The following is a 144179-nucleotide window of genomic DNA, read 5'->3' as shown; positions in this document are numbered from 1 at the left end:
ATGAAAAAACAAAGAAAAGCAAATACTGTGTACCAAGTCACGTGACTTGACAATCCATCTGCATATACCGACAAAATAAGGGCATGCTCACTGTAAGATAAATCAGTGAATTCACTGTTGCCATGTGACTTTCTGAATTGACAATCCCATATATATTAATAAGAGATGAGTTGTCACTGTAATCAGAAAATAAAGAAAACCAAAGCCTGTGCACCAAGTCACATGACTTGACAATCCATCTGCATATACCGACAAAATAAGGGCATGTTCACTGTAAGGTAAATTAGTGAATTCATTGTTGTCGTGTGACTTTCTGAATTGAGAATCCCACATATATCAATAAGAGATAAGTTGTCACTGTAATACAAAAAAATCGAGCAAAAAATCAAGAAAACCAAAGCCTGTGCACCAAGTCACATAACTTGACAATCCATCTGCATATACTGACAAGTCTCTCCACGATTTGACTACTCAATGTGTGAAAAAAAGGAAGCTTATGTAGGCAATGTTGTGTTTCACTTAGCTATGCATCATTTGTTGTTACGACCAACTATTTGTATTTCATTGAAAAGTATGACTATTTGAATTTTTGTTGTCATTTGGAATTATTTTAAAATCAACTTTTGAATATTCAATTTGTAATATTTTGGGAAACATTTATAACATCAACTGAACATTGGTCGTAACGTACCCATTCGCAAATCAATCGTAACAAATTTGTAAATCCCACGCACGCCCACTTAACCCCATAGGTATGGAAGATTAATTGTTATTTACATTTTTTCTGGAAAACACTCGTAATAAATTTGCAAATCTCACGGACAACCACTTAACCCAATAGTATTGGAAGACTAGTGTATGAAAATATTGTTGGAATGAAAATGTATATATTAAAATAATTGTGGAGACATTTTAAATCCAAAACTTACTCGGTTTTCTAATTTCCAAGAACAATTTTTTGGAAATTATTTAATCCTCAAACTGGATCAACCACTTGGCTTTGAGCTTGTTTGTCCTGCCCCCAAGTTTAGTTTTCTGTCAACCCCCCATTCCTTACCAGAGTCATCATTTTCACTGGACTTCCAGAAATTGGAAGGTGACTCTTTCTTCTTTCCTGATGGAGATTGAAATTCTTTACCTACAGGTAACTATTTGAGGAGCCCTTGTTGAGGGAAAATTTTGACTGAGCTACATGTTCTGTGAGAACTCGAATATAGAAATTAAGTAAATAATTAAATAATAATAATATTACAATCTCAAATATTTTTGTGGTCAATCCTAAAGTGCAAATTAAATATTTGGAAGGTCTTTTAATTGGAAGATGATGGAATGAAAGCTTAACTGATTCGGTGGCTTCAATACATATCAGGTTAATTGTTGGTGTCAAATAGTGTAATGGGTATAATGGATGTATGAAGAACAAGTATATGCCATGGGTTATATTCCATGAGTGTTTTTGCTTGTAATGATGGATCTTGTGAGTGAAACCTGGGTTAGGTAGGAGTACTTGGCCACCAATGTTTGTGAATATCATGTATTTTATGTAGTTTGAGGAATATCAGATGGGTACATAAAGTTGAGGGTACAATCTATGAGTATGAAATTCTGCCCATAACCACAATCTTTAAAAATGAAGAAACCTTATCAAACGGATGAATTTTGAACTGAAATTTTTACAATTGATTAATTACATATTGAATTGCATATCAGAATTTTCTTATAATTTTTGGGAGTCAAAATCTATATTAACTGGTGCATTCAAATCTGTTCAGAAAACTGGTATTACACAGTAATTTCTGAAGTGTTGTTCTCTTTGGGTATAAATCCGAAAAATATCAAATCAAATTAGAACTAGTTACAAGTCTAGTTTCTTACATTTTTGGCCTTCCGTTGATTGTTATTCTATACTAAGAGAAGCGTCAATTTCTTTAAAGATGTGCATAAAACAATCTATTTGGGTATAATTAATTGTAAATAGTTATTTTGACAAGCAAATCAAGTAAAATCAATTGAGTTTTAAACTTAGTCTCCCAACTGGGTCAACCACTTGGGTTTGAGCTTGTTTGTCCAGCCCCTGAATTTTAGTTTTCTGTCAACCCCCCATTCCTTACCAGAGTCATCATTTTGGCTGGACTTCTAGGAATTGGAAGGTGACTCTTTCTTCTTTCCTGATGGAGATTGAAATTCTTTACGTAGAGGATCCTTATTTGACGAGCCCAGTTAAGGGAAGTTTTTCACCGAGCTACCTGTTCTGTTTTATGTGCTGTTGAAGGCGGTAGTTCGTTCGTCTGAACTTTATTAGTCCCCCAACTGGACCAACCACTTGGCTTTGAGCTTGTTTGTCCAACCTCCAAGTTTAGTTTTCTGTCAACCCCCCATTCCTTACCAGAGTCATTATTTTGACTGGACTTCTAGGAATTGGAAGGCGACTCTTTCGTCTTTCCTGATGGAGATTGAAATTCTTTATGTAGAGGATCCCTATTTGACGAGCCCAATTAAGGGAAGCTTTTCACCAAGCTACCTGTTCTGTTTTATGTGTTGTTGAAGGCGGTAGTTCGTTCGTCTGAACTTTATTAGTCCTCCAACTAGACCAACCACTTGGCTTTGAGCTTGTTTGTCCAGTCCTCAAGTTTAGTTTTCTGTCAACCCCCCATTCCTTACCAGAGTCATCATTTTGACTGGACTTCCAAGAATTGGAATGCGACTCTTTCGTCTTTCCTAATGGAGATTGAAATTCTTTACGTAGAGAATCCTTATTTGACAAGCCCAGTTAAGGGAAGCTTTTCACCGAGTTACCTGTTCTGTTTTATGTGCTGTTGAAGGCGGTAGTTCGTTCGTCTGAACTTTATTAGTCCCCCAACTGGACCAACCACTTGGCTTTGAGCTTGTTTGTCCAGTCCCCAAGTTTAGTTTTCTGTCAACCCCCCATTCCCTACCAAAGTCATCATTTTGACTGGACTTCCAGGAATTGGAAGGCGATTCTTTCGTCTTTCCTGATGGAGATTGAAATTCTTTACGAGCCCCAGTTAAGGGAAGCTTTTGACTGAGCTACCTGTTCTGTTTTCTGTGCTATTGAATACAGCAGTTCGTCTATTTTCTAATGTGAACTTGTACAATATATTGTTGTTATGCAATGCAGCATTGTTGTGATTTTGTGTTTACTTGTATTCATGATATTATATTTGTATTTTAATTTCATTTTGTGGGATAATTGGTGGGGGTAAATTTCAATATTTCATAAACAAATTTAAAAAAACTAAATAAAGTACAACATCAAAAACTTTATAAGTCTACTGATATGTGAAGAAGAAGATTGGTTGATAATTAAATATTATCTGATTATCAACCAATCATCTTCTTCACAGATCACTGAGTCTATAAAGTCGGTACAAAAAATGGAGTTGTATATCATGTTTGAAAAAAAAAAAACCTTAAGTATTCACATAATTCAACATACATTAATCCATTCATTAATCCAGAATATTCATTAACTCATTGCAATTCAATAAAGAAAGTCATGAACTAATAAATGTGTACTTATAAATGTAGTTATTTCATAAACTTCAGCTTCATCTAACAAATACTTGAAATACATCCGTAAATTAGATGAACAACAACATTGTCTTACACTCCAGTAACGAAGATACGACACAACATACAAACATTTATGAAAGATAAAGGTGTTTGATTTCTCATTCCTCATTTGACATGTAGTAGTCAGAGAGATATTTTTCATTGTTTAAGACATTATTTCGCTCAATCACTGTCAAATCTTTATTGCTTGCTTCTGCCATTTTGGTGGCTAGCTGAAGCATGAAATGTCGACATCTCTACATCAACATTCTGTTGTTCTCCTTCTTAATTCGGCTAACTGCTTTTTCATAGTCACTCACATTTCGTCTAGCCATGGTCAATGAACGACGATGAGGTAACGGTGCCCCAAAGTTACGTAGATCATTAAACAATCCTTCTTGCTTCGTTACCTTGAACGCTCATTATGCTCGGATACCAGCATAATAATCCTTCGAACTCAAGTACTTTACGCTCTTGTAGTCATAAGTAAATGAAGGTAGCAGCTATACTTTGGGATTTCTTTGCCGGCGTGAACTTCCTGCACCTCTTGAAGACATTGTTCATAAAATAAAAAAATTAATAATAATAGTAATTGTAGATATATTACTATTGTTATGACTTGAACAAACATCATACTGGGGGTAGCGCTATTTATAGACATCATACTGGGGGTTAACTAGAGATGATCTGGTGACGATAATGCATGTTGGGGCACTATGGAAGAAGTGATACCCATGACATTATTTTATCTTATTCATTTCATACAATCCTGAGTACCCGTGACTTTGTGTACCTGTGATGTAGTCACGGACGTGGTTGTCATATAAAATCATAATTGTAGGTTGTCATTTTCACAATGTAATCCCTTCATATTCGAGCAGTGAGTTGTCAAATTAATCAGTAATGCAGTGAGTTGTCACATCGCCACATGAAACTATTTTTTCATGCTTACTTTTTTAATACAGTAAGTAGTCACTTGGAATTGACGATTTCAGTACAAATTGGTGTTTTCAAAAAATTATAAATGAAATCATAAAATGAAACAGCGGCTTTAATTTTCTTTGTTTTAAAGTAATATTGTTCATAGACAACTATGAAACAGAGTGCAAGTAAATACACAAACGTCCAACTCACTTCGACCTACAAAACGATCGTTGATTTCTTCACCAAAATAATAAAATGGTCACCTGATATGTAAACAAGATTGGCACTGCAGCCGATATTTTATTTTATTTTCACTTAATGAACTTCACAGTCATCCCATTTTCTCCTCTTTGCATTTTCTGCTTCTTTTTATATTCGGTAAATTACACTTCACTCCTTCAGTCCTTTATATAATTGTTTATCAATACTATTGCCATGTGGTCGTATTAATGTGACTTACATGAATTCTAAAATGTGAGGAAAAAACAAAGCATCTAAGTTGCGCTGCACAAAGTCACATGCATCACGTAATGTGAGGAAAAAAAGTCACAAAGTATGTAATTTACAAAGTCAGAAAGTCACATGCATCACTGCATCACTGCACAAAGTCATATGCATCACTGCACAAAGTCACATGCATGACATGCATCACTGCATCGGTGGACAAAGTCACATACCATCTGAGGAAAAAACAAAGCATACAAATTATTACGTCTGTTCAAGTCACTGCACTGCATCACTGAGAAATGCTGGACGTATCACTGCGCCGAGCTACAATTTATTATCGTACCATACCTACTATGCCCATGTGAATTCTACAATTCATAATGGGATGAGGTGGTGTCAGAACAAAATAACAAAATAATTAGACCTTTTGTGTTTAAAAAGTCACCTTATGCAGCCCCGAATAGATTCATAAACGTTGAAGATAAAATATTATACAGTTACAATGTATTGAAGATTAATTTGTAGTAGAGTTAGAATGAATGAGTTTTTCGATGTACAGAACTTGAAAGTGTTACAGATAAAACCTAGCCTAGTATGCAAACAATAACAATACCGACGGGCATATCAACACATAATTAACTTCAAATTAAATTGGTCAAATTTCTCCAATTAAATTAAATGAAATATGTAAGGTAAAAAGTGAAATTAAATATATTGTCAAGGCAAAATAAATTGAATTATATTTGTAAGCGGAAAAATTAAATTAAATTTCTAAGCGTATTTGAACTTTGCTTAAAAGCTTCAGATATGCGCTGAGTAGTAAATAAAAGTCAGAGTGACAACTCCTATAAAGTTGATGCATAGTTGTTCAGGTCATAAAAGTTGACGTGACAACTCTGATGCATAGTTGTTTACAATAATTTCATACATACAGCTACCATGTGTATATGTGGTATAAATATCGCATCATACCACAACAAAAATTTTATAGCTATTTCGAGCGATATCATCATGAGATATACGGTGGTTGATCTATATTCAGCAATGGGTCGCTATTGGGTTGCAGATGGAGATGAATTTCATTACCCATTAAATCCAAATTTGCGTTACTCACATGCCACCGTCAATACCGTGAGAGCTGAGTGGGAATTTTGCATAACTCGAGCAAACGTTCTCGTTGAGTTATGTCGTGAAGTTAATATTAAATTTCCTCGCCAATTAGCCATGCGTATGCCAACTGACACTCCACAATTGTTGCAAAGGGCATTGCATCGTATCCACGACGAAGTTAATCGCATGAGCCAACGTTTGCAAAGGTCCTCACTAATGAAGACCACAAATGAGCGTGCCGAAGATAGGTTAATGGATAATGCACACTAGTACTTCGCCTGGGGCATGGATGTTATGTATGAATCTGATATTGAGATGTCAGATGATGATGATAATGAACGAAATTGTTTGGATGAATGACCAAACCATTTATGTTGTAATGAATTTGTAATACTTTTCTACGACTTATCAATAAATGAAGATATTTCAATTGTTTTTGAACATTACAGCGATTAATTTCACAAAGAACAAATACCTTTGCTTTCTCTCCGTTATTTTATTTTGAAGAACGCTTTCAATACCAGCCACTCCATGCACTCACTCTACGCACTCACTCTTCTCTCTCTCTCTCTCTCTCTCTCTCTCTCACAGACACACAAACACTCATCCCACACACACACACACCAAAACACACATACACACACCAAACCAATATTAAATATATATATATATATATATAATTTATAATAGCAAATAATAATCAATTATATGAATTTAAGACCAATATTTTCAAATTATTTTTTTTCAAATAATTGTTTTTTCAATTTCTTTTTTCAACTCAATTTTTTTTTCAATTAATCTTTTATTTCAATTAAATTTTTTTAAAATATTTTTTTCCCAATTAAATTTTTTTACAAATTATAATTTTTTCAATTAATTTTTCAATTATTATAATATGTGTGATCCCATTGTTATAAATAATAAAAATATTTTTTATTTTATGTTTTTAAAATTTTTTAAACATTTTGTTCAAACAAAACGCGTTTGTAATTTATGTTTTTCTAAAAATAAAAAAAAATCAGTTTATAAAATTTTTGTAAACATAAACAAAAAACGTAAACGTTACCAAACGCTTCCTTAGTATTTAGAGATAAATTTTTTTTTTTTTTGTTTTAGGGTTTAGGGTTTAATTCTTCAAATTTATTTATTTTTATTTTAGGGTTTAGGATTTATAGTTTAATTCTTAAAAAAAAATTTAACTTCAATTTTATAAAAAAATAAATCCTAAACCCTAAAAAATAAATTTTATAAATTTTTTTTTTTCTAGAAAACGTGATTAGGAACCGCGCTTTTAATGAAATCATAAAAACGTGTTTTGAAAACACGTTTTCACTGTTGCACTCACTCCTCATTTTCATTTTCATTCTCACACTGACACTCACACACACTCTCTCTCCCTCTCTCTCTCTCTCTCTAACACATACACACACACCCACCAAACTCACATTTTTTTAATATATATAAATTTTATTTTATAAATTTGGGACCAATATTAAATATATATAATAATAATTTATAATAGCAAATAATAATCAACTATATAATTTTTATAATTTTTGTAAATAAAAATCATTTTTATATAATTTTTTTCGAGTGGTTAGAAATAATTTTTTACAAATTAAATTGAAACAACCATGCGTATATATATAACCTGCTCAAAAGTTAAAATGATAATTATTTTTTACCCTTAAATTATAATGAATTTTTATTTTTTATTTCTTAACCAAATTAATTTTTAATTTTTTGATAAAAAATATAAAAATCAAACCATACATAGCCTAAAAATCTTTTGATAAGTCATTTCTTACGTTTATAACTTATTTAATTATTTGTTAATTTGAAGACATTTTTACCAAATTTTAAAAACTATTATGAAAACTTGTTTGATAATTTTTTTTGGTTTATAAATGGTTGTCTCAATTTGTAAATTTGAGAAAAAAACGTAAATTACTATAAATAATACAGAGACTACGGAGAATGAGAGAGAGATAGAGATGTGAAAGAGATTTGTGTGATTCATCAAAATAAGTAAGAATAAAAAATTGTGAAATTATATTTTTGAATATTCTAATATGAGACATTTATATCATCTGTACAAGTTTGATTTACAAAAACTATAACAGTTACTACAAATAAAAAAAAACTATACATTCCATATCACACTCGCTAATGCCCTAACTTGTCCCTAATCCCACAACCCTGACCGTGGACCTCCCTCCTCGATCTCCTGCGGTAGACTCTCTGAATATCTGGCACTCCCTCCCCTGCATGTGGCCCTCCACTGACTGCCTGTGGAGCCTGTGAGTGTGACTCCCCCTCTCCTGCATGTGCTGCCCCTGATCCTATCTCTGGCTGAACATCGGAGACTACTGTGAGCTGTGAAACTCCCTCATCTGGTGCAACTGTATCACAATCTGCAGCTGGACCTCGACCTCTGCCTTTGCCTGTACCCCGACCTCGGTCGCGACGTCCTCCACGACCATAACCTTGGCCTCTCCCTCGCGCTCTGGGGGGGGCTCAATATAGGCCTCATCCTCAACGTGGGAGATGTCAATGAGAACTGCATCATGTGTACTCGTGGTCGCGGTCGAAGTAGTCCCCAGAAAAGCAGGTGGTAACTGGGTGGGTGGGGTAACAACTTCATGCATGTATCGAGGCGGTGTCCAATCAGGGTCAGCATGCTGGGTAGGATGTACGTGTGGGGAATCTGGAGAAATGTATGGGGTACCATGCGGTGGGGTTACTAAAGTCCAAGGACCTGCTGTGGCTGGCGCTGAAGTGGAAGGCACTGACGTGGACGGGAATGATGTGTCTGGAGCAGCTGCTGCACTGTGTACACCGTAGTGGCCAAAATACAGACAATTTACCCGATAGGCATGCTGGATCCCCTCGTACAATAACTCTCGGATCTCTGGAAGGGCCTGCATCGCATGCTGTCCATCACGTCTAAAAAGGGCGTCCTCAGCCATGTGATATGACCTCCCAGCTCGAACCACCTGAACAAAAATTCATACGTATTAGGCTATAGTTAACTGAAAGTAAATCAATTATGACCTTAACAATTATCTGACACATACTATGATACTCACCAATGTCTCGAGAGAAGGCCCAACTCTCTGATATCCGAACTCAGACAGGTGGTTCGGATTACCGACTAGTAGGTGTGTATGTCGCCGATACCACAACATGTAAGGGTCGGAAGAGGGGAGGACCTCATCGTTCCAGTCAGCCTGTACAATACTGTCGCGACGGGCACTCCACAGCTATATATATCGCATATGATACAGACTTCAGTCAGTGCCCGCTCGGCCACGTCTATCAGTCGTATGCAACCGCCACTCGGTGTCGCACCGATCCGACACGGACTGGACCCGACCAAACTGTCGGAGGACACGATCAGGGAGATGCCACTCAACCACGTCAAAACAAATGAGTGGCACTCTCGCCATCCATATCTCCTCACCTAGTCGGCAATAGTCTGGGAGTGTACTGAGGACCCCAACATAAGGCTGCCAAATAAACTACAAAAACGACAAGTTTATTAAAAATCGCTCATGAACATTTACACTCCATATGACAATTAAAATTTAGGTATTTAAATTCCGTACATCGCCCTCTATTATCCGATCAAGCTGGTCTTTATACACGATGACTACGTAGGTCGAAACGACCTCGTGGCTCATGTCAACCCTCCACCCGTTACCTCGAGGTCCGGTTGGCAACTGCATGTTTCCGTGGTCGATGGGAAGCTCACCAGGAGCAACCACTTGCCGCCTAGACGGGGCAATGCGAATCAATCTCTCCCACACCCAAATCTGTAATAGTTTGAACGCAATTACAACACTGATATATGCCATACAATATGAATTGACATGTAATAAAATTCTTACTAACCTGTAGCAAGACAAGGGGTCCTTCGATCTCCTTCGCACCCATCTGAGCTGCTCGACATAGCATCTTATACAAGCATGCCAAAGCCGCGCCGCCCGAGCTGTACTCGCCGATCTCATCAATGTCTCTCAACAGTGGCAAGTACATCAGCTTGAGCAAGTTCTGTGACTTATCAGGGAGAAGTACCCCCCCAATAAGCCACAAAATATATGCTCGGGCATGCTGCTATACTAACTCATCTTGAGCATGGTCTGGAAGATGGCCCTGAAACTGCTCGGACAGCCACCTCACCCTCAGTCTACTTGACTGTAAGTCTACAGGTGTAGGTGCTACTCCCAATAGCTCAGCACATAGGGCTATCCACTGCTCCCTCGTCAATGATGGGCCAGCTCCAATAACTGCTCGCCCATCAATCCGAAGACCATATAGGACAGATACGTCCTGCAATGTGACGGTGGCCTCCCCGATCGGGAAATGAAATGTATGAGTCTCTGTGCGCCACCTCTCGACGAGAGCAGTGATGAGTGGGTGGTCCAGTCTGATATGGCCTATACGATACACACCATAGAATCCCACACGTAGTAGACACTGCAAGACTCTATGGTCTAGTGGACGCTCCCACAGGCTGGAATCTCCCCGCCGACATGTCACCACGGTGCGTGCCTCGTCCTGCATAACATAATAACTAGTTTAAATTACAGTATTATCACGTAATATAAAACAAAATGTAGGGTATTTTCATTGTAAGTGTAAAGTTCAACAAACGTTATTGCATACCGGATCCTCCCATATACTGTCAGCCCGATGTGGATGAATGCATAGTGGGACCTCATCAGGTAGATGTGCCATGAAGCCTGTACAAGTGAAATACTAGATCATAACAACAAAAGTCTCATTTAATCATAACAGGAAAACTGTAATTATTCCATAAATTACGATTTGTAAATGAAAAGTATGCTCAACTATTTACAAATTTATATTTGTGTGACACCATATATGGAAACAATTCACTAAAATGTAATTAATTTTTATTTCAAAAAACTGTATTGGTGAGCATGTAATTTAACTATTACAATTAAACTCTAATTATTCCATACATGATGACTTGAAAAACAAATGTGATCGATTATTTTAAAATTATCAATTTCTGTGCCACTAACATGGAAGCAATTCACTAAAATCTAAACGTATCAATTTATGTACCATTAAATATGATAAGCAATTCAACAGAGCCTACCGTTATCTATGCTATAACTAATATAGAAATCTTTAACAAAATAATTTTAGGGTCTCAGTTACATAAGCTTAATAATGAGTATAAACATGTGGATAGTTTTCGAACATAAATATTTGCAAAAAAATTGAATGAGAATTTTTTTTTCAATAAGAGGTTGCTAATTACATTTATGGCATATTTGACAAAACTTCATTATTGATTTTGTAATGCTAAAAGTTCCAATAAAGTATAAAATTTGTAAATTACGTAGATCTGATTCATAAATTGTAAATGTAAAAAATGCTTGCAGCATTCGAAAATATAAAATTTATTCATAAATAATAAATTTTAAAATGGTTGAAGAACTATGTGATTTTTACTAAAATTTTGTAATAGACATTTTCAATCAAGTAGAGAATAAAAAACTTAAGCCTTTCTTTATATAGTTAAATGTTTTTGAATACATATTTAGTTTAATTTATTTGTTTAGTATGTTAGTTGTAAATGTTTTCAAGGAAATCAAACAATTACAATATATAAAGAATTAAAAATTAGAAATGATCTATTACAAATAAAAAATGATCTATTTAAATGTACGACCCCGTTTACAAATATAGAATTAAATGATCTATTACAAACAAAGGATTAAAAAATGATCTATTACAATATGTAAGTATTACATAGTCTTCATCAACCAAGTCGCGCCGGACATGTTCGCCTATCATGACCTGTCTACTGGCACTCACTGCAACGAGTGGTCAAACGCCTATCTGATATATCCATCTCATTCGGAATATGAGACATAGATATACGACCCCGTTTTACTTCTTGCAGACGAAGTACATTAGGCATTAAGGTCCACTGCGGATCATCCCAATAATCTTGATGCGGTATTGGATTGAATTTAGTTTCCCAAACCCTCATGTATACAGGAAGCCTATATACTGGATCAACATACTCGAATGGATTGTCACCGCATTTAGACATTACAGCGAGTATATGGGAACATGGATAGTGTCTTATCTCATATTTCTCACAACTACACGTGGGTTGATTCATCCGCACAATTTGTATATTGCAACCTCGTCCATGGCGAAAAGATGTTTGCACCTCAAATACGCGGCGGGGCCTAACAGAAAATTGTAATATAAACTAATCAAGTTCATGTTTTTAGGTGTACTTAACTTCACAACATAATACGAACAATTTAGTTTATATTACAAACTAACCTGTCGTACGATATCAACTTGAAAGTATTTGCCCTTACGATGCCATCCTCAATAGTTTTTTGCATCTCTCTAGGGTATTGGAACTCATTTCGTACATCTATTTCAGCTTGGGCTTCCATCTCGTCAAAATATTTTATGAGCCGCCAAAATGTAAATTCAACCATAGCTGAGATAGGTAAGTTCCTTGCACCTTTCAAGACGCTATTGAAGCACTCTGCATCATTGTTGGTCAATACCCCCCACCGATATCCACCGTCATATGCAAGGGCCCACTCCACAGGATTCATCTTGTGAACCCAATTGATGGCATCTTGGTCAATAGCTTGTATCTGTTCTAAGTAACCATTACACTTTTGGCGTTGATGAGCACTCCCTGCTTCCCATAGAAGTTGTTTCAGCTCCTAATTTTTTAACCTAGTGTTAAAGTTACTACAAACATGTCGAAGGCAGTGCCGATGATATCCAACAAATTGGAGCAAGGGATTCAACCAATGCCGCCTTACAGCAGCTAAAATACTCTCAGCTCGATCAGATATCAAAGTCACTCCCTGTCGGTCCATGACAATATGTTCCTTGATATTTGAAATGAAGAACGACCAAGACTCCAAACTCTCCCTGTCGACAACAGCAAATGCAAGCTTTAATACTTTGCCATTAGTAGTTACAATCATTGCTACAAGTAACACACCAGTGTATTTCCCGTATAAGAATGTACCATCTATGGTTATAATAGGCCTACAATATCTAAATCTATCGATGACGGGTTTGAAAAACCAGAAAACAAAGTGGAAGACGGGCATAATGGTTATACCTCCGGTATATCTATGCTTCCATTGCACAATGGTGCTAGGATTAGATGTTTGTAATGCATGCATGAATTTAGGCAACAACCTATATTATTCATCCCAATCCCCAAATACCATTCTAATTGCCTTTGCCCTTGCATGTCACGCCTTCTTGTATGACATACTATAGTTCATAGTCTTTTTTATATCTTCGATGACATTCTTAATTGGCATATCAAGTTCATTCTGCATACGACAATACCTATGAATCAGATTATTTTGGTGTGAACACTATAAACAAACAAATATGTATATATATGTAAAAATGTATTTTGTATACTCACCGCAACTTGTCCCAAAAGATGAGAAGCAATGTAACTAGAGCTAATATTAGTGTGGTCCCTGTTCATTCGTGGGTATAAACAATGGTGAGGACCCCTATACTGCTTTATTTCAAAAAGACCATGTTTCCTACTAAAAGATGCACGCAACCACCAGCTGCAATCGTGCTTGCAAGCACACACCCAAACGTCTCGCTTGGAGGTTACGACTTTATAGTCTCAATTATTTGTTGCATGGTACAATTTCACAGCATGTACGAGTTGCTTCTTATCAACGAAAACCATCCCTTTGCCCAACTCTGGATTTTCAGCGTTCCAGATTCAGTTACAGGGAACGACATCGCGGTTACTAATGTCAAAATCACCACACATGTGGATGTTTTCATAGAAAGGGATTTCAGGTCTAGGTGGAATGGGGGCATTGTCAAGGTCAACGAGAACGTCGACATCATCTTCTTCATCATCATCATCTGATCCGCCCAATAAATTTTCTTCATCACACATTTCATTCTCATCATTGTCTAGGGCAACATCAGGATCGTACATGTCACTGTCAGCAAACTGCACATAATTCACCGTTTCAGCCATATTACCAGCAACTTCAACTGGAGTGGTATGATGGTTGTAGATGGACACATCTTCTATGTTATTGTGAAATTCAGTCTCATATCCACCACGTGAACTAGATTCTACACCATGGCCCTGAAATGTCTGTTGTGTGTAGCCCACTGCATAACATTCATTTGATTCATACATAGGAGACTAAAACGCTGTCGTGTCAATCCCATGTGTCAGCAATGTAGTGAACGGATTTGAACTTTCCATCCGTGTCATATTCGGGACATTGTGTACAACCTCTTTATCAATGTACACATCCAAACAATTTGGTGGTTGGAAACTTCCACCAATACTTAATACGGTGTTCAACGCCTCATCGTCATTGATCGATAATATTTTGTATTTGCTGGTTGCTTGCCACTGGCGATAAGGACATCTACATTTGAGGATCAATCGGACAGTTTCCCCGTAACTTGCCACCTTCATAAACATCTCCTCCAAATTGCTAAGTGTGGTGCCAAGTTGCACCCCATATATTCCTTTCGGCTCAGCATCATATGCCACACCTTCATCGGGATCCCAAATTATGTTTCCCCCCCCCCCAGTAGAAGATAATTGGAACAGTTGCCATATACTTGCTTCAATGAAACAATAAACATTAAAATAGCAACAATATACATATATCGAATTTTACTTCTAAAATAATTATATGAATTTTAAATCATTCAATTACAATTACTTGTGAGGCAATAACTTTATTTAAGTAATCAGTAATTGTAATCCAACAATCATTATTCATTTTTTAATTAAAATATGAGTTAAAATAAACCTTCTGTTTTGGATTTTTTAGCTTTTTAAAAAAAAAGCTTACAACACATAAAGAATGTTGGTTTGTTTTGACATAACTGTCCATGGAACTCCTGTGTTCTACTTTTTCCATTATTTATTACGATTAACATCATGCTATTGCGCACGGTAAATGTAAATTTTTCTTTTTCCATGTTTCTTCTTCTTTGTTTTGATAACATTTCAGTGTTGATTTGATTTTTGTAAATTAACTTGCTTTTATTTTTATGTTCGTTATTTGAATTTGTTTACGCAGACACTTGGTGAAAGGAAGTTGTGGGAGTCAAGAGACAATTTATATTTTCCTATAAGTCACATTTATATCATAAGTGACATTTTCCTATAAAAATCAGCCCTTCCATTTTTTGTCAATTTATATTTTCCACGGTTGAAGGAACTATAGAGGTGAAACATTACTTCAATTTATATTTTGTCAGCTGTATATTTGTGTCTCATGAACTTTATTAGTGTTTATTTTCTCACTTATTTTTATTCGTAGTAAACAACAACTGAGATTTTATCTCTGCGTGGAGTTTTTATTTACTTCCTATGTGAAGACTCTTATCTTTTCTGCGTGAAGATTCTTTGTTGTCATTGCTCTCTTGTCTTAATTAAAAAAAAAACATCAAAACAACTATACTTCTTGTCTTAATTCTTTGTTGTCATTAGTCTTTTTTTATTCTCATTTTTTTTTTGAGGTTGGATATGCTTTATTCATATGATCCTTTTTTAGAATTCATACACATGTATAGATGTCCTATACAAAAATGTTTATTGAATTAGTGGTGAAAAATAAATTTTGAATCACATAGCAGCAATAATTTCAGATTTTGAATAAGTCTAAGAATACAAAAATGGTTATAGAACTGTATATAAAATGTATATAGATGGATAAAATTTTTAAAAATAGTAACAAACTCTATAAAATTTTATGCGTATATATGTATTTTTATTCAATTTTATGATAAATTTTGTTTGTTTATAACAAAACTACAAGATTTTTAGCTAGTGACCCATTTTGATTTACAAGATCTATAAAGGGACAATTCCAAAGATTACAGTCATGGCAGAGTTTAGAGGAAGATCAGATATAAGCATGCGTATTATTAAGTATTTAAAGAGGTGTGTTTGGTTTGTGTTTCTAGAGTGTTTTTGAGATAAAAAGTACGAAAATTTATTTGGTTTGCCTTATTTCAAAAATGATTGTGGAAAATTGTTTTGGGGAGAGAGTTTTACAAAAAGTGATTGATTTGATGTGTATGAGAAAGAAAGTTATTTTGGAAAGTAGGTAACCAAACAAAATTTTGAGATTTTATTTGGAAAAATTTGTTTGGTTTGATTACTCTTGAAAATTTGTTTGTAGAGAAATTTTTCCAACATTTTATATGAAAAACAAACCAAATTGGAAAAGTCATACAAACATCTTTAGTATTTTGACAAAGTAGACAGATATATCACACATTTAAAAAACATTTCATTCTATCAAGTATTTTTCTTATTCAGTGAGACTGGACAAAATTGGACAAGTCATACAAACATCTTAAATCAGAGTGTAAGTTTTGTAGATAATTAAATATTTGTTCTATTGAGTTGAAAGAACTCGATTGATTTGGACAATATAAAATAGAGGTTTCAAACATTGTTCTTAATTTTTTAAAACTGGTGATCCAATTCTTCAGATTTATGAACAATTACAGATAAGTTAATTTGATTTGCTCAAACTTGTGCCATTAGGGACCTTAATGACAAAATTATTTCCTATGTGAAATAGTAATCCTCGTCCACTTTTTAGAGGTCATAGAGGTTTTGTTATGAAATTTAAACAAAAAACTCATTTTGGCTCATTTTGAAAAGTAAGAAAAAAATTTAATTTATTTACTCTTTTTTTTTTTTGCTTAAACATACAAAAAAAAAATAGAGAGATAATTTATAATGGCTAAAAATTAGAGAGAAAATTTAAGTTGGTGGTTAAATCTATGTAGTAAATTTTGGATAGTTATCCATGTGAATCTATCGGGCCATCCGTAAAAATTATTTGGTATTTTAAAACACAGGCTTACCCATCAAAGTGTCATTTTTTTTTTGTCCTTCTTACCTAGTAAATTGCTATGGACTATTAATTAGAATATTTTAAGACTCTTTTCATGCATATATTATAACTAGTGTATGCCCGTGCCTGAAGACACGGTGCAATTAATAATGACTTCTAATTATATAAATCAAAATAAAAATTATTAAAACATAATGTTCAGATTTTCCTTTTCAATGGTGCTGGACAGTCACAAAGCGGAAGTGGCGATAAGTCCCTTCGTTCAATACCCATTTCAAAAAAATTTCAAATTTTCTTAAGTTTTGTGAGGAAATTTTAATTTCTACTATAATGTTATTATATGTATTACAAATTCAGCTCATTAAATTTTTTAAAATTTCTATGACAAGATTATAAAATTAATTGTTAGTATTTTATGATGAAATGTCTTCAAATTATTCTAATATCAAAGTTAATATTTTTTATAAAAATTATTAATTTTATTGAATGTATATTAAAAATAATACATGATATAGCGGTTTGGTTTGATTTTTTTAATTATTTTTTGATTTTTTTGAAAAAATATAAATAAATTTGACAAAAATAAATTGTTTGATTTGATTTTCCAAATGGTTGTGGAAGAATGTGGCACCTCCCAAAATTCAATTTTTTTTTGTTGATTAGCTTGGAGGGGCAGAGTGCAATCCGATCTTACATACAATTTACAAGTGCTTATGTGCTTATATGCAGACACCTGCAATAAGCCATGTCCTACAGTATGGATTTAGGTAGTTAACAACTAAGTGGAAACCTTTAGCGAAACCCAAATGAAAATAAATCCTAAGAATTTTTTATAATATTTTGGGTGCCTGACCCCAAATACAGTGAAATAAACCAAATGAAACTAAACCAAACAAAGCTTTATGTCCCAATCAAGTGGGCTACGATACGCGAATCATTTTTTCGTCATTTCATACTATTAAAAGCTATATGCTCAGTTAAATTAAATAAATTCGTTTAATTTTTTTACTATCACATCGCAAGTCAATTTACGTCTTCTCCTGACATTTCCTTTTACGGTGAACCTATCACATTATTCTCTACCATATCATGAGCTTGTTGTTTCTTAATTGTCCAATATTATGTGAACTACAAAGTATCATTGGTCTTACAATTGTTTTATAAATTAACAACGTCAATTTTGTTAGCATCATTGATCACATAATATGACAAAGGCACTCCACTTGAACCTACTTTGATTCTATTACAGGCGGGAATTTCTAACACAACATGAATCGTACACAAAGTTAGGGGTTACGGTTGAACATTTTCAACACAAACACAAATATGACACTATATAATAACATGATAAATAAATAGGGTTATGTCAAAGCTGCATAATATGAAATTGACACAGATAACCCATTTAATAGATAATTAGTTACAAATTTTAATGTTATTTTCATTAAAGGATGCCAAAAATGTTTAAATCTCTTATGTAACCTACACAATTAAATAAAGAAAATACATAAAATAGTATTTTCTGGTTAATATAGTCATTTTGTCTTTTATTTGAGAGAACATGATCTTTTCATTTATTATTTTGATGTCAATAAAAATATATATATATTTTAATAATTTCATTTTGTAGAGATTAGTTTCATGAAATTTAATTTAGGAAAAAATCATTAATCTTTCCATACACTTAGTATTTTTAATTGAAATTCATATTATATTTGTCATTTTTTTGAAAGATAAAATTGACTTTAACCCCTTTTGCTTTACTCCATGTGTGATTTACCTCTGATATTTGAAAATAAGAACATAAACCCCTTATGACTTAGCACATGTTTCACACTTGATGTTAACTTGGATTGAACGTCTGATGGTATACTTCATTTACTCCACAAACCACAAGAACATTATAGTTATTTCCAAATTATATGGGTAGTTTGCACATGCACATTGAAGTGAAATTTGCCCTTTATTAAATATGCACAATGTCTTGAATTGAATAAATACACCTAGAGGGTAAAATAGTGTAGTGAAATAAATCATGTGACAAATACCATTTCTCATATAGCATAATAGGCGGCAGATTCAAGTATACAACCCCACCTTGATATTACTAAGTGAAATACTGAATAAAGGTGTATATATATGTAGTACTATTATAAAGAGAAGTCTTCTCTAGGTGTTTACATCTCATATTTTGGATTTTTCAAAAATACCCCTATATCAGTTATATGGGCAGTTATGCACTAAATTCATTTTTTTTTTTTTTTTTTCAAATCTCTCAACTTTCCATTTTTTCAGATTCATTTCAATTTTCAGATTTTGAATTCAATCATACAGTTTACAATCTTATTTTCTGAAACAAAATGATCATATACATGTAAGCATGTGGTCCTCGAATTGAAATTGTCAGTCCACCTTAATTCTCAATTCATGAATTTCATAATATGAATTTCAATTCTCAATTCTCAATTCTCAATTATATGAATTTCATAATATGACATTAACTATTCTCAATTATATGAATTTCAATTCGCATAATTTTATTCTTAATTAAAAAAAATTACTTTTAAAACCCTAATTTCAAACCCTAATTTCCTTTTAATTCCTCTTAATAAGCACAAAATAAAATTTCCAATTCAACAAATATACGTTGGTTTATTCACAATTCAAAATTCCAAACCCTAATTTCAAAAAATATAAACAGGATTCACAAGCATAATTTCTGATTTCTAATTCACAAGGAAAACTCCAAACCCTAATTCCAAACCCAGATTTCTGATTTCAAAAAATTCCAAACCCTAGTTTCTGATTTCAAAAAATTCCAAATCCTAATTTCTGAAACCACAAGCATAATTTCTGATTTCACAATTCAAAACCCTAACATTTTATGATTTCATAATTTCATAACCACACATTTAAAACCCTAATTCAAAACCCTAACACATTAGAACCCTAACACATTTAATAATTGATATTTAAAATCCTAACATTCACATTTTCACAAACACACATTCACATTTTCACAAACACAATAAATAAATACATAAAATTCAAATGAAACAGAGAGAGATAGATGCCATACCACAGACAGAGAGAGAGCAGAGACAGAGAGTGAGAGCAGAGAGAGAGTTTGAGAGCAGAGGGAGAGCGAGAGCGACAGTGAGAGTCTGAGAGCACAGGGAGAGCGAGAGCGATAGTGCGAGTCTGAGAGCAGAGGGAGATTGTAATAACCCTCACACTGTCCTAACCATACTCATATGCATTCATATGATTCTGTCTTGTTAAGCTTGCATTTCAAGTCTTGTCCTTGTTCGTTTAAATGTTACAGCATGCTTTGTACCTTGCTCGGTGTGGGTTTAGCCGAGGTCACCCTGAGCCTAGGTCAGCTTTGAACCTCTTACATCTAAGACCATCTTGGAATTTACTTTGGTTGACTCCACGTTCACTCTGACATGTTGGCCGAGATGTCACTATCTGGCCGAGGTGTTCATCACCGAGGCCGAGATGTGCATTATCTAGGCCGAGATGTTACCCTTGAACCCAGTGACCTTACTCCTGGATTGGTACGACCTAGACCGAGGTGTGGCACATCTAGGCCAAGGTGTGGCACAGCTAGGCCAAGTGTTGTCCTTTCTAGCCGAGGTCTTTGCCCCTTGCTTGCCGAAGTCTTGTTGTTAGCTGATGTCGTTACTTGTCGGAGTGCTCTTGCCGCCTAGCTTGTTGAGTACACTTTGTCATAGTCTTGTCTTTTCACTCAGTCACCCTTTTGAGAAGAACCAACCAGCCGCTGCCACGTACCCCTGCAGAGGGTTAAGTCAGCCGACAGACCCAGAAAATATACATTTTCGTATTATATCTTTGCCTTGTAGAGAGAGAGAAGCTCTAGGAAGGAGAAGAAGTTTTAGAGTGAGAGAGTGGGCTTCGAGCTTGATTCCTAGAGATCAAAACGTTAGATTCGTGTATTGAGGTTAGATTCTTGATTTACTCTTATTGTTCTTTATGTTTATCTAGCTGCATTGCACGATCGAACCCGTTCTGCACGTCATGCATTGATTTAAAGTTGGTTTTAGAAAGAGAAAATAGTGTTCATGTGTTCTTGAAGAAAAAGTCTTGTTTGATTCGAAAGTTCGCATTAAGATTCATGTTTTTGTGTTTGTTCTCACAAGATCCTTGATTATGGGTACCCAGGTCCATGTTTTTGAATTCATAGCATGAAATTTCAGATTTTGTAATAGCAAATTATGATCCTTGCATTCATCTTGCTCATGTTCACGTTCTTCATATTCTTCAGCAGAGGGAAACCCAGATTTTCCCAACTTCATTTCCTTGAATGTGGCCATCGAGGCCACACCTCGGCAAGGAGGTGTGGGACCTCGGCCTAGACTTGGTAGTTGCCCAGCATGTTTTCCCGAGATAAGAAACTGTGTTTTGTTTTGATTTGACTTAGTTTTGAGGAATGCCGAGATCATCTACATGCATGTGAAACTTGTTTGAAAGTGCATTCAACAAACTTTGTCATGTGTTTGTAGGACTTGGACTTGCCTTGATCCCGACGTTTGAAGAACTAAGTGAGTGGTATTTTTAATAAAGCTATGTTATAATGCTTTGATAAAAGCCTTGTTTTGCTTTGTTTTGAAAAGTATTTGTAAGCATGAATGGTTATTCCTAGTTGGAAAATATGTGCTATCTTGTTTTGATGACATTCTTGGAAAGTCCGTACGTGCTAGGGGACTATAAGCATTTGTAGCACAATCTTGAAAGTCCTTACGTGCTGGAGGACTCTAAGCATTTGCAGCACAATCTTGAAAGTCCTTACGTGCTGGAGGACTCTAAGCATTTGCAGTATAAAGTTTGGAAGTCCGTACGTGCTAGGGGACTCTAAGCATTTGTAGCACAAGTCCTTAGTGCCAGGGGACTATAATGCAACTGCACCATTGAATTGCGATATCTCCCTTGTCTTGCCTTGTTTGCCACTGACGGTTTACCGGTGGGTTTGTTTGCCGAGATGTCATCACTTGTATTATAATGATGCTAATAAGCATCCATTGAAGCTTGACAGATTTGCTAGATGGACTTGGTTCATCCTTTGACTTGCACTAATTATGTTATGTATCGTTTGATAAAGATCTTGAATACTAGTCATGCAAACCCCTTTATTATTCATACCATTCACTGAGTATCCAAGCTCACACTCTCTATATATATGTAGGTGACGAGCAAGAAGGCGGTGACACCTAGATGTGATTCGCGAGCTTGTTTTGGATTTTTGTTATGTCGGCTTGACTTGTATTCACGTCGACAGTCTTGAAAATTATGCTTCTCGGCGTGTAATACTTGTAATTTGCACATGTCGGCTTGAGAAGCCTTTTGATCAAGATGTAATATGTATTTTTGTACTTTGTTTTATTTGTGTTCAAGTTGTAAAGTTATGTAAAGTTGTATGCCATTCCATTTGACTTATGCACAGCTCTTATAGACTAACTAGATTTGTATATATTGCTTCCGCGCTTGTGAGCCCCATATATTTATACTCTGATTGTGTGTGAATTTTGAAAGTTGGCCTTCGGTAATCTCGGATTACTGGCCATCACGGCACCATTCTACTAGGGGCGGAATGGGATCGTGACAGAGATCAAGAGCGAGAGTGAGAGAGTCTGAGAGCAGAGGGAGATCAAGAGCGAGAGAGGGAAATCAAGAGCGAGAGTTGAAAAAATGCAAGTGTAAAAAACGTGATTGCAAATGAGGGGGCTTGGGTGTTTTATATAAGCTGTAAAAGCGTGGTTTCAATCCACGCTTTCATTTATCAACAGTGAAAGCATGATTTCAAATCACGTTTTCTTAACAAAAAAACAATGCACAGTGAAAGCGTGATTGCAAATCACGTTTTCTTCACAAAAAAAAAAATTAGAAAACAAATTTATGTTAAAAGCGTGGTTTGTAACCACGCTTTCTTAATTAAAAACGTGGTTTGTAATAGTGCTTTCACTATTCATTAAATTTTCTACTCCAAACAGTAAAAACGTGATTTGTAATAGTGCTTTAGCCTAGTTTGGAAATTCCGTCCAAACTAAGCTTAGTTTGGGAATTAAGATAGTAAATTGGCTTAATATGGGAAAAGCCTCTTCAATATAGACCATGTTACCTGTTGAAGCTACAGAATTTGGGTCTTTTGCAGGGTGTATATGAAGAGGTTTTTGGTAAGTATGATTTTGAGGAAGAGGTGCAGAGGCATGACAAGGGGCAAAGGAAGGAGTCTCTCATGTCATTGAAAAGTCGAACATTTGATATTTATGGGTGAACTATAAGAAGGGTGAACCATAAGAAAAATAAACCTGAAGCTGCATAAGTTGGCAAAAAGAAAAAGTATTTACACTAGTGTGTGGTTGTGGGCCATAAGAAATTGGATAAGGCGTTGCTTCTCCCGATATTTTGTATGACTGTCAAGTATTTGCAAACAATTGTTCCATTAAAGTAAGCTAATCTCAATAAGTAATCATTAAAGTAAGCTAATCTCAATAACTAATCATGTCATTGTAAAATTCTTGAATGAAATTATCTTTCTGACCATCACTGCGAATAAACATATCAAGTTCATACTGTTTTGTAAAGTTAAACTCAAGGTACATATTTTTCAAATAGTCCCAAACTTATTTGGAAGTAAAATATTTGAAAAAATTCATACCAATAGTAGTTTGAACTGAATTATGAAACCAAGTTAGGATTTGTGCATTTTCCTTACCCTATTTAGCAACCCCTACCTCAATTTCTTTAGTTTCCTCAGATCTAACACTGTGTTTGGAAACCTAAGAGAAAAAAGAAATGAAATGATTACTTAAGTAATAAGAGAAAAAAAAGAAAAGAAACTATTGTGATTTCTCTCATTTTTGTTTGGATAAGGAAGAAATAAAAGAAAAGAAATGATTACGATTTCTCTCATTCTTGTTTGGTTAAATTTCATTAAGAGAAAAGAAAAAAAAAATTATTTTATGTTACATTACCAAAATAACCTTTTGTATTTTCAATCATTTTATTTCTTTTATTTTTATAGGGACAAAATTGATATTATAAAAATAGTAGTTTCTTTTCTCTTCCAATCTCTCCACTTTTAGAAAGATTGAAAATGAGACTTATAAGAGAAATGAATTTCTCTCCATTTCTCTCAATTTCTTTTTATTTCTCTCCACTTAGATTATCGAAACAAGTAAGAAAAATGCATATCTCTCCATTTCTTTTTTTCTTTCCCCAAATCACTCAATCCAAACATAGCGTAACTGTCACACCAATAACATAGCTCCACATGCCTTTACCGTTATAAAGCTTTTCATTACTTTAGACCAACGACTCAGTGGTGATTGCTTGCAATTTATCCTGACATATTGCTAAAATCAAAACAGTACAATAAACAAATAGAGGATTACCAGACCAGATTGAAGTCAGATATATTCACCCAGAAAGATCAAAGTCAGATGGTTGCAAGATTCCAACTTCGCTAAAACACAAACAGAAAGGCAAATGATGTCAACTGGTTACAAGTCACAAGGAGTTCGAAGCAGCCACACAGAAAATCAAACCAATGACTGAGTCGATTTCTGAGGACTGCAAAGAAAACAAAGGCAGCAGCATAGCAAAAGCAGTGGCAAAAACAAAACAGAGCAACGAAACAGAAGCAGCAGTGAAACAGAGCAGAAGAGAGAAACCGAAAGGAGATGGTGAACACTGAAGCACCTGCTTCAGTCGAATGGTTCAAAGAAGAACCCATGAATAGAGGTCTGCCACAAACGAAAATAAAATAAAATAAAATAAAGACCACTGCTTAATGAGGGGAGCACCTCCGAAGGTGTGCAAAAGAACTATGATGGCTTGCAAATGCTAATGATGAAGTGCAGAAACTAGGTCAGCAACCGTTTGTATGGCTCTGATACCACGAAACAAAGGTGAGAGAAAAGAGAAATATATGTATTGAATTAATTAACCAAAGGGGCCGAGTACAAAATATATACTAAACACAATAAAATCTTAATAACCTAATTATAAGAATAAGACTAAGCTACTCTTGCGCTGTGTTTGGTTGGGGAATTTGAAAAGGGAAAGGGAAATGGATAAGTTAGGTGAAATGTGAATAAAATATACCTACATTTCACCTAATTTCACACGCCTTTTCCCTTTCCAAATCCCTTCCCAAATCTCCTAACCAAACACAGCATTAATGAAATTACGGAATATTAATAATATAAAATACATAGAATACACATGCACAAGACAATGGAACATGCACAACACAATACAGGGAGAGGAACTTACGGCTTCACATTTGTTCCAAGGGACCTAATACTGAAAGCATATAAAACCATTATTATCCAAGCATTTATGAAGAATTTATGCCCGACAAAACTGATAACTAATTCTTCTGCCAAGAGGTCTCTCTCTCTCTCTCTCTCTCTCTCTCTCTCTCTCTCAAATCAAAGAGATCTAATAATGATATAATTCTATAATTATTGGCACAACGAAATCGTCAGTAATTTATTCACTTCAATGCAATATATTGGATGGAGCTATAGCTTTCTTGACAGGATTCTGAGTAGATGGAATTTGAAATAGAATTTGCAACCCCCTTCTTCAATGGAATTTTCAACCATCACCCTGTCCAAGATTGAGGACAATGTTTGCACTCTTTGGTTTTCTGCAGCAGGATCTTCAAATTGAAAATTCAACTCTTACAGCCTCATATGACCAAAGCCTCCCTTAAACGAACTGAAAAGAGGCCGTGACCTCCTGAAACTGAAAATATCATCTATTCGGACCATGTTGGGTTTGGTTGGTTCGCTTTGGTCTGTTTTGTAGTCGGAAGAATGCAAGCCTCCATAAACTTGCGTGCTCAATGACTTCTTTCGAGGAGCACCGACTTTTATATATTCATTAAAAAAATCTATCAATTCCTTTTGAGTCAACTGCTTCAGTGCTGCAACCTGTTTCATTGTCAATAGCAAGCACAACAGTGATGGATTATGGATCTGCTAATGCAAGAAATAATACATTTAATATAAAGAAAATGATCAATCCCTTCAGAGTCAAACTGCTTTAGTGCTGCAACAGTGCAACCTGTTTTCATTGCCCCAATAGTGCACACCAACAATGACAGATTATGGATCTGCAAGTCTAAGATGTTCAGTTTTGGATGGGTTTGGGAGCAGTTGCTTAATTAGAACTTCACCTCTAAAAGAGTGCTCCGATATTGGGATGTACCCATCCAAGTGGCAGGTCATCGCTTAAAATGGGAAATAGGTGGATGAAATTCAAATCATAATCATGGAATATTTTGACAAATTGTACAGGTACAATAGATCTTCATACCTCACATTCTCTCCGGTCAAATTTGAGAGTCCCATCCGAAATTTCTCGCCAATAAAAGGAAGATTCTTCCCTTAAATTCTTGTGCTTCTCAAGCTTCATATCAATCAGTGCATTGACATTACTCTGCGCAACCAGTTCAGAAGCTTAGAGTTTTTCAGAAAGGCAGTGCTTTTAAAATCAAGATATCACAGAGACAAATAACAATTCTGATGTTTCATGAAAAAGAACATTAACAATCACAACACATCTTGTAATAAACACCTACATACAGCCTGTACCTCTGTTTTAGTAGGGCTACAATCTGTTTAATAAACAATTATTCACACGTTCAAGGGCTAAGCACCAAGTTTGCATGATACAACACCATATGACAATGGCATAGCACAACAGTAAATGATTTCTAATGTTCCATGACATTCAGATCAAGTAATGTGATTAAGCCTGTGTTTGGATCATGGATTTGGGTAGCAATTTGAAATGGCAAAGGAAAAAGGTAAGGTAAATATGAATAAAATATAAGCTAAATTTTCATTTTCATTTTCATTTCCCTTTCCCTTTCCCTTTCCATCCCTATCCAAATCCATGATCCAAACATAGCATAACAAAAAATCCATGATCCAAACATAGCATAACAAAATATACAAAAATTGTCTAGTCCTAAGAAGCACATACACTTCCAAGCTATGAAGCACGTTTATGGGTATTGGTACGGTAGAGGTAAGTCAATATGGTAACACTCCTTTTGGATGGTGGGGTGCATAAAGAAAAGAAAATAAATAATTGCGATCTCTCATCTAGTATAGGTGAGAAAAGAGTACAAATGATTATTTTTTCTATCATAGCAAAACTTGTGATACAGGGATATCAGTGGAATATCTTTTTTCTTCCTTTGTATTTTAATGGGCAATATTGGTATTATGAAAACTATACAACCAACGACGTTTCTCACCAAATCTCACCACTTTTGGTGAGAAATGAAACCTATAAAATAATAGAGTTCCATTTCTCACCTTTTTCTTATCATTTCTTATTATTTCTCACCAAATCACTTGATCCAAACGGAGTCTAAAATCTAAAAGTGGGATATGTGTATGGCTAGGTACATTCGTAAAAAAATATTTATTTTAAATTTGAAGTAATGCAAATATTAATTAAATGGTTTACTTGGTTATAATCCAACCTAGAATTCACATTTAATGCCAAAAGTAAAGTATAAACCAAAATTAAATGTCATTACATTAAATACCTTACAAATCAAAGCTTAATTTTAAAATCATGTTAAACATTGAAAAAAAATCCAATAAAACTAACTTCATTTTCGTATTGAAGAAGATATTATTCCGGTTGAGGTACGGCTTAGGTGTATACTAGGATACTGAAAAAAATAAGACGAAATAATTGATTACGTGCTCTTGTACTCCATACGTATGTACCATGCAAAACACCAGTACCCTTTACAGGTACAACATGATTGTCAAAGTACTCATGCTTCAAAACTTCTAAGGTGACATATCCATGTCAGACACTGACGCTCATTGGGCACTTCTTGACAAGTGTCAGACAATAGTCCCACCGTGTCTTATTACTCTTCAGACACTTAGGAACATACGTGTCGATTGGTTAAACACACAAGTTTGAACCAAAAAAACTTAAGATTTAATGATAACAGGAAAACAATGTAGATTTATAAGAATTCATGTTATGTTGTATTTTTTATTATCTTTGAATGATTTATTCATATATTTGACATATAATAAACATAGGAATTTGTGTCCTGCATTTTTTTTTAAAAATTGCCATGTTGGTGTGCCTATGTTGTGTCTCGTGTCCGTATCCATACTTCTTAGATTCAGTACGTATGTTTGAGCGGGGTAAAAAAATTCAGCAATGAAACATATAAGAGTGAAATGATGCACTAGCTAATGTAAATTAGTGGAAATCAAACCATGAGTGCAAATTATGCACCAGACCGTGAAAAAAAAAATCCATTAGTAACTTGCAGTTCAAACTTAAAGTAAAGTTGTAATTCCATGAAAGAGCATCATTTCATGACTTAACACATTCCCTTGTGAAAATGACAATTCAAATCAATAAGCTCAAAAGAATGAATGACACACAATGTAGAAGTAAACAAATGCTTTAGTCAAAGATTACCAACACTCAATGTATCCACAATAGAACTTGGATAACCGTAGCATGGTAGAAATGGTCTTACAGATTCCAAATGTAGCAAAAATTGAATTGTTTCTTATAGTATGGACACAGAAAATCCATGTCCTATAAAATATAAAACATGGACGGGGTTAGAAGATAATTGAGTAATAGCCTTGGCGAATGGGCCAACAGTATGTCCACATGGGCAAAGTTTGCAAAACTGTGGTTCCACGTAGAGCTGAACTCCTATCTATACACACAAAAAAGGCAGTGCAACTCAGAACCTTATTTTTTCACACACGCCCACCAATCAAATCAAATATTTACATCGTTTTCAAAAATAATAGGAAAAAAGTAATGGTCATTATATATTTTAAAACTCCTTAAAGAACAAAATGACCATGAGAAATCAGCTGTACAAGTTCACAACAATATTCCATGGCCAAACTTTTTAGATCTTCACCACTTCCTCTTTAGTTTTTTCAAACTTTTTCCTGCAAAGTTTCCTAACAAAAAATGCATGTTTCCACGAATTGTTTTGCATCTACTTCTACAAATTGGATAGCAACAACCAAGGAAGAGCACCAAAAAATCTATTGGAGTCGTTAAAGGACAAGAACCAATGGTGGAATTACAGTCACTCAGCTGGCATGGGAAAAGAATATTACAAATAAATAAATAAAAAATCAAAGTATTGTTTACTATTATCATGCTCCTTTCTAAAAAGGATGACAATGGAATGCAATCTAATATGAAAAATTGAACAGTTCCAAAATTAGCTCTCCCAAAATTTTGGCTTTAAATTAGATTTAATCACATAACAAAATCTTTCTTAATTTAGTAAAATTGCAGACTTCCGGCTTAACTATATACTAATTAGCAATCCTTTTGAATTCTGTGTGTTTGGAAAATATTCTCAACAAAGCATATCTAAGTTTTGGGGCCACCAGTTTGTGCATTATGTCAAAGGTTAGGTGTGTACTCAATTTTTCCCCTCCCAAACACATTAATGTGTACTAATTAGGCCTTTTTTCTTTTTCTTTTTTTAATGTATACATAGCTATATTATGGATGGCATTATAACATTTGATAAAGCTTGATTCAAAACATAGACACAAAACAAGCACTCTTGAGCCTTGTGTATTAATAATGAGTTTCTTCTCTTCTTAGAAGTTTAATATCCAAAAAATAGTACTAGAAATACTTTCAAATTGGAACGACATAAAACTTGAGACATAAACTATTCATTATTATATTCAAATTGTGTTTGATACAATATTTGCATTGTGTTTAAGATTATCATTTGAAGTTTTAAGGTTCATTTAATCAAACATCTTATATATATATATATATATTATTTTCTTGCATACCCACAGATTTATATATATAGATAACAAAAATGTATACATTTTCAACCAGCCACCCAAGGTAAAACTTCTGATTCTATCCGTGGTGAGAACCGTTTGTCCTTCCACGAGTGAAGCAATTACATTATTAAGTTCTAAAAACAAACTTAATTCAAATTGTGTTGATACAATATTTGAATTGTGTTTAAGCGTATCATCTGAAGTTTTAAGGTGCATTTAATCAAAACATCATATATATATATATAATTTTCTGGCATACCCACAGATCTCTATATATAGATAATAGAAATGTATACATTTTACAACCTGCCACCTAAGGTAAAATTTATGGTTCTATCCCTGATGATAACCGTTTGTCCTTCCACGAGTGAAGCAATTGCATTATTAAGTTCTAAAGACAAACTCAATTCAGGTCATGAAGTAAATACCAAGAAGCTAAGAGAAAGTTACTTGGAAGAGTCACGTTGTTACTCACCTTGAATTCATCACCGGACATCTCATAAAGTTTACTTGCAAACATCTCGAGGAACGCCTCTACTCTTAAATCAATTTGTCTAGGATCCTGCCAAACTTATCCAAGAGTGCTTTAGTTGAGGTGATGAAGCAAATGCATTGAATAGAACAATTCTATATACCTTTATAGTGGATTGAATGATAAACTGCAGTCCACGGATACCAGAATCATTCCTACAATAGAAATAAATTTCAAACCTTAAAACAAGAAAAACAAATTCAATTTTGAGTTATGAAGAACAACGTACCCGTGTTTGATACATGCTAGAACCAGACACGTTGAGATACATGTCAGACATGCTACATGACATGTCAAATTATTTATTTATTTTCGCTGGACACATTCAGAGACATGTCAAGGACATACGTGTCCTGTGTCTAGACACGTCATATGACACATTTGGGATTTTATTATATTTTAGAGAGGTGGTTTGGGGGTTGAAGTATAGTATTTGGAAATAACAGGGCAGAACTAAGGGTGATATAGTGCACGAGAGTCCTACAAAACTTGAATCCAAGGAGAGCAAGATTTACGCAGCCTCACCCCTAGTTCTGGAGAGACTTTTTTCCCCATGAAATATGAGGGTTGAAATTGAAAAAGAAAAACAATCCCAAAATGTTCAATCTTAGATGTTTCTAATTTGTGCCTTCAAATTCAATTGAGAGAGGCAGACAGCACATCTTAAAAAAACCAGTTCCCCCTCTTATGATATTCTTGTGTTTCTATTATCTACGTCAGTTTATGTTGGTTTTGTGGAATTTTTGGACAAACTTTGGTAAACGTTGACACCATATTATTACTTTTTTTTTTTTAAAAAAAAAAAGAAAGAGAAGAAAAAAGGTAGGGGATTTATATAATTTATTGATGAATGATTCATTATCAAATTTAAATGCTTTTTACCTTCCTAATTTAACAGTTCATAATTGGTGAAATAATTTTCAATGATGTTTAGAATATATATGTATAGAGTGATTTTTCATATTGAACTAGTGTTAGTTTTTCATTATTTTTGGTTTATGGATAGAATTATATAAATAAAGTATTTTGTTGTATTCCGGGGGTGTCCGTATCCTAATTTTTTGAAGATCATTGTGTTCTACATCCGTGCCCATGCCCTTGTCCGTGTCTGTACTTGTGCTTTTTAGATTTTGAACTATCAAGTCAAGGAACAAAAAATGATAATATACCTCTGCATGAGCACAGTAATGTACCCAAGTTGCTCAACTGATCTAAGCTGGTGAAATGCTGGTTGTTTCGCAATCAAAGCGAAAAGCTGGAGTGTAACATTCATCTTGAAATCATCTTGATGAACCTAAATATTTTAACAAGTTCGATGTATTAGAATTTAGAACCAAGGGACAATTCATCAAGCAAAGCTAAAAGGCATTGGCAAATGTAGGAAGCAGAACAAACAAATTGATTCACTTCTAATAAACTTCTTACTCATCCAAAATAAAAAAAATAAAAAATTAATAATACTAATAATAAACCAAACTAAACCAAACCAAGCCTTAAGTCCCATCAAATAGGGTTGGGCACATGAATCTTTCTTCTCCACGCGGCCCTATCAAAGACCATTTCGTTAGTCAAATTAAGTAGATCCATATCTCTATTTACAACGCTAGCTAACGTTAATCTAGGCCTACCCCGTCCCCTAACATTTCCATCTACTGTTATAGCATTGCATCTCTTCACTACTGCCTCTATTGATCTCCGTTGAATATAACCAAACCATTTCAATCGATTTTCTCTCAACTTATCTTCTATCGGTATTACTCCTACCCATTCCCGAATATATTCATTCTTAATTCTGTCTTGTCTAGTCTTGCCACACATCCACCTTAGCATCCTCATCTCAGCCAAACTCATCTTATCTACATGTTGTTTCTTGGTTGCCCAACACTCTGTCCCATACAACATCGTTGGTCTAATAGTCGTTCTATAGAACTTACCTTTTAGTCTAGTAAGTATTCGTTTATTGCACAGTACCCCAGACGCACTTCTCCGCTTACACCATCCCGCCTTAATCCTATGGGCCACATCCGCATCAATCTCCCCCGATGCTGTGATAATCGACCCTAAATAACGAAAATGTTCACTCCATGTATTCTGTCTTAGTTCTACTTAACCGGAATCCTTTAGATTCAAAAGCTTTTCTACAAATCTCCAACTTTGTATTAACTCCTTCTCTAGTCTCATCCACTAGCACAACATCATTTGCAAAAAGTATACACCATGGCACGCCATCCTGAATATTTCTCGTCAACTCATCCATAACTAAAACAAAAAGATAAGAATTTAAGGTAGATCCTTGGTATAACTCTACAGTGATAGGAAATTCATTTGTCTCTCCAGCAGGCGATCTAATAGTGATCACCACCCCTTCAATGTAACCTTTTGTCACGCTTTTCTTCTCTAACACCCATCATATTACATCCCAAGGCACTCTATCATATGCTTTCTCAAGGTCGATAAACACCACATAAAATAAAATCCATAAAATGTAAATGTTACAAAATTTCAATTTATATGTTTCATGTAAGCCTTATAAATCTACCTATGGACATAAAATTTTAGTGTTATGTTAGGAGTAAAAGACATTAGCACCATTGGTTACCTCAAGGTCCCGGCAATGTGCTTTTTGTATGCTAGGGCCACACATCAGCAATATATTAGCATTCAGCAAGGAGCAGTCACAACATTTGTGACATTAGTGCGCTTGGGGATTATCATTTAACAGGAAAGTCTATTACATCCCAATTCTTGGGTCCTTCAACCCTGCCCCTTCATTTTTCAATCTGTATGCTTGAATTATAATGGGGAAATAACAATTCAGTGGAAATTTTGAAAGTTCATTACAAATCAGTAATGAAGTTTATAAATATTAATAATTAAATTCTTGAACTTTTTCATGAATTTGTAATATTTTTATGAAAACACCACTGTCTCGTAATTTCCCCATCATAATTCCTCTCCCAAATGTCAGAATAAAAAATGGTGCATTCACACACCCTAACTATATCAAACAAATAAAAATCATTTTTCTTCCCCAACTCTGTGAATATGTACCTGAATATAGTGGACAAGGGATGAATTTTCATCGCTAGGATTTAGGCCTTCTGCAGGATAGAAGTAACTTACGCCTCTTTCAAGCTTAATGACTCTATTTGTCAAATGCTGAGAAGGGAACAGAGCTTGGCATATAGGTTGAGGACCGTTAAAGAAAATATCTTCAATGTGATGGATCATTAACTCTGCTTCATTTGGTTCAACATTCCCTGGGAGGATTAATATTGGAGCAGTAATTTATCAGAGACAGATGTCAAACATCTTCAGTTCAGTATAGTGTTTCATTAAAATATAAGAACCTGTAATGTAACACTCTAAGAAGGTCCTTGAAAGCATCAGAGGAACAAATTTGGAAAGATTATCCACTTCAAGATGAGGAAGAACTTCAAGTCCATCAATCCAAGGCCATGTTTGATCCTCTAGTATCAATGAGCAGTAGTACATAGCTTGCTGATACGGTTGTTGAAACTTGAAATTTTGATAGTCTTTTGTTACCATTTCCTACAAGGGGCCAAAAATATGAATAATATAGAAGTATTAAAAAGTTTTGAAGAAAACATCAATTATCAGCATTTTACAAGCAGAACAGCTTAAACAAGTTTGAGTTTCAAAATTTTAACAATTAATCTTAAGTAGGAGTTTCCACATCTTAACAATGAATACAAGAAAACTATGTATTACAAGCATAGAATAAAGATGAGATCTCAAATTTGTCATGTGTTATCCAACTATTAGTTTCAAAGCTAACCAACTTTAGGTTAAAAAATATTCAGTAGATAGTACCGCTTAACATGTAAACAAGACCTTCCAGCATAAGGGGCCTCAATTGTAATATATTCTTCTTAATTAAATTACTAATCTGTTTAAGAAAAGAACAAGGCAAAGAAGATGAATAAAAGATATTGAAAAGAAACTATAGGTTCTAACTTCATAATAATTACTAGGATAATTTACAAATACACCCTCTGAGGTCTATTAAAAATCCAGATTCTCTGCTCACATTGGAGAAATTACATTCCACCCCTTGAAGTTTCCAATCACATAACAAATAGACCCTCTGTTAATCAAGAACTAAGTCAAACTAACAGAGAGTAGGACATAAGAAACAATTTTCCTTTTTCTTTAAAATTACCTCTATTAATCTTTATGAAGGTATACACTTTATTTTCTTTTTCCTATTTGACCTTTCTTATTCCCCTTTTCTCTCAACTAGTAACACCTCTTTGCCCAACCATTGCACCAACATCTCCCACTATCGATTAGCACCACCATCATTATTGTCTACAAACATTTGGTGTGTCGTCGAGGAGTGTAGGAGAATATTGTACTGGTGTAGAGAGAGGGATTTGGTGGTGGGTTGATGAAAATGAGGGTAGTATGATAATTTCATTTTGGTAGTAGAGAGTATTTTGGTAAATTCATTTTTTCCTATAGGTTAATTGCAAGAAAAATTCTGACAAGGGAGTATTTCCAAAACATGAGGGGGGAATCTGCATTCTGTACAAACCTCAGGGGTGTATTTGTAATTTACCCTAGTTAATAACGATAGTGGAACATTTATACAAATAAGGCTAAACTAGTTGGGTTCAACTTTTGTAGGATGTTGTTGAGACCCTTTCACATCACCAAAAGCATAAAAATATAAAACATACATGCACCTTGGAGGATGTACCATACAAAACTACTGAACTGAACAAGACTTTATCCCAGTGGGGTAGGCTACATAGATTCATTTCCTCTAGTTGATTGATTCTATTCAAAATCATATCCTCATGGCAAATAGATTAAATGTAGTCATTTGATCTAATGAGTACCTTGAAAATTTTACAAATTCAATGACTCGAATCTTTTTATTACATGTGTTTACTATTTAGGCAGATTACTGTCACCCACTTCTTACTAAGAAACTGAAAGAGACCACAAAAACGAAGAAATTGTGAAAAGTAAGAACGAGATGTATAAATATAAACAACTTAAAAAGCATTAAGCTCAAGGTAATCACAAGTTCACAACCTTTCTTATCATCATAGCCCATGTACTTGGCTTTCCTCTATTTATTTTACCACCCTCCTTATAGATTAAACCACTCTTAAAGGAATGTGAGTCGGATTACGATATACATAAGCACACCATCTCAAACAGAATTCCCTTATTTTATCTTTAATTGGTGCCGCTTCTAAATTCTTCACAAATGAATTCATTTCTTACAGCACCATTCATCCATCTCATCATTCTCATTTCAGCTACACTTCTTTTTAAACATGTTATTCCCAACTTCCGATACCACATATCATAGCAAGTCTCATAGCAATCCTATAAAATTTTCCGTTCAACTTAATATTTATAGTTTTTATGGAAATCATAGAACCTATACCCTTTAGATTCTAAAGTATCTCTTCATAATTATAGCTTAAAATCTACTCCTCTTGTTTCACTAACAAAAACTCTATCACCTGGCATCTGCAAATAATATACACCAGGGGAAATCTTCTTTAATGACACTAGTAAGATCATTCGCAACTAATGCAAAAGGGTAAGTGCTAATCTACGAAGGAAGGACGGACACAGACACGTGACATGGCAAAATGGAAAAAAGACATGGTTATTGACAAGTGTACAATGAGTAACGAATTGTGTTAGAGTCCAACATATCACACCACCACCTTAAAAGTGCATGGTTTTTGTAAGTGCTGATCTTTGATGTAAACCTATTGTTATTGAAAATTTGCTTTTGTCCCCGTACTGTTCTTACCCTAGTCAAGGCTCTACTAAACATACCTCTAATTACATCAATATATCTTGTACTCATTCTTTTTCAAAAATTCTCCAAATTATTTCTCTAGAAACCCCATCGTGTACTTTTTTTGAGTCAACAAACACCATATGTATGTGACTTTCTTTTCCCTATATTTTTTCATTAGTGGCTTAAGAAGAAAGATAACTTCCATAACAGATCTCCAACGCACAAAACCAAAATGATTTTCTACAACAGTTGTTTCATGTCTTAATTTGTGATAAATTAGTCTCTCATAAAGTCTCATTGTATAACTCATGAGTATCATACTACGATACAACAGTTAGTCCAACTTTGAATGTCATTTGTTCTTATAAAATCAATTAACAAAACTGTGCTTCTTCAGCAAACAATTCTGAACTTCAATATGAATACCATCTGACAACTCCTTTGACGCCCATTTGATATTGTGAAAAAATTTATAATGTCAGCCAGAGTTATCAAATTGTCCTAAACTCAAGTTTTTGTAGAGGTTTTCATTAAAAAGCTTTTCAAAATAACTCCACCACTCCTTAATCCCATATTCCATACGTAGCACTCTCTCATCTTAACCCTTAATACGATTAACTTGGTTTAGGGTTCCACCTTTTCTTTCCCGTATCTTGAAAAAATTATGTCTCTTCTCCATTCTTAGAATTTAACTTAAGATAAAGATCATCAAGCCTCCCTAACTATTTTCTTGGCTTCGATTTTGACTACTTTATATCTTTTAAATTTTTTGTTATTCCTAAATGCATTGAAAGCTTTGTGACAATCTCTTTTTGTTTTGATTACCTTTTAACCTTCTTCATTCCTCCACCAAGAACTTTTTCTATTTTCTAAATACAGACGCCATTTCACACCACATAGAATTAGTTTACTCATTCGAAGTCCATTTTCCTTAATCATTCTGTTCTTAAAGTGAGATAAAGTGCATGCTGTTAAAATCCACCTACTCTCCACCTACTTCACCCACTTAAACCTACTCCACCTACTCTCCACCTACTTCACCCACTTAAACCTACTCCACTAAACCTAACCCACTACACCACTACCACCTCACCTACTCCACTAAACCTAACCCACTACACCACTACCACCTCCACTTTACCTACTCCATCTACCACCTACTACCACCTACTCTTCTATATATAGGAATCATTGTAACATTCAATATATCAATCAATAATACAATCAATATCTATACAATTCTCTATTTCTCTTTATACATTAAATTTTCTACATGGTATCAGAGCAGGTTTAGAACCTAGTATTTTCGCTTCCCCGGCGGGCGGCAACCTCACCTTAGCCGCCCGCCGGACCTCAACCTATTCCGCTGTCATCTCTATCAATACATATAGCTTCCAGTTCGCCGCCACCAGAGGCGACTTCTCTACATACAAAGATCAACCATTCTCATCTCTCTCTGAGATGAAGAGGCCAACCTCTCTCTCTCTCGGCAACTCTCTCTTCGGTTTCTCTCTACACCACCTTCTCAACCTTTTAGTTCTACTACTGTGACCCTCTCTATGATGGTTTTGGTGTCTCTGCAATGTGGGCTGTTCTTACTATTGTTGTTGTCTTTGACTTCTCTGTGGGTGCAACACTTGGAAGGGGTGTAAATAGGGGTTTTGCAACACTGCTTGCTGGTACTCTTGGCGTTGGAGCTCATCGAATTGCTAGTTTTTCTGGAGAAATATGTGAGCCCATACTACTTGGGCTTTTCATCTTCATACTAGCTGCAGTAGTGACATTCATAAGATTTTTTCCAAGAATGAAAGCAAGATACGATTATGGGCTGCTGATATTTATATTAACATTCTGTTTAATATCAGTATCTGGTTATAGAGATGATGAGGTGTTAGAGATGGCCCACAGGAGGCTATCCACCATACTCATCGGTGGTGCCAGCGCTGTGATTGTGTGTGTATGCATTTGTCCATATGTGGTGCTGGTGTTGTCAAGGGCTTCCAGCCATCTATCTATCAGGCAAATAATGGTGGGGCCAATTTTGTGGCACATGGTTAGAACCTTTTCAGAGGACTACAATGATTTGAATGTTGAGCCTTCGTTTGGAGAGACCAATCTCGACTTTGAAGGCAGAGAGAGGAGCACTAAGGAAAGCACACTCATTCTTCTTTTATTTATTTAATCACACTCACCAAGTTTGTTTCACTCTCATTATCACATCCATACACACCGGTATCATGTTGTCTTCAACTTTCTTTTATTTATCATTTTAAAATACACCCTTATCATGTTGTTCCCCACCTTCTTTACTTTATATATATATATATATATATATATATATATATATCTTTTTATTATATTCTATTACTCAAACTCTCCTCCATTTGATTTTAAAATCACTTATTTTTTATTTATTTTTTCCAAATCACTTTTCCTCCTTTTTACATACCCCCACTTTATTTTTTAAACAATCACACTGATATTTTTCATATAATCCATCTATACATATTTTTTTATCTATTTTCTTTCTCCCTTGTTTTCTTTCATTTTATTTTTATTTTTTCAACACAACACTCCCAAAAAAAAAAAAAAAAAAAAAAAAAAACATTTTACAAACTTGTCATTTCTTCATGCCGGGGATCAACCCCGATCAGCATTTTACACCAAAAAAAAAAAAAAAAAAAAAAAAAAAAAAAAAAAACACACACACAAAACAACCACATCCACAGGCGGGATTTTGCTTCTCTACTCTGCTGCGGGTCGCTTTTTCTTGCCTCCGTCCTGGGCGGCCCTTGCCGGTGCTGCCTCTGTGTTTCCCGCACCCACTCCACTGGGCACGATCACTACTCCCTGCTCCTCCACTGCAGCATATGGCGGACCTCCAAATCGGAACATAACGGTGGCCTTCCGCTTCAGTTCCTTATTTTCCGCCTTTAGCACACTTATCTCTGCTCGCGCATCCTTATACATGCGTTGGAGCAGAGCCAGTTGGGCGTTTAACTGCTGCACCTCATTTGTCCTACTCTGCAGCCGGTGCGACAAGTTTGTGACCGCAGTCATGGTTTCCACACATGACTTCAAAGTATACTGATTCGCCTCAATATCTGATTGCGCTGCCATTCTTTGCTCCACAGACCGCATAGGAAAGGTCAACGGAGCAAACTCAGGGGCGTTTGATTGAGGTTCAAGGGCAACCGCACCGGTTATCTCTCTTGTGGACTCGTTGAGGTCGGGAAAGAGAGTAAGCAGACCACGGGAAGAAGAGGCCATGTTCTGGGTAGCTGGACGGGAAGAAGAGGCCATGTTTTTGGGTTGCTAAGTGTTTCAGAGAAGCAGCGATTACCGATTGGTACTGTCAGACAGGGTTGGTTACAGAGTGTTCAAGATTTGCAGCTCTTCGAGACAAGCTCTCTGAGAATGCAGAGGTTTCAACTGGTTTGTTATGCTTCCAAGCCTCAGCCTCCGCTTCGGTTTATAAAGACCCTGACGAAGAGGCCGACACGCGTTCTGTCGGTCACGTGCATCGCCGCGTGTCTGGCGCGCCTTTTGATGGCTCGCCGCTCGATGATTTCTGTCGGGCACATCTTTTGATAAAGTGGGCGCGCCTTTTGAGGGCTCGATATATATATCTACATGTATATCTTTTGGGCAGCCTATATACACACTCATACAGTGTTTTCTACATCGGTCCGACATGACCCCGTAAACAGTCTTCTACAGCGGTCCGACATGACCCCATAAACTGTCTTCTACATGGGTCCGACAAGACTCTGTAAACTGTCCCGACATTGATTCCGGTTAACTCCTTCATGGGTCCGACAAGACTCTGTAAACTGTCCCGACATTGATTCCGGTTAGCTCCTTCAAGGGTCCGACAAGACTCAGTAAACTGTCCCGACATTGATTCCGGTTCGCTCCTTCAAAGGGTCCGACAAGACTCTGTAAACTGTCCCGACATTGATTCCGGTTAGTTTCTACAAGGGTCCGACAAGACTCTGTAAACTGTCCCGACATTGATTCCGGTTAGTTTCTACAAGGGTCCAGCAAGACTCCGTAAACTGTCACAACAACTGTCACAACAGTGTCTGTTACAACGGTCCTACATGACCCCGTAAACTGTCTTCTACATCGGTCTGACACGACCACACAGTGTCTGCTACAACGGTCCGACATGACCCCATAAACTGTCTTCTACATCGGTCTGACACTGCCATCCAGTGTCCTCTACACCGTTATGACACCACCATACAGTGTCCTCTACATGGTTATGACACCCCCATACAGTGTCCTCTACAACGTTATGACACCACCATCCAGTGTCTTCACCAATGGTCTGACACGACCATACAGTGTCTCTTATCCTCTTTTATTTTTATGTATTTTCTTGTTTTGTTACTCGCTCCAAACTCAAGTTGGTTAGTTCCTATCCCCCTTGAGTTTGCGGGGGGCTGTTAAAATCCACCTACTCTCCACCTACTTCACCCACTTAAACCTACTCCACCTACTCTCCACCTACTTCACCCACTTAAACCTACTCCACTAAACCTAACCCACTACACCACTACCACCTCACCTACTCCACTAAACCTAACCCACTACACCACTACCACCTCCACTTTACCTACTCCATCTACCACCTACTACCACCTACTCTTCTATATATAGGAATCATTGTAACATTCAATATATCAATCAATAATACAATCAATATCTATACAATTCTCTATTTCTCTTTATACATTAAATTTTCTACACATGCTTACTTCCCCATCTCTTCCTCTCCCATCTCCTAATACATACATCACTCAATACCATTAACTTATGTTGTGTAGTGAGGTCTCTCCTACTACTTTACAATCCTTGTATCTTCTTTATCAACTCTCCCGATAAAAGATAAATTTTTAAGTATTCATCCCTCTTCTTAAAACATGTGTTTGTTATGACAAAGTCCATTCGGCACTAATCATTTCTCCAAATCCAAAAACTCCATCTACTCTCATATCCCCCACTACCTCTCCCTACATGGCCAATAAGATCAACACCTCAAAAAAACACTCTGCTTGGTATCCCTTCTACAAACCCTCCCAAAGTTGTCGTTTAATAGATTAATCTAATCCTATTTGGGGTGCATAAAAACTATCATATTTAGTGTCTCTTCTCCTAACACTAATTTTACTAATTTTAATCTAATTTTACCTCTCTTGTTTCCTTTTTTCTTTTTATTACGGTCCAAAAAAAGAAATGAGCACGAGAGGTAGAAGATTATAGCTACAAGTAGTGTAGAAAACTAATTTCCATGTGCTGGGCATTCCACCTAATTGATATGACCACAACTATACTTGGGCATCAATAATAGCAACACAAATTAGCAATCGCAAAAACAAAGACAAGGAAAGATATGGTTTTAAATCTGTAAAAGTTATCTGAACTGTAATCAACTTTAACTACTTCGGTGAACTTGTACAATAGATTTCCTCTATTCACCAATGTTTACAACATAGAAATGCAAATCACATAAGGAAGTCTCCAAAATGTTCCAAACATTCTAGGATAGAGCTGTCTGTTGAACTTTCAACATGTCTTAACGCACAACACTTCCTTGACGAGAATACGAAGTGGCTAAGTTTAATTTGGATGTTGAGAGAAGTAACAGGAAATCATACTTCAACTTCAAGTCAAATCTATGCTATACTTCAATCTTACATTTAGATTTTCATTCCAGAAGGAAAATAAAATGGTCATGTTGTAGTGATCCATGTGAAGAACACAATAATAATGAAAGCAAAAACAAAAACAAAGCCATCCAACAATATAGTGGTAAAAGTGCTAGTCAAACTAGATCCAGCAGAAGACCAACAGACCCAGTAAACATGCAATCTATGTGAGTCTAATTATGAAGGCCTGTTGTAAGAAAATTGAGCATATGACAGTAAAAAAATTGTCTGCAGACTTGATATGTAGTTTATTCCTGCAAAATTGCATATAAATATGAAAAGAGGAGGAAACAGTAGGGATCATTAAAACTCTAAAGTTTCATAGACTCCCTATAATGTAATGCATTTTTGTCCAACATGGGCCCTTTCTTTAATAGCTTCAGCTTTCGGGGCAACTAAATACCAAACATGGTATTAGAGCTTTCGGTTATGAAGGATCACAAGCTCAAGTCCCCCATGCGTATTTGTTTCCCCCTTCTGCAGAAAGGACCACATGTAAGGGAGGGCATGAGATCTTGCTACACATTGCCCATTCTAGAATAGCTTAAGCTTCTAGCTCAATTGGTTACCTAAACCAACATAACCAAGCCTATGTAACAAAACAACACAGTAACTCACTGCAAAAGTTAGCAACCAAATGTTATGTACTACAAGTCCACTTCCTTTTTTTGACCAAAAGTAAAAAACACTAAACATAAGAGATAAACTTGATGAAAATAGAGTTTAGTTGTATCCAATTGCAGACAAGGAACATAGATCCTTACCTTGATCACAGCGAACCTTTCAGGCTTTACTTCAAACTTTGCAATCTTCTCAACAACTGTTTCCAGTAAGATCCTTAGTTTGTGATTATAACCAACCACAGTCACCTAAAATCAAGAGAAAAATAAAGTTCATAAATACAAGGGTATTAGGTATTTAGCATTCTTAAACTACCTTGGGCAACAGCACAGGAATCAATCTATACGAAATACCCTTTAAGATAACAGGGCAGAGCATTTACATGAATAAATTAACAAAGAGCTTAATCTGTAACTTGTCTATGCAGAATTGAACTCTCTAGTCCAATTATCTAAGTTAAAGGGCAGACACTAAGTTAGGCATGCAGCAAGATTGGAATGATAGAATAGAAATCTCTGTAATGTTTTTGATAAGCAAGATAATCCACAACACTATAGAGACGCAGGAGATGAAGGAGCCGCCATCTATATCAGCCAACAAATGATAGGCTAGTGGGATGGGCTTGTTCACCTAATCAGTGAACCCCGGACCTACCTAACACAAACATAGAAGTCCCTGAAATACGGCATTGGTTGATCTGAAAGCTCAGGCAGGAGTAGGACATTCCATACAAATCTTTCTGATCGGCAGGCTGGTGGTCTTCTCAAATCACATTTTAAAATCGACATGCTGGGTCAATTCAAAGGTTCATTACAGTTAGCACCTTCTACTTGAGGGCTGCATGGTTGGCATGTGGTGGCACCTTGCGCCCATGTCCAACCAAGACCATGGCATGATGGTGGCATGCCAAGACAGCAAGGTGGGTGCATGATAGTGTTGTGTGGCAGTGGGGCACTGAATCCTTGGACAAGTGTGGACTACAAAACAGATGCAAGGCAAGAAGCAAGACTTAGCCTGAATGCAGGCATGTGACATACTTGGGGGTTCAACACAATCAGTGGGACTTGGTCTGGTGGCTAAGGCATCCAAATTTGTGGTTAGCTGGACTGATTAGACAACAAGGCAGTTAGTGGCAGCTGGCTGACAGAGGCAGTTATGAGTTGGGACAAAGACAAGGCAAGGCAGAAATATAGGGAGGCAGTTCATGGCAGTTGGGCAGTTATGCAGACAAGGATTGTGCTGGCAACATTTGAAATCCTTTGGCAATTGGGGATGTCAACTGCCATGCCATGCGGCATGTTCTCATTTGTAATTTCTGTTGCCTTTGTGACTGATTGTAGCCTTTAATTAGGCAAGGCCATGGAACTTGAAAATCAGTCAAGTATTGGAGAGTCTTCCACTGGCATTTCTTCGTAATTTTTGGTGCAATAATAAAGGTTAGGAATTTCCTTTAATTGTGTGTGCCTTCTCTCTTGTTCAAATTCATTGTGTGCGCGACTGTGTGGGAAAAATTGGCTGAGAGCAAGGGTTGGATCTTGGTGTCATCACACGCTAAAACTGAACTCTGAAAAATAGTGTTGTGACACTTACTCTGGTTACAAAGCAGAAGAAGAGGGAGCATGGGCACAACCCCACTAGTAACCCATATTTCCAACCCGAAAGGAATTTAATATGAAAAAAGAATCTGTGTGCACTATCTATGAAGTGGAGTGACTATCCTTAATTTACTCTTCCTTATCTCCCCTAACAGATGTGTCACACCCCGATTTTCAAAGATCAATTGGACAAAACTAATTAATCTAAGCACGAGATTTTTAAGTAAAAACTCTCTTTATTACTTTGTTCATTCTCAAATCACTTTCCTTAACCAATTCTCACTCAATTATGAAAATTAGGGTTGTCTTGTAAAACGTGCCCAATGGCCTTTTGTTGTATGAAGTTGGAAAACATGTCCATTTTTCCTTTATAGAGCCTAACTTAACCTTAGGTGACAAAACAAAGTGTTTTTGATAAAATTTGACTTGCATTGGGAAGTGTGCCATTTGATAGTTTTTGAAATAATTCACCTCTTAAACTCTAGTGTTCTCTCACATACTAAAGACATCCTCACTTGGAGCGCAAATCCATAAAATGAACTACATGTAATAATGGAAATAAATGTTTAAGTTACAAACCTAAAATTAATTAATATAATAATTCGACAAAAAATTGCCAAGGCACGTAGACCCAATTAACCAAGGTCTAAACTTAACAAAACAAACTACGTCTCGATGCTCATGCCGGCGAGTGTCCATCGGTACCCACATAATGCAAGAGTGAGTATTGACACTCCCCCAACAGTATTCTCATTTCTTCAGTAAACATATTAGTGTTATGACAGGTAAAATTATGCAATGAAACGTCCAATTTCGGGATTAACTTACTTAATCTTATTAACTCACTAGAATAATTGAATAAAAGAAATAATCTAAAATCAATAATTGCCAATAGGGCAATAAACTAGGCCTCACCAACATATACCATGTCCAAGCCATAAATAATTACATACTATGTCCTGCCCTGATCATGCCCCAGGCTCCCTCCGAGTTGCGTGTCGAAAAGAAACTCTATCCACAACCATCGAAGGCTACTACTCTAAATTGCTAGTGTCTGGGAATCTAACCCGTAGATAGTCAGATCCACTATCTTCCCCAAGCGTACTGGACCACAATACTGGCTACAACCCAATAACCCAAGCCAAGCCCATCAAATCAATAATACCAGGACGCGCCCAAAAAACAACTAAGTATAGTAAATACCAACCCTAGTTATTTAATACTTAGTTGGATTCCCACTTTTCCATGAGTAATTTTTCAACACTGAGAATTTTTTTTTTTTTTTTTTTTTTCATCATCAATGCTCTTTCTAGCCAATTTCCCCCTAGGGCTATAATAGTAATATACACTTAGTGTGAAATGACCAATATGCCCCTAAGGCACAATTTTACCAAATTACCCTAAGATGTTAATTACCAAATTACCCTAAGAGATTACCAATGTCCCCTTCATTAACCTCAAGTTAATTTCCTATGTTGCAATTTCAGTCAAATAATCCCAAATATTCCCAAATGACAGTTTGACCCCTAAAGAGCCAAAATCACCTTTTTGCCCTTATTAAGTCCCAAATTCATTAAATAATTCAAATAAGTCATAAAAAAAAATAATAAAAAAAAAAAAAACTAGTCCTAGAAACATATAAGTTTAAGAAATTATTAAGCAAAACTAGTTTAAAAATTATAATACAAATAGTAAATCAACACTAAATCAAATCATCTTTTAGACTAACTCATTTTATCCAATGGTTAATCTAATTACGTTATTTTCCCCAATTTCTCATCACTTCAAATAATTCTAAAAAATTTAAATTTGTCCAAATTATATGTTCTTTATACCATTAGTCACCAAACATACCATAGAACACACTTTGTGAGATTTGAACAAAAAGCCCTAAATGAATGAAATAATACTTTTCATAAATTCAAGATAGATATAACAATATTACATTCAAAGTTCATGAAATCACATAATAAGAACACCTTTAGAGATTTCCAGGCAATAATCCAACTCTTAACTCAAAACTGTCTCAAGAAGGCATGGATCAACCAAATAACTCATGGTTTGGAAGAAATACACTAATCCTTCTTCCATAGATAAAATCATGCCACAAATTTTGAAACAAAACCCTAGCATGCTTTCTAAGCAAGAGATGAGAAAACCCATACCTTTACTAGAAGCTTTCAAACAAATGAGGAAAAAGAGAGAGAAGTTGGATGATCTAGCTTCAAGTGTTCCAAAGCACTTCAATTTCTTCTCCAAGTTTCAAATGTTGCTCACCAACCTTTTCACAAATACATAGTAATCTTACAAGGAAGTATGCTTTCCAATCCTCAAGTACGAGAGAAGGATCACCAATCTAACGGAGGTGGAACCAAAACCTTAGCACTAACAATGGTGGAAATGCAACACAAAAGAGAGGAAAATGAGAAAAATGATGGAGGAGGTGGTCTTGGTTTGGGAGAGAAGTAGAGAGGAAAATCAGATTTTTTTGTGTGTGGCTTTTCCTCTCTCTAAAAGCCTTGAATGAAGTAAATAAAAGATCTTTTTCTCTCTCTCTCCAAAGTGTAACCCATGTCTTCCAAGTGAAGATCAATTAAGCCTCTCATTAAACCTTAATCCAACTTTAAATCAATGGCCAAGATTTGATCTTAGGTAGGACAGAGCAATCCTAACCCCTTTATTTTGAATTCCATAGAATTATACACACTTATACACATATAAGTACACTTGCACAAAAGTAACTTAGTTTGCACAAGCATTAAGGTGGTCTTTCTATTTTCATGAGAGAAGTTCAGCCAAGCCACCTAGGGGATAGCAAAATGTATGTAAAATGCACTATTAGGCGTTTTGGACTTCTCTCCATAACCCTAGCTAAAATCTTTAAAGTTTGCACGTCTTCTATACTAGAATTGCACGAAATTCGTAGGGATGACCAAAATAAATAAAATACACATAAATAACACGAAATCAATAATTAATGGGCTCGAAGAGTCCATCTCTTGAATCTCAAATCGGATTAGGCCCAAGTGCACATAGAACGAGACAAATTGTGCGCTGGAATTCCTAATTCACCAACATGTCTCCAAATTATTAAATGGCATTGTGTTAACATATTAACATCTAATACCAGGCCCGATGAGTCCATCTCTCGAACCTTGTGCCAATTCGGGCCCAAGTGCACGTAACTCGAGACGATTGTTGCACTACCTTTATCAATAAGCAATTAAATTATAATTTGAAAAGATCAACCCTATGGTCACATTAAATAATCTATTGGGGCCGGTGGATCTTCAAAGTTTCCAGCGAGTTTTCCGGTTCATTCGAATTTTCCAGCAACGTTCTTGGACCCTCTTACATTTTGGTGACTTCACTGGAGAGGCGAGTTGGTTAATTGTAGCAATGATATTTGGAACACATACTACTCCATCAAAAGCAATGGCAAAAGTTCATCAATATGAAGGTTTCTTTGGGAAGGCGAGTTGGTTAATTGTAGCAATGAGATTTGGAACACATACTACTCCATCAAAAGCAATGGAAGAAGAAGTTCATCAACATGCAGGTTTCTTCAATGATGATGAGAAACTCAAGCCCAAGCTATTCAATGAAAGCTATTCAAGGTTTTCAAAGCACACAAAAGGTAGTACTCATTACTCTTCTACCAAACCCAAATGAGTTCTCAAATGTCCAAAAATGATGTTCAATTGATTGGGAATGGTATTTTATCAAACCCAAATGGGTTTCCAAATTCTCAAAATGGTGAGCAATTGATTAGCAATGGTGTTTTCCCAAACCAAATGGGTTTCCAAATGCCCAAATTGGTGTTCAAATAGTTTCCTATGATGTCTCAAATTGTGGAAATTGACAAACCCCCTTTGTTGCTCCATCACCATTACAAGCCCACTTTGTTGTTCCATCACCATTACATATCTTAGATCCAAATGGGTAGAGCATTCCAAACACCTCCCATGCTTCTATGGCTATACACACACTTACCCAACACTTTCTCTCTACCATTGATGACATACACAACACTTTCTCTCTCTACCATTTTCTCTCTCTGGATTGCTTGTTTTTATCTTTCATATGACCACCATTTCTCTCAATTTCTCCACAAGTCTAATTTGATTATCAACAATCTTTTGCCTTCATTTTCCATTTCCAAAGGAATTCATATTTTTTGGGGGGTATCGCGGTGTCTGAGGATGTTGTTCCCGAGAAAGTCATTTCCGAGGATATTGCTCCCTGAGGAAGTCACCTCCAAGGATATTGAGAGGAAGTCACTCTCAAGGATGTTGCTCCCGAGAAAATCCTATCCAAGAAAACTATATCTGAAGTCATGCTCGATCAAGAGCAGGATAAAACAACTCTTCCCTCCTTACCCGATCCAGACATCAAGCCTCCGTAGCCGGTGGAAATGTTAAGTTACCCATATCCAAAGGGTACATTATCCCAAAGCTCGCAGAATTTGATGGTAAACAAGGCAATGCCTAGGAGCACGTGGTGAGGTTCAACGAAACATTGGGTATTCATTGATCCAATTACTCCTTTCGCTTGAGGGAATTCTCTAAGTCCCTCACCAAACGGGGTTTAAAGTTGGAAGTCCAATGAAACGGAGAGGGCATCTTTGATTATGTGAAGAGATTCCAAGATATGACGGTGGAATGTCACGAGACCATAGAGGACAATCACTTAGTTCAAATCTGTATAGAAAGAGCACTTGACAGGTACAAGTTACTTCTGGATAACCACAAGTTGCTGACCTTCTCGACATTAATTGCAGCAGCTTGGAGCATCAATACTTCTCAAAGTCTAGCTTCAAGGTTAGTTACAAGTCATTTGGAGGACCTCCTGTCGTTACGACTTCCTAGTCTTCTACTTGAAAGTTGCAGGGGAACGGATTCACATGACAAAAGATGAAGCATTACGAAGACAATGATCTTTTCCTTAGAGAAACCTTCAATCCAAAAGGTGATTATTATGGACCCGTCAATCCATAAGGGGATTACTACGATGAAATCGAAGAAGTTGCCAACTATGAACAACAATGTGTAGAGAAGGGTCCGAATCATTATGCGAAGACCCTCCAAGATAACATCAAGTTCAAATAGTTCATCAATCAACTCGGGCTTTCAGGGGAAATGAGAACTGAAATTACCAAGTCCAATATCATGACACAAGCAACATTTGAGAAGGCCAGAATCCCCAAGAAACAAGTTGTGAACCAACCCATTGCAATTATGGGGCTCAAAGGACATTGAGAATTACTCTTGGCTATGTGACAGTCGGCCACAAAGTTTCACATAATTGAGCCTAGACAACCTATCATATGATCTTAGGGAGGAACTTGATGTAAGCAATTGATAACTACACTTTGGGCTCATCAAACTTCCAAGCGAATGTAGCACAAACAACACCTTATTCCCTTATCTTCGGGTCAGAGGTTGTGCTATCAATCGAGTTGGAGACACCATCTACTCAAATGTCACTTGCCTCTTCAAGTCTTATGCTTGTATTTATCTCAGAATAGACCAAATGGAATAACTCTTGGATTATGCCAACTTCCTCGCTAACTTCCTGCATCTGAGAGCGAGCCAAAAGAGTTCTTTCTTAGTTAGTATTCCCTTCTTCTCCAATAACCTCAATTTCTCATCTCTATCTTGAGCATTGGCAAAGGTCTCGACTCCTTGAGAATGCACAGAAGAAATTTCCTCTCGAACCACACTCTATTGCATGTCCGAGTGCCACTACAAGGAGTGCTCATCTGAGAAAATCAAACATGCATGTCCGAGAAGATCATAGACTTCTTGTACATGCAAGGGGCAAAATGTAAGAGGGGTTAGGTTGAGCCCATTTAATTGATTAAGCCTAATCAGGGCCCAATTAGAAAGCCTAAAATTAGTGGGCCCGGAGATATCATTATCGAATGGGCTAGATTGCTCTAATCTCAAAAGGTTTCAGATCCACGAACTAGAGACCTATTTGAGCTCGAACTCGAAAGGGTTTTGAGCAAATCTAGAGATCCGAGCATTTGGCGGTTAAACTAGCCTATACTCGGGTTGAGGTGGCACGACGTATGGGGTCCATGAGACTCGGCGATATTTGCGGCAGGGCATTGAACTACCCCTAATCCTTTGAGATAATTAGCAATCATTGGTTAGGCGTGACTAAGAAGAAGGGTTCACCGATAAGCTCTTTCTCTTCCGCAAGATTTTTCTCATCCTCGGGGAGATGACTTCTCAGACAAAGTTGTTAGAAAGAATATTCCCCCATGTGCCTTGCACATGGGGCTCCACCATCATGAGTCGCCTATATATAGGACTCACCCATAGCTTTAAAGAGGATTTTTGGCAGTTTACTTGGAGAGAACTAATCTCCAACTCTTGATTGCTTCTAATTGAGAATAAAAGTGGCAGATCCATGGGAGAGCTTTGTCATTATTCTCTCTCTAACTACTTTGCCTTCTTCTTCACCCAATCTCTTATCTCCATCATCTCTTTCCTATTGTGTTCATAGTTGCCACCGTTGAAGAATCTAAGCCTCTCTCATCACTTCTAGAGAATTCAAATTTTCTGGCGATCTTTGAAGTTTCTGGCAAGTTTTCCGACAACGTTCTTGGACCCTTTCTTACACACTGTTATAAGGATCCTAATCGTCTGAGCTGTGAAACTATAGTTGCTCTAGAAGTTGGCTATTGTCACTTGTCCCAACACAATGCCCAATCCAAGTTTTTGAGAAAGATTTTTCCATGATGCTCACTAAATACAACATAGGTGCATGCCCCTATGTCATCTCCTTCATCCAGAGCCACAAAACTTCTTGTGCGATAACTAATTAATGAATAGGCGAAGATTCAAAAGCCTGAGAGGCAACAAAATATAAAGCCAGCCACAAAGATCATCACCAATAAGGTGAATTCAAAAACTACAATGAATACATTTGCAATTGACTGCTACCTGCCTAGCTGTACAACTCACATGTAGACAATTCAATTAGATTTCGAACACAACTATCATTGTACACAGCCAAGCACAGACTGCAACGTCTTCAACATACACAAGATAATTGCAGTTAGAAATCGAGCTCTATTTGTAATAAATTGGTCTAAAAACATCCTTGGTCCTAATTGCATTCCTAAAGTTACTGACTTTTGAACCATGATGCAAACTCAGAGGAAAAGTGAAACAGACTATACTCCATGTCATTCAGCACATGCAATTGTAACAGCACATGATTTTCTGGCTCTAGGCTTTTTATTGTGTTCGGATCCTCTACAGTGACTGTAGAGAGATTTTCCTATAGTTCATCAAAACGACGTCGGTTTGATCAAGACAAACAAACAAAAACAATTACTAAAACCAGAGAACCAGATCTCTTCACTCTCTGCCTTCTCTTCTTCCTTTTCTTTTTTCCTTCTCCCTCCCCCACCCTCTCACTGGCGGCCACCCAATCCCCACCGTCTCCAGCCGCCGCCGGCGAATCCTCCCTCACCCTCTCCATGCCCGGCAAAGAGGGAAGACCCAAAAAAGGAAAAAAAAGAAACAAGAAAGCAAAAATAGAGAACCAGATCTGTCCTCCCTCTCTGCCTTCTCCTCTCTCTACCTTCTCTTCTTCCTTCTTTTCTTCCTACTCGCCCCCCACCCTCCCCTCTCGCAGGCAGCCACCCAACCCTCACCCTCTCCGTTTTTGAAAAAAAAAAAAAAAAGGTTTCTCAGAAGGAAAAAGGGAGAGAAGAGAAGAGAAGCAAAGCAAAGCAAAGCGAAGCCAAGACACCAAATGAAGTGCAAGAGAGAGAAATGGCAGCAGCAGACCCAGCGGCTACTGTCGAATTCTCCACCGTGCACCTAGTCGAATCTGACCGAGTTTGCCAAAAAAATGCCTACAATCTCTTAGGGGTCTCCGAGACCAACTCATTCGCAGAAATCAAAACTTCGACTTCCCTCTGCTGAGGACGGAGATGGTGAGGGAGGATTTGCCAGCAATTAGAGAGGGTGAGGGTTGGATGGCTGCCTGTGAGAGAGAGAGAGAGAGGGGGGGGGGGGGTGGGTTTGGTGTTGGGTTTGGAGGAGTGAGGAAGAAGAGAAGGTAGAGAGAAAAAGAAATCTTGTTCTCTTTTATTATTTTTTATTTTGTTTGGTCTTCATCAAAACAACGTCATTTTGATAAACTATAGGTAAATCTATCTACAGTCACTGTAGAGGATCCGAACACCTTTTTTATTTGTTAGCCCTAGTAAAGCCCCCACATGGCATAATTTTTTTAAAACAAGGTCCTCAGTAATGCAACATAAAGATTCCTTGTTCATAATTGATATTTATTTATTTTATTTGAAATTTCATTTTACAGAATAAACCTAACCTAAAACTGAACTAAATAACAAATCAAGCGAAGTCTACAACAGTATTGTACTAGAAAGAACAATGAAATGAATTGATATAAATATGAGACGCAATTTAAAGATGTGACTTAGCTACCAAAAACAAAAGAGATGTAGAAAAATTTAGTATACTGTCAGACATAATTTTCAAATAATATGAACAGGAAAAACAAATTACCTGAAAACCATTATCAGTGTGGTTTATCGCATAATAAAGACCAGCAACCTGAGCATAATAAGCTGAAATAGACAAAATAGGAAATAAGCTCACCCTAATTTGGCTGATTAATAAGATTTTCACAAAAGATAAAGTCTAACAATAAATACACACCCATTTGCATAACCAATGGAGCAATACTGCTCTTCCATCCAGAAAAACAGTTATAAAACTCTCAAAAGCAGTCAGAGAAGATTAGGGCCAGTTAGGTAACATTTTCAAAAACCCTTTTCAGTTCCAAAAACAGAAAATACATAAATAATGACAAAAAACGTACGCTAGCTGAAATGCTTTTCAAAATCATTTTGAAGGTAACTCCCAAATATAGCTGATTACGTGCAAACTATTTCCGGAGTTTTCAAAAATTAGGGCTCATTAAAAAGGGATGTCTCAAAAAGAACGGTATTTTCAAACTTCCCATCATTTTCCTTTTTAAAGGCCTAGAAAACAAAAGGCAGAAAGGACCTTAGCTTTTTACTTCTCATTCTCTAAACAATTTAGTGACTCACCATATTCATTCAAGTAATCCATCAACAAACGTGTAAAAATGTCGGTAAGAACTTCTGCTTCAGGGGAATTGCCCGCATAGGGACAGTTAAAATCTATCCTAACAAATGCCTTAGGAGTGGAGAACATCGTATCAGGCTTGTACCACAATCTTGAATAGGATGATTTCCTCAACAGAAGTGGAAACTTAGCCTGTTACAAAGGCCAAACACATCAAGAACCTTAAGGATTCAAAAGATAGTTACACTGAATTAGATTGATACACAAATCATACCATCTCTACTACATTCTTAAGAGATAAATCAGTAGGAATGAACACATTGGGAGCAGGAAGATGAAGATGTTCATCAGGGGCTGATTCCATCCATTGCTGTAAGAGAATAAAGATATTATACACCATTTTCATCTGATTCGAAATTGACCTACTTTCAGGACCAAACACTTTAGGAAACTTATTGGCATTTCATGTAACAAGCACCCAGCAACAAACCTGAATCATGGAAACAGTGATTTTCTCGACAGAGTATGCTGTTCCATACCATGGCTCAATCTTGTCAGTATGTCCTTCAAATTTTGTTGACTCCCAAAAGATTCTGATAAACAGAGAGCTTATTGTGATGGTAACCATATCTAAATATAATAGAACAGACAACATAATCATAACTTTCCATCAACAGATAAGAAAACAAGGCCAAATATGTAAAACGAAGACTTAGAATCTACAATATGCAGAAATGGATACAGTAATAGATTTCAATTTGGAACATGTTTTAGAGATGAGTACCCATAAAATTGGCACATGTATATATGTGTCTTACCTGAACTTATATGTTTGTATGCATGTGAATGAATGGGTGCATAGCAGAGTGAACAATCAATAGTTGAATACACACACACACACAAAAAAAAAAAAAAAAAAACACGATGGGTAAATCACACTGACCTCCCTTGAAATATATAACCATGACACTGACAGGGAGCTCCCTACAACATTATAAAAATTTTAAAGTCCAGTCCCCTTATGATTTAGTAACGTGTAATAAATTCTACTTGTGTCAAGGACTGTTCAAAGAGAAAAATCGAAATTGCTGATATCATGATATGATTTTATTTAAACACCCTTTTTTTCCCTTGGTGAAGTCAAGCACGAATCACAAAATCAATCGAGTCCTTCAAGGGAGATAATAAAATGTTGAATTACCCATTAAAAAGAAAGGGGGCATCATATAGGACTAGTTGAGTTACTAAGTCAACAACCAAATCCTTATACTGCTACTTGATTAATCATACTCAAACTGAGCAAACTCAGTATCAGATGTGTGAGTCAATCCGCAATTGAACCAACAAACCTTCCCAAAATTCCTCCATTATAAAGTACTCCATCACAATCTCCATTGTGACATACACGACCATAATTTAAGAGCATCCACTACACACAACACTACGGAACCAAATTAGATCCACCTATATCAGCCATGTAACATCCACGCACAACATCCACCAATACAATTCATAGTGAAAGATTTATGCAATTCTTAAAATTAAGTCATCAGTCATCATTGTCACTAAACAATGATCTCCAAACTTTAGCCCCAACAACTCCGCCTTCTTGTCTTGAAGCTTTTGTACAAATTATTTAGGATAAGCAGAAGTAAGAAAAAGTATAAGGAGTATAATTTTAGTAACAGTAACAATGGAAGCAGAGGAGAAGTAAAGATTGAGGACCAAGCACTACCTAAAAATGAACATTTTTGTTATTTAGGATCAATTATCACAATAGCTAGAGAGATTGGAGCGGATGTGATCCATAGAATTAAGGCATGATGGCTTAAGTGGCGGAGTGCATCTAGGGTATTGTATGATAAATGAGTATCCACTAGACTAAAAGGGAAGCTCTATAGAACGGTTATTAGACCAACGATGTTGTATGGAACGGAATGTTGGACAACTAAGAAACAACATATAGATAAGATGAGTGTTTTTGAGATGAGGATGCTTAGGTGGGTGTGTGATAAGACTAGAGAAGACAGAGTCAGGAATGAGTATATTCGAGAATGGGTAGGAGTAGTACCGATAGAAGATAAGTTGAGGGAGAATAGATTGAAATGGTTTGGTCATATACTGTGACGATCCCGACATATGTATTATTTTTATATATTATTTCATTCAGCATATTTGCATGATTATGTGCTTAATTGATGTTTAACTGTTTGTTTGTGAATTATCTGTTAGAGTGCAGACTTAGAATTCAAAACTCAAAGCCTAAATGGATTTAGAAACCGAAATTGATTAGCTCAATAGGTTAATTGGAACATTTAGAACCATATAGTAAGTTTAATTAAAATTTGATTCAGATCAAAATAATTAGAATAAATTTATTACACTTGATTAGAAGTAACCTTTAATTGATTAGCTTTAATCCTACTCAATTAACCTAACTTAATCTACCTATATATATATGCCTTAATCATGCTTAGGAGTTCATTTTCATCATCTTCTTGAGCTGAATTTTGAGAGAGAGAAGAGGAATTGTAGAGAATTGAAGAGAGATTGAAGGGATTAAGTTAGATTATCACCAAATTAAAGCTCTAGGTATGATCTTTGACCATAATTCAAGAAGATAATCCATGTAGAAAATTCAATTCACCAAGTTGTAGGACTATTTGCATGGATTTGTAAAAGATGAGCTAGAACTACAATGAATTTAGAGAATATGGGTTGAATTTGGACATGCATGAATCAATTTACCATTTTTGACTTTGATTTTTAAACATTCATACATGCATGAAGCTTATACATGTAGACTTGCAAGAATTTTCCATGAATTCACACTTCTTAACTCAATTTACCATGTTTTGAAAGAAAAAAGTGAATTCAACACATGCCTGGCAAGAACATTGAATTTGGAGCTTTGTTTTGGAAAATTGAAAGAGTATTTGAGGTTATAGTTTCATAAATTCCATGAATTCTTGTTTTATAAAAAGTTTCTTCACATTTCTACCAAGCCATGCAAGTTAAGAACATGAGTTGCATTTTTTAACTTCAAATTCTGTTATGGAAATTCCAGAATTCGTCCACTTTGCTCGAGCGATGAAGTCGTCGCTCGAGCGCACGTTGCATGCTCTCAGTATTTTTGCAGACTTTTGTAGTTGGCTCGAGCAACCAAGTGTGCGCTCAAGCAAACTCGAATTTGCATTGCACTGGCTCGAGCAAACATCGAACCTACTTTGACACCATCCAGTACTTTTGCAGACAAGCCACACCGCTTGAACGACCAAAGATGCACTCGAGCAAACTACCCTGTTTTCAGCATTTTTGAAATACACTTCTAAGTGCATATTTGCATCATCATGCCCTTTTAGGCATTCTTAAGCATCATTTAGACATCCTTAGCCACGGTATAAGCTAGAAACACATGTAAGAGAATCACATTAAGATACGCTATTTGTTACGAACGTGTGTTTCAATGTGTATCTGTGTTATGTGTTTTATGTAGGTGGCCAACCGAGGTCCAACATCTGTGACACTAGCCCACTGTGAGTAGTATCTTTGTAAAGATATGTTGAACTGTATTTTCAATTTACTGCAAGAATGTTATTCTGAAATACTATTTTGATAAGAATGAACGATTGTCTCTTTTGAAAAGTAATTGTGGCTTCATTAGTGTAACCCACGCCTGGGGGTAACAATACCATGGCCCTTTGTTATAAGGCCTTCACCCGAGGGAAACAATACCGTGGCCTTTTGTTATAAGACCCTCGCCAAGGGAAAACAATACCATGGCCCTTTGTTATATGCGCACAGAGATCTCTGATGTTGACCCAAGTGGTTCCTTTGCTTGACCTATACGGTCCCTTTGTTAGACCCATGTGGTCCCTTTGTTATGTCTTCGGGCCCTTTGCTTTGATGTATCACATATGAATATGATTTGTGAACTTTGATATGTCAAGTACTTATGCTTTGCTTCGAAACTCATATGATATGAATTTGTATCATGATAGACATCATTCATTTAACCTCTTTATACTGGTATTACTCACTGGGCTTTAGCTCACCCTCTTCCCCTATATATGTAGGTGAGCAAATGGAGCGTCGAGTTTAGAGCAACCACGGGAGTCCATCCTTCTGTAAAGCCGCTTTGGAGTGCCTCCGTGATGGGGCAATCTTGGACTCATGTGGAGCCAAGCTGTGTCAACCCTGCTGTTCTAAGTTATTTTGTTTTGTTTTCTTTTGTTATTTGGAAACTTGTATGTATGAATCTTTTGTACAAGTATCTAAGATGTTATGATGCACCTATGAGCTCATGTCCATAAAAGATGGCTGAAGTTTTTAAGTACTTGTGAATTTGGCATGTATGCACAGCTCGATGGACATAGTTATGTTTTTATATTGCTTCTGTTGTGCCCCGTTTACTATTATTAATTATCTGTTTTGTCTATGAGGCCGGGTAATTTGGGATTACTAGCCGGTCGCGGCCTAAACCTCTAGGGACGGGTTCAGGTCGTGACATATATAATTGAGACCAACAGAAACAATAATGAAGAGATGCGATACAGTGATGGTAGATGCAAGTGTTAAGGGAAAGAGCAAACCTAGATTGATGTGGACTAGTGTAGTAAATAGAGATATGAATCTCCTTAATTTGACTAATGATATGGCCTTGGATAAAGTTGAATGGAGAAGAAGGATTCATGTAGCTAACCCCATTTGATGGGACTTAGGCTTGTTTGGTTTGGATTGGTAAGCAAAGGTTTATTAACAAAAACTGTCAAAAATGGGGGCAAATCCTCTACATACAAAGGCCACAACCCATAAGCTTTACATCCGGAGGCATGTATGTCACATTTATCTACACAAAAGAATCAATAGAAAAACAAGACTCCACTACCAACCAAACAACAAGGAGCAAAGATCCTTTTCAAGCTATTAACCGGAAGCTTAATGCCTTAAAAAATCTTCAGTTGGGCTCTCTCCGCACAGCCCACATAATATAGCAATTCGCTGAACCTTTCTATTTGAATTTCTAGGACTACAAGAACTCCAAGCAACAAGGACATATGTCAATGAATACAGCAGCACCAATGTCATCCCAACAACTGCACACATCAGATGGCACAATTCTTGGCTACTAGATAATGCACAAGTAGACGATTCACAAACGCCCCCAACTGCTTACACATGCAACACCAATCAAAAAAAAATTTTTTTTTTTTTTTTGATTTGTCAACAAAATAAAATTTTATTACTAAAAGAAAAAGAATACAAAGAGAGCACAAGATGTCCTCTACAAGACAAGAGAAAACATCATCAACCAAAAACTAAGAGATAATGTTTATGCATCACAGATCACTTTCCAATGTCTAGAAATAAAATATACCCCCTGCGTCCCATTTTGTTGGTCCACTATTCCATTTTGGGATGTCCCAAAATGATAGTCCCATTTGAAAAGTCAAAGTAAAAAAACATTTGATTTTCCAAAACTATCCCTTTTGAGTAATTATAAATATATTAAAATTTTGAAAAGATAGGGGCATTAGTGGAAAAATATTTTGAAATTTAAATTTAAGGGTAATAATTGCATGCCTCCTTAAAAAGTTGAAATCCCCAGAAGGGACCAACAAATTGGGATGGAGGGAGTATATATATATATTGAGATTCTATTAAACAAAAGATCCTTACATTCCTTTCCAACCCCCAAATCACCCAAAAAAAAAATTCAGAAGACGATGAGTAAACAAGATCCCAATTCCACCCATTGAACATCAATCAAACAGAAGAGACAACGTCACAGGTTCAAACCCACATGACAAAGCAAGAATAAGTGGTCTAGTGATTCCTCACTCCTACACATGATGCACCACTGAGAACAAAGATAGAAATTAGGCCGCCTTTTTTGAAAGAAATTGCTAGTCAAGATTCTTCCATGAGCCAACGAGCACATAAAAAACCTTACCTTCAGAGGTACTAACACTTTCAAATTTTTTTGTGAAGAGGCAAAAAAGGGACATTGGGCTTGATTTTATCAAAGAAAGACTTGCATCAAAAGACACTCGAAGAATGAATACGACAAATTTGCTAATCATGTCCATTAGGAGACAGAAAATCCATGAAGAAGAACCAACAAAGAAGCAAACTCACTAGCACCCCGATCATTAAGATTCTGAATAAAACTAAAATTGGTGCCAACCAAAAAAACAATGGACGCATTATGAGACCAGGCCACCCAATAGGGGAAACTTTATTTCAAAGGAATCATTTCCCACCCAAACATCCTCCCAAAAACAAAAAAATTTCCCCATTACCCACTTTTAGGGAAAATCAATGTAGATAAGAGTGGAAGAATATGATAGATGGATTTCAATGGAGAATGACAATTACCCTTACTAACCACAGAAGTATCCCTACCATTAGCTTGTAACCAATACCTACTCCTAATAATATAAGTGCCAAAGAGAATCACACTCAATGGGAATCTACAAAGCCATTTTCTAAGAAGAACAACATTCCACAATGTTGCCAATGTGTCGAGGCCACCCTTCTTTGGAAGGGAAATAATCTTCCACCTCAGTAAATGATCCTGCTTCCCTTTCTCCTTACCTACCCAAAAAAAACCAAACCTTGCATTTCTTTCTAAGATTGTCAATAGTCAAAATAGCCTCTAGAGAAGCTGCCCATGAGAAGAAAATGACCATCCTCCAAATGTCCCTTCAAGGCACAAAAGTCATCCCAGCACCGCAAAGGTACTGGTAAAAAGATCAAACTGAAATACTCCTCATTTAGAAATCCTCCAAACCAAAGAATCTTGACCTCCAAACTGAAATTCACAATCATACAGCATACCACAAAAAGCCTCCATGGAATTAACTTGCCAATCCTCTAAAGCCCCTCATGTCTCAAATTTAAATACGCCATTATTTTAATGGTTCAGAAACAAGAGCAGCAACCAATACGCAAAGAAATGCACATATGTGCAGCACAGATACAAGACCACAACCCAAACCAGGAAAACAACACTGTTCCTAAACAACAAAACCACAAAGTTACTACTATGAACATATGTAGAGACCAAATCAACCAAAACCCACACCACCATGAGAATAGAGATTAAAACAAAATGAAAGAACTCAAGGAGTGGTTCAGCAATTAAATACAACTCCAGCTAATGAAGACCGAGATGAGTATGTTGTGGTTTTAGCATTGCGTGTGGTGCTGAGATGGGTTTAGGTAGAGAGTGGAGTTTGTTTCAGGCAAGGATTGTGGGTTAGTGGAGGTTCATTTTGGACTTCAATAATGGTGGTGGTGGCTACTCAAGTTGAGGTTTGGTGGTCATGACTATGATGGGTTTAGATGAGAAGGTGGTGATGTAGTGTCGGTCATTATATGGAGCCAATAACTTCATCTTCATGACATTTTACCTTTTAAATTTCCTTTTTTTCCCATCGAAGGAAAGAGATTTCATTAAAACAGATCCAAACATTTTACACATTCAATAGCTCACTGCTCTAAGTGGGGAAGCTAGAAGTCATCAGCTCGACATAGGGGGGCTTTTTCACAAGATCATCTAGCATGAGTGGAAGAACAACCAACAAATGAACGAGCAACAGAAAACAATCTCAAAGAACCAAGGCTCTGTCTAAAGTCTGACCATGCTGTTGAATGATCCCATTAATTATCACCTCTGCATCTGACCAAGATTGAATCTCAGAGAATCGCCATTCTGAAGTCAAACACAACCCCTCTCCATCAGCCAATGCTTCTGTAATTTAAGAGAATACAAAGCTTGAGTGATGATTATGATATCATCATCTTTTATATTAATCAACCAACTATTATAAAAGGAAGCCCAAAGGCACTGATTAAGGAATTACCTTTTATATTGATTGATTGATTGATTGATTAAGGAATCACAATCTAATCTAAATAAGGAAACAAGGAAATATTCTAATACTCCCTCTCAAGCTAGTGCGAAGATATCTTGCATGCCCAACTTGCCTAGAATGTCATGAAATGGTTTACTCTCAACTCCCTTGGTGAGGATGTTTGCAAGTTGTTTGCTTGACTTCACAAAAGGAATACATATCATGCTGCTAGTGAGTCTCTCCTTGATGAAGTGGCGATCAATCTCAACATGTTTTGTCCTGTCATGTTGAACAAGATTGTGAACTATGTTAATGGCAGCCTTATTATCACAATATAGCCGCAAAGAGTGTTTGGCTCATCCCCAAATCACTCAACAACAGTCTGATCCACAAGAATTGACACACACCTTGTGCCATAGCTCTAAACTCAACTTCTGCACTCGATCTAGCCACTACATTTTGTTTTTTACTCCTCCAAGTAACAAGATTGCAACCTACAAAGGTACAATATCTTGATGTAGATATCCTATCAGTTATTGACCCTGCCCAATCAGCAACTGTATAGGCTTCCACTCTGAGGTAATCATGTCTGGAAAAGTAAAGACCCTTTCCAGAAGAAGATTTCAAGTACCTCAGAATTCTCATAACCACCTCTAAGTGAATTTGATGAGGCACATGCATAAACTGGCTAACAATAATGACAACAATACCAATATTAAAACGAGAGTGAGATAAGTAAATGAGCTTATCCACTAGTCGCTGATAACTCCCCCTATCAACAACTATTCCTCCTTCATCATCACCAAGTTTCTGATTAAGTTTTAATAGGGTATCACAAGCCTTACATCTAAGCATCCCTGTTTTCTTCAAAAGGTCAAGAACATAGGAGAGAACAACTTCGATTCCCAGAAAATACTTCAAGTTTCCAAGTCTTTGATTTCAAACTCACTAGGTAAATATTTCTTCAACATGGATATTTTCTCACTATCATCGCCTGTAAGCACTATGTCGTCCACATAAACAATGAAAGTTGTAGTCTTACCACGTAAGGAATGTTTCACAAACAAAATGTGATCTACCTGACTCTATTTGAAACCATATTTAAGCATAACCTGAGTGAATCTCTCAAACCAAACCCTTGGAGACTGTTTAAGACCATAAAACAGCTTCCGAAGCCTGCATACTTTACCCTCTATCTAATGATCTTCAATACCAGGAGGAATGTCCATACATCTCTTCTAGATCACCATGTAAGAAAGCATTCTTTACATCAAACTGATGAAGTGACCCATCTAAATTGGATGCTAGTATTCTGACTGAATTCATCTTAGTCACTGGTGCAAAAGTCTCCTAATAATCTACTCCATAAGTCTGAGTGAAGCCTTTTGCCACAAGTCGAGCCTTGTAACGCTCAATGGAACCTTATGCTTTGTGCTTCACAGTATAGACTCATTTGCATCCCACCAATCATTTGCCCTTAGGTAACTCGGTTAATTCCCAAATGCCATTCTTACGAAGTACTTTCATTTTCTCAATCATGGCAAGTTTCCATTCAAAGGTAGCAAGAGCATCCTGAAAATGGTTAGGAATACTAACAGAGAAAATGTTTATCACAAAGGCCCTATACGAGGAAGACAAATGAGAGTAGGACACAAAGTTTGACATAGGATGTTGAGTATAAGATCTCACACCCTTTCTTTTGGCAATATGAATATCAAGATCAGTAGTGTCAGGAATAGCAATATTAATACTCGAGAAACAAGAGGTTCAAAGTTACCTGAACTCTTATCAAAAGCTGTGTTACACAGACTCTTCTATTTCCCCCACAATACCCGTGTCCACTGGATATGACATGGGTAAGGGTATGATATATGTGTCCGACGCTCATATCCAATTTAGACACTCAAATCCTTCAATTTGTGACAATACATGAAGAAGAAGAAACTCATAGTTGTTAGTAAAGCAATATTTTTAGGCTCCCACATGAATTAGATATAGAAATTTCATGGGTATGTTTGGTTTGAGTTTTAGAGATGAGTTTTAGAAAAAAATTTCCAAAAAATTGTTTGGTTTGAAATTTTTTTCAAAAAATTTCCAAAATCACTTTCTCTCTCTTACACATCAATCAATCACTTTTTCTCTCTCCTCTCTCCTTCTCAATCACTTTTTCTCTCACACACATCTACTCAATTACAACAAAATATCAAATCATACCAAACTCCCAATCTCCAAAACTACTTTCAAAATATACCACCAAACAAACCAAAAAAATTTCTAAACTCTCTCCCCAAATTTTTTTTCAAAAAAAACTCCCCCAAAAACAAACCAAATAATTTTTCTGAAGCATATTTAATTTCTAATATATTTTTACATAATTTAAAACATCTCATCCGAGAATATTATAAAATATACAATATATATGTGCATATGACGTGTCCCCGTACCCATATCCAATTTTGGATACGTACCCCAAGATCCTAAAATTTAAATTTATGAAGGTCTGACGCTTGGATACACACCCGTACTCGACACTCGTATCTGAGTCCATGTAACATAGATCAAAAGTAAAAGATGGCCATGGTCTCGCAAAAGTAGTCTCTTGTATCCAAGTAACTTTCTATCTGCCTTTGTACCTGACATAAACTTGTTCTTCCCTGCCCTTGGTGGCATTGGATTTTATAGTCCTAGTCATAGGTGGTGCAAGAACAACTGGTTCCACCATAGGAGCAACAGGGACAACAGGAATCTCTTCACACCAAGGCCCCCCTAAAGGGATGATTGTGTGATACTGGAGAAGACAAGAACTAGGATTGGGACTCAAAGAAGGTGACATCCATAGACACAAACCACTTATGAGAGGAAGGGTGATAACACTTATATTCCTTTTGAGTAGGCAAGTATCCTAGGAAAACACACTTGAGAGAGTGAGGGTCCAACTTACCATGAGTAGGAGGATGATTGTGGACAAAATAGACACAACTAAATATTTTAGGGGGAATGAAAAACAAAGACTCTGAACCAACAAAGACTTAAAGTGGAGCTTGTTTTGGCAAAACCTGGGTAGGAAGATGATTAATAAGATAGGCTGCGGTGAGAATGGCCTCGCCCCAATAAGAGCAAGCCACACTCATAGAAAAACATATGTAGCAAGCCATATCAAGAAGATGATGATTCTTGCACTCTGCAACCCCATTTTGTTGAGGGGTATTGGTGCAAGATGTTTAATGTATAATGTCATGAGTAGAAAAATAGCTCTCTAACCCCGAATCAATGTATTCACCCACATTATCAGAACACAAGATTTTGTCAATTGCCTCAAACTGAGTTCAAATCATTTTATGAAAATTTAGAAAAACAGAGAACCTCACTTTTTTCTTTCATAAGATACACCCAAGTAGTACGAGAAAGGTAAAATGATACAACCATCAATAAAGATAACAAACCATCTATGGCCTTTTAAAGATACAACAGGAGATGGACTCTACACATCACAATGTATTAAGGAAAAAGGAGCTGAACTTTTATTAAGACTTGGAGCAAAAGAAGCTCGGTATTATTTGCCAAGTTGACAAGACTCACAAAGAAACTCAGACACATTATTGTTTGTAAAAACAGACGGAAATAAATGCCTAAGTAAATGAAATGAAGGATGCCCAAGACGTCGATGCCACAATCATAAATCCTCGGTGGTTGAGAAGAACTGGATGGAATGATGAGTAAGCTTGTTCAGCTTATCTAAGAAATAGAGACCATTTTCTACACTACCACCGCCAATCGTCCTTCTCATGACAAGGTCCTGAAAAAGACAATGATCAGGAAAAAAATATCACACTACAGTTCAAACCCTTAGTAATACGACTTAAGGTTAAAAGATTAACAAAAAAATTAGGAACGTGGAACACTGAAGATAGAGGTAAGGTAGGGGTGACACAAATTAAACCTTCCTCAGAAATAAAAGAAACAGTACTATCTGCAATCCTAACTTTGTCTTAACCTGAAGAGGGCTTATATGCTGAGAAAATATCTGAAGACTCAAACATATGATCTGAGGCACCAAAATCAATAATCCATGGCAAAGACTTATGGGAAAGAAAAGCACTAGGAGAAGAAGCTAAGTTACCTGAACGGGCAAACAACAAGAAAGATGTAGTGGGAGAAGTAGAAGACCGGCGGGCCAACAAATGACACAGAACATCCTCAAGCTCAAGAGAAGTCATGCTAGACAAACTATCAAAAGTCAGACCAACTGAAGCGGAAGTTGAATCAAGGATGTCAACAGCACTAGACTGATAGGCCCGTAGATTAGAGCCATGTCTTCTAGGCTGGCCTGATTGACCGCCTCTAGTACCAAACTGATCATCCTGACTCCCTAATGGAGCCCCATAAAACTTCCAACACGTCTCACGAGTATGTCGCAACTTGTGACAGTAATCACAGAACACAGTATCCTTCCCTAAAGGATGGGAAATAGGTAATGACAAATCAGCCCCATCTTGAGAAGGAGCAAAAAATAATGTTGAACGGTCTCCAATAGCCGAAAGTAACATAGTAGAACGACGATTTTTCTCATTCTGTACATATGCAAAGGCCTCTTGAAGAGATGGCAAGGACACGACCCCGGACTAGATCAAACTCCACGCTGAGGGCTTCTAGGACCTTGAAGACCCACTCTTGTGCAAGAAACTTCTGGTAACCAACTGAGTCAATTGTACAAACAGGCCTGTAATCTAGGAGATGATCTAGGCGTTTCCAACCATTAGTCAGAAAGATGTAATATTGGAACACTGTCTGCTCCCCTTATACTAAGGCTCAATAAACCGGCGCAGCTCAAAAAACTGAAAAAAATTTCTTTTTCGAGAATATGTAGTAGCGACTGCTTCCCAAATATCCTGGGCAATATCTATGGATAAGTAGCCTTCACCAACCTCAGAAACTATGAAATGAATGAGCCACCCCATGATTAAAGAGTTGGTAATCTCCCATTGGTCATAGCCAGGATCGGTAATACCTCGTGCTTGAACTCTGTCATTCACATATCCTATCTTCCCCCTACTCTTCAGAAAAGTGTTAGACACTGAGACCATGAAAGGTAATTCTAACCATTAAACAGAGCGGTGGTGATTTTGAGGCTAGGGTTGAGGTTCTCAAATGTAGTAGTCATAGCTGGCCAGCAGCTCTCCCCTTTTGATGGGTGAGAGTGGTGGTGGATTCACTAGTTAGGTCAACCATAAGAACTCTACAATTTCAACCCAAAATACCTTGCACAAATCACAAGAGGAATGGAATGCGCTGGAACAAGCAAAATCACATACAGACCACTGCGGGAGCATAACAATCAGATTAATGGGTCATCTATGGACCAAAAAAATAAATCAAATACAGAAAAACAAACATCCAATCAAAACAAGTGCTGAACTGTGTTCAAGAAAGTAGAAGGAAAGAAACATGAGGCAACAGAAGATGGGCAACCCACAAACACTCATCCACATGAGCCGAAATACATAAAGAGAGGCTAGGACAACCCTCACAAGGGTCGACTAGGCCAGAGGAGCCTTTAGCTGAAGTCGAAACAATTCTGTAGGACCTTGGCTGGTTCCAACAGAGACTCAGAGGCAGCAAAAGATGGGCAACCCACAAACACTCATCCACAAGAGCCGAAATACATAAAGAGAGGCTAGGACAACCCTCACAAGGGTCGACTAGGCCAGAGGGGCCTTCGGCTGAAGTCGAAACAGCTCTGTGGGACCTTGGCTGATTCCGACAGAGACTCAGGGACTAGCGATACAGGATGGGTGGTGATAGGTGATGGCTGGTTGGTGATAGCGGCTGTGTGAGTGACGGTTTTTAGGGTTTTGGCTCTAATACCATATAATTTAAGAGAATACAAAGCTTGAGTGATGATTATGATATCATCACCTTTTATATTAGCCAATCAACTGTTACAAAAGGAAGCCCTAAGGCACTGATTAAGGAATCACCTTTTATATTGATTGATTGACTGACTGATTAAGGAATCACAATCAATCAATCAATCACAATCTAATCTAAATAAGGAAATAAGGAAATATTCCAACAACTTCTGCTACTATAACACCCCCATCTCAAATCATAACAATTGTTCACTTTGAGCTAGGCCCTCAAGGGTTTAAAGCATGTTGTTACTTGGAAGGAATATGAACTCATTTATATAGCCCAGGAACTTTTCCTACCTAGACGATGTGGGATGGAATGTGATGTACAATAATGAAAGTGAATTCACTTATATAGCATACTTAACCTAAAATAATAATCATATAAAAATTCTTTGACAAGGAGGAGTAATGTCCTTGGACTTCTACACGTACTTAAGTCAATAAAGGTGAACACTTTTGCAAGTGTCCCAACAATTGTTGGGCAAGAATGGACATAAGAGCATAGTCAACAAGTATTCATTATTTGTCTAAACATCTATTCAACATCAAAATTGCCAAGTGAAAGAAATGTCCTCAATATCATTACCTTCCATTTGGGCAAGTGTACTAATGAAGTTTTACCAATAAATACACTAGCTATGTACTAAACAGAGAGGAGGGAAAGATGAATTAAGCACTCACAATACCCATAATTACTGTAAAATCCAATGACAAATTAGCAGACGTTAATCAAGTTTTTGAATATTCTACTGAAATCAAACCTTCAAGTAGCAAGGCAAGACATTGTTGATTGCCTAAATTTCAGTTTTCCCATCCTTTCTGGATAGTTCCTAGCATCCTAAATTTCTAGATGAAATAAATGAACATTCACCTTAAACATGCTTTCATATTATGCCAGCCAAACCACATGTTATGAGTATACTTGAAACAATGGCATTTGGATCCTGTATGCACAGCGACATGCAAATTGTCTTATTATTGACTATATTGACACTTACGATATTTAACTCGCAAAGACAACAATTCTATTAGAAAACTTTATTAGTCACATTACTCTCTAGATAGTTTCTGATCCAACTGAGGATGAAGCATTTTCCATGTGTCTTTTCAATAAAGTAGGTATATAAGAACAACATACAATCATTTATTTATCTGAGCTGCGAACTCCTGTCTCTGTTATTTGTTCATAGCATGTAATGGACCTCTCTAATAATAACTAAAACAAACATGCAATGTATAACAAGTATTGCAGGCATGCACAGAGTGATCTTGTATGCTCTGTGTAAACTGAAGTCTGAATGCTTCATTAGCATGTTTACTAATGCCAAAATTAAGGACATTTTGCATCATCGATACTAAATGTACATCCTGGACAAAACAAATATATAAAGGGAAGGAAGTGTCAATCATAGCATATGTATCAGTAATATAATAAGTTAGAGCTTCTCGGAGCAGCAATGAACTCACCTAACATTGTTTGGGGTAAGCTCATTGAGTGCTGATTCAATAATGGTTGGGCTGAATTTAGAGGGCAAGGATGACCCCACTAGCCAATCATTAGGAGGATACAACTGCAAAATAATTTCAAACGAACAGTTGATGTCAGCAAAGCAAGTGACTGCTGAAGAAACAACATACAATCACTCAGACTGAGTTTGAACAGGATGAAGATGGGGAAAGGGAACAAAAATTCAACTATTTAATTTCATGCATTTGTTTAGCAGGAGAAGGGTGGAAAATACAACAAAGTTAAATATCTTATACAACCCACACCAGAATGGCAACTTTGCTTCTAGATTCTTACAAAAAAATGCAGTCACTTTTTTCTCTCATTAAAGTAGCCAACTATTGTAACTTTCTCTCAAAAAATTAAACCAAATGCAAACGAGAAAATAAATTTTCCTTTCACCTTTTCTTTCACTTCACTATCTATCACTTTTGCTTTCCATCATATTTTTTACTCTAATCAAATGGACCCTCAAGATTCTCATTGAAAAGTTGAAGTGCAAAGCAAGAAGCCAAAGAAAGAGAAGCAGAGAAAAGCTAAACTTCTTAACTACATCTTGTAAAAAAATAAATAAAAAGTGAAAAAAAAAAAAAAAAGAAGAAGAAGAAGAAGAAGAAGAGAGAATCAAAAACTACACTCAAGTCAATCAAAGAAACGTCTCTAGGAAATATCGAATTAGTAGTGGCTTGTCTCCAAAAACCGGCTTTGTATGAATTTTACTTGTCAAAACAAGTCTAAGCTCAGATTGAGCCTAGCTCCTATGCTGCTGAACCAAGCTCAAGCTCCTTGTACTTGGCTGGCTTCATCTCATTTACAGTCTAGATGAAATGGGAACCTTCACCTTCATCTAGCACATCAAAGCATAATAAACTGACTCGGCTTGCTTAATATTCAATGATCCAAACTCATCAAGGCAAGTGGTGGGTTGCTCTTAAATTATCCTCCAACAATGCTTCATTGCAAAAAAGTAGCATCAATCTTTTCCTACTTAAATGGTACAAAGAAAATTCCACATAAAGACTTAAATATATAAATAAAACCATAAAAGCAATCATGGCTTACTAAGCCAAACCAAGACTTAGCAAGCTCATCAAATAAATTGAATTCTACTCCATTTATAAGTGTGCTTGACTTGTGAACCGAAGCTTGTACCCTATACAGCTTTCTGTAAAGAATGCACCTCAGACAGTAAAAAACAATAAACATCAGGATAAGAAGAAATTATACCATTCAAAACCAATCAACCACCTCTGAATTCAAATGACAGAACTTTTTTTTTTTTTTTTTTTGATCAGCAAAAACAGAATTTTATTGAATAGATCAAAAAAGAGGCAAGGATGAGGCATCCTCTACAAGTAAGAAAACACAGAAAGAAAATGCATCTCCACAAAACAAAAAATAAAATCCAGAAACAACTCCTAATCCAATAACCACTTGCATATTCATGCCACCGTCATCCATCTAAGAATAATCATGGGGAGAATTTGGCTAGCCATGGGCCATGCAACTTTTCAACCCCCCAGTTAGCAGATAAGTGGGATCTTAAGGATGAAAAATTCAAAGGATAAATCATTTATCAAAAAAAAAGTTCAAAGGACAAATCAAAAGATGCGCAGCTTATTCATTATTTGATCCTCTTGGAAAGAAGATTAAAAATAGAAGAAGACTATCAAGACATAGCACAAGGATGGTAACCGAGACTGGCACAACATCCAAAAAAATTAACATTCTGTTGACGAAAGAATTTGAAGAGGGTTGCACATGCTACTTTTATAAGTACGGTGGGAACCGTATGTTAAAAATGAAATTGCAGTTGTCATTTCCTTTTTCCATTGTTATAAAATCCTGTTTTCTCATAAAGTTTGTACAAGAGACTATCAGGTTTGAAAGAATTTTGGTCATCGTTGAAGAGAATATACAAAATAAAAATAAAGAAGATAATCCAAATTCTTAATTAAAAATCAACAGAAAAATAAGAAGAAAAACATCTCCACAAAGGTAAATAGCCTAAAATTGCAATGCTTTCTAATGCAATATCATGCACAAGGATCAAAATTTTGTTGCAGCACGACATTTAAAAAGGCTTCGAAAAAGGAATATCTAGTAAACATGCCACAAATGCAATGGAAATAGCAAAAAAACCTTTGAAAGACAGGTGAACACTTGAAGCATAAAAGAAGATTTATTAATGCATATTAAAATAATTTCCAACAGCGCTATTACAGCAAAAGCACACTTAGCACAGTTTCAAAGGAGATATTCTTTTGTACTATAAAATAATCATAGACAAAATATAACATTGTCATATGAACTCGACATTTTAACACAAGTAAAACAATTCAAAATAAAGGTCATAGCAATTAGAAACTAATATTCCAAAAGATCTTCCAGTTATTCTGATATTGGTTCACCTCTTCTCCTTATCTACTTATTCTCAAAGAAATTCGAGAATTTTTCATGCATGTGCTTTTGGGTTCTAAAAACTCAACAATAAGGCTAAAAGAATAATAACCTTTTGTTCTTTTTAGACAAATTGCTGTCGACAATAAATTCAAAATAATAATAATAATAACCATCCCAAACATTTTATGAGCAGTTTTCAGTTTTTTATGAAAATTTTATTTTTATGAATATCAGCATTTTGGTTTTGCAACCAAGCTTTATTGTACTAGAAAGCAAAGACATTCAGCTAATTCCGTGCAAAGAGAATTTTCATTTCTATGCAGATAAAATAGATTCAAAGAAACTTTGATGTCAAATGCGTTGTCTAATTCCCCTGCTGAAATGAATATAGAGACCATCACTCTGGTCCACTATTGCCATATATGAACAAGCTTTGAAACCATACTGTTTAAAGTCTCATTTTCAAAAGGGATACCTACAAAATTAGGGCCACCATTATACAGAAGCTCCAACAACTCAAGGAACTAGACTATCTAAACCAGTAAAGATCACGTTATTGCCCATAAACTACGCATGATACGAACATGCCGACACAGGAAATTTTCAAAATATCAAGACATAACACAGCAGGGACACAGCCACAAGCATATTTATATTTTCTATAAGCACGAAAATAATATTTTCGTCACTTTTCACGTTACAAATACATTTATATTTTATTTAAATCAAAATGGTCAGAAATTTTTTTTTTTTTTTCACATTCTATGTATTGCAAAAGTAGTGTGAACAAAAAGTTGAAATATCTATTTTAAAAAACTCTATTCACAAATAACTTCTTGAATTTTATATTGGTTTAGTGAAATAGTTAGTTGCTATGGGTGGTTTTAGTCAAGGTATGCAAACCATTGATTACAATTAAATGCTTCCACACTTTTTTTATTGTTCTTTCCATTAGGTTATTTTGCTTAGACGGGCCTTACAGTCTTCATGGGTTGAACCCTGTGGCTCGCACACCAGTCGATTTGGATTGGGTGTGTGACAAAATACACAACAGACATTCTTAGTATAGGAACATAATACAATTAGCATTTTATATAATGAAATGTAAGTCATTCTAAAAATACTTGATATCTCACAATTTACAATTATCAATATTTAACCAGAAATTCTATTTTTGACACATGAACCATATCACATCTGAAATTTATGTCTATAGCTTCTTGTGTCACTGTTGTGTCTTGCTTCCTATCTTTTCTAGGATCTATTGTGCTGACAAACCATCATGGTGTTGTAATCACGTTCCATGTCCATGTCTATTCTACTCCATGGCCTTGTTTGATTAACAGGATTAATAGTGAAAAGATTAATAATCCCATGAACTAGTAGGAGTAGTTATCCAATTAAATTAGTGAGATAACCATTTATTATGTATTTCTTTTGTTTTTTTTCTTTCATACTTGATATTATGACCCTCAACCACTCTCAATATTAAAAATTCACCAATTCGTTCGATTGAATGTCCGCCACACATGTAATCTGATTAATAAAATTTGCAATCAAACATGGGATTGTGAGTTCATGGACTAATAATCTCAATCCTATGCTATAATCCTACTAATCAAACATGCCCAATATGAACAAAATGCTGAATCATGAAAAACGAAAAATACATTGCAAAATAAATGAATAAATTGGAGAGAATTTACTACCATCAGATAAACATAGAAATGAGTCAAATGGCTGCTCAAATTACCTGCATATTTGATGCAACATTGACCACATAAGCAATAGGTGAAATTTTGTCTTGATAATGGAAGACCGTCTCACAAATGGCTGAAAGCTTCATTAACGAATTTAAAATGTCTCAGAATCAGAAAAATGATAACGAAAAATAGTAGACGTCAAAGCATTGACAATCAGAAAGCAAACTGCTAAATGCCTTCCAGATTAAACCATGGCTATAAACACATCACACAGAAAAAAATCTTATCATTCTTGTAGATCCGGATGTGCTGATTATTGTGGATTTTGTAGAGGATTTGATTAGTTAGTTGTTTGGGCTTTTCGTGCAGTTCTTTGTTTTTGTCTGCCAGCTTAAAAAAGCTGATTTTTGTATTCATTGCATCGTCTTGATACTTTCTCAATAAAGTTTGCTTATTTATCAAAAAACAAAAACAAAAAAAATCTTATCATTCCTGTAATGATACATGAAGGCAATGATGAAATGTGCAAAAGGTCGGTGTTTGGGAATGGCTTTCTTAGTAGCTTTTTTCTTCAGTTTTTTTCGTCTTTAGAGAACTTATTTTCTAAATTTTTAAAAATGCTTCAGACTTTTAGGTTCTACTAGACTACACGATTAGAAAAGTTAAAATAATAATAATAATAATGAAAAAAAGTCCACTAAAGAAAAGAAATTAAAAAAAAAAAACAGTTCTTTTGGTAACTTCTTTTTGATTTTTTTTCAATTTTTTTTTTTACTTCCTTTCTTCGACACCATATGATGGGAAAAAAATAAAATTTGATACGTCACTAAAGACAAAAAGTTCGGAAAAAAAATGTGACCTTTTTAGCTAGATGCCAAACGAGACCAATTATATAGATATATAATGCCACTTATCAACCAGCAAAATTGAGAGATAAAGCAGTGGTCATTTACACGTATCCATCTGCTAATAAGCTTAAACTATACTGACATTTTTTTATGCCATTATGATATTAACTAGGGACATGGACTCCTTATAACACTGACATCATAACATGAAAACTTAAGAAAATAGGAAAAAGTAATGTACCCCATGACAGTCCAATGCTAACAATTATCTTACCGGGAAGAAAATGTTGACATTCCAATTACGCCCCCTTCCGCATATATAACTAATTTTTTTCCTCTTATATTTTCTACTTCTTTTTTTTTTTTTTTCCTGATGATTACCAAATTTAAACTGATAACAAATTTAATCTGTGTGGCCCAACCCAAAAACACTCAAATAATACGCTAAAACATTGCAAATCTGAACATTGAGCACGTCTCTATAAAGAATGGTTAGAAATCTGAGAGGAATCAGGCTCAAGATAGAATCCTAACAAAAACAATGAAGCAAGCAAAGAAAACCTGGATGCAATTTTTTTCTTTTTTTCCTCCATGATAACTCCCTTGCACTCTTTATTATGAAAAAGATACATGAACATTTCCAATAGACTTGGTCAGGGTACGTTACTTGAGCCCAGAGTTACTTAACTTCCAAATAAATTCCTTTGATCAGAAAGGCATGAATTTGTGAAAATGAAAAAATGGTGCAGCTAAACAACTAAAGAACAATGAGGAATCCAACACAAAATTAGAGAAAAACAATTAAGACAAATAATTGCATGAAAGTATTCAGTTCATATTGATTCAAAGAAAAAAATCATCATGTTTTTGGTTTCGATTAGTGGCAACAAGCACATAATTTTATAAACCCTCTGCAAAGTGAGCACGGCTTTTGCCAGAATAGGACACTCAAAAAAGCTTATGACACAAGACATAGAAAAAACTTGTCAAAACATTCCTGATCATTCTGAACGGAACATAATAACCGGCTTCTAAACATACATAAAATAAACTAATTTAAGGAGAAATTTAGAAGTTTCCAATCGGATTGACTCAAAGTTATGTACATTTAGGCTGTGTAACTGTGTTTGGATCTTGGATTTATGGAGTAAAAAGAAAAGGGAAGGGGAAAAGTGAAAAACATTTAGCTTCTACTTGATTCACTTCTTCCTTCCTGTTTGTTTTCCCTTCACAAATCCAAGATCCAGAAAAAACATTAGTGTCTTACAAGTCGATAAATGAATTCCATTAGACAATGATAACCATCTGTTCATGGCAATTTAGAAAAATTCTATTATCCAATAATAAGGCCAACTGTTTAAGAAGAACACTTGAAAAATCAAATATCTCCTCAATAACAGTAGTGAAAACATCAAGAATTACACAACCGTATTTGCAAATGATATAAACATGCTACTATCTCATTTGAGAAAACAAAAATACTAGTTGGATAATATTCCTACTGCATGAACAATGCAAGAAAAGTACACCAGTTCAGTTCTAGACTCAAATTCCCAGTGAAAACCTGCAGCAATGGGCTCCATACAATTTTCAACATCTGAATACACATTAATTGCGAACAAAAGTTTGGTTCATGCACTGTCTACATACCTCATCAAATATCCATTTGCAAGGACCAGATTGTTGCAAGAGTTGTATATATTTGAACACCAGTGCCACAATATCTTCAACATGCTCTGTCACATTTAAGTAAAACGATAGCATTTTACATAAATCAGTTAGGTAGGAGAAATTATATCTTGATTTTCACCAAAATAAATGTGAAATTTGAGTACAGCTTCACATCTCTATTAACAAAAAGAAAGTCAAATGGTTTCTTCCCTGCCTGTCTCTCACACACAAACCAGATGAATTCCCTGCCTCCCATTGTTCTCCCACCGAGAGAAAAATAAATAAAGAATGATTAAAGACACTAACCATGACCAGCATCAGTCAGATCAATCGCTACTTTGAAGAAAGAGAACTCATATGTCCAATCTGATTCACCAGCAGACAAACTAGTAGCCCAACCTACAAAATTCCAGAAGAGCAACAACATCAAAAGACTTTCTTGAGAAAAGGCATTTCACGAGAACTACCAATTGACCCACATAGTGTACATACACACACACAGACAACTCTTAATATTGGTTGGCGGAAGCCATAAAATAGTCATTATAGATATATTCCACAACTATTGTCTTGTATAGAATCAACAAAAGAACAATCAACTAGAACCATATATCGCGACTATTTGGGGATTGCAATTTATTGCATTTTTGCATTTGGCTCCAAATTATGTATACATAACTTCATACATATCCCTTACATATTTATGTCTCCATGGCAATTATATTATTTCTTAGTTCCATATATCATGAATCTTGTCTTTAAGCATTTAACACTTCCATTGACTCATTGACTTGAATATTTCCTGCCACGCCTCCAGAACAGTACGTATCTAGTCACTATCTGTATCATCATCTGAACTGGAATGCCACCACGAATACCAAGGGAGTTGTACTTGTACTATTTAAACTGATCCATGCAAATTGGATGATAAAGATCACTATCATCTTGGGAGGAGTCACCACCAAGGGGAAGGTGTAATGTCCCCATTGGACAGGGATGCCTTTTTTATTTATCAATAGACATATATACATACAAATTGTATCAAGATGAATTGTCAAAAGAGAAACAATTGACCTCCATGAAAGTTAAAAAATTCAATTAAATTGATGTTAAAACGAGATCTTGAACAAAAAATGTGTGGAAAGAATGTGAACATCATTATCAGAATTATAAGGTAATTAGAAGCCAAAACATTGTGCTCCTTAACTAAGAATAATTGGAATATATATATATATATAAGGTATTTGCAAGGAAAAAGACCAAGACAAGCCAAAGAGTTTGCTACAGCAATATTATCCATAATATTGTTCTAAAGAAAGGCCCAAAAAGATTATTATTGTGCAGAAGTCAATCACACACTCATCAGCTTGGCCATTCATTTCTCCTAGGAAACCAATTTACTATAAGAAATAATGTCCTAACCAGGATCTAAATCCCATGCTTGGGACTTTGGAGATGGATGGCAGAATATACCACACATGCTTATTGCTGGTGGTCACATAAATGATATTGAGAACCCACCCAAAGTTTTCAAAATGTAGAACACAGAGCCTTCTCCTTCATGGCCAATCAGGTGACTAAGATACCTGCTTGGCCCTTCCTTGTGATGACGAATGCCTGGAGTTAACGGCCATATGATCCTCAACTGGTGACCTTGTTTAATTGGGACGGCTTTAATAAGAACCTAAAAAACAAACATAAAACACAAGGGCAACAAAATGATTATCTCACAGTTTTTTTTTTTTTTTTTTTTCAAACCAAAAACAAGATTCAACAATTTTGATATATGCAACATTTTCATCAATCATAGTTTTAAGAAATAGTTATGGAGGCTTATGGCTGAGCCTTGCCCCCAGCAGCCGAAGCTCAATAAATATGCCTCAAAACATTTCATAAGTAACCCAGGGCCCTTGCCCCATTAATTTTCATAGTACATTGCTCACTCCTTAAAATATGTGTCCCTTGTACTAACCAATATAAAATATCGTTGTCTACTTGCTATGAACAGCCTACTTCAAAGCAGACTTAAAGCTTTTAGAGAAGCTTTCAGGTTTTGTCAGGGAAGCTGCACTGAGCTTTTTAAAACAGCAATAGACAATATCTATCATTAACTACTTTGCATATCAAATAATCTATGGGTTTTTAGCCTTAGAATTCATAAAATTTCACTCTGATGAGGTATTTCTTAAGCTTAGAAAAATTGAGAAATCGCACTGCACCAAAAATTAATTGCAGTCTTTCACAGCAATTTCTTTATCAATCCATACTATTCTGATTTCAATTTTGAGAAAACAAAAAGCATGGATAATTCTCTATTAAAATAATAAATAAATCTTTCCTCACCTCTCGCCTTAATAAAAATGGCCTCGAAAAAAGGACTACTACAATAGTCATATGAATACCTGAAGATGTTCTGATGTGCAAGGATGACCAGGAAAACAAGGATAACTTCGATCAATATTTCGGATCTCCTGGAACTTGCTCTCCACTAAGCTTTGAATTTTATCGACGCTCTCTGAATAAATACACATAAAAGGGATTATGATACTTGATAATACAAAAGAGATAGAGAATTATAGCTGATAAAGTAATATTGTCTAAATTACTCACTTACCTTTTCCATATACAACCAGATGCATGAGGTTGGCTGAATAATTCTCTTCATATAATTTGAGAAGCTCATGCCTTGTATCCACCCCTCTTGCTTTTGGCTTAACCTCCAACGTATCCCAGTTCCCTATATGTTTGGCACAGTACACATCAATCTATCAAAGTTGCTGTGTGATTTAAATAATTTAAGGATGTCCACTAGAAAAGTTTTGGCTCATTACTCTCATGTGTTTAACACCAAAGACAAGGTACATATCTCTCTCTCTCTACATATGTATATACACACATAATCTATATATACTTCACTCTATTCAGTAAAATATTGTTTGATGTTTGAGGCCTCACTTCACTGAACTCCGTTAGCTAGGGCCTTACACAATGATTCGAACAAAGGCACATTTGGCTGTTAATTCCAATGTAGCAGATAAATAAATGCATGCATAGACCAATCAATAGTTCAAGTCACACACTCCCATCACATAATCCATTTTCTCTTCGGTTTCCACGGAAGTATATGTTATCCCACATCATTGTCATATGATGAGGTATCCGTATACTATTCTAGCATAAAAAATAAATAAATAAATAAAGGCTACATATGAATTTAACTGTTCATGACCATTTTAAATCTCGAAATTTAACAGTAACAGTCTTGCAAGCCTTGATCCTATTCTCCTTGTTTTATCCCCCATAATTCAGCAGCCCACAGGAGAAACCTGGGTAGTCATAAAGTAACTAATAATCCAAGTGCTTTATAAAAATAAAAATCATTTCCACTGGATAATTCTATTAAAAAAATAAAGAAATAACAATAGAGCATAAGAGATATTGCAAAGACTACATAAAGATATAAATTGTACAAAGGTTGCGTGGCTTGTGCCCCCTCGACACATTCTCTAATATGATTTCTTCATTGTTGATGATAAAGAGAAAAAAGTCCATATAAATATAAAGACATGTAGTCCCTCAAGCACACCCAAACCTAGACGTACAACCAAAGCAAAGAGAAATGCCAAGATAATTCTTTAAAATTTCTTTAATGATTTCCATGGTTAGGTTGGGGGGGGGGGGGGGTGTTGGGGTTTATACAAGCAAAAACAACCAAAACTTTTTTACATCAACAAAAGAAAGAAAAACAAGCATCTTCCTAGTGAAACACAACCAGTATGTCATGACACATCATAGCCCAATGGGGCAGACTCATGGTCGGGGTGTGTGGAAGGGAGGAGTTTTGGAAGAGGGTTTGTTTCCGGGTGGGGGTGGGGATAGAGTTTGTTTTTGGAGGGATCGGTGGTGTGGTGAAGTGCCATTGGAGGTGATGTTCCCTTTGATATTTTGTATTGCGGTTGATCGGGAGGCGACGGTGGTAACTTATGGGCTTAAGCAGGGACAATCGATTGTTTGGAATGTTAGTTTGTGTCAGGAGTTACAAGATTAGGAGTTGGATCAATTGGTGGATCCTTTGGGCTTCTTTTATGGGTTGTGATTGGGGGGTAGGGGAGGATTCCTTGGGATTGCTTGCGGTCAAAAGGGGTTTTTTTGGTGTCCTCCTTTTATCGGGTTCTTGTTGGTGATGATGTTCATGTGTTTCCTTCAAAGAGCATTTGGGTGGCAAAAAGTTCGTCCACGGTAGCTTTCTTTGTGTGGACGCTGGCATTGGGGCGCATTTTGACTATTGATAATCTAATTCGACGTCGGCATATTTTGGTTAACTGGTACTGCTTGTGTTGCAGTGATGTGGAGACAGCGGATCATTTGCTTATTCATTATTTGGTAGTGTCACAACTTTGGATGCTTATTGTTGCGACTTTTGGCCTTAGCTTGTGTTCAATCAGGTTCGGTGGTGGAGGTGATGTGGAGTTAGGGTGGGGGTAGGGTAGAGAAGAGGCATCAGAAGGCGTGGATGCTAGTGTCCTAGTGTCTTATGTCATTGATTTGGTGGGATGTATTTTTCAAGGTTTGTCTCATTTGGTTTTATGATTGAAGAGGAGGCCTCTTACGATGTTGCATAGTTGGGTCATGATTTCGGTTAATTCAGATGTGTTGGCTTTAGTAGATTTTGGGGATGATTTGATTAGTTAGGTTTTATCTTTTGAGGGTTGTTCTTTTTGTATTATTTGTATCGCCTTGATCCCGTTCTAATAAAGTTTGTTTATTTATCAAAAAAAGAAAAAGAAAAATGAGCATCATCATAATCACAGATCAGTAAGCATAACATAACTACAGTTAAAACCAAGCGAAATAGAATCCATGCACAACAAGATTTCAGCTGTACAGGTTTAAATGATGTGTAACATAATAAACACTTTGAAATTGCCAACCTGTACTGAATTTATGATATGGATGACTCTCTGCACTTAGATGTTTCTGAAGCTGCACAGAATAATTAATTTAAAGCAGAAAAGCAGTTAGAGAGGCAAACTCCTTAAAAGTATTATTTAGTAAGCAACAAACTCAAAAGAGAGTGAGATAGAAAATAATTTAACAGGAATTCTTTAATATGATAAAACTATGTATTTCTAATTCAATCCATCCTTCTCATAGAAAACAAACTATTTCAAGTAGTATTTTGTAAACAATACTTACAAGTGAATAAGAGACAAACATAATAATGAATTTACATGGATATGAGTTCTGTATTCCAAGTTCATGTCGTGTGTATCTTTAGTATTACTCTAGCAATTACTTCATTACTACCATCTTAGTCAACTACGTAAGTGGAAAAGTAACAAAGAAGAAACCAGCTAACATGTTGATGAAGCCATTTTAGGAAAGAGATTTCATTAGAGAAAGAAACTGCCCAAAATGGGATACAATACAAGAGCACTAAGCTCTGAAAATACGATCTCAAAACCATAAAACTCATTTTCATAGACCCTAACTACCTATTTTAGGCCAAGAGACCCAACTAACTCTTATGATACTAAAACATAACTACACCACTAATTCTAACTACATCAGACTCCCCCCACTGAGAAAACATGTCCTCAAGTTGGGACATCAACAAAACAAAACAAAAAAAAAAAAAAAAACTCAAAATATCAACAAATGGAAGCACCATGTACACACAACGGCGAACAAGACTAAGTAGTTGCAAGTCCTTATTCAAGATCACCCTAGCAAATATCTCTCCTTCAAAACGAGTTCTTGCTTATGCACCCCAACCGAAGACTTGTTGAGGTGTGAATAGGCCACCAATGTAGCATGTCATTTTGCAAGAAAGATGTCAACAAATAATGCTTCATGTATGGTCCAAAAATAAACTCATCCTTCCTTCAAGAAGCCGGCCAAGTACCAATTCAACACAAAATGGAACAACTGGCTTTGAAGATAGCATAGGAGGCGTTTCTCAGAAGCAAAGATCATCCAACACCCATGAAACTTCAACTTCATGACTCTCCACCATAACTTCCTTGGAAGGTTGCGTTGCAACCACTTTTTCCATGGGAAGCAAGGTAAGAGCAAAGCCAAGATGACCCCCAACCATCATTGTCATATGCTTCATCTCCAATATCGTTCCCTCCATCCACAAGAAGATCATCACCGTCGTCATCATAAGAATCAAAGATTGAAACATCATCAACCCTATGAACGACAACTTCATCACAAACCGATTCTTCTTCATAACTGTAACCATTAACTTCTTCATACTCCAACTTTTCACTTGTTGACGCATCAAAGGGGAAAACACACTGGTCATCATCTTGTTCTTTGTCAAATATACAAACATCTTGAACCCAATCATGTGTTTGATAAATTTATATGATTTTTGTTTCATTATCATATCTTAAGTTGTTTTATTCAAACTTATAATTAATTTCATATGTGTCTAATCAATAGACACGTGTGTCCTCCAAGTGTCCGAAGAGTGTCTGGATCTTTAAAAAAAATTTAAAAAGTATGACACATTTTGAAGAGTGTCCGACACGTGTCTGGAAAATGTCCTAAGAGTATCGGTGTCCACCATGTACACGACACAGATACATCACCTTCTTAGAAGTGTTTGTGCATCTTAGTGTGTTTAGAGAAGACAATGAGGATATTTTGACAGAATTTAACGGTGTATTTTGGTCCTCAAACTACAAAGGGCAATGTGCTTATTTCTAAATGATAACGGATTTATCAACACATAAACCAAACTACAAAGGGATAAAGAGAAAATTGTCTATCTTACATAATAGATATTTCCACACTTATTCAAATTTTGATAAGAAGAATATATATATATGTATGAGTGTTGCTTTTAGTTCCCACCCTTTTACTTTGGACCCCTCCCCCCACTTCTTTGAAACCTCCACCCACTAAAATTGACCCCCACTTGTTTTTCTTTGAACTGTAAATCTAGCAGGCCCCTCTTGAGAAGATTGGGATGTGGATAAAATGAAAAGTTTATGTTAGGGAAAAATTGTAATTGTAATAGGAAAAAAATGAAGGGGATAAGTGTCCACAGAAGAAAGGTGATAGCATTTAGCGGGTACTCAAAAAGCATATCACTTATTATTTAAGGTAGTCATAGATACCAATCCTTAACTACAAAGTGCTCCGATAAAAAGTAAATTAATATAATAATGGAGACCAAACCATAACTATGATAGTGTTCTAACATGATCAACATATTCACCATTTCTATATGCAACTTCAAAGGATAGATATGTCATGACAAATATAACTTTGCATAGTTCTGACACTAGGGCCCTCTCAAGGCTAAGTTTGGAGCTCTTGTTTTTCATCCTTCATTTCATTTTTAGTTAAAATCCACTTTTTATTTAAATTTCTGGAAAAAGCAACCACCAAACAACCCAAAAGAGTTTAAAAAATTCAAGATAAACTCTTCACATGCATTGCATGTGCCCTGCCACTAGTTGGGGAAAAAAATGATGAGATACTTGTAGGCAGCACCAAGAAATACCTGCCAATTAAACCAGTCATCACCACAAATTGTAAGCAGTAGAGCAATCTTGAGAGGCATAGAACCCTTATAGCAGGACAAAATGCATTCTTTGGCCTTTAAATTTGAATCATTTGATTGGTATGGACCTTCTTATGACCCAGTAACAAGCAATGGCTTTCACATTTTACCGAGCTTTAGCCTTCCACAATTCCCCACTTTAGAATATGAATCGAGGCTTCTTGTTAACGAGGAAGAAATAATTTTTCAAGAACATCCCACTATTTTCCACAGCCCAACTTTCATCCAAAGAAGAGCATGAACAGACATGATTTATATATTGAAGAAAACAAGCAAGTTCAACAACTTCTTGGCCATCTTAGTTTCTAAAAAATTAAATTCCATAATAAGAAATTATAGAGAACCATTAGATCAAACAGCGAGCAGATAATACTTCCCTTTTGCCTAAGAAAGCTAAACTAAGTGAGGGAAGGCAGTTGTACCAAAACCAAAACTGACATATAGGCAGTTTGAGATACATTTAGGAATGGCCGGTAGATGAAATTGTTCCAGAAACTCCTACAACCTTCACATTTGTGCTGACTATTAAATGCGTGAAAACAAATAAATAAATAACATCAAAATACGTAAACAAATAAATATATATATATATATATAAAAATCAAAATAATTATAGGCAGGACAGCACACCCAATTCACATCAAAGTCTCAATATGTTGATAATAATACCCAAAAATAAATAAATCAATAAATAGAACAGTGAGTCAAATGAATTCTAGGACAATTTACATGGCTTGTCCATAAGCTAAATTCCACCAGTGGGCAATTACTAAAAGAAATTTAAAAAAAAAAAAAAAAAAAAAAAACTTATAACAGGTGGCAAGTGGAGAAATAATTCACACCTGGTTCATTCTCCAAGCATCAGACAGTAAATTCTTTTGGTTTTCTGCATATGAGAGTTAAGGGGTGTGGTGATCACCAATGATTGCAGATTTACAGGTGTGACAACATAATCTAGTTGCAAAACGAAAATGCTAACCAGAATCAACAGCTTTTATTTCCCTCGTTGTAGCATCAGCTGACATCAATGGTTTGATAAAGAACTGTGCAAATCTGAACAGTAACGACATGATAACATCTAGGCCAAAAGCGTTTGAAAGCACAGAATAAAAATTAACATCTGACAGAAAGAAAAACAGAATCTACCTGTCCAAAGCCTCCTCAAAACTGTCAGAAATAACATCAAAATAATAGTTGGTGCGCTCAGAGGATGTAAAAGCATTTGTGCTACCACCATGCTGTTAACATGAATAGAAACCACATCATTAATGTAATTTGAGTTAGAAATCGAACAATGATTATCCAGCCATTATTCTTGAAACAGTATCATGAAATGTAATCTGAGTCATATGAATTTTTTTTTTTTTTTTTGAATTACAATGGCACAAAGAATAGATGTTAAAAAAATGCATGCATTTATACTTACCAAGAAAAATGCATGCACATATAAATTTAAAATTTAAAAAAAAAATTATAATAAATACAACCAAAGTACCTAAACTACAACTAAAAGTCCAAAATATCCAGAAGAACATTTATAATTTAAGAATAATGAAGAAACATACTATCCTGAAACAGTGTACTAGAAATTTTCCAGTGGAAAATGTAAATATGAATGTACAATTTTCCACACTAAAAATCCATTTCATCCCCAAATAAATAATAACTAAATAAACAAAAGAGTACAAAAACAGAGACAATCCCATGCGTTTTAAATTGCAACACTCAGTTTCAAATGCTCCTAAAAGTTGCCAACAGATAAATCTCATGCAGAAGCAAAATACTGCCATGCTGAACAAAAACTCTTTAACAAGCACAAAAGAGAGAAAATCAATGAAATGACTTAGCGAGGTGGACAGGGAATGCTACAAACACCATACTTGTATCCTCTAGATTAAATGTTAACTTTAAGACTTTGAGAGATGTGGACACTTCAAAGGTGTTGTGTCCATGTCGGACACCGACACTTATTGAACACTTCACGACACATGTTCAACACTCATCCAAACGTGTACTATTTCTTAAAAATAAAAAATAAATATTTAAAAGTAGACCGTGTGGAGACCCTGAAAAAATTAAATTAACAGGAAAATATATTTTTTATAATACTTAATTGATAATTAATTATTTGAAATGAATCGAGACTTGAAACAGAAAGAGTTTAAGATAGACTAATAATTACACAATTTGGGCCACATGATGCAAGAACTGAAAATTATTTAAACTTTCATTTATTGTAATTGAGATACAAATAATTTTAATTACACGTACAAACTGTTTTCCATTCTGACCTGAGATTAGAGAGATAAGACTCTCCGGGACAGATAGACAACTTTTATTTATTAAAAATATTATATTTTATTATTTTATTATTAATATGGATTTAGATTAATTAATTGCACAGCAAGACCCACAAAGTTGTAAAATTGCAAAAGAGCTTGAGATATTTTAATATTTTGAATTATGGGCCAAGTTTGCAATAAACTAAAGTCTCATCTACCCTCATTAGTGTACAAATTTGAATATTCCTCTCTACTCCCCTCACGCCTTGACTTTGCTAAAAAAGGCCTAGCACACTTTGTACCTCAATGCTAACTTTATGCTTCCATTCCTCTTTGGGTATAAACTACTCTAAACATTGTGCTAACCTATTTTATATGTATATAAGCATGTGTACGAAAATCTGAATTTTAGTGAATGGTTTGGATTGTTTTGTCTTTTTTCTAAATTGAATTTGAGCCTTTAGATAAATTTGATTAATTGGGGTTTGATCAAGGATTAAGGGGGACACTTTTCTACATCACGTAACATTATTTTAGAGAGAGAAACCCACTTTTTCTGCACAAAAACCAGCAGCACTGTTGTGTGCTCTTCCTCCCCCATTTCTCTTTCATTTTGTCCAACAAACCTCCATTTTTTGTAAGCTTGAACTCTTACCTTGACCTTAGTTCATAAGATCTAAGGTTTGGGTTATGTTCTAATGAGTTTAGCAAGCTCATTTGGTGAGTTTTGAGAGAGGGTTTGAAGACTTGGTCGGAGTATTCTTGGAACATCTTCAAACACTTGAAGTATTGGTGGCTTGGATCTTCATTCCTCCATCCCCTCTCCATTTGTTTGCTAGATCTTTATTTGACTGGGATTTATCTACTTTTAATGTATAGATGCCATGCTAGGATTTTTATTTGATTAAATCTATTTATGTTGTGTTGGTTAGATGAACCCACACTTGAACTCATGTTTTTCCCTTCTTTTTCCTATCTTTCATGTTGTATGGACCACCCCACTGCTGGATCACACACCAAGATATTGTCCACTTTGTACCATGGAGGCAGGCACAATTTTATTTTTCCTCCACTAGAACAAGTCTCTTGGAGGTTTGAGGCCATGGCACACCTTATAAGGTGGGTCAAGAGTCTCTAGCGAACCGATGTGGGAAAGATTTCCACTGCCCACGTTAACCCCCCAGCGTGTGGGTCCACGCGGTGGAGCTAGAGTTCCCACAAACGATGCCATTTTGTCAACACCCCACAGCCAGAGCACACACCAAAATATTGTCCACTTTGTACCATGTGGGCATGCCAAAATACTGTTCATGGTTTGTTGCTCTGATACCAACTTAGAAAATATGAAGAAGAAGAACTCCGAAAATATGAGGAAGAAGGAATATATTTCTGTTATATTCAAAACTTCTTATCTTACAAGACCAAATGACACTCCTTATATAGGAGATATTACAAACATCATCATAACCCATTATATGCCACTTACATATTATATATTACCACTATCTACCACTATCTTATTATATACATGCCACTATCTACCACCAACACCACTATCATATTCTATACATGCCACTATCTACAACCAACACCACTATCATATTCTATACATACCACTATCTACCACCAACACCACTATCATATTCTATACATGCCACTATCTACCACCAACACCACTATCATATTATATGCATGAACACAATTTCCAGCACTCCCCCTCAAGCTGGTTTGAAGATATCTTCCATAGCCAGCTTGCTAGTCAGCTTATCAAATTGCTTCTTGTGTAGTCCCTTCGTTAGCACATCAGCTAATTGTTCACCTGTTGGAAGGTAGGTCATACAGATTATGCCAGCATTGATTTTCTCCTTGATGAAATGTTTATCCACTTCTATATGTTTTGTGCGATCATGTAGAACTGGATTATGAGCTATAGATATAGCTGCTTTGTTGTCACAATAGACCTTCATAGGTGTCGGGTGAGAAAGCTTTAATTCTTCAAGAATTCTTTTAATCCACATTACTTCACAGATTCCATGGGCAACAGCTCTGAACTCTGCTTCTGCACTACTTCTAGCTACCACATTCTGTTTTTTACTCCGCCATGTAACTAGGTTCCCACCTACAAAGGAGCAGTATCCGGATGTTGATCTCCTGTCTGTAACACTTCCTGCCCAGTCTGCATCTGTGTATACTTCAACTTGAAGATGTCCATGTTTCTTGAATAGTAAGCCTCTCCCTGGAGTTCCTTTCAAATATCTTAAGATCTTATAAACGGCCTCAAAGTGCTCTGCCCCTGGTGAGTGCATGAACTGACTTACCATGCTGACTGCAAAGGCAATATCAGGCCGCGTATGAGACAAGTAAATCAATTTCCCTACAAGTCGCTGATATTGTTCTCTCTCTTTGACTTCTTCAGCCTTAGCAGCTTGTAACTTCAAGTTAGGCTCGATCGGAGTCTCCGCCATCTTACAACCAAGCATACCTGTTTCTCCAAGGAGATCAAGAACATATTTTCTCTGATTAACGAATATACCTTCCTTGGATCTTGCAAATTCCATTCCGAGGAAATACTTGAGGGCTCCCAGATCCTTAATGTGAAATTCTTTTGCGAGTTTCTCTTTGAGGGCTGCTAACTCTGCTTCATCATTACCAGTTAAAATGATGTCATCAACATAAACAATCAAAATTGCAATTTTACTGTTTTTTGAATGTTTATAAAATATTGTGTGATCTGCTTGACTCTGCGAGAAGCCACAACTGATAACTGCCTTCCCAAAGCGTTCAAACCACGCTCTTGGTGATTGTTTGAGTCCGTATAATGACTTGTTCAATCTGCATACTCTGTCACTTCCAAGTCTCTGCTCAAATCCCGGCGGTAGGCTCATGTACACCTCCTCTTCAAGATCACCATTGAGAAATGCATTTTTAATGTCAAGTTGATGTAGAGGCCAATCTGAATTTACTGCAAGAGATAACAGTACTCTGATGGAATTTATTTTAGCAACAGGAGCAAACGTCTCCTGATAGTCGATCCCATAAGTTTGAGTGAAGCCTTTAGCTACCAGTCTCGCCTTGTATCTCTCAACGCTTCCATCTGCGTTACATTTTATCGTAAACACCCATTTACACCCAACTGTTTTCTTGTCTTTGGGTAGATCAACTATCTCCCAAGTACCACTTCTCCTTAAAGCATTCATCTCCTCCATGACTGCTAATTTCCAATTCGGATCATCCAATGCTTCCTGTATATTCCTTGGAACAAACAAGTGTGAAATCCTAGATGTGAAAGCTCTATGGTTTTTAGACAGTCTTTGATAGGAGAGGTAATTTGCAATAGGATGTTTAATGCAATTTCGGACACCTTTCCTAATTGCTATAGGTACATCAAGGTCGGAAATAGAAGGAATAGGATTACCTAAAATTTCGATGCCAGAACTCGGGTGGACATTCGGGTCATTAGGATGGACATTCGGGTCATTATTCCTCAGATGAAATCGCTTCCTAGTATAAACCTGAAGCTCAGGATTTAGATCATTTTGTAGTACTTCTCCCCCTAAACAAGAATCTTCTTGACTAGGCACCATAGAACTTGGTTCTCCTAAGTGATCATTATCAGACAGATGTGGTTTTTGTGTAGGATAAATGACATTGGGGAGCGGGATAGAAATATCCCAAAAACGGTCTTCTACTCCACTTGTCTCCCCCTGAAGAGAAGTGTTGGGGAAATAGGATTTTGTTTCCACAAATGACACATCCATACTCACATGAAATTTCTTGTTTTGAGGATCGAAGCACTTATACCCCTTTTTGTTTGAGGAATAACCCAAAAAAACACATTTTATAGCACGGGGGTCAAGTTTTGAACGAAATTGACTGGGAACATGAACATAGGCAGTACATCCAAAAACTTTGGCGGGTAAATCAGAAAACAACCTCGTGTCAGGAAAAAAAGTTTTGAGACAATCAAAAGGTGTTTTGTATGTTAACACCTTTGTAGGCATCCTGTTTATCAAATACGAGGCTGTTAAAATTGCTTCACCCCATAAATATTTAGGAACATGCATGTAAAACATTATAGCACGTGCTACTTCAAGTAGATGTTTATTTTTTCGTTCTGCAATGCCATTTTGTTGAGGGGTATCCCGACATGTAGATTGATGAAAAATCCCCTTTTTTTCCAAAAACTCACCCAACTGCTCATTGAAATATTCTGTTCCATTATCAGAATGTAAAATACCAATTTTGGTTTGAAATTGGTTTTCAATCATATTGTAAAAATTTGTGAATAAATTTTTCACGTCAGATTTTTTATTCATCAAATAAATCCAACATAAGCGGGTATGGTCATCAATAAATGTAACAAACCATCTTTTACCAGAAAGAGTAGTGATTTTAGAAGGGCCCCAAACATCACTATGAATCAAATAAAAAGGTTTTGAAGCCTGGTAAGGTTTTGGCAAATAAGTAGAGCGATGAAATTTTGCAAAAATGCAACTTTCACAATGAAAAGAAGAACAATCAATCCCTTTAAATAATTCTGGAAATAAATGTTTCAGATAAAGAAAACTAGGATGTCCTAGCCTATAGTGCCATAGCATTATTTTTTCTCGAACAGAGATTGAACTGGTACTATTAAAGCTCTGAGCTTTTTTATTACTAACAGGTACTTCATCAAAGTAGTAAAGACCTTCAAGCATCCTAGCACGCCCAATCATCATCCCCGAGTTCTGGTCCTGAAATTCACAATGGGATTCAAAAAATGTAACACGACAATTAGAATCCTTAGATAGTTTACTGACAGACAAAAGGTTACAGGCTAAGTTGGGGACGTGAAGAACAGCATTGAGATTAATTTTCTCAGTTAGTTTAATAAATCCTTTTCCTGCAATAGGTGAAAAACTACCATCGGCTATTCTGATTTTGTCATGACCAGAACAAGGGAAATAGGTACTAAATAAATGGGAAAAACTAGTCATGTGATCGGAGGCACCGGAATCTATGATCCACGAAGAGAAGTTTAGGCAAGAGAAGGCTTTAGGATTTCTACCTGTTTGTGCCAACAAAACACTAGGAGTACCGGTTGAGGAGTTGGATTTTATCAGCTTTAAGAGTTGATCAATCTGCTCTTTGTTGAAGGGACCTGAATCGGCTTCATTAGCGGTAGGAAAGCCACGATTCTTCTCTCCTTGTTTGCTGCTTTTCCAGTTGACAGGTTTGCCATGAATCTTCCAACACGTTTCGCGTGTATGGCGAGGCTTGTTGCAAAAATCACACCAGACCCGTGGCTTATCATCAAACCTGCGCTGGTAATTTGCAGCCTTGTTGGCCGCAGCATCGCTAATTAAAGCAGAAATTTCAATTGATTCACCATTACCTTTTTTCTTAAGCATGACGCTCCTTCGGCTCTCTTCCCTTCTGACTTCGGCAAATACTTCGCCAATGGATGGGAGAGGAGGTCTGCCAATAATTCTTCCTCGCACTTCATCGAACTCAATGTTGAGGCCGGCAAGAAACTTGTAAATACGGCTGTCTTCCACAGTTTTCTTGTGGTGGTTGCAGTCGTCAACTGATTTCCATTCGTATGTGTTGAAGATGTCAAGATCCTGCCACAACCTTTTCAACGAATTGAAATATTTGGTGACGGAATCATCTCCTTGACGAATCTCTCCCAACTTCAAAGTTAATTCGAAAACTTGAGATTGATTTCCTAGGTCAGAATACATCTGACTAACATTATCCCACAATTCTTGTGCAGTAGTATAGCACATGTAATTAGAGCTTATATCCTCCTCCATGGAATTGACCAACCATGTCATAACCATGGAGTTTTCAGCGTCCCAATTGTCGAACAGCGGATCATTAACCGCAGGAGCCTTCTTGTCACCAGTGATGTAACCGATCTTTCCTTGCCCACGGATATACATCCGGACAGATTGTGACCAGCGGAGAAAATTATCACCATTTAGGCGGATGGTGGTGATTTGGACAGAGTGAGAGTTGGACGTTTTCACCGGAATGGCAGCGGCAGGGGTTGAAGTGGTTCCGGACGTGACTTCCGACATGGCTATGACGGTTTTAGGGCTGCTGTGTTTTTTGTTGCTCTGATACCAACTTAGAAAATATGAAGAAGAAGAACTCCGAAAATATGAGGAAGAAGGAATATATTTCTGTTATATTCAAAACTTCTTATCTTACAAGACCAAATGACACTCCTTATATAGGAGATATTACAAACATCATCATAACCCATTATATGCCACTTACATATTATATATTACCACTATCTACCACTATCTTATTATATACATGCCACTATCTACCACCAACACCACTATCATATTCTATACATGCCACTATCTACAACCAACACCACTATCATATTCTATACATACCACTATCTACCACCAACACCACTATCGTATTCTATACATGCCACTATCTACCACCAACACCACTATCATATTATATGCATGAACACAATTTCCAGCAGCATGCCACACTTTATAAGGTGGGTTAAGAGCCTCTAGTGAACTCTATGACTTAAAAATGGTAGAAGATCATGTTCTTGGGTTTATGCTTTCAAAATCACATTTTGTATTCAAATGCTATTTTGAACTTGAATCCTCAAAAAGAGTACTACAAAATAAATTTGATGAACATTTTTTTGATTGGCATTGGAGTGTCCGAATCAAAACTCAACTAATCTCCAAGGGTGTACACAAGCCCTCAGCAAGGAGTTTTTCACAAGTGCACCATGGTTAATTCAAGGGTTTTCCCCTAGTCCTCTAAGGAATTGTTAGCATATAAGAGATTTCGATTCCTGAACCTTAGAAGGAGCACACCCCTAATACCTTGCCACCAGGCCAACCCCTTGGGGTTAAGATAAATTTGATGAACATTGATATACATATTGGTATATTTGCTCACTTTGAGAAAATGACAAAATATTAAAGTGTTGAGAAATTTGGGGGAAATGAGTTATGTAGATAGCTTAGTATTAAATATAGTTAGATTTAAAATATGACAATATTTGAATTTAGTTTGGTATTTTTCTTGAAATTTTAAAGTATGTTGAGCTTACTAATTACCCAAAAAAATGTTGAGCTTACTAGCTTTGTTGATTTAATTAGTTTTGTTATTATTTTATGCCTACATGATTAAATGTATGTTATTTGAATGGTTTCATGACTATTGTGTACTAGAATTTAGGGGTGAAATGATAAAAATTGGACCTTTAGAGCAACTTAGCAATTTTAGCCATATGAGCATTTTGGAAAAGTTAACTAAGTATGAGATTTTGAAATAATAAATTTAATGAGAAATTGAAAAGAGAAAAAGGAGAAGTGTTGGAAGGTAATGGGTTTGTCTTGTCAATACTTAGGTCATAGATTTTGGGCATTGGGCCCCCAAAACCAGATGGTTGGTTTTGATTATTTTGGCTATGAGCCCATAATAGGCCGATAGGCCCTATTTGGTCTGGTAAGCTTGATGGGGCAATAGAGCTTGTGTACATAGACCACATGTATGTATTATGTTTATTGGATATTAATTGATTTTCACTTGTTATTTCCATTTTGTGTATCGTATTAGTTATGATAAATTTTCCTTCTAATAATATTATTGTTACTTAATTTGAACTTGGGTAAGTTAATTAAGTAAAGTTTTGAAATGGGTTAAATAAGAAGAAAATTAATAACTCAATAGTTGGCATAATTAATTCATTTGTAATCCGGTACATCATATATACATTTAGTTGTAGAGATTTATGGTTAAGCTAGTCTGTTGCTCACCCCTTACATGACAGATACTGACGGGAGCCAACACCCTTGAGATGAGTGCCACACACTTTTGACATAATAGAGACCTTAGGTTAATTAGGCCTGCATGCCTTTTTATGGTATTAACTATTAATTAATCTAAGGTCTGTAATATTTAATTAAACCCTTATTTTGTACATTTACTTTACGTATTTAAATCCCTGTATGTCATTCTATTTCATTGCATTTCAGTTGGGAACGATGTTATCAATCTTTTCAAAAAAACAGAGAGATTGGTCATGTTTCCCAATGCAAATTTATGTCGGTCCTCACTAGACTAGACTATTTTATCAAAAATTGTAACTCTTTTGGCAGTCAACTCTCAATTACATTTCAAAGGGGCATAATAAGGTTAGTTTGTAAAATGATGATAAAATCTATAAATGACACATTTTACGAGACAAATTGGTTGACATTTTAAATGCTAATAAAATTATTTGTGAAATGTTAAGGAGATTGAAAGAGGTTTTTGAAGTAAATATCACGCTTAGGCTAATTAGATTATGTATACTTAATCTTTCGAAAATTAAAGTGTGACAAACCTCAACATGCTTCAGACAACTGGAAGACACACCTGTCTTTCACTTAGACACACATGAAAGTAATTATAAATTTGAACAAAACAAATTACGATACAATGCTAAAAGAAAAACAATGTAGAATATAGAGAAATTAGTTTTATTGCTATACTGCATTTTTTTATAATTTGTGAATGATAAATTTACATATATAATAAATATATAAAACTCTATATTTTGTGTTTGTCTCTCACACGTGTCGTCCAGCATTTTTTAAAAATTGTCATGTTGTATACATGTTGTGTCCGTATCTATGCTTCTTAAGTGAAGATAAGGCTTAGTAGAGAATACCATACCCCTGTGTCCATATAGTACTATATAAGGAATCACCCACTCTACCCCAAAAGCCATGAATACCACACCCCTATGTTACATGGACTCAGGTGAGGGTGTCCGATATAGGTATGTGTCTAAGTGTCAAATTCACCTATTCCTAAAAAGTGAGGGTACTGGACTGGGCAAAAAAGAGCCCAAAAAATAGATATGGATACAGGGACACGACACATAAAATATTAATAGCATTTTAAATTTTTTGACTTTATTACTATTTTTTTATGTTCCCAAATCAGCCCCAAGTAAAAAAATATTTTTGTATTTATTTTGTATATAAATATAATAATTTTTCTTTATTACCATTGAATTCTATTGTAGAAGACACAAATAGAAATAAATTCTATATAAATACAATAATTTTTGTATTTATTTTGTACATAGATATAAAAAAATCACAATATAAAATTAAAAAATAGAATGTATATACGTTATTTGTACAAGTAGTACTAGAAATACTTAGTATTTTATTTTTTATTGACATTATGATATTTTGTAGGTCTCACATATCATACAAATAAGAAATAAAATATTTAATAAAAATATTTTTAATTTATGTATATAAACTATTTTTTAGTTTTAATTGACATATATATATTACAAATGTGTGTGTGTGTGTGAGAGAGAGAGAGAGAGAGAGAGAGAACGAGCAGTGAGAAGAGAGAGAACAAGATCAAGAGAAGATTGAAAGGCAGAGAGAACGAGAGGAAGATCAAGAAAGAGAGAGAGAGAGATGATCAACAGAGAGAAGAAGACAAACCACAATCGCAAGTGAGAATGAAAGATTGAAGTTTCTCAACAATCCTTCTTCACTCTTCTCTCATGTCAGCTGTGTTTGCGAAAACCATGCCGAGTTCAACACAGATCTCACACTCGCACTCATGTTGTGTCATGTCAACACGGATACTTTACCCTAAACTGACAAGTCCATGTAACATAGACCATACCCCTACATCACCCTTACTGCTTAACAATGACAGAGATCATCGATAGTTTCCCCCCTATTACACAAAATTTGCCCGCTCTTCTCAAGTTATTTGTCATCAATATAGCTTCTCAAGATCCCCTCCATCAACAAGCTTTCGATAAAAGGACTAAGAACAATTCATTCTTAGCCTTTCTCTTAAACCAACTCATCCTCCACCCCTTCTCTAATACAATTGTCCTAAAGCACCCCAAGAAAATCTCCAATAGACTTCATTTCTCAATCTTTCAAAGGTCTTCAAAAAATAGGTGACCAAGGGCCTTAATAAACAACTCTAGCTTATGAATTCCAACCCCCTTTCTCCACAAGCAAGCCTCCACCCAACCTACTAGTTGACACTAGAATTTCTCCCCAAGGACCCCAAAGAAAATCTCTAATTATTTTCTCTAGCCTCTTTGCCACTGAGACAAATTGTGAAAATAAGAAATGAGGCTAAGTTTGGCATACCTCAAATAATCCATCTTTTTATCTTTTTTATCTTTTTTCCATCACATCACCTCTCTACTTTTCTGCACATCTTTTCGTAAAAAGACAAAAAGTACACTTATTTAGGTCATCCCAAACAACCTCGAAGTATGTTGGCAACCTTGACATCATGTTTTTAATCAAAGTAAGATTGTCACCCTTATAAAGATGTTGCCACTTCCATATTACCAGCCTCTTCTCAAACATTTCCACTACTACATCTGACACTGCTTTGCTCTTGAAGGGGCAGCCAAGTGGCAACCCCAAATAGGATGCTAGCAAGGAGCCTACCCGACACCCCAAGTTAGTTACCAACATCTCCAAAACCAAAAGAGAAAAGAGAAAAATGAAATCTGTTGGTTTTCTACTTCTATTTCTCACCTACAGCCATGTCCAAGAGTCCTCTCTCTCTTGTTTTCTTCATTTTGATCACACCGTCAATCTGCAACAAGATGTAATGCATTTCTAGTTGTTGGATTTTGCTCTATAATTGTTTTCATCTGCTCGTTGAATTTTCTGTAAGTAATACTGGTGCTCAAATCTTTGCACTCTAATTCTTGGGTTTTGTTACAAACCTGAAAGTTTTTCCCCGAACTGTTAATACCTTATTCTATATAAGTAGTTTTGGTGCTCAAACAGTTGCCCTCTCTCTTCCTTTTCCTCTCTTCTTCCTCAACCTCATCCATGTCCAAGACTATCAGTTTTTCCTCTTTTTTCATATTTTTCCTCAACTTGTGTCATGTGTCTATTCTTCTCTTCTTTTACCAGACTAAGCCCCAAAGACCCTGATTACAACATCCAAATCCAATGGTTTAATAAATACCTCTACAAATTTTTTAGTGATGGGCCAGCTAGTTCTGACTATTTCATGAAGAAAAAAAAAATTAGAATGATCCTCAGTTAGCATATTATACATATATAGGACTTTTAAGACCACTACCATTTCGAGTTTGTTGTCAATAGGCACATTAAAAATTGGTTTGTTCACTTATAAAGCAAGGAGTCCATTATTTTATTTTTTTTAATCAGCAACAAATGATATATTATTAAAGAGAGAGAGAATACAGAGGAAAAAGAGTCATCAAAGAACACGCTTAGAAAAGTGAAAAAAAGTCGGACCAAACAAACAAACAAATACAAGAAACTAATTGTCACACAGTGCCAACCAATCCCTAGAGATCAAAAAGAGTGGAACCCCTCGAAAAGGGGGGCCACCAAAGCCCAAAAGGATGCCAAGCTACAAACTTTCTCCCACATAGAATCCAAATCCCCAAATTTATCTTCAAAAATCCTTGCATTTCTTTCCAACCAAATGACCCAAAAGCTAGCATAAACCACACAAAGCCACAACATTTTTGCCCTCTTATTCTCCAAAACCCTGAAAATCGATTAAGAGCATGTGAAAACTAAAACCCACACCCACAACACCTCCACCAAACAAAAGAGTCTTTGCCACAAACTCAACGCCACAGGACAATGCAAGAAAAGTTGATTCAGCAATTCCTCACTATCCTTGCACATAGTGCACCATTAAGGACAAAGGTAGCAATTGGGTCTTCTCTTTTGAAAGGTATCATTTGTCAAAATGCTTCCATGAGCCAATGGCCACATAAAAAACGTCACCTTTAGAGGCACAAAAGATTTCCAGATTTTCTTGTGGGGGAGAAGAAAGGCATACCCGACTTATCAATGATTTTGCCAAAAAAAGGACTTACATGTAAAGTCACTCGAAGAGTGGATGAACCAAACCCTTTTGTCACTCATATTTAGATTCAAAGAAAAACGATCAATGCAGGATAGCAAAGAGGTTATCTCACAAGTTTCTCTATTATTAAGATTCCTAAAAAAATTGAAGTTCCAAGAAATCAGTGTGTTACCAAAGAACAAGCCATAGAAGAGACGGAGGAATTATTAGACCGAGCCACTCTATAAATGCGAGAAGGCCACATCAAAGGAAGAATCTCCCACCCAAACATCCTCCCAAAGCAGACATCAACCCCATAACCCACCCTCAAAGAAAGAAACCTCAACCGAAGTGTAAGAATATGAGAGATAGATTTCCAAGGAGACCAACCATTACCCCTTCTATGCAGTTGAGCATCTTTACCATTAACTTGAACCCCATATTTGTTCTTAATAATGGAATGCCATAATGAATCAAGTTCAATAGGGAATCTCCATAACCACTTACCGAGAAAGGCAATGTTCCTAGCCACAATGTTTCCAATGGCTAGCCCCCTTTCTCCTTAAGAAGTGAGACTCGCTCCCAATTGACCAAATGGTCCTTCTTGCCATCATCCATTCCCCAAAAAAAATCCCTCATCAATTTTTCAATCTTCTTTGCAATCCTAACTGATACCTTAAAAAGAGACAAAATGTATAATAGGATCCCCTGCAAAACTGCCAATAACAAAGTGTATGTCACCCTCCCCCCCCCCCCCCCCCAACCCCAAAACCCCCCTTTGGTCCCCTTTGGTCACAAAGAACGCCTCCACCCCTCCAACCTCTTACCAATCTTTTCCATAACCAGAACCCAAAAGGATTCATTCCTAGAATTACACCCTAATGGAAGCCCCAAATACTTGAAGGGAAGACTTTCCATAGGACATCCTAACATTTCCACCAATCTTTGAATTTTATTTTGCACCATGTTAATGCACACAACACTACTTTTATTCAAATTAACTTTAAGCCCTAAAAGAATCTTTAAAATTTTCAACAAAGAAAGAAGACATTATTCTCCTCCCTTGAAGGAAAAAACATAGTGTCATCAACATATTGAAGGTGAGACACACAAATCCAACCCTTCCAAGTTCCAACCATAAATCCATCAACCAAACCTATCTCCTAGCCCAGTCAACCAACCTCCCCAACACATCTGTAACCAATATATACAAAAACGGGGACATTGGGTCTCCCTTCCTAAGACACTTAGCGCCCTAAAAGATCTCCCAGGCTTGCCATTAACTAAAACAGACATATTGTACATAGACAAACGCCCCTGAATCCATTTCCTCCACCTCACCCTAAAGCCTTTTTTCCCCCAAAACGACATTCAAAAACTGCTAATCAACATGATCATACACTTTTTCAAAATCGACCTCGAAAATTAGACCCTCAAACCTTTATATTCTTCAACCAATTCATTTGGCACCAATGCAATATATAAGATCTAACGTCCTTCATGAAGGCTCCCTGCCGGAGAAATGGTAGAACCCAAAATTTCCCTTAATATTGTCGATAGCACCTTCCCCAAAATCTTGTACAGAGATATAGCCAAACAAATGGGCCTAAAGTTGCTAATCTCGACTAAATTCTCTTTTTTAGGTACTAAGCAAATGAAAGATACATTTGTGCACAAATCAACTGCTCCTTTCACATGGAATTCTGCAAAGACATCCATCAAGTCCCTCTTCACCACCTCCCAACAATCCTGAAAAATTGCCATACAAAACCCATCCAGCCCTGGGGCTTTATCTTTGTCACACTCAAAAATAGCCTCTCTAATCTCCATCTCATTGAATGGTCTCTCAAGCCACCTTGCATCTACCTCTTCAATAGGTGACCGCTCAATACCTTCAATCCCTGTCCTCACAAACCCCCCTAACCGAATACAAATTAGAGTAAAATTTAAAATTTTCGCTAGTAATATGATCCTCATTATCCGCAAACATGCATTGTTCAATCTCTAATCTTTTGATAAACTTCTTTTGCCTCTTCCCATCAGCAATCTAGTGAAAAAACTAAGTTGTTGTCCCCCTCCTTTAACCATTTTAATTTTGCCTTCTGTGCCCAAAAAATCTTCTCTCTAAAAATCAACTCCTCAAACTTCATTTTTAACTCCACCCTTTCCTCCCTCAAAGCTCTATCCAAGCCATCACTAGCTTCAATTGCATCCACCTCTTTAATTCTGCGATTGATTTCTCTTTTTGTCTCCTTTAGATCTTTGTAGATCTCCAAAGACCTCCATGTTCCATTCCTTCACTTTCCATTCCTTCACTTTCTCCTTCATCATCTTCAACTTTTTCATAAACTTAAAACCTTCCCCATCCTTGGAAACTACTACTGTTCCACCATTCTATAAAGGTACCTTGAAATGGGTGATGCTCTAGTCACATTCTCAAATCTAAAAAGTGATGGGCCCACTTAAAAGGACAACTCTCAATAACAATAGGACAACGATTAGAAACTAACATCGGAAGTGTCATCTCACATTTGGAAACAACTCCACCCACTCCAATGAGAAGAAAAATTGATCCAATCTACATGTCCTATTTTCCAAACGATTTGACCTTGTGAATCTGGCATTAAACAGAGGGTCAACAAGACCACACTCCCTTATAAAAGAATCAAAAGACCCAAGTCAACCACCACTCATTATAAGATTCCTAAATCTCATGGATAAAGAAAATTCCCCCAAAATCCTCCCAACATCCCCTCTTCTACTAGGGTCTATAAAGGCCATAAACCCCAATCAACCCCTACTCTATATCATCAAGATTCCTAAATCTAATGGACAAAGAAAATTCCCCCAAAATTGTCACACTCGGAGACTACTCTCTCATCCCATAAGATCAAAATCCGCCCAGACCTGCCACATGACAGAAGAGACGCCCATTTCCTAAACCTTGATCCCCCACACACTATTAATAAAATTCCCATTGCATTCCTCAACCTTTGACTCTTGCAACATTACAATATCCACTACAATATCCAGCTGGTGGTTTCTTAAGACCTCCTTAATGACACCTCTTTTCCTTCTAGACCACAAACCCTCACATTCCAACGTAGTATCTTCATCAAAAAAATTGATTGCCTCCTGCCCCTTTTTGACACCCATTATAAAATCCCTACATTACTCTATACTTCATCTCCTTCTTCCCCTTCTTTTTTTTTTTTCTAAGTTTGAAGTATCTCTTTCTATATCTCTCCTTGCTCTAATTTTTTTTTTTTTTTTTTTTTTTTGGGGGGGGGGGGGGGCTTCACAAGTTAAATTATTGCAAGCTTGCAACAGATTTTCTTTCTATATTTCAAATTAGCATTGTTACTTGATTTTTTTGAACTTTCTACCGTCTCTTACCTAACATTTGCATTTAGTTTACTCAAGGTGCCCCTTATTTCCATTCATCTTCTTCAGGTTGTAGCTTTTCCTCCACAAAACCAATCTCCACACCCACTACGGAGGCTTTGACATGATTTTGAGACTCACTTCCTCTTGTCATCCTTGTCCTCATTTTCCTTCAATTTGTCATCATCTCTTCCTCTTCCCATCTGTGGTGCATGGGCTCGCTTGTTTAGGGCAGAGTATATGTGTCGACACGACACGACATGGGTGCGGCTGTGAGATCTGTGTCAAACTCAGCATGGTTTTCTTGGATACGACTAACATGAGAGACGAGAAGAGCGAAGAAGGATTGTTAAGAAACTTACAATGGTATCTGATGCGAGGAGCTATTGCGAGAGAATCAAATCTGATGCGAGGTGTTGATTGCAATCCTGATCTCTCATCCTCACTATTGATCTTGATCTCTGTCTTCTTCTCTCCCGCTCGATCTCTCTCTTGTCCTCTCTCTCTCTCTCTCTTCTTTTTAACAATTTTAACAAAATATATTTTGTTTCTAAAACATTTATTATATAATTATATTATAAATTAGATATTAGTACCAATTTCCTTAATTTGATTAACCAAATGGTCGTTGATAGAGTCAAGTGGAGAAGTAGGATTCATGTAGCTGACCCCATTTGATGAGACTTAAGGCTTGGTTTGATTTGGTTTATAGCTTGGTTATTGATATTATTTATTCTTTATAAAAATATCAATATTTATTTTCTAAAACATTTATTATATAATCTTTTGACCGTTTACAAATAAATAAGATTAAAACATTTTTGTAGTTATACAATTTTTTTAGACTTTAATTATTTGGGTATTGATCATGGTGCATAGATTATATAGTTAGTATACAATATAGAATATCCTATTAATATATAGTGTCGCATCCCCGTATTCATATCTATTTTTTGGACACTTTTTAGCCGAGTCCCCATACCCTCACTTTTCAAGAATAGGCAAATCTAACGCTTAGACACATAACCGTATCCGATACCCGCATCCAAGTCCGTGTAACATAGCTTCCCATCATCTTTTCAATTTGTTGGCTCACATTTATAAGGGTTACGTTACATGGACTTAGGTACGAGTGTCGGGTGCGAGTATGTATCTAGAGGTCAGACTCAGCAAATCTCTAAATGAGGTATACACGGGTAAGCCTAAAAAGTACTCAAAAATTAGACATGGGTACATGGATACGGCTAAGCATGGATGTGTCAAAAAAAATATTATGTATTTTTCTAATACAATATTATGTATTTTTCTGATAACATGGCAGTTCTATTAAAATTTCTCCTCAAATCAAAAGAACCACACCAAATAATTTCTTTTCACCACACCACACCCCCACCCACAAATCACCCATATTCTACGTTACACAGACTCGACAATTTTGGTGAAATAACCATGTCGGCACAACACAACACAAGTACAGGTATAGAATCCAGCCGAGATACGGCATAGAGAAAATGAATACAGCGGCATACCTACAATTACGGCTTCAATCTACATCTTAGGCTACAATTGTCTTCGTCTCTCAATTGTTTTCGTCTCTCTTCTCTCAATCTCGATCTCCTCTTCATCTCTCTCTTGTCTCTCTCTTTGATCTATTTTCTTCTCTCACCGCTCACCTCTCACTCTCAATCTCCTCTTCTCTCACCCTAAATAAATAATTTATCATATATAACACATACAATATAATTTAGGAGCAACTACAGCAAAATGGGAATAAGAAAAAAAATTACAAAAATATGTGGGGTGCAAGTGATTTAGTGATGGGGTGCAAGTGAAATGTTGTGGTTGCACCCCTCCATGTTTGTATATAAAAAAATTAAAAAAAAAAAAAAAAACATCGTCCCACTAAGATGTAATTCTCCCTATAATTTATCATAAATAATATATAATATAATTTATAAATTATAATTTTTATCATATATAATATATCATAAATAATATAATTTTTATGCCTAAAATAAAAAATTATTTATTTTATCATATATAATATAATTTATTTTATGCCTAATATTATTTTTAGTAGTTATTTCTTTTTCCTTTTTTCTTTTTTTCCCAGAATCTATTATTTCTGAACTTTTTTTAACTCATCTTCATATAATAAATATATTTTAAAAATAACTATTTGACATATCCCCGTATTTGTATCCAAATTTGGATTGTATCCTTAATTTTTAGTTTTGAAGTGTCTAGCCCCTAAATACGCACCCACAACTGATACCCGCACCCGAGTCCATGTAATGTAGCCCATATTTGAATTGCCATAACACTAAACATCACTCCAATAATGAATCAAAGTGGTGGGACCCAAGAATAATTAAATAACCATTTAACCACAGATCAAATACTTGCACAACCACATAAATACCATTTTTCTCTTCATACAAAAAGTACCAAACCCTTAATTCACTCCATTGCCCCTCTCTTCTGATGTGCTCCCATAGAGCCACCACAGTCACCGCCCCACTGCCGCAACCACTGCCATGCGCAACACCATCCACAGTCAAAAAGAGAGAGATAGCAAAGTGGAGAGAGAGAGAGCACGAGAGCACAAAATCGAGTGAGAGAAAAGGAAGATCAAAGAAAATGAAGATCGCAGCTTGAGATGAAACGCGATCGCAGCCCTAATCTCCATTTTCGTAGCTCTAATCGTAGGTATGCCATCTTTCTTCTTACTGCCATATGTCGTATCCATTTTCTTACTGTCGTTTCCCGGCCGAATTCCATACCCATACCCATGTCGTGTCATGTCGACATGGGTACTTCACCAAAAGTGACGAGTTAGAGTAACATACAAGTGATGTAGCGGAAACGTGTACGTAACCACGAAATCACTACAACTCTTCTATAATTCTGTTGATTTGAGAATACCAAAAAAATAGGAACAAAAAGGGTAGTGACGACTATGGATTTTGTATTACTAGCAATGTGTGCACACGCAATGCACGTGCAAAGATCTATAGTTTATAAATAAAAAAGATAAATCAAAATCGTCCATATTTGTGGAGTTCTAAAGTTTTTAATCAGTTTGATGTTTTCACATGGCAGTTTTCAAGCTCATCAACTTTGGTGGCCATTTCGGAAAATCAAAAAGCCTAACTAAGTGTTCACACCAAATGACTTGTACATTTTATATAATAGTATAGACAGATAGTATAGATTACTCAAAACTGATTAGCCCTAAGCAAGGTTTCAAACATCGACCAATTCATCTTGTGTCAGTCGATTTGTACCAATTTTTGATATCTTAGTTCAAATACTCACCAGTATAATGGTGTTAACAAAACTCGAATGTGAATCGATCGATTCGCAATATAAAGCGGCCTGAATTGGATTTTTGACACGATTCTTAAGTAAACTGGTCTAGTTTGTTAACCAAAAGTTTTGAGTACTTAAATTTTAAGAAAACTGAACCAACCAAAACTATCCAGCCACGCGATCAAATAGCCAATTGATTGTGCAATTTGAAAGAATCTAACGAGGCTTATTTAAAACTAGTGGGCTATGAAGCATGGGTACTCCGAAAATATTACCGTACTCGTACCGGGTACTGGTACTCATACCAATAGGACTGCATGCGTACTTGGTACTCGAAATACATACCGGATACTTTTGATATATTTTTTGACAATTGGGTACTCCATGGGTACTTCATGGGTACATCGGGAGTACACCAAATTATGAGAAATTAGTAGGGATACGTTTAATTTATTAGAGAGTTCTTATTTACGTGAAATTGTAAATCCCTTATTTGATATGCCAGAAATGAAAGATATATTATTCAATGCTGAAGTTGATGGAAGTGAAAATTAAAACTTCAAGTTTTTAAATTTTGCTCAATTTACTTTTTGGATGAAACTTTGTTTTGTAATTTCTCCTATTTAATGGTTATTAAAATAGCTTATAAACTTTGTTTTGGTATTAGCATTGTTGAACTATGATTTCTCTTTTAGTTTTGTAATTTCTCTTTTTAATTTTGGTATTAAACTTTGATTTGTATATTGAATCTCAAACTATAAATTATAAAATAAAATAAAAAATTTATAAATGTACATCAGCCGTACCAATATCCTATTTTTTTAGATATTGCCGTATTGGCATACCCATATCGCACTCGTACCAGTATCCGTATCCGTATCCGTATCCGCACCCACACCCGCACCCGCACCCGTGCTTCATAGCTAGTGGGATACCAAATGCCATGCTAGTTGACCAATGTGGGATTGAGAGCATAGGGCTTATTTATAACGATTGGTTCGGCCTTCTCTCATCACTCTATTTAATGTGGAATTAGTATTGAAATAAGGGTTTTTATGTGACAAAACTAAAAATATTGCTTGTGTGAAGATCAAAATTTTTTTTTTTTTTTTTAAATTTTGGTAACAAGTAATTGATGTCACTTGATTAAAATTTATCTATTCCATACAATCACCAAAACATAATTTTAGAAGTCACTGTGAAGCAAAGTCCCACATCGACCAAGTACTATAGTAATATTAAAGCATGTAAGCATGAGGGCTCCATCACCTCAATAACTAGCTTTTGAGGTTGAGTTACCCAAGACCGTGTAAGTTGGTACCAGAGCCTGGGATGGGTAGGGTGTGTATCCCTGGCATGCACATCTCAAGTGCTGCCGAGTGAGCACGCTGGACGTGAGGGAGGGTGTGGAGCGACGTCCCACATCTCCTAAGTACTGAAGTAATATTAAAGCATATAAGCAGTAGGGCACCCTCACCTCAAGAGCTAGCATTTGGGGGTTGAGTTCTACCCAAGATCGAGTAACATAGTATCGCAGCCAAAGTACTCAAAGATGGGTAGGGTGCGTGTCACTGGCCTGTACGTCGCAAGTACTATCGATGGAGCACGCTGGACATGAGGGAGAGTGTGAAACGAAGTCCCACATCGCCCAAGTACTAAATTAATATTAAAGCATATAAGCATGAGAGCACCCTCAACTCAAGAGCTAACTTTTGGGGTTGAGTTCTACACAAGACTGTGTAACGGATACACAAGACTCTATAACAGTCTCAATATTGATTAAAATATGCAAGATGAACATAGAGCAAATACACGTGTCATTGAGTTTTAGCGAGTTTGTAGATGATTTCAAAATTCATACATGCGTCACTCCATTTCCAATACGAATCGCTTAATACTTCCAATACCATTACACTGCGACCATTACCGTTACCATTACGTGCCTTGATACCATGATTTAGAGCCATGGCCCTAAGGCTTACAACCCTATATATAATGAAACAAAAATCCTAATAGTATTAGCAAACAACTAATTGGGGAAATTGCTTGTTAATCACACCTAAATAAAATAATAATAATAAAATAAAATAAAATTATTGACGTAAGCTTAAATTTGGATTAGTACAAAGGAAAAGAGATGTGCCAAAACAAATAGCATTGAAATTGAAATTTTCTAGCAAAAGTCAAAATCAAAACAAATCTTTCCCAAAACGCTAAAATCACTAATTTGGAGTCCTAACAAATGGAATATACCGAAATACCAGTCTAAGATTGTGGCAAAGCAATGAGTTTTACTCCTTGGGCCATTTCAAATCGAACATGGGCCTTCCGCAGCAAATCTACCAATCTTGGACAGAACACATAATTACTATATTGCCATCCAGCAGTCAAACCACTGCATTGGGTCCGCATCGGGGCTATATCAAATCGATTTTTCACATATATCACATTGACTGAGTGTCAAAAAAGGCTTAAAAGTTCTCCTTTTAGTAGTCATTCTGGCAAGTATACTTTGTTCTTACTTGCTACTTATTGTCATCTGAATTGTTCAGGAATATATTTTTTCAACTTCTTGCTTTCCTTGTTATTCAAATTGGTGCACCAATTCTTTCTCGCCATCAATCACAAATCATAATCTCTCACTTGTTTTCCTCAATTTCTCATAGCCCTCCGTCTAAGTTTTACTTAGGTCAAAGACAGTCAATATTTGTAAATTTATCCTAGGTTTAATATGAGAATTCCAAATTTATTTCTCGCCTCCTATTGTTTAATTTGAGTTATTTTCAAGCATCATTTCCCCAAAAAGTTGGGTGGACAATTTCTTGCTCAACTAGGTTTAATGTATTTAGTTACAAACAAAAATTGCATCACATCACCTCGATACAATGGAGAATTAAAGCCCCCTCGTGGTTTGGGCCATGTGCACATTGCCCTTATAATTTGAAAATAAGTACATAACTTCAATATTTTGTAGAACAAAAAGCACATCTAACACCTATTGAAGAAACTTGTAAATTTACATAAATACTCTCATCTTCTTCATCTCTTCTAAAATAAATATATATATATACACTTACATACACTATCTTCTTCATTTCTTGTAAAATAAACCTCTATATATACATTTACATATATTATGTATATCAAACCGTCACAGTCAGTCGCCATTGCCATTGCCATTTCCCTGTCCCTTTCCCACCCGCCTTCTAAAATAAACCTCTGTATATATACATACACATATGTATAGATAACCACAACCCCAACTACTCTGTCCCCTTCCCCACCTGCCACCATAATCTCTCTACCATGCCAGCCCTCCTAATCCTCTGTAAATATCCACACGCACTTGAGCCTCATTCGATTGCTAATAGTGGATTGTAAAAGGAAACGAGCCACTTGAGCCACCAAAGGGAGGTGCACCGACGAAAAAGAATACAATTGGTGCATAAATGCACATGTTATTTTAATATTAAATTATTATCTTTATTTATGTGTAGTTAATCTATCATAGTTTACTCCCATTATATTAGAAACGTTGATTGAATTAATGTAATGGTCATTATAATTATTTATGCAGGATGTGCATTTAAGAGGTGACCGGAAAGGAATCAAAGAGGCCTATGCTCTCTTGTTATTAATGGTGATAATTGTCTTGCATTGATGGACCAAGTAATGCCCAAGAGCAGAGGAACCACAATGAAACTCAAAGAATATGATTGTAATAGCTCAATATAATTGTATTTAATTGTTAGAACTCTCCATGTGTCTCAGTTGTATTTTGGCAATATACATGGAAGAGGTGTGTGGATCTACACTATACTGTTTTTTGTAATTTAACTAGGGGTGTTCAGGAAACTGATTTACCTGAAAAACCCATCCAACTCAACCTCAACCAATGAATTTGGACGGTTTCAAGAGTCATACACGGGTGGGGTTGATTTCATTATACAGAAAAGACCAATTTTACAATCGACTGGCAATTCTCTTCGTACAAAGACCGACCAATCTGAACTGACCGAGAATAGAGGTAACCAATAAATGCTAACCTATATACGTAGATATAATGATGATATAGGATCTGCTGGTCTGCTCCCATAGTCTGTACCTATAATAACATAGGTTCAAAAAAGGGTACACTGCTCAAAAAAGTGTCAGTGCCTTTAACAATTCTCAAATTTCAAATCAGAAGAAAAGTCCACATACACCTACACATATAATCATGATGATCATCATACATACATACAAAACATTCCAACATAAGATTAATATATCGTTTTGGTTTATTTATGTACAGAAGAATGGAGCATTCCCTCTTCCTCTCAGATTTCCGATTACCCCTCGCCCCTTCATTTTTCACAATAAGGTTTCACTACCGGCAAGAAGTTTCTTCTTTCCATAGTCGGCGATTACTACTATCGATGAGCCTCACTGACGAATATCCTCTTTCCACAGTCGGTGATGGTGCTTTCCTACCTCTCTCTATTAGATTTGTATATATGTGCTCATGTGGCAATGGGTCTCCTCTTTTCAAATTCTATTGAGCCATTAACAACTAGTAGATAGTCTCAATCTTCCGTAGTAGGCAATGTTAATCTGGTTACTCTTTCCCTCTCAGATCTGTATATTTGTGTTTATGTGCACAAGTTACAAAGGATAAAACTCAATTGTTGAAGGAATTATCATCCGACCATATTCACCCCAAAAAAAATCATCAGACCGAAACTGACTGGTAAACCGTATGGCCCAAACGACAAGTGTAAAGTAAAATTTGGCCTAGAAAAAACAATAGCCATTATGTATGTAACACGAGATCGACATACTAAGTAAAACAAGTGCAGTAGTACCTCAGTAATGTACTTTGAGTAACTATCTTCCAATGGATATTTCTCACTTGCATAAAACAACATGTGCTCTACAACAATTGAGATCAAAGTAAGCAAAGCCAAATATCAAAACACATAGTTTGTTTGTAAAATAGAGTAAGACTAAATTATTTTCACCGAGGAAATGCGCGAGGCCTTCAAGACCAACGGGATCGCTAAAAGAACCAATAGCAACATTCATGGAAGCAGCACACTGAAGAAGAAGAAGAAGAAGAATCAAATGTGAAATAAGTAAACCCTAAGGGCATGGGCATCATCAATCAAATTGAAGCAAAGCAAAGCAAATCAAAGTAAAGTGGAAGAGAGAAAGCCGTAGAATGAAAAGGAATGAAGGAATTGAAAAACCTTATCAGTTTCAGGATCGCTGATGAGGAGGACTTGGAGGGAGTTTTGGAGGACGATTCGTCTATACTCTCTCTTGTCATTGCGAGGCTTCAGAATCTCCACCACCTCCACGGCCATCTTCTTCTTCACTCTTCCAAGTCCGATTAACACACAATTATGTATGTATGTCTATGTATTTAGAGAGAGAAAAGAGAGAGCGGCCGCCTTGTGCGACTTGACTTGTGTCGAATGAAGACACGAGAAGGGAGGGGGTTCGCGAATAGCAAGAAACCGAGCGCAGCCTCCACCAAAAAGTGCGGCCCGTGGAGGGGACGTTTTAGAGCAACTTTAAGGTTAGAAACAGAAGGGAGCGGCTTCCCTCAAGTTGATCTAGGATCGGAGGATATTGTTGGATTCGTGAGAGTCCGTTACGAGTTTCGTTTCAATAATTTAAATTGTTTATTGTGTAAAAATTGTCGAGTACTATAAATTTGTAAAAAATTACGTTGATTAAATATCGATAGTTATATGATTAAATCAGTTTTGTATAAAAAGATGGACGGTGAACAAATTAACGGTTGACAGAAAACTGAACCGATAAGATAGCTATCGATTTCTGATCAACGTAATTTTTTACAGACATATAGTATTCAACGAGTTCTACAAACGATTTGAATTAACGAAACGAAATCCGTAATAGACCCCTACAAACCCAAAGGCACCCTCAATCTGATCTAAAACTAGGGGGTAACTGCTCCTGAAACAAAATGCCTTCCAAAGTATACACAAAAGTATCTTTCTCATTTTTAGATTGACTAATTTAGTCAAGAGGATAAGATATACTTATTTTGTGAGTTATATTATTTTTTATTTCAGTCATATCATTTTTTTTTATTATATCACTTCAATTTTAATTTATGTTTTATATTTTTTTGTAAAAAGTTAAAAAGTATATTAATCTAACATTTTTCAAATAATCCCTAAGTTATACACAACTACTCGATAAACTTTCTGGTTTACGAACAGCCAATCAAGAGTTGCCACGTCAGTTCAATGAATCCACAAATAAATTATTTTCATACATATATGTGGGAGAATTAGGATCCCCTCATTAACTTTCCTACTTGACTTCCTACTTGCTAGGCCATTGGGTCCACTTTTAAGCCCAATTTTGATAATCTGAGCCGTTCACATTTAAAGATTTGTTGAGTAGATAATACTTATAAAAAAATCAAGTTGATCAGATATCGAAAAGCATGTGTTCGAATTATTAAACTAAAAATCATTTTTTTTTAAATTTAGGCTGTGTTTGGTACCGCTCTGAAACGTTAGTTCCAAAAGTTGATTTGAACATATTTTTTGATTTTTTTTGCGATTGACACATGTTGATTTTTATATATTCAATAAAACATATTTTCTGAATTTTTTAAAAAAAATTATGAGTTTTAATAGAATTTTAAGTTGTGTGTTTGGTTATGAGTTATAAGTGTTTGTATCAAATATTATATGTCACATCAAAAATTCTCCACTCAATTCAAAACTCTTTTTCAAAACTCATTCACCAAACAAAATTTTCACACTCAAATCATAATTTCAAAACTCACAAACTCAAAATACAACTCTATTCTCAAATCATATTTATAAAACTCTACTAAATGCAACCTTAATAAACAGTTTTCCGAACACATACTTTCTGATATCTGATCAACTTGATTTTTTAGAGGTATGATATACTCAACAAATCTTCAAATGTAAACGGTTCGGATCATCAAAACTGGGCCTTAAAATGGGCCCAATAACCCAACAAGTAGGAAATTCAAGGAGAGAATCTTAATTCATATGTAGGAGATAAGAAAAAAAAATTATGCAGGTAAGAGACCGAAAAAGAATTATGAACACATAGGGTTGCAAGGATGTCTGTGATGGAGTACAAATGAAAAACTATGTGTTGGTAATTTTTTTTTTCTTTCTCCCACCTACATGTAATTCCCCCTAAATTTTATACAGTATCTTTAATCAAAGGTGATGGCAACAAGATTCTCCGCCATTGACATCTGCGAACCCAAAAATGGCCAACACAGTTTTTGGAGGCTAAAGGATTTGTGCGATTGTTTGCCATCAAACTTCTCATGTGGACATAAGTAGCTTGAGTTTCCCTATCTAGATCTAAAAAATAGATTAAAAAAATAAGCTCTCTCTTTCTGCTCTTCTCATGTAGACATAAGTAGCTTGAGTTTCCCTATATAGATCTAAAAAACAGATTAAAAAAATAAGCTCTCTCTTTCTGCTCCTCTTTTTTATCACATATAGTCTTCTTCCATAATGATAACGTCGGTCGCCAACAATGAATACATTAGCATTGCAACACGTTTTTTAGAGTTGGTTTTTGCAGAGAAAAAGTGTAACGAGATAGGGAGAGAGAGATGGAAGGGAAAGGTGAACCAAATGGAATTTGAAAAGATTTTTCTTGGTGGGATCATAAGTTGGATAATGTGGCACTTCCCAATTGGCTGTCCATGAACAAGGATGTTTACAGGACAGTCGTGCATAACTTTTTCTCTTTAGTTAATGTTCATTCCAATTATACTCTTTATCTTAACTAATCAATCAAACTAATTTAACTAATTTTTTTAAAAAAAATATAATAAATATAGATAAATAACTAATTTTTTAACAAAAAATATAATAAATATAGATAAATGAATAAATAAATTTTTATGACATGATTCTGTTGGCCATATATTTTGTATCAGTCAATCATAGCCTGACACGTGGTCTATCAGGGTTAATTCAGGGAATTAGTGAGGATTTCCAATCATCGAAGGACACGTGGCAAATCATATCAACAATAATGGATCCACGAATTACTGGAACAATCGAGATAAGCAAGGCGACGTGGCCAAACAGTTACTGGAACTTCAAATTCAAATTCAACAAGGAAGTCCAACTGCAAGAGTAACTTAGTGGAGGCAAACTACTTAGAGCCATGTTCGAGGATCGTGGAGGTTACTTCAACGGTTACTAGCCACTTCGATGGTTACCAGCAGAGCATATGAATAGAAAAGGAAGCTGACAGTAAGGGCACCAGAACCAGATCTAGAAACTAATTTATTTACTTTACATTTTTTCTTTCCAGTTCTTTACTTTCTTGCATTGCATTTCAATTTCTTAGGAGTAGCTCTAAGTTAGGCTGTTCGTTGTTGTAATCCCCTTCGAGGTTGTGGAAATCCGAAAGTACTACTGTAAACACTAGTTTACTTAATTAAATGCAATTTCTGACACTGTTTTCTCTCTCATTCTTTTACTTTTGTGATTGGTTCTTCTATATTTTCTCCTATATAAACCACCAGTAAAAGTCATCTTCATTAAAATTGAAAGAACTTCGAAACAATCATTTGATTAATTAGTTGGTGTGTAACAACCCTCATACTGTTTACTGATTAGGGACTGATTGATTACCGATAATCACCGATTACTGCTAAACGGAACTGATAATGACTGATAACTGACTGATAATTAAACTGATTAAAGTACTGAACTGACTGACTGAAATTGGAAACCGAATTGCTTGAGTATATGTTAGTTAAATTGCATTTTATCTGTTGACAGCATGATTATCTGTTCATGTTCATATGTTTAAACTGCTAATTGAAGGCCTTATCGGCGGCCGAATCCGAAACCGATTAGTGTTCTATGACCCTCATAATTTATGTGATTTTATAGTGCAATTATCTGAAAATTGATTAGGTATGATTAAATCAGATTAAATAAGCTAATTAAAGAGTTGGACTTAATTACCGAATTGCCACCCTTAGTGGTCCACTCAAATACACACACTTGAGCCTTGTATACACTTCAATCAGAGCATTTCTTCAGCTCATTTCTTGAGCTTAACCGACCAAGAGAGGGAAAGGGAGAGGAGTGGAGTTCTACCTTGTGAATTGCTTGGGAATTGAAGGAATTGGAACATAGGTTGCAAATTTAGCTTCCTCACCTTGTAACTAAAGCTCTAGGTAAGGAATTCAACCCCTCTTTGTTGTGTTTAAGCTCATTCATGTAAGATTCTTGAGCCTCTAGTGATTCAAGTCTAGAATTGGTTCATTGTTGTTGATTTGGAACTCATTTCATGCATGCATGTTTGTAATGTAGATGTTTGAGTTGTTTTCATGGCAAAAGGTTACATGCATGTCCATCTTTTGGTCATACTCCATGAATTCATCATGTTCTTGAAGAAATGAGTCCATTTGAACAAGCTTTGAAGATTGAATTTGGTTTGAATGCATGCATGTTTGCATGTTTTGCATATTTTTGAAAATGGGTTTGAATGTGGTTTTAATTGACTCACCTTTGGGGCTTGAATTCATAAATTGAGCTTTGAAACTTGTTATACATTGAATTTAGTGATGTTTTCCAGAATTTGGGCCCAAGAGGTCGAGTTTGGAGTGGTAGAATGCTTGGTTTGAGCTTGGGAGGCAGATCTGGAAATTCCAAATTTGGCTTCTTCGCTCGAGCGAAGGATTCCCCGCTCGAGCGAGCACCTTTGTCCAGGGCTCCGCTCGAGCGACCATCGAGCGACCATCGCGCGTAAAATCTCAGCATCCAGTATTTTTACTGTTTTGCAGACCGCTCGAGCGAAGGATTACTCGCTCGAGCGAAGCCTTTGATTTTGGACTTACGCTCGAGCGGAGAAAGTCTCGCTCGAGCGAAGCTCCTATTTTCAGCAAACTTTGCAAAATGTTTTCTAAGTGTATTTTTTTGCATCCTCATCCCATACTAGGCATTCTTAGGCCTAGTTTAAGACATTTAGATAAGGATATCGTTGTAGAACACACCAAGGCAAATTAGGGATTAAGTTATGAGATTTCCCAACTGTGTAGCTTAGTGTGTTCAATCTGTTAACTGTGTAGGGTTGGCGACTGGGGAGACGCGCTCTAGCGTACTGTAGCCCGAACTCTGTGAGTAACAATTGTGTAAAGATATGTTCAACTGATATCTTTTGAATACTGAACTGAACTGTTTACTGAACTGGTATTACTGAATGAATGTATGTCCTTTATTTCTGAACTGTACTGTGGCATCCTTAGTACCTACTGTTTACTGTTACTGTTACTGTTACAGAGATCTCTGTCGGTTCCCTCGTGGAACCACTACTGTTTACTGACTGATGGCCATCATTACTGTTCGGTCTTCTAAGACCTACTGTTACTGTTATGCTAATGGATGTACCACATATGACTGTTTACTGTACTGAACAACTGAAATACTGATTGAATTGAACTGTTTTCATTACTGTAAGGACATTCATTATAAACCCCTTTACGCTTTATGTTATTCACTGGGCTTTAGCTCACTGTTTATATATATATGTAGGTGCTCAGCCACCAGATCGGAGCTAGGAGCGTGGGTTAGACTCCAGTTTTGTCAAGCCAGCCTTTGTGCCTCACTGCGAGGTTCCGAGCCTATCTGTTAAGGCGTAGGGGTCTTTTACAATTCCCCCTTCTGTACAGTTTTACTGTTCTGTATAGACCGAGTGTTACTGTACTGTTATATAGGGTTGAGTCCCTAGTCTGAATGATTGTAAATATTGTGTATACTGTTCTGTACTGTTTATGTATAAATGTATGAAAAGCCTTTTTGCATACAGACTGTCACAGCTCAATGGACACTATTTATTTACTGTATTGGCTTCCGCCAGGCCCTGTACTCTGTTTTACTGTATTACTGTTCTGCAGGCCTTCGGTAATCTCGGATTACTGGCCGGTTACGGTGCTAAACCCATAGGGCCGGGTTTGGGTCGTGACAGAGTGGTATCAGAGCAATACTTACCACGAGTTATACCGCACACACGTGTCCAAATGAGCTATAGGGTGTCCTAGAAGAGTTATTAGGGCATCTCATGAGCATGATAAGTGTGTGGTTATGTTATGACTGAATACATGCTAATGTGGCAAATTGTTAAACAAATGACTGCTTATGTTTAAAACTGTTCTAACTGCTTATAGTGAAATGGATAATGCAACCAATGCAAATGAACCTGAGTCCTCATCTACTGAGGCAAGAATGGAAAGAATGATAGAACTGATAACCGCTAGACTGGAACAACAACAGAACCAACAGCCCCCACCTCCTCCTCCTCCGGTACAGCCGGAGCCTAATGTGAATGTGAATGATGGGGATATTATTGCTCTCACCCATAAATTCAGCAAGATGAAACCGTCATCCTTTCAGGGAGGATTGGAACCACTAAAGGCTGAAGCTTGGGTGCTTGAGACAGAAAAACTATTTGAAGTGTTTCCGTGCTCAGAAGCGAATAAAGTATTGTTAGCTACCTTCACCCTACAAGAAGAGGCTAGAAGGTGGTGGATGTTAATCCGTGATACAAATACTGTTATGACTTGGGCTCAGTTCAAGGAGTCCTTCTTTGAAAAGTATTTCCCTCAGTGTGTCAGGGATAGGAAAGCGACTGAATTTGAACAGCTGAAGCAGGGCACAATGTCCGTTGCAGAATATGAGACGAAATTTACTGAACTTGCCCGTTATGCACCGCACATAGTGGATACTGAATATAAGAAGGCCAGAAAATTTGAAGGCGGCCTTAATGTGGCAATACTTGACCGGATAAATGTTTTGAAATTACCGACTTTTGTGGGTGTTCTCGACCGGGCATTGATGGCCGAGTCGAACATTGCAGCGGTGAAGCAATCTGAAACACCAACAACTGAATGGCATGGTAAAAGGCAGGGTTTCAAATTCAAGAAAGGCAAGCACAACCCAGCCAACAAGAAACAGAATACGGGGTTGACAACTAGCCCCAGCCAAGGGAGTGGTTTCATACCACCCTGTCCTGAGTGTGGCAAGAAGCACAAGGGGGTCTGCTACAGAATATCTGGAGCCTGTTACAGGTGTGGCAAGGTGGGCCACATGGTTAAAGACTGCCCCTCTGCTCCACAAGCCAGTAGTAAAGCTGCACCAAGCGCAGCAGCATCAACTGTAGCACCAAAGCCTAACCCCAGAGCTACCGGGAAAGAGCCCGTGAGGCAGGGCTGAGTGTTCGCACTAGTACCGGGAGACGTGCAAAATACCGAGACTGTTGTGTCAGGTATTCTCTCTATTTGTGCACAAAATGCATATGTATTAATTGATTCGGGGTCTACGCATTCTTATGTATCGCATGCTTTCTCACGGAAATTGAATAGACCCTTAGAACCTATGAATACCTATTAACCACCTGTCATTAGACAAATTGAAGAAAATATAAACTTACTTCAGCAAAAATTGGCTCGAATTGCCTATGCAAAGTAATGAACAAAATAATGGACAAATTAGTGGTTAAGTTAATAATCAAATTAATGATAGACCATCATCTATAACTCAATCATAGTACGAAGCTCCTCTTAGACTATCAATGAGTCAGAGCATACCTTTATCTACCAACAAAACCATACACATTGTTGGAGCAGGGTTAACACAAGGAAGTGGCATGCGGGAGTTTTCAAACCCTATGTTTGAACCCATGTCTGACACTCGAGTATTTACTAATCCTGTGTTCGAATTGACACCCGGGGGATTGGAAGGAGTTCTTGCAATTAGAAGAGAAACGACACCAGTTCCTTCTCTAGTGATTCCCTTCGAAACACCATTTGAAGGACAAATACCTATCCCAAGGGGTCAACCATACCCTCAAAATCAGCCAGCACAGCAAGAACAGTCCATTCTCTAGGGACAACTAGTCCCACGTGTGCCTTTACATAGACCAAAAGGGCTTCAAGCACAAAGGGTTCCTCCAAATCCTGTGTTTGCTCCTCCAATAGTGGCCCAACCACCACAAAATGTTGTACTTACGGACCAAATTGCCTGACATTGTTAGAGAAATTTGTAGACTTATGGCCTGGGGGGTCCAAACCCATGTTTACTGAAAACCTTACCCATAATGAGTGGATAGGCTGCATGAATACCCAAAAGGTATAAGATACCATATTTTACCCTCTTTTATGGTGATGGGAGCTAGTCAACTGTTGAACATATTGCAAGATTCACAGGGCAATGTGGTGAATTTACCAACAAAAGTTCAAATAATGGCTAAAAATTGCCAAATTGAAAACCAATTGAAATTTTACTATTATAGTTAAATGAAATTTCAATAACTTTGTAGATTTTAGCCAGTGAAATTTCACTATATTTGTCGTTATCAGCCATAGTAAAATTTCACTGTATTTAAATAGTGAAATTTCTAATTAAAAGGTAAAACTATAAAACTAGTAGCTTGAAGCACTCTTCAACATTATCATGACCATGGTAAAAGTTTTGAAAATAAAAATACCTTAGTTTGAGGAAATTTTAATTAAATTAATGAAATTTAGCATCTATTAACATAGAGAAATTTTTGTATGTGAACATAGTGAAATTTCTCTACGTTTAAACAGTGACATGCCTAATCAACATAGTTATCTAAAATGAAAAATTTAATTTAAGGAAAATTTCAATTCAATTAATGAAATTTGATCTTTGTTGACTTAAAAAAAAAATCATTGAGCACTGAGCATTTACTCAAATTCGCATTGTTACAAATTCAGATCCAAAAACAAGTTGTCAACATACAAGTCTATAAATTACTTTCAACCTCAACACCTATCATCCTGTATATAAAAATCTATCCACAAAAATATCAAATCTGCGATCGGTGATGTTGAAAAAAATATTAGATTTGTTGACATACTGTTAGTAAAAATTATGCTTATTCCCAATCGATAGGAATTAAACAACAATTTCGACTAAACAATCAAACAAGAATAACCAAGCAATTGTGGAATTGGTTCAAAATGCCTCAAAAGAATGAGGACTTCTTTGGAACAACTGAAAATAACAAAGTAAACAAAGCAAACACAAAGTAATTTCAGAATGAAACTACTGAAGTTCACCAAATTATATAACGATTCTCTTTAGACCCGACTCATTTGTTGCTTTTGGATCTGAGAACCCATTTACTTAGCTATTGTTTGTCTCATTTCTATCTTGTTAATCTTGAGTTTGGCTATTAGGAGTTTCGGCGGTATTTGAAACATGTTGGGAAGTTAGTTTTTCAAAGAGTTATTGTCCAGATTTTGGCTTGTTCGCTCGAGCGACCATTCTTGCATCGAGCAATTTTTTACAGCCTATAAAACTACTGAGAGTTTGATATCTTCGCTCGAGCGGTCTTTTTTGCGCTTGAGTGATCTTTTGCAAGTTTGAACTATTAAGAGAAGGTCATTATATGCTCTAGCGGTGGTTCAGGTCGCTCGAGCGTTGTTACCTTTTTGTATCTTTCGCTCGAGCGACCATTATTGCGCTCGTGCGATCTGTGCGTATATCAGTTCGAGAGGAAGCCATTTTCAGTCATTTTTTCACCTCTCTCTCTCTCTCTAAACATTTCAAAACCCTAAATCTTCACACTCTCTCTCTAGTTCTTGAACTCTAGCTCCAAATACTCTCAATCCGTGGGTTTCCTCACTCTAGCCCTTTGGAGAAAAACGTTGAGCACGTCGAGGGCTTCATTTTAATTTGAGCATTTTGTGTTTTTAACTCCGTCAAGTTTTACCCATCATTTCTTCGTGTCTTCTACTTTGAGGTAGGGACTTCTTTGACTCTTTTATATGATTTTTAGCTTAGTTATTTGTCCTTTGAAAGCGGTATTGATTTGGAAAATTTTGAGAAAAACCTAGGGTTTGGATTTGAAATTAAAAGAGGAGTTTTCCAAATAGATTCTTGAAAATGGTTGTGAGGATGCATTTATGAGTGAAATATATTAAAATGGTGGATATTTCTTCTTGAGATTGATTTTGTAAAACAAATGAAGTTTTGCCCTAGATTTTTGGATATTTGGAATTGTGAAGGAAAATGGGTGATGATGTTGAGTATTGCGAAATTGGAACAATGTTTATGTTGACGATGATGGTGGAGTTGGATATGTAGTATCATTCCCATTGTAATTGATAAAAATTCTATATCTTTTGATTGGAAATTATCTACTGAATATAAATATCTATTTTGGGCTATCGGTGGAAGATAGTCTTGATTGTTGTAGACATTGCATGAGGATTAAATTGAATTGAAACTACTTTCTCTTACATTGTGCATTGAGCGTCATTTCATATTAAACATTGTAAATGTATTGGTTTTTTAGAGAAAGGGGTGAATACCGTAGTGAATCTGGTTAGGGGGTGTGGTTGTGATTTTTATTATGTTGACCTGTGTGTCCTTGGTGAAATTTCAAAAACTTGAGCGATTAGGTGCCAATCTTTCCGGTTAGTATCGGTAAAATGGCTTTGGTAGTGCTTGTATAGCCTACTAGCAAATACGTACCTAGAGATTCCCAGGGTGTTGTATCCACTGCCCTGTTTTCTGTTATAATGAGATTATTTTCATGAGTTGATTTATAATCTGGCGTTACATTGCTGAGATAGAAAAAGAGAAATGTTTGACCAAAGGCATGCGTATGCATTCACCTCATAATTTTGCTAAGATTCATATACTGTTAGAACATCTTTACCGGGTTGTGGCTCACCCTATGTGGAAAACAACTTTCAGGTGTTGATAACATGCCTCCACCAAGGACGTAGCCTGGGAGGACTTGGAGATTAAGGCTTCATTTTTGATTTCTTGATGTAATTGTTTTTATTTAAGCCTAGGGCTTTACTTGTATTGAGTTTAAACTCATTTTGTTTGTAACCAAGTATCGTCTTGGAAAGTTGTAGCCATTAGGGCATTTCATTACTTGGTTTTACTTACCTTTTTACTCTTGTATTCATCCCATATGCCATAGATTCAGGATCCAGGATTTGTGAATATATATTGCATATGTCACTTTTTGTAATGATCAAAGATATAATGAAAGAGAATATAAAGTGTTGTTGATCAATTGCATGTGTTGATTATGATATGGGTTGTGTTATTTATTCGGGGCATTACAAGTTACAAATTGTAAATTACAAAAGAAACTACTTCTAAGTTACAATAAACTACTCCTAAGTCTAAAAGCTATGTGTTGTTAAGTTGTTGATGATGTCCTATTCTGCTTGTTTTTACTTGGCCCATTTATAGGCTCACCATCGTATAAACTCCACAACTGCTAGGCAGTTCTTCATTTGAATTGCTGACTGTTACACAGTTTCTTTCACAACCACACTTTTAACACGTCATGGGGAGTTCACAAGTTGCCACCATTTTATGCCCATGTTGCCACTTCTTTTCAGTTATGCCATATGTTTTGGAATCATTGCATCCTGCAAAACATTATAAGAAACAATAATAATAATAAATATAAATATGAATATATATGGCCATAATTTTATGTTAAAAATAATTTATGGTCTAAATCGGCGGATCAAAATCGACTGCCCACAATTAATGAGATTAGATTTGGCCGTGATTGACAGGCCACAATCAATAAAATTAGAATTGGCCACAATCGACAGACCACATTGAAAGAGAACAATTTATGGTGCAAACACATACACATATCTGTGCATAATATATATAGAGAGAGAGATTAAAAGAGATGCACTTGCAGTTGTACTAGAATTTCAGATTGTTGGTCTTGAATATAATGTTATCGACAAAAGCTTCAGATTTGGATAGTGGTTACAAATAGCGACAACATAGTTCAATTCTATACGAATGACGATAACTCTTTAAAGTACTAAAAACTGTAGTGGTGATGGAGATGGATGCAATTGAGGTGCTTGTGGACAAAGATTTGCGAACGTTGACCACAGAGAGAGAGAGAGAGAGAGAGGAGAAAATTAGGTTTCTAAAGACTAAAGTGAAAATTAGGTTTCTAGAGACTAATTTCAATTGTCACGAGGACAATCACTAAAAAGTCATCCCGAAAAGTAAAAAAATGGCTTTTAGGGAATTTTTTTTGTAAATGTTGCTAATAAATGCGTTTTAGGGTTGGTCCCAAAAAGGTTTATTTTTTGAGACAAATTTTTTGTGACAAAAGGTTACTAATTTAACATTAAATGTCTAATTTTGTCACTAAGAATAAAATAATAACACTTTTGGCGACAAATATTTTGTCTCTAAATTTTTGTGTCCAACACCTTAATTTCTTGTAGAGACATCAAGAGGAAATTATATTAAATTTTTTTTTTTCTAAGGGACTTACTTCCTTTGCCATTGTTCTCCATTCAAAGGGGACCTCATGGAGATGTGTGAGCTAGAGATGGTAATTGGCGATGTGTTATGTATGTTTGTTGTGGGGAAGTGGTTTGATAATACTTTTTTGATCCATTGGGACGCTCGAGATCCTCAGCTGAAGTCCTGGACGACCTAAAAAGAAACAAACACTCCGGTCGGGGGTGCCGGAATTAGCACTCCGACGGACGAGTCAGTCTCTACTCTTTGGATTACTTGTATTTTAAATGAAGCGTACTAATTCTCACATACCTTTTTCTACCTGATGGTCTTCTATTTATATCTTTTCTTTCTTGGGTCTCGGGACTGGGCCCACTTTCAATTCGCCGTATAACTATTTACTCGGCTTCTTTCGTTGCAAACCGCATTTCACTCGGCCCTAACTCAACCGGCTATTTGGCCGAATAGGGTAGGATTTAAATGTGCAAGATGGGGCTGAATGCAATGTATATATTTCGACTCTCCAGGTCCAATTATTCGGTCTCTTTACGACCCCCAATATTCGGCCCCCACACATATATATATAGAGGCATGAATAATTTTAGTTTGATAAATTGTTTTGTGCTATGGTCTATAATCAAATACCCGTATACTTGGATGCCTGGTTTTTTATTTTATTTTATTTATTTATATGATAAATATTTAACATTTAATGTTATTTGTTTAATTAACTACCAGAGCAGTTACTACCAAGCTGTCACATAGTCTTTCAATTAGAGCAGGAGATCCACAATTCAGAATTTTAACCGTTTCTCTAGCCTTTATATTAATCCCCCAACACACTCTCTCTCTCTCTCTCTCTCTCTATCTATCTATCTATCTCTCCTTGTTTGTAGCGAAAAAAGAAAAAAACAAACTTAGTTATATTTCGAAGATTTTATTGTTGGTGTATAGGCTTGTCTAGGACCTTGTTCTTTGAAGGTGCTATTCTACTTGAAGAACAAGATCCTAGACAATTTTATACCCAAACAATGATATGATCAGAGATGCCAATATGTACTTCCACAATTTTGAGCTACTCTTCGGTTGGTAATCATGTTCTCTGTCTCTCGCTGTCTCTGTCATTTGTTTTCTTCTTCTTCTTCTTCTTCTTCTTCTTCTTCTTGGAATAACTGCTTAATAATTATTTGGTTTTCTTTAGTGTTCATATAGTTATAATAAGCAATCCTCTGGTTATGTATCAACTGTTAATAATTGTAGATCTTATGAATGTGTCTGTGTTTGTCTGATATATGTGTCTGTGTAAAAGAGATCTAAATCTTGGGTAAAATTCAAATGCCGTGTTATGTTTCTCGTTTATCTCTTTTTTAAATGTCAAGAATTCATTTTTTTATTCTTCTTCTAAATACAGGAACATGAGTTGATTTTGGGCTTCAAAAACAAAACTTGCTAATGAATTTCCTCATCTAATCATTTCAGTCTTTATCTGTAAAACAAGTTCTTGTGATGCTTATAGTGGTTAATTTTGAAAACTTTCAAGCACTTTTGTGGGTCAAAAACACAGATTTTAGTTTTCTTTAGTGTTCATAGAGTTAATATGCAATCCTCTGGATGTGTAAGAATTATAATTCTTATGAATGTGTCTGTGTAAGAGAGATTTAAATCTTGGATTAAATTCAAATGCTGTTATGCTTCTTGTCTGTTTTTATTTTTTTTTATTTTTAAGTGTCAAAAATTCAATTTAGCAAATTCACTTCACTTTGATTGCTCAAGTATTGTCCTTGTACTAGTGTTTTAATCTATTTGTAACTTTGCTCATTACCTAGACAAAGGAGATGCTATATATCACCAATTATGCATACTTTATTTAAGTGCTAATACAATACAGCGGTATGTGAGACCATTCAATCACTAGTTTGATTATTATTGTTTTATATGGTATCAGAGTTTACAATGGCTACTGCCTCCTTTGTTTCACGCAATCCGTTTTTTTCAGTTCTACCTCCACGAACCTACTGTTTCTTTTCCTCTCTCAAGTTCTGTTTTTTTTTCTTTGTTTTTTCACTATAAAATTTAAAACAGCTATAGCAGATTATTTAGTTGCCTATTAGACAATTATTCCAAGTCACTCATAGGGCCTTCTCTGTCATAGAACCTTTGAAGTGGTCTGAAAGTTATCACTTTTTGTAACTTACCCTGCTCAAGGTTTATAAAAAAGACCCAAAAGTGTGTCTTTACATTGTAGATGCACTTAAAATGTTTCAAAAATCTTGAAGGCTAGTTTGTGGATAGGACCTCCACTTATTAACATGTGCAATTCATCTTTTATTAACATATGGATATAAATATATACAAGTCTCTAGATCTAGTTGCTTTTGTATGTATAGCCTGTCAATCTCTTTGTGCAGCATTGGCGAGATAACTGATTTGAGATGTCTCTTTGGTTATCTGCTTTGCTCTTAGCCAATTCTTGTCGACGTTGAGTTGAGTCAAAACAATCTGGAAATCATTTCCTCAGGTTAGCTTTTTGTCAGCTATTTTCCTTTCTTCTTTTTTTTTTTTTTTTTTTCCTTGTTGGTTTCAAGCTATCAATCTGCTTTGTGCTCTTTGTTTTGTATGTGGTTATTTTTTTTTTTTCAGAACAAATAGTATTCTTATCTCGAATGTTTCTGATATTGGTAACTGGATTGGATTCTCGTTCATGCTTTTGCCCTCGCCTTTAACCATTGGGAGCAGGTTTTCCCAATGAGTTTGATTAACATGTGTACAGATCTAATAGTTATTGACGTTATGTATGAAATATGATTTCTTTTTGGTCATTTTTTAGTTATTTTTTCCATCCACATCCTCTGTACTTTGAATTAATATTACTTGTTCTATGCTTATACAGAAAGCTTTATGCAGTCATATGTGATCCAAGTTGACCTCCTTATTTTTGCTGCCAGGGATATGCATATGTTCATGCAGTAATGGTATGAGAAGTTTCCAGATCTCAAATTCAGAGATTTGTTTCTTACATGAGAAAGCTGTGCAGGTAATAAAATAGAGAATACAGTCCCTAGTCTGGTGGTAGACTTCTTCAATGAAAAGTGAGCAAGACCAAGGAATTAGTGACTATTTAGGCTTCTTTTGATGTTTGGGATATGTCGAATTAGTGACTAATTTGTTCGATTTGTGGTCTTTGGACCCTCTCTTTTTAAGGAATCAACTTCTTTTTCTTTTTCTTTTTTCCTGATGAATTTTTCAGTTCTCTTGATTGTGAATCAATTTATGTCTTCATGTTGAATTTTTTGATTAATTATTATTTTCTCTATGTGCTGCAAAATTTATTTATACTATATCTTTGGTGTGTTCATCTTTGATAATAGGTTGGTTGGTGCTGTGACAGTGCATTGAGGAAGTGGCTTTTTGAATTTATAGTTCTTTTATGTTTGGTAAGTATGATTTCTTTTATGTTTGCAGTTTGCAGTTTTTTTTAATATGCTGGTGGATTTGGTTGCAGGGACTAATCGGCGTCGGGGTCATGTGACACTTAGAGAAATGGTTGCAGTGACTTTGACCAAGATCAATGGGGCTTTTGTAGTTTCTGGTATGGTTCAAATGTGGGAACAAATAGGTTAAAATAATTTGAATAAGGGCACTCAGACCAGAGGCAAGTTTGATATGAGACTAAGTTTTGTCAGCTGGAACACTATATCCAGTGGCTGTTGCTTCAGCTCTATACTCACACTTCATTTACAGCTGCTGAGACTCTATTGGCTTCTGCTGCAAATGCTGCAGCACATCAGACGGCTGTTTCACTTTGTCATACTCACTATCAGATCATTTCCGATTTGACTTCTATTTCCTCTGTCGAGCATCATTGTCTTCTGTATCAAATGTGTTGTTCATGGTTCAGTGAAAGAAGTTTCTTTTTTGTTTTTTTTTAGGGCATGAGTCTGGATCTGGAAATATGCTGGAATTCAGCTTTTAGAATTAATACTGTTTGCTTAACTTGTTGGACCTTAGGTGATGATGATTCAATGGAAAAAAGAGGTATTAAGTAACAAGGTTTTCATGCATGCAAGTAAGATTACACAAGCACATTTATGAAGGGAGAGAGAAGGTTTGCAGAGAGGGAGGCCGGAAGCGAGGGATTTACAGAGATTAAGGCGACGGTGTCTCCCTGCCAAAATCTATGCTTGCTGCTTTTGGTTTCTCTTCTCCAGCCCTTCCTCGATCGGTTTCAGGTATGGCTTCTCTCTCTCTCTCTCTCTCTCTCTCTCTCTTGTTTTCTTCTTCTTCCCCAACGGTGTCTCCTTATCAATGGAGCCGTTGGTGGTTTCATTGCTGGGGCTTGTGTTCTTGGTTACAAAGGTGAGGATTTCTATTTGATGGATTTGGATTGTTATATTATTCTTTTCCTCTTATGAATTTTATTTACTGCTGTAACATGTACGATGGTGGTTGTGAGTTCTCAGCATTCAATCTCACTCTCTCTCTCTTCTTTTTTCTTTTTAATAAAATAAATTCAAACTTGAGATGTCTTTCTCTGTATGCTGTATCCAAGACTTAAAATTGTTAGTATTGAATTATTTATTTGTCATTTACCAAGTAGGGCATCGTACTATTACCTGACTATTGGTTAGTTTCATAGTGGTAATGTTCAAAATCTTAATAATATTAAATAGTGATATTCAGTTTGAAGTATTTGCAAAGCCGAATATTGAACTTCATTACTATCCAAGCGATTTTAGCTTCATTTTGTTGCTTCAGCGTGGACCAATTCTGTTTTTGTTTATGATTTTGAATATGGCCGTCATTCTCATGGAAGCATGCTTTTCAGTTAATTGATTCTCATGGAAGCTGCAACTGATGTCATTAGAAGCTCATTCAAATCCAACTGCTGCAGACAGACAGACAGACAGACCTTGAACATATATAGAGGCAATTGGTCTGCCCACAGAGGTCAAAATTCATCTATTGAAGTCATAGATTAATAAGTTTAAAATTTTTGGACAGAGTTAGAAAATTCTTAATGTTGCATTTGACTTTTTGTCTAACTTGATTTCTTCCTTCTTGTCTCTTTTTTCCTTTCTTTTCTTCTTTAAGTGGTCTATTTGCTGGTTAGGTTTTCATGTCTGCTTGAAAATAATTTAGCTGGATGTCCACAAGTTGGGGAATCACCTAGTCAATCCTAGACTGTAATTACAAAACTAAATGGCTTCTCATTAAACATCTTGATTTAAATTACTAACTTGTGCTTGCAACCTTATTGGACATATTACCTTGTAGGCAAACTTTGGAGTGAGTTTGGCTAAAAATCTCTTCTTACAAGTGAAAGTGCTATTATAGTTGTTGTTGCAAGTTGCAACAGTCAAGGTTATGGAGGATACGACAATGAATGATGGTTGGCTATAACATAGTTCCACAAAATTGGATGCTAAACCTGAAATTATTCCAATTGAAGCTGGTACCGTCTTGTTTGATAGGGCACAGTTTGCAAGAAACAGGACTGGTGGTCATTGCAGTAGAATCCCCAGAAGCTGAAATTGGCTTGGTGGAGATTAAAGAAACTGATGATTTGGAGAAGGTCCATGAAGAACTCAAACTTCTCCAGGAACAAATCTACAATAGTATAGCAATGAGATCAAGGCGTCAAACAGAACGAAAAGCCAAAACAACAAAAGCAGCAGAGAAGGCTGCAGTGAATGTTGTATCTGTTAGAACATTTGCTAGCTTATTTCTTCTAAGGGTTTTGGTTCAAAGCAAAAATTTTATCAAATCTTTTTTTTTTGGGTGATATAGTTAAAACTTTGACATGATTTCATGAATTATCCAATATTTTCATGGTTTTATTCGCTTGTTTGTTTTGTATGGTTTGTGGTTAATATAAACAAGGTATGAAATGTTCCAATTTATGTGCTTGTGTATTTTATAATAGAATACAAAACCTACAGTTTATAGTGTTAACACAGTGCAATTGAAAATTGAAAATTGAAAATTGAATCCTTAACTTACAGATTTTATGCAATTGAAAATTGAGCCTTTTTTTTAACCACAATAAATAAAATTTTTAAAAAAAGAACCCCCCCCCCCCCAAAAAAAAAAAAAAAAAAAAAAGACAGAAAGCATGGCGTCTTTTAAAAAATGCCACCAAATGGGTTTGTGCATAATCTCCAAACAAAGGAGGTTGCCCCCATGAAAAGACAACAAAGTTATAACAACAATGCCTTTGCTATAGATCAAGCAGTGCATGATGATGAAGGAGACAAATCTGGACATAGTGTTTCTTTCACAAACTAAGCCTCTCGGTTGTGGTAATTCAGAACAAAGGGTTTTCTACAGTAGATAAGACGATTGATCAGCTACACAAAATGCCTGAATCTTCTCATCTGTCTAAAGATTGCATTAATGTGGAAGATAGATCTTCAACCCCAGTATCCCGAGGATGTCGCAATGCGGAGCAGCATGATCAAGTTTCAAGTAAGACTGCTGAGCAAATGCAGCACCTACTTCCAGCAAAAACTATAATGTTTTGCGTGGAAACTATAAAAGAGAATTTAGGCTCCTAAGCCAAGCTACAAGAATTTCATAGAAACAGAAGTCATCAATACTTGCCAACCCCCTACTTGGAAGAAGTGAAAAAGAGAACGTCGAATAGAACAGTCACAATGATCCAACTCTGTTCCAAGCTCCCCCGACGATAATCTCTTTCGCATCAATAGATTACCATTGCTATCTCTGGATAACAATTTTTACATGCTCGCTCAAGGCTAATTCAGTGACGCTTATCAAATTTCTTTTCTCCATGACTGAAGTTTTTATTTTTAGCACCAAAAAAAAAAAACATCGCCAGTGAAAAAAAAAAAAAAAAATCCAAAGCGTCCAGTGGTAGTTTGTGTTAGTGTTGAGTTAGCCTTATCTCTAACATTAGGTTTTTTTGGAGTCTTTTATTAATGTGGACCTTGTGTTCTTTGCTATGAACATTCTTATTGATGAGTTGATAGCTATTCTTTTCATTTTCATTTTTTTTTTTTGAATTTTTGAATTGTCAAATTTTAATAATTTTTTATCCTGATAATTCGTTTAATTTCTTCCAATTCGTGTAATTTCTTCCTAGTTTCATATGCTTTTTCTTCCAACATGCACACTCACTGCTTTTTAAGTTCAGTTTCTTTAAAAAACGAGAGCCAACTAACTCCCTAATCAACTTTAATTAAAGTTGCTCCAATCGTCAAAAACCAACTTAACTTTTTAAGAAAATAATGAAAAAAACCCTATTGAACAATGAATTTTGCCTATTTTCTTGTTTAAAGTTGGGGGCTGTTTGGTGTGGATTATTGTAAACTAAAAACTAATAATCAGAAAGTTATAAGCAGAAGCACCCATTCGTCAGCTTCTAAATAATCAGTTTTTCTCAGCTTATTTAAGTTATTTCTGTCTAAAAAACTGTAAGCAGAAGCTGCACCAAACAGTCTGGTACAGATTTTTAAATTAAAATAAGTTATAATCACCCCTTATAATCCACACCAAACAAACACCTCTGTTACCTCGATATTATTATCTAATAATTTTTACAATTTTTATTACAATTTTTACAATTTTTATTACAATTTTTACATGCTTGCTTAAGCATAATTCAGTGACGCTTATTATAGATAACCATTAGTTTCATTTGTTTGCTATGTATTTTGAAACTTTATTTTAAATTTCTTCTCTCTATGACCGAAGTTTTCTTTATTTTTGCTCAAAAAAACAAAACAAACTACTAATAGGTTTTGATAGTTAGATTTAATTTTCAGCAAGTCTTATTAAAAATAAATTATGGTAAAATTGTCACTAAAAATAATTTTTTGGGACGATTTTTTATATATATTGCTAAAAATTGACAATTAGCGACTTTGTTTTTGTCACAATTTTTGTGAAGTGTTGCTAAAACTTATAATTAATGACTTTTTTCTGTGACGAATTTTTAAAACTGTTGCAAAAAGTTGACTTTTTTGTGACGATTTTTTTAAACCGTCACTAAAATTTACAATTAATGACATTTTCTGTGACAATTTTTAAACTGTCACTGAAAATTAACAATTAGTGACATTTTTTAATAGTGTTTGATGAAAAATACCATATCATTCTCACATAACCTATTGGACAATAAATCCACCTATGAAGACCTACACGTAAATTCTCTCAAAAAAAAAAAAAAAAAAAAACTAGTGCCAGTGAAAAACAAAAAATCAAAAGTGTCCAATGGTAATTTGTATTAGTGTTGAGTTAGCCTTGTCTCTGACATTAGGTTTTTCTGGGGTCTTTTATTCATGTGGACCTTGTGTACTTTCCCATGAATCTTAAACATTCTTATTGATGAGTCGATAGCTAATCTTTTCATTTTTTTTTTGAACTTTTTATCTGTCAAATTTTAATAATTTTATCCTGATAATTCTTATAATTCCTTCCAAGTTTAATATGCTTTTTCTTCCAACATGCACAATTAATTTTAAGTTTGGTTTCTTTGAAAAACGATGACCAACTAACTCCCCACTTAACTCTAATTAAAGTTGATCCAATTGCCGAAAATCAACCTAACTTTTTTAGAAAATAATGAAAAAAACCCTATTGAACAACGAATTTTGCCTATTTTCTTTTTTAAGGTTATCTCAATTTTTTTTGTTTAATAACGGTGATTCACAAGTCTTTCCAATTTTTGATTTAAGATTTTTGTGATGATGAGTAAAGGCTATTGTTGTGTCAAACCAAATGGGTGCCTAATATGTTTTCCATCTAGTACCTAAGTTCTCAAATTGAGTTTTTCGATGACGACAAATTACTTTCTTGATTAGCGGAGTCATATTATGATTCTTGAACCTTAAAATCAAGTGATGGTCCTGCTTTTTATAACCTTTAATTTTTGATCATTTGGCGTATGTGCAAATCAAAATTAAAGATCAATGCAAGTCATATGGTGGATTTAGTAGGATTTCGAAATAAATGCTATTGAACTTATTTTTTCTGTCTTATATCTTATAATTCTCCCTAAGTATAAATCATTATCTACAATATACCATATTATCTACAATTTTTATTAATATTATCATTCTTCAATTTACAAAATTAACCCGTCCCCTGACACACCCTCGCCTTGCCTTTGCCACCTCTCGATTTGTCCTGCCCTCGATATGATACAGGACGGAGGTAGATTACTACAAAACTGTCCCAAACTTGACTTGTGACCATCCCTAATGTAACGCCCCAACTTTTATTACACGAATCGATTACCAAATCCTTTATTTCTTTCCCGTACAATACTCAATAATTTAAAAAGAAGTGGCAATGGCGTTAGAAGAAGAAGAGTAAGATGCACAAGTAGGCTCTACCTGCAAATACAATACAGCAGTCACTAGTTTGATTATTATTGTTTTATATGGTATCAGTGTTTACAATGGCTACTGCCTCCTTTGTTTCACGCACTCCGTTTTTATCAGTTCTACCTCCACGAACCTACTGTTTCTATTCCTCTCTCGAGTTCTGTTTTTTTTTTCTTTTTTTTCTCCACCCCAAAATTTAAAACAGCTATAGCAGATCATTTAGTTGCTTTTTAGACAATTATTCCATGTCACTCCTAGGGCCTTCTCTGTCATAGAACCTTTCAAGTGGTCTGAAAGTTATCGCTTTTTGTAGCTTACCCTGCTCAAGGTTTATAAAAAAGACCCAAAAGTGTGTCTTTACATTGTGGATGCACTTAAAATGTCTCAAAAATCTTGAAGGCTAGTTTGTGGATAGGACCTCCACTTATTAACATGTGCAATTCATCTTTTATTAACATATGGATATATATATAAAAGTCTCTAGATCTAGTTGCTTTTGTATGTGTAGCCTGTCAATCTCTTTGCGCAGCATTGGCAAGATAACTGATTTGAGATGTCTCTTTGGTTATTTGCTTTGTTCTTAGCCAATTCTTGTCGATGTTGAGTTGAGTCAAAGCAATCCGGAAATCATTTCCTCAGGTTAGCTTTTTCTTAGCTATTTCCTTTTTCTTTTTCTTTTTTTCCTTGTTGATTTCAAGCTATCTATCTGCTTTGTGCTCTTTGTTTTGTATGTACTTATTTTTTGTTTCCAGAAAAAAATAGTTTTCTCATCTCTAATGTTTCTGATATCGGTAACTGGATTCGATTCTTGTTCATGCTTTTGCCTTCTCCATTAACAATTGGGAGCAGCTTTTCCCAATGAGTTTGATTAATATGCTTACAGATCTAATATTTATTACAGATCTAATATTTATTGACATTATATATGTATGAAATATGATTTCCTTTTGGTCATTTTTTAGTTATTTTTTCCATCTACATAGAAGTTTCCAGATCTCAAATTCTGAGATTTGTTTCTTACACGAGAAAGCTGTGCAGGTAACAAAATAGAGAATACAGTCCCTAGTCTGGTGGTAGACTTCTTCAATGAAAAGTTTGCAAAACCGAGGAATTAGTGAGTATTTAGGCTGCTTTTGATGTTTAGGATATGTCGAATTAGTGACTAATTTGTTTCTACATTATATCCCAAATTTGTTCAACTTGTGGTCTTTGGACCCTCTCTTTTTAAGGAATCAACTTCTTTTTCTTATTCTTTTTTCCTGATGAATTTTTCAGTTCTTTTGATTGTGAATCAATTTATATCTTCATGTTGAATTTTTTTATCAATTATTATTTTCTCTATGTGCCTGCAAAATTTATTTATACTATATCTTTGGCGTGTTCATCTTTTATAATAGGTTGGTTGGTGCTGTGACAGTGCATTTAGGAAGTGGCATTTGGAATTTATAGCTCTTTTATGTTTGCAGTTTGCTGTTTTTTTTTTTAATGTGCTGGTGGATTTGATTGCAGGGACTAATCAGCATCGGGTCATGTGACGCTTAGAGAAATGGTTGCAGTGACTTTGACCGAGATCAATGGGGCTACGGCTTTTGAAGTTTCTGGTATGGTTCAAATGTGGGAACAAATAATTTGAATAAGGCACTCAGACCAGTGGCAAGTTTGATGTTTTGTTAGTTTTGCCTGAGAAATGGCAATTGTTTTGTGCAACAGAACCCCTTTAAGGAAAAAAAGGGAAAGAAAAAATGTTTCTTAATGCAAAATCTACTAAGCTCAAGGTGGAAATTAAAATGGTCATGTTTTTCAATGTTTGTTTCCTATGTTATACCCAGTTGTTTATTTTGTCTGGAATCCCAAACAGATCATCTTAGCAAAATCACTTCACTTTGATTGCTCAAGTATTGTCCTTGTACTGATGTTTCATTCTATTTGCAACTTTAGTCATTACCTAGTTAAAGGAGATCTATGGATCCTTGAGAACTTAGGTATTTAGAGATCTATAGATCATCTTCGAAATTCGAAGTCTATTCATTTCATTCACAAATGTCTATTATAGGGAGGGAGGGAGGGAGGTTATATATAAGAGTGAGAGATACTAGTTGCACAGTTGGAATGTAACTAACTCAATAACAAACTGTAAGTTACATCAGCTGGAACACTATATCCAGTGGCTGTAGCTTCAGCTCTATACTCACACTTCATTTACAGCTGCTGAGACTCTATTGGCTTGTGCTGTAAATGCTGCAGTACATCAGATGGCTGTTTCACTTGGTCATACTCACTATCAGCTCATTTTTTTTTTTTGGTTTTACTTTGACTAGCCTGGTATGGAATGGGCAATTTCCAATTTGACTTCTATTTCCTTTGTTGAGCATCAATATATTCTGTATCAAATGTGTTGTTCATGGTACAATGAAAGAAGTTTTTTATTTTATTTTAATTTTATTATTATTATTATTATTATTATTATTTTTGTGGTATGAGTCTGGACCTGGAAATACGCTTGAATTCAGCTTTTAGAATTAATATTTAATACTATTTGCTTAACTTATTGGACCTTAACTGATGATGATTCAATGGAAAAAAGAAGTCTTAAGTAACAAGGTTTTCATGCATGTAAGTAAGATTAGAGGAACACATTTATTAAGGGGGAGAGAAGCAAGGGATTTGCAGAGATTAAGGGTGCAACCACTGGTTTGGCTTCCGGTACTATTTGGGGTATCATAGTTGCCACGATGTGCCTCTTGTTGCGAGAAGGGTTGCACTTGCAGAGTTGATGAGGACCCTCAAAATGATGGGTAACTATGGGATGACTTTTGCTGCAATTGGTGGTGTTTATATAGGCATAGAGAAGCTGTTGCAGAATTATAGGATGAAGAGGGACTTCATCAATGGAGCCGTTGGTGGTTTCGTTGGTGGGGCTTGTGTTCTTGGTTACAAAGGCAAGGATTTCTATTTGATGCATTTGGATTGTTATTCTTTTCATCTTATGAATTTTATTTAATGATGTAACACGTACTACGGTGGTTGTGAGTTCTCAGCATTCAATCTCACCCTCACCCTCGCCCTCATCCTCTCTCTCTCTCTCTCTCTCCTCTTTTTTAAATTTTTTTTTTTATAATAAAATAAAATCAAACTTGAGATGTCTTTCTCTGTATCTAAGACCTAAAATTGTTACTATATATTGAGTTATTTATTTGTCATTTACCAAGTAGGGCATCATACTATTACCTAACTATTGATTAGTCTCATAGTGGTAATGTTCAAAAGCTTAATAATATTAAATAGTGATTTTCAGTTTGAAGTATTTGCAAAGCTGTATATTGAACTTCATTACTATCCAAGTTATTTTAGTTTCATTTTGTTCTCTGTCTTTGTTTATGATTTTGAATACGGTTGTCATTCTCATGGAAACATGTTTTTAAGTTATAACTAATTGATTCTCATGGAAGCTGCAATGACGTCGTTAGAAGCCCATTCAAATCCAGCTGCTGCAGACAGACCGACCTTCAACATATATAGGGGCCATTGGTCTGCCCACAGGGGTCAAGATTCATTGATTGAAGTCATAGATTAATAAGCTTAAAATTTTTGGATAGAGTTAGAACACTTTTGATGTTGCATTTGACTTTGTGTCTAACTTGAAGTGAATGATTTCCTTGAAGGCTATTTTGTTCTTAGATTTCCTGAAGTGAATGATTGATTGACTTGTGATGCTTCCAAATGAACTGATCTATAGTTAATTAAGTGGTCTATTTGCTGGTTAGGTTTTCATGTCTGCTTGAAAATAATTTAGCTGGATGTCCACAAGTTGGGGAATCGCCCAGTCAATCGTAGACTGTAATTACAAAACTATATGGCTTCTCATTAAACGACATCTTGATTTAAATTATTAACTTGTGCTTGCAACCTTATTGGCAAATTTTAAGGCAACAAAGGGTGAAGATGAGTCATTAACTCATTGAAATGGAAGAGAGACAGAGCCATGAACAGTTTACCGGAGTTAAAAATTGGTTCCAATTGATGAACATGTGTCAACATATGAGAAATGGTACGGACGTCTGGGACAGGAATTGGGACAGAATCCGAGCCCTTTAGAATGTGGGTGAACTTGAAAGTTTTGTGGGTATGCATTTAGTTGTTTTTAAATCACAAGGTTTAACTTTGTACCAATCTCTCAATCTCATTATTCTTACTCACTTTCACCCTCCCTATCTAATCTCTCAATCTCATTATTCTCACTATCCCTTCAACGCACATCAAGTTTGACATGATAATGGGTTTTCTGGCTCTTATTATTCCGAAGGGGAAGGTATTTGTTGCGTACAATTTTCTTAACAAAATTAACACAAATAAAATAGAAAAAATGGGGAAGAAGAGACCCACTTCGAGTGGGGAGACCTCCTGTTTCAATTCAAGATAAACCTAACCTCCATAAACTTCATAAGAAGTTAATCATAAAAATCTAACATCATTTTTCATTGAATACTAATTTAAATATACAACTGGATAACTACCCATAAACCCACCAACCCAACATCACATATAACCCCACTAACTCTCTAACTCGCTCATGCTAAGACTCCTAATTACTAACTAATTTAAAAGATAATATGAATGTATCATTCATACCCCTGCTGTGTTGTTATATGGGCCTATTTCGAGACTTGTTTTAGTAATCCGAACCGTTCATATTTTAGAATATATTGAGTAAAACATACCTGCAAAAAATCAAGTTGATCGGATATCGTTAACCCTTTCATCCACTCATATTTGTTTCCATTTTAATACTTTAAATCACAGTTGTCATTTATTTTTGTGAAAACAAATGTGAGTGGATGAAAGGGTTAACGCTATTTGATTAACTTGATTTTTTGCAGGTATATTCTACTCGATATACTTTAAAATATGAACGGTTCGGATTATCAAAACGGGTCTCGAAATAGGCCCATATGATAGTACAACAGTGGCTGCTGTGCCCACCAGCACAGCAGCCACCCCATCTCTTGTCGAGCAAGGATCCTCTAGAGTGATTTTTCCCTAAAGTTTCCTAAAGTGCTATAGTGTATGGTTGATATTTACTGGCAAGTCACATCAATTTTTCTGTTGTGACTTGCCAGTAAATCTCAACCACAAAATATAGCACTCTAGGAAACTTTAGAGAAATTTCACTCTAGAGGATCCTTGGTGATCTCTTGTCCGCTTGAGATTGAAATATAAGTTATACAAAATCCTCTTGGACCCCATATTTTTGGAAACAAAAATTGTACAAACATAAAACTAACTTTTTGTTGAATCAGACTTCCACGAACATTCATCTTGAGCATTGTAGTGAAACACATGCTTTTGCGATTTTGATAAAATAACGCTGACTATTGCTTTTTCCTCCATCAAGAAATTAGCTTTCTCGAAATTTGTCTTCATGTTGTTTTCTTCCATCTTGTTTGTTGCTTCATGCTTTAGTGTCTTGATCAATATTTTGATGTCATCTAGAACATCATAAATGACTTGCTGCTCTCAACCATTTTGATGACAAGTAACTTAATCTCTTGTAAATCTTTACCAATTGGCTCCAAGACATCATGCGGTATAGCCTCTGGCATTGCCAAGGATCAATGGTTCTAATACCAATTGTTATGTATGTTTTTCTTAACAAAATTAGCACAAATAAAAGAAGAAGAAATAGAGAAGAAGATACCCACTTTGAGGGCGGAGACCTCCTGTTGGTTCAATTCGAGGTGAACCTCACCTCTATGAACTTCCTATGAAGTTAATCATAAAACATCCAACATCATTTTTCATTGAATACAACTTCTTTAAATGCTCAATTGGATAACTACTCATTAACCCACCAACCCCACATTACATATATGTTAGGGAATTTTCAAAATGATTTTCAAAATTTAGTTTAGTTTTTGGGAATTTTTCAAAACCTTCCTTGTTTTTCTTTGGAAAACTTGAAATAAACTTGGGGATTTTGTCCTACATTGGAAAGAAAGCAAAACATGGGGCACTTAATAAAGTGCTACATGGAATGGTCCTTTGAATATGGAATTGTGGGATGGATGCTAGTGTGCATGCACTCACACCGCATGGATGATGCTCCGCACCATTCGCACACGCACACACACACACAAGTGCGTGACGTGGGTTATGTGTCGTTTGATGGCGCACTTCGCACTTTGCACAGACGCATCGGCGCAAGGCCCCATGAGGGCGCTTTCCTATTTGCATCGGACAGGTTGGGGCGATGACATCGTATGGATAAAATGGCACTCGATCATGATCAGGTATGATCAGTAAAGGCATTTATTCAGTGTGAGAATGATCTACACCATAGATCGTCAATCTAACGGTCAGATCTGATCGGATACGATCAAGGGACATGACCATTCGATCAAATGCATCAAGGCCTATAAATAGATCGTGAAATCATCCATTTCAATCCATCCAAAATTTAGAAAGCATTCCTGCAATTATTTCTCCCTTTCCCTCTTGATTTAAAGTTTTCGATCAAGAGTTTCTTAAGTAAGTTTCTGCTTTTCTTACTGGTAGTCAAATTCTGCAGACTTGATTATCTGTGTTTTGGTTTTCTTGATTATATCAAGAGTATTCTGATCTACTATCGTCAGTGCAGACATCGGTAGACTTGATATTTAGATCAGGATTCATTGTATCCTGGAGGCGAATTTGTTGTAACCCCCTGCACACCTTTTGGTGGGTGCAAATATTGTCTTTAGGAAAGCGACTAAGTAACGCGACTTGAAACACCAAATTTCTGTTCTACATAGACAAGATCATCACCAAGTTTTGAAGTCTCAAAGACCACCAACTGAAGAATTCAAGACGCATTGTTCCAACAATCTAAAGACAATATTTGGATATGGTGATGTCTATTCAGAAAATGACTCAAGATTTCATGAAGCTTGATCGATTTGATAGAGGAAATTTCCGATGATGGCAAAAGAATATGCACTTTTTGCTTACCACTCTCAAAGTAAGAAAACGAGACCGTGGAGCAAACCCGTACCAGAACCAAATGGGAGAATGACGACTACATTTGCCAATGACACATTCTGAATGAGCTATCAGACTCTCTGTTCGATATGTATCAATATCTGGAAATGACAAAGCAACTCTGGGACATATTACAGTCCAAGTACCTCACCGAGGATGCCACCAGTAAGAAATTTCTTGTTAGTAATTTTATGCGTTTTACTATGATTGATACAAAGCCCATTATGGAACAATTCCATGAGATCCAATATATTCTGAGTTAGTTTCGACAAAAGAATATGAACATGGATGAATCTATTGTAGTTTCATCTATAATAGAGAAACTGCCATCTTTTTGGAAGGTGTAGACATCCCATTTTTTATCGTCCTCAAGACTTGGTAGTGCTTGCAGGTACATCCAGCCATAAGTTTGATCGCTCATCGAGTGCTCGACTTTCGCGGTGGAACGTCACAGGTTTGAGCTTTCCAAACCCTGTATCCTTTCTGCCCCATTTTTGGACCAGGTGTTGGTCATTTCTTCTTGATTTTCATGGGGCACTGTCGGCCACTGTTTGGCACTGCCGACCATGCACTTTCCCCTGCCTGCTACTGATGATGGCTGCGGGCCATTAGTGAGCCACTGCCGGCCATAGTTGATGGCCGACAGAACACTTGTCTCAGCAGGTTTCACGCTAGATCTTTTGAGCCAGCTGGTTTTCACTCATCTCCCCTTCGTGAAGCTCTTGCCAAGCTTCTTGAACAAGCTTTGCATTGCCTCTCTTCTATAAAAGGAGAGGCTCTTTCTCCATTTTAGAGGTTCAGAAAATAGAGGTTTGAGTGATAGATATAGTCTTGTATCTATATCTCTCTTTTGCTTTGGTTTTGTGCCTTAAAAGTGTAGTTTTGTCTCACTTTTGTACACAAACACACACTTAAACACCTTGCTTGTGTTGCTGAGACTTCTTGAGGTTGTTTTTGGTGTTCTTGGACTGGTTTGAGCTCAAACGAGTGGCTAGAGTTGCAGTGGTAAAGAAGGTCTTCAAGGGTGACTCTTTAACCTTTAGATCTCCCATTTTTGCTTAAACTTTTAGCCCTTCTTGCATACGTTTTTAAGCTTAACTCTTAACTGGAAAAAGTTCTACTTTTACGTGCTTAAGAAATTTGTTTAAGGTCACTTTTTCGTTTTGGGTGATCTCCCCCCCTCTTGGGCCTTGTTAGGCCTTCTTTCGAGCCATCCCTTTAGACTCTTGTTGAAGCCTTTGCATAACCTTTCTACCACTAAAATCCAAAGGATTTTCAGTGGTGGAAAGGTAGTTTTGGAGTCCTAAATAGGAGAGGGTCATCCCCTCTCCTTGTATTGTGTTTACTAGCTTCATATGCCTCATGTTTGAGCACCTTTGTTAGGCTTGTGTTGGCCGTATCTTAGCTAGTATTTGTGGTTATTTTGCTGAGGCATGTCACTGTTTTTACTTTCCTTGGTCACTCCATGCATGGTTTATACACTTGTAGTGTAAATCACACAAACTAGTCTTGTATACTTCATGAAGTAGCATGTCATTTTAGCTTGTTTTCTTTCCATTTCAGTAGGTTTTTGGTGTTGTTTTAGCATGCCATGACTCTGTTTTGGGTGGGTTTGGTTGGCCCTTGCATGCTCCATGCACTTGTAGTGCATTTCCATGAATTAGCCTAACATGCATCATGTTTTAACATGTCATTCTAGCATACTTTTGGCTTAACTTTAAGAAGCTTTTATCTATGTTGTAACATGCTTTAGCTCTGATTTTGGTTGTTTTGGCCATGCATGACATGCTTTGTATAGCTATAATGCATTCTAGCTTGTTAGCTTTGTGTATCAAGTCCACTAGCATGCATTGCTTAGCCTATTTGAATGGTTTGGCATCATTTGTTATGTTATTTCAGTCCATGTTTCATGGCCATACACTCACATTTGTCACTTATTCAATGCGTTGGAGGGTTGGCCCCTTTATGCCTTAACATGAACCATTGTGTATGCCTTCATGCCTTAGCTTGTGAGCCATCATTTCAGAGCTTATTTGGGGTTATTTTGCCATGATATAATTCTGATTTTTGTCGGTTAACTCATTCCATGCTTGGTCTTAATAGGTGTAGTGTAATCCACCTTATTTGCCTTGTATGCATCATGCCTTATGCCCTTCATAATAGCTTGTTTTGGCTTCCTTTCATGCATGTTTTAGACTCATTTTAACATGTTTTAGGACTGTTTTGGGTTGCCTTTGCTATATGCTTCATGCTTTGTATATCTGTAGTGCAATTGGCCTTGCTAGCTTTGTGATTTGTTGACTCATGCATGCTATCTTTGAGCTATTTAGATGATTTGGCATCACTTAATACTTCATTTTAGAGCATGTAGCATTTTCATATTCTCACTTCATTCACTCTTTAAGTGCATTTGAGTGTTGTGCATGGTTGCCTAGTTTATGGCCTAGCATGTATGCCATCTTGCCTAGGTATTTGAGCCTCCATCTTGGCATGTTATGGTCTTTGTCTTGACCTATTTCAGCTCTGTCCATGGTTGTCTCATGCATTTGTGCCGTGTATTGCATGCCCCATTTGTAGTCCTCTTTGTTAGCTTTAATGCTTAAGGACCTTTGCATGCCATGCTTGCTTTGTTTGAATGATTTGGCATAATTTCTTACCTCATGCCAGTGCATTTAGTGTTGTTACACTTCCGCATTTGTCACTCTTTGAGCATTCTTGAGAGTTGTGCTCTTAGGCCTCTTTGATGGGCCATTGCATGTGCATGTTCGTATAAGCTTCATGTGCCTTTATTTTATCACCAATGGCCACTAATTTGGACATGACTGAGGCCCATCCATTTTGGTTTAAGTCCATTAAACATTGTGCATGCCATGTAGTTCGTAGCATTGAGTATGCCATGTTGTTTGCATGTTGATTCATTGCATTGTGAACGCCATGTTGTTTGCATGCTTAGGTCACATTACATTGAGTATGCCACCATTTGCATTGTGTATGCTAGTTGTGCATGCCATTAGCCTTGTTAGGTTATTCATGTTACATTGCATGTTTGCATGCTTAAGTCATATTGCATGTTTGTCATGCTTGTGTTGCATTGTTGTTTGGATTAAGTATTAATCCGAGCACGAGAAATGATGGACGTTTCATACTTCAAGTGACGAAACGTGCCTTAATTCTCGGTCGCCGACACTCTTGATGACACATGATAGAGTTTTAGGCTTTATATGTTTATTTGTGCATTCATTTTACATTGAATTTGCACAAGTTGGATCTTTGGCCATCATGCATCGAGATGCGTGATTGATGGTCTTGGATCCGATTATGCCTTTCCCTTGATGTTTTGAGGTGATATGGGGTGGCATCGTGCATACATATCCTTGGGAGACCCTCTATTTCCTCTGTTTTGTGCTTTGTTGTAGCTTGGTGTCACAGTACACCAGTGGCCGGCAGTCTGTCATCCTTGGCCAACACCCCCCTCATCCTTGGCCGGCAGTGGGCACTCTTGGCCGGCTGGGTGGTCGGCAGCAGCCCCTCATGGCCGGCAAGCCACTGGTGCACTCCTCAACACTGTTTTGGTAAGATCCAGCAGCTAGTTCTTAAGGACACCCTGCAGACAGAGCCTCTAGAGAGCATTCAGAGAGCTTTCGGGACGGGAACCGAGCATGCATCTTCAACTTCTTCAAGGCAGAGCTAAGGCAACCTAGTTTACATATTTTAATGCTTACTTGTTAGTTAGTATTCAAATTTGTAATTAATTAATTATTTGTCAATTAATTAAGTGTTGTAATAATTAGTTGTAGCTAGTTATTCAATTTGGTTATGTAATAATTAGTTTAATTAGCGTAGCTAGTTAGCTAAATTCATTTGGACCCTCCGTCGAGAGGGCATATGTTGTAATAAGGATGCGTGTGTGTGTGCATGTCTTCCAACCCCCATTTCTTTCTCCCTTTTACTTACCTGCTTTCAGTGGTTAGTTTTAGGGCACGTTTCAATTAACATACCTTATGCTTGCATGCGTGCATCATTCATTCGTATTGCATGCACCGGGCTCGGCGCATCATACTAACCGCATTGTATTTCAATACCAAGTTGAATACATGTATCGAACTATTGCATTTCATATGCCATCTTAGAATAGCCGAGCCTATTTTAGATGCATTTTCGCATGCGTTGCATTAGCCATCTTAACATGAACTAGGGTCATGCATGATTTCTAACTAGTTCTCTGTTTTGGCTCGGAGTACACTGTGAGTGTTTACGTTTTAGCATCTTGCATGAGTGTCAGTGTTGCCATGATAGCATGCTTGCCATGAGGCTAATTGCTTATGTGATATAACTGCCTGAATGCCTGTGGGTGAAGGTTGGATTTCTTGAATTGGAACAATTCATTGAAATCCTCGATTTAGCCTACTTGCGAGTAGCAAACTTCAAACTATTTTCAAACAAACAAATATGCAATGCTTTGTTCCAAATTAGGCGATCTAGTCTATACTTGTATGCTTTGCGCATCACGTAGTAAGATTAGCTAATTAACCGGAATAAGAGCACATGTGTTTTCAAAAATAAGATATCATGCTTAGTACAGGCCGATCCTTTGATCGGGCGAGCGGGGGTGCTCATTGCATGACCTTCCCCTTTCGTACCCAAGTTCCCGAGCCGAGGCAGCTTTGGTGATGACGGACACGTGGCCTTAGGCACGAGTCAGGGTTTCCTAAATTTCCCCCAAAACAAAATATTTAGGTGGCGACTCTGTATCTGGCAAAGCAGTCCATGTTTGGCACTTCTTTATAAAAATCAGTTTTCCAAAACGATTTGCCGGATTTGGACTCTTTGGTGATTTATCGGTCTTGCATTGCACTTTGCAAGATCAGATTCAGAACCGTGACATTTGAGTCCGAACTGTAATAGTAAGCCCAAATGAACAGAACGGGATTTTCCCGGGACGTTCGGGCGCGTCTACAGAAGGATTTTAAGAAAACTCTGAAACACAAAAAGGAAGATCTAACTTTAGAGGAATTGGCTCAACACCTCTAAGTTGAGGAAGAGCCAAGACTTCTTGAAAGTAAAGATAACTGTAACACTCTAGATTTTTTTTTTCTTTTCTTCGCTCGAGCGTCGGATTGTGTGCTCGAGCAGTCTTTGTGAACTTTTAGCACTTTTGCAAGCCTGCAGAGATACTGTGAGATGGCATTCTTCGCTCGAGCGGTATTTCTTGTGCTCAAGCGGTGTTGGCTCAAGTGGTCCTTCTTGCGCTCGAGCAACGGTCCTTTATTTGTAAAACTTCTAAGAGTTGGTATTCTTCGCTCGAGTGGTCACTTTGTGTGCTCGAGTAGTCTCACTTATTGTGTTTGGTTGCTTGAGCAACACTTCTTGTGCTCAAGCGGTCTGGTTGGGATCAGCTAGTATAAAACCCACTTTTTGCTTATTTTCTCTCACTTTTCTCTCTTTCCTCTCTCTCACTCCTCCATGACGGAAAACCCTAGCCTTCAAACCTTTGATTTCACCTCATTACACTAAGGATCCACCTTAGATCATGCAAGATTAGTGAAGGAGGAGTGAAGATCTTTCTCTTGACTGATTGGATTGAGATTTCGCCAAAGTTTTTGCTTGGGTCTTCCTTTTCATCCTCGAGGTAGGGAGTTTTCTTAACTCAATAATTTATGATTTCATTCGATTTGTGATGTATTATGGAAAGTATGAGTTGATTTGAGTTTGAAATCTTTGATTCAAAGATGTTTATATATAAAAATTGGGGTTTTCACCTAAATTTTTAAAAGATTTAGAATGTTTTGGTGTATTGGTGTATAATACTTGATGATTTGAGGATTTAACAAAGAAATGAGGAAAACCCCCAATTTTCATTGAAAACCCTAGAATTGGGATTATTTTTATTTTGTTTTTTTAAAAGAGGGTTTAAGCTAATTGGTACTTCTGTTGAAAATTTAATTGATTTTACATGTTGATGAGTGTGTTGGATAAAATCATTATCGATGATGATATTTTTGGTAGATTAAATAAGTTGAATTGTGTGAACATTTGAAATGTTGGAATGATGTACGGTAATGTTTTGCATACGATGATGGTTGGTAAAATGTAGAACTTGGAGACTGGAAAATGAGAATAGTTTGTTAGTTTTTATTTGTTGAATTATTGTGTAATTAAAAGAAATTTTAGGATAAAACGGAAGGTTTAGAAAACTCATGCATTGCATTGCATTTCCATGATGTTGCTTTAAATATTAGATTATTTAGAGGAGTGTGTTTGTGGTTTCGGAATGCGCTGTGTGTGTTAATGTGCCCAATTGCCCTTCCGTGCTAAGTGGCCGGAAAATGTGGGGATGTCATTGGTAATTTCGTAAAGGTACCCAATTGCCCTTCGTGCTTGGTAGTCGGTAAATGTGGGGGAAAAGTTGAAATGATTGATGGGTGTCCAATTGTCCCTCCGTGTTCGGTGGCCAGAAAATGTGGAGATGTTTTTAAAATGAAACGGGTGTCCAATTGCCCCTCCATGCATGCTGGCCAGTAAATGTGGAGGTTTTCAAAAAGTAAGAGGTGCCCACTACCTTACTGTGCTTGGTGGCTAGTAAATGTGGGGAGTATTTTGAGGTATTGTACGTGGAGTTTGTTACAAAACAAAAGTTCTTGGTTATGATAATGGATAATGAGTTGAGTCAACATGGGTTATAAATAATGTATTTCATAATTTGGTTTCCAAATAGAGTTAAGTCGTAAACATGGCATGACATTGCATAGCATAAGCATATTAATCATATTTGGTTATGTTAAGTTCACTTCCTACTGGGCGTAAAAGCTCACTTCTTTTTTATGAGCTGGATATCCTAAAATTCCAGGTGATGAAGGTGAACCTTGTTATTGTTTAAAAGTCGATGGAGTTCAACATGGAGCACTGAAGCTTCTTTGATGTTGTTTGCCTATAGCTATCGAGCTTATTTTTCGAGTTAGGCTTTTATTTGTTGAAATTAAGGCCCTTA

At 36.1% G+C, this 144179-nt stretch overlaps 1 protein-coding gene and 2 long non-coding RNA genes across 4 annotated transcripts; 2 read left to right on the top strand and 1 right to left on the bottom strand.

Annotated features, from left to right (window-relative positions):
- Positions 1 to 25255: 25255 nt before the first annotated feature.
- LOC114318147 (insulin-degrading enzyme-like 1, peroxisomal) lies at positions 25256 to 109131 on the bottom strand. Its single transcript, XM_028265007.2, has 26 exons — positions 108741 to 109131; positions 108513 to 108588; positions 108357 to 108424; positions 83822 to 83913; positions 83655 to 83728; positions 83518 to 83561; positions 80028 to 80079; positions 77711 to 77833; positions 77499 to 77611; positions 76618 to 76780; positions 75403 to 75495; positions 75076 to 75161; positions 72628 to 72714; positions 68432 to 68535; positions 53684 to 53786; positions 53468 to 53563; positions 53196 to 53385; positions 52648 to 52709; positions 42644 to 42748; positions 33722 to 33923; positions 33423 to 33631; positions 31541 to 31665; positions 30475 to 30526; positions 30315 to 30401; positions 26319 to 26441; positions 25256 to 25933 (listed from the first exon to the last, which is right to left on the bottom strand). The coding sequence occupies exons 1-26, from the start codon at positions 108855 to 108857 to the stop codon at positions 25682 to 25684; spliced, it is 2898 nt and encodes a 965-aa protein (XP_028120808.2). The 5' UTR covers positions 108858 to 109131; the 3' UTR covers positions 25256 to 25681.
- Positions 109132 to 123513: 14382 nt separating this feature from the next.
- LOC114318149 (uncharacterized) lies at positions 123514 to 126606 on the top strand. 2 transcript variants are annotated; one of them, XR_003648941.2, is made up of 4 exons: positions 123514 to 123864; positions 124199 to 125059; positions 125656 to 126013; positions 126105 to 126606. It is a non-coding gene; the product is annotated as an uncharacterized LOC114318149 (long non-coding RNA). The 2 variants fall into 2 exon arrangements; XR_003648940.2 differs by having other exon boundaries at positions 125656 to 126606.
- Positions 126607 to 130526: 3920 nt separating this feature from the next.
- Positions 130527 to 131999, top strand: LOC114318150 (uncharacterized). The gene is made up of 3 exons (XR_003648942.2): positions 130527 to 130816; positions 131216 to 131291; positions 131687 to 131999. It is a non-coding gene; the product is annotated as an uncharacterized LOC114318150 (long non-coding RNA).
- Positions 132000 to 144179: the final 12180 nt, after the last annotated feature.

The sequence above is a fragment of the Camellia sinensis genome, chromosome 12 (assembly GCF_055761805.1).
Source record: "Camellia sinensis isolate YWXY chromosome 12, ASM5576180v1, whole genome shotgun sequence".
Lineage (NCBI taxonomy): Eukaryota > Viridiplantae > Streptophyta > Magnoliopsida > Ericales > Theaceae > Camellia > Camellia sinensis.
This window is presented reverse-complemented; position numbering and strand designations above follow the sequence as displayed.

What these genes read in the sequence shown, in the direction of transcription:
- LOC114318147 (XM_028265007.2), bottom strand. Translation starts at nt 108,857, where the DNA reads ATGGCCGTGGAGGTGGTGGAGATTCTGAAGCCTCGCAATGACAAGAGA. An exon ending in CTTAGAGTGTTACATTACAG is followed by an intron (nt 33,632 to 33,721) that starts GTTCTTATATTT and finishes TAATCCTCCCAG; the next exon opens with GGAATGTTGAACCAAATGAA. An exon ending in TCATTCAATCCACTATAAAG is followed by an intron (nt 30,402 to 30,474) that starts GTATATAGAATT and finishes TAAGTTTGGCAG; the next exon opens with GATCCTAGACAAATTGATTT.